Source organism: Macrotis lagotis, chromosome 2, assembly GCF_037893015.1.
Source record: "Macrotis lagotis isolate mMagLag1 chromosome 2, bilby.v1.9.chrom.fasta, whole genome shotgun sequence".
NCBI lineage: Eukaryota > Metazoa > Chordata > Mammalia > Peramelemorphia > Peramelidae > Macrotis > Macrotis lagotis.
This window is the reverse complement of record NC_133659.1, coordinates 267,605,739-267,749,917: the sequence shown is the minus strand read 5'-3', so window position 1 is coordinate 267,749,917 and position 144,179 is coordinate 267,605,739. Positions and strand designations below refer to the sequence as shown.

The following is a 144,179-nucleotide window of genomic DNA, read 5'->3' as shown; positions in this document are numbered from 1 at the left end:
GATAGAGATAGAGATAATAGATATAGAGATAGAGATAAAGATAGAGATACAGATACAGATACACATGCAGATACAGATGCAGATGCAGGTGATATAGATGATATAGATAGATATAGATATAGATATAGATATAGATATAGATATAGATATAGATATAGATATAGATATAGATATAGATATAGATATAGATATAGATATAGATATAGATGTAGATGTAGATGTAGATGTAGATGTAGATGTAGATGTGATATGGATGTAGATGTAGATATGGATATGGATGTAGATGTAGATGTGGATATAGATGTAGATGTGGATATAGATGTAGATGTGGATATAGATATAGATTAGATATAGATATAGATATAGATATAGATATAGATATAGATATAGATATAGATATAGATTAGATATAGATATAGATATAGATATAGATATAGATATAGATATAGATATAGATATAGATATAGATATAGATCTATTTTTTCCTATTTCTTTGATCTTTTTGGTTTATAGACCTAAAAATTATATCACAGGGTCAAAAGGCATATGCAGTTTAATAGCTCTTATAGCATAATTCCAATTTGCTTTCAAAATGGCTAAATCAATTCATAGTTCTACCAACAGTGCAATAATGTACCTGTTTTCCCACAGCCTCTTCAGCATCTGTCATTTTTCCTATTTGTCAGTTTTGAAAGATTCATATTTTAATAACAATAGTCTTTTGGCTTTGTTGAATGCCCTTGAGTCATAGACCATGATAGCCTCTGAAAAATTTAAGATAAATATGAATCCAAAGACAATAGAGAACCAGATGGTGGATATGAGTGGGTTGAAATACATGAGAAATGGAATTACAAAGGGAGAAACAAAGGAAAGAAAAGCAATAAGGAGATATATGATTTAAAGATGAGGGTTGATGGCATGGAAAAAGCAAGGGATGACCTAAGAACAGCCTATATTTAAACAAATGTTCATATATATATATATATATATATATATATATATATATATATATATATATGTGTGTGTGTGTGTGTGTGTGTGTGTGTGTGTGTGTGTGTGTGTGTTTAGGAATATATGGTGAATTCTTTTTCTGTCATTTAATTTTTTTTCTTCAAATACACATAAACAAAAATTTTTAACTTTTTTTTAAATTTTAAGTTCCAAATTCTCTCTCTTCCTCAAGTTTCCCCACCCCAAGACAGCAAACAATTTGTTATAGATTATACATGTGTAGTCCTGCAAATCATTTCCACAATAGTCATGTTTCAAAAGAAAATGCAGACAAGTAAAAGGAGGAGAATGAGGAGGGAAGGAAGGAAGGAAGTACAAAAAGAGTATACTTCAAGCTGCATTCAGATTCCATCACCAGTTTATTTTGGAGATGGATAACACTTTTCTTATTAAATTCTTTGTAGTTTTTTTTGATCATTGTATTTCTGAGAATGGCTAAGTCATTCACAGTTGATCAATGCACAATATTGCTATTACTGTGTATAGTTCTGGTTCTGCTCACTTCACTTTGCATTAGTTCTTTTATGTCTTCCCTGTTTTTTTGGAAATCCTCCTCCTCATCATTTCTTGTAGAACAATAGTATTCCATTACAATCATAAACTACAGCTTCTTCAGGCATTTCCCAATTGATGGGCATCCCCTCAATTTTCAAATCTTTGCCACAACAAAAAGTGTTGTTAAAAATATTTTTGTAGCGGAGCTAGGATGGCGACAAGAGCAGATCGTGTCTTAGGCTCTCTCTCATAAATATTTGAAACTAAGGACTTTAACTAAATTTTCAAGAGACAGAACCCACCGAGGGACCCAGTGAGGCAGTTCTCCTACTCAAGGTAACCTGGAAAAGAGCAGAAAGGCTCTGCTCCCCGGGTCGGAGGGGCAGCCTGCCAGAGCAAAAGAACTTCAGCCTCTGGGAGGCAGCCCCAGGGCACTGGGAGCCCCGGCTCACAGCAGCAGGGGAGTTTCCTGAGCTACACTTCGAGGAGCACTGAGCACAAATTGGGGGAACAGCAGGGGGACCTCTGCCAGAGTGAGCAGTGAAGTCCAGCCCTCAGGGCACACAGAGAGCAGCTTGGCCAGCTCAGCCAAGTTCCCAGAAACAGAAGCAGGTGGAGCTAGTAAGCAGGAGCCCCCAGGGCATGAGCCCATTGAGCCTAGGGAGGGGAGTGAAGAGAAACTGCAGAGCTCTGTCCTCTGCCCCAGGAACAGGACTCTGGAGCTCTGAACACATTCAGATACTGATCACAGTCTAGGCCCCCCCATAGAACAGCAGGGTCTCCCCCACCTCAGCCTGTGGCAGAGGGGGACGCATATGGTCATTCACAGATCAGGAGGGAGGACAGAGCCTCACACACTGAGGCCCTTATGGGAGTGTTCCAAAAGCTCAGGAAGCACCCTAAAAACAGGCTTAGGCTGGGAAAATGAGCAAGCAGAGAAAAAAAGAGGAACACCATTAAGAAATACATTATCACTCTCTTCCGCGCTCCACTGCAAGGCGTAGACTCCCAGGCGCTGCTGCCGCCTCTGCCTCTCCTGCTCTAGGCCCAGCTTCCCCAGGCCATGGCCAATGCGGAGCGCACCTTCATCAGCATCAAGCGGGACGGCGGCATCCAGTGTGGTCTGGTTGGGGACATCATCAAACGTTTTGAGCAGAAGGGCTTCTGCCTCGTGGGCATGAAGCTCTGAGGGCTTCAGAGGAACATCTGAAACAGCACTATGTTGACCTGAAAGACAGACCATTTTTCCCTGGGCTTTTGAAATACATGAACTCAGGGACTGTTGTAGCCATGGTCTAGGAGGGCTTGAATGTGGTGAAGACAGGCAGAATGATGCTGGGGGAGACCAACCCAGCTGATTCCAAGCCAGGTACCATTCATGGGGACTTCTGCATTCAAGCTGGCAGGAGCATCATTCATGGCAGTGATTCTGTAAAAAATGCTGAGAAGGAGATCAGTTTGTGGTTTAAGCCTGAGGAGCTGGTTGATTATAAGTCTTGTGCTCATAACTGGATCTATGAATAAGGATTTTAAAAGTGGATATAGACTGGACCTACTCCTTTTAGTAGATGTGGTATGCATATGAATATTGTTGTCCCTGAGTGTGAGTGTGTATATGTATGTCTCCATCCCTGAATACAACATTTCATGCCAGGGAATTGAAAGGAACTGGAACCATCATTTTCTACCCCTGTAACCTTGTTCAATAAAGCCTTGGAAATAAGGGGCAAAAAAAAAAAAAGAAATACATTATCTATGATCCCAAGAAGGATCAATATACTCAGTCTGAAGATGAGGAAACACAAGCTCCTGAATCTAAAGACTCCAAGAAAAACAGAAATTGGGATCAGGCTATGACAGAGCTCAAAAAAGACTTTGAAAATCAAATGATGGAGTTAGAAGGAAAACTGGGAAAAGAAATGAGAGAGATGCAGGAAAAACAGGAAAATGAAGTCAGCAGCCTAGTCAAGGAAATCCAAAAAAAAATGGTGAAGAAAATAGCATTCTAAAAACCAGCTTAGGTCAAATGGATAAAACAGTTCAAAAAGTTATTGAGGAGAAGAATGCTTTCAAAAGCAAAATTGGCCAGATGGAAAAAGGGATAAGAAAACTCTGAGGAAAACAAATCCTTCAGACAAAGAATAGAACTCAGGGAGATTGCTAAATTTATGAGAAATCAGTACTCATTACTTCAAAACCAAAAAAATGAAAAATTAGAAGAAAATGTGAAATATCTCAGTGAAATACAACTGATATGGAAAACAGACTTAGGAAAGATAATTTAAAAATTATTGGAATACCTGAAAGTCATAATCAGGAAAAGAGCCTTGACATTATTTTCAAAGAATTACTACAGGAAAATTGCCCTGATATCCTGGAAGTAGAGGGCAAAATATAAATGGAAAGAGTACACCGATCCCCACTAAGAAAGAGACCCCAAAACACCAACCCCTAGGAATATTATAGCCAAGTTCCAGAACTCCCAAGTCAAAGAGAAAATATTACAAGCAACCAGAAGGACACAATTCAAATACCGTGGAGCTGCAATCAGGATCTCACAGGACTTAGCAGCAACTACATTAAAAGGACTTGGAATATAATATACCGGAAGGCAAAAGAGCTTAGAATGCAACTGAGAATCAACTACCCAGAAAAACTGAATGTCCTCTTCCAGGGAAAAAGATGGACTTTCAGTGAACCAGGGGAATTTCAAATGTTCCCTTTGGAATGGCCAGAGCTGAACAGAAGGTTTGATCTTCAAATGCAGGACTCAGGTGAAGCATAGAGATTGGAGGAGAAGGGAAAAATAGGAGGGACTTAATGATGATGAACTGCATATATTCCTGTATAGAAAAATGACACTGATAATACTCATATGAACCTTCTCAATTAACAGAGCAGGTAGAAGGAGCTTTTATAGATGAAGCACAGGAGAAAGCTGAATTTAAAGATAAAATATAGTGTAAAAATGGAGTCAATAGAAAAAAGGAAATGTAATGGGAAAAAGAAAAAGGAGAGGGGGAATAGACCAAGATATTTCATATAATAAGTTTTTTTCTTTATTACAATGAGCTATTGCAATGATATGGAAGGGGGGAAGGCAAGGGGGAATGAGGGAATCTTCACTCTCATCAGAGGTGGCTAGGAGAGGAAACAGTATATATACTCAATGGGGTATAGACATCTGGAGTAAGAAGGAAAGGGGGGGACAGGGGGAAGGGGGGATGTGAGTGATGGAGGAGAGGATGGACCATGGGGGGAGAGTGGTCAGATATAACACATTTTCTTTTTTACTTCTTACAAGGGGCTGGGATTGGATGGCCTGTCCGGGACCATAGGGCCAGGTGGATGCAAGACCAGGGATCTGTCTGCTGCGCCACTCAGCTACCCTACAGCAGAGTCAGAGTAAAACAAGAGAGAAAATATAGTACATGGTAGTGGAGAAATACGAAAGGAGGGAGTTGCGATCAGCAATAGTAACGGTGGAAAAATATGGAAGTAACTTTTGCGATGGACTTATCATAAATAATGTGACCCACCCATGACAGAGTTGGTGGTGTTAGAACAAAGACTGAAGCAGATTTATTATTATTATTATTTTGGTGGGGGGTGCAAGGCAAATGGGGTTGGGTGGCCTGCCTGGGGCCACATAGCAGGGTGATCGTTGGGTGTCTGAGGCTGGATTTGGACCCGGGTGCTCCTGGCTCAAGGACCAATGCTCTGTCTGCTACCCAGCCACCCCTACTATTATTACTATTTTATTTTATTTTGCATCTTTTTTCTTTTTCTTTTTTCTTTTTTTTTGGTTTTTGCAGGGCATTGGGGTTGGGGTGGCTTGCATGTCACACAGCTGGATGGTTGTTGGGTGTACGGGGCTGGATGTGGGCTCAGGTGCTCCTGGCTCCAGGGCTGGTGCCCTGTCCATTGTGCCACATGGCCATACCTACAATTATTACTATTATTTTTTTATTTTAATTTTTTTCTCTCCCTTTTACTTTATCACTCAAATGAGTCTATATTTTTGGGGGGAGGAGGTATTTTGTTTAGTCTTAAACAAGAATATTTTATTAATGCATAAAAACATTTGTACAAAATGAGAATAAATAAATATTAAATACTAAAAAATATTTTTGTAAACATAGGTCCTTTTTTTTTCTTCTTATGTCTTTGGCATGCAGACCTAGTAGTGGCACTGCAGGACCAAACAGTATTGACAGTTTGGTTGACCTTTGGAAATAGTTCCAAATTGCTCTCTGTAATGATTGAATCAGTTCACAGCTCAACCAACAGTTCATTAATGTCTCAATTTTTCCATATCTTCTCCCACATTTATCATTTTTCATTTCTGTTACATAAGGTATGAAGTAGTACTTCAGAGTTGTTTTAATTTGCACTTCTGTAATCAATAGTGATTTGAACATATTTTCAAATGACTATAGCTTTGATTACCTTTTCTCAAATGTGTTCCTATCCTTTGACCATTTATCAACTAGGAAATGACTCATTCTTATGCTTTTAACTCTGTTCTCTACATATTTGCAAAGTGAGGACTTCATCAGAGAAAATTGCTATAAAATTTCTCCTCACTCTAATTTTCTGCTTTTCTGGTAACCTTTTTAAAAATTACAATATCATTTATTTACACATTACTAATATAGTCTTGGTGTAAGAGTGAACATAATCTCCCCTTCCCCCCACAAAAACAAAAATCCTCATGAGAAATAATGTGAAAGAAAGAGGAAAAAAATGTATTTCAGTCTGTGTCTAATACCATCAGCTCTGTCTCTGGGGTGGATCGCATTCTTTAACTTTAGTCCATCAGAGAAATTACTTCCACAATTGATGATGCAGATTATAATATCCTCCATCCGTTCCTCCCCACTACCATCTATTATATTTTCTCTCTCCTTTCACTCTGTCCCTCTTCAAAAATGTGCTGTGGGGCAGCCAAGTGACACAGTGGACAGAGCACCAGCCCTGGGGTCAAGAGGCCCCAAGTCTACATCCCACCCCAGAGACCCAGCAACCACCCAGCCCCTTGGTCCCAGATTTACCACCCAATCCCACCACCTTGCAAAAAAGTAAAAAAAGGAAATGTGTTATACCAAACTATCCTCTGCTATGATCTACCCTCACCTTTATCTCCCACATCCCCCCTCCCCAGTTCCTCTTCTCTCCTTTTTCATCTAGATTTCTATACCCTATTGAGTGTGTAAGCTGTTTCCTCTCTGAGCCATTTCCAATGGGAATGAAGGCTCCCCCATTCCCCCTTGCCTTCCCCAGTTCGATACCATTGCAAAATCTATTTCTTGGCTCTTTCACATGAAATATCTTAGCCCATTCTACCTCTCCCTTCCTTTACCCCCAGTACTTTTCCTTTTCACTCAATTCCATTTTTATAATATATTATAGCTTCAAATTCAGCTCTCTCCTATGCCTCATCTATGAAAGCTTCTTCTACCTGCTCTATTAAATGAGAAGGCTCATATGAATATTATCAGTGTCATCTTTCCATGTAGGAATACATGCAGTTCATCATCATTAAATCCCTCATAATTTACCCTTCTTGTCCACCCTCTCTCTCTATGTATCACCTGAGTCCTGTACTTGAAGGTCAAACTTTCTGTTCAGCTCTGGTCATTTCAACAGCAACATTTGAAATTCCCCTGTTTCATTGAAAGTCCATCTTTTCCCTTGGACGAGGATGTTTAGTTTTTCTGGGTGGTTGATTCTCGGTTGCATTCCAAGCTCTTTTGCCTTCTGGAATATATTTCAAGTCCTTTGAGCTCTTATTATGGATGCTGCTAAGTCCTGTGTGATTCTGACTGTGGTTCCACAATATTTGAATTGTTTCCTTCTGGATGCTTGTAATATTTTCTCTTTGACTTGGGAGCTCTGGAACTTGGCTATAATATTCCTGGGGGTTGGTTTTTTGGGATCTCTTTCTTGGGGGAGATCAGTGGATTCTCTCAATTTATATTTTACTTTCTGCTTCTAGTATATCAGGGCAATTTTCCTATAGAAATTCTTTAAAAATGAGGTCAAGGCTCTTTTCCTGTTCATGACTTTCAGGTAGCCCAAAAAATTTAAAATTTTCTCTACTTGGGGGCAACCAGGTGATACAGTGAATAAAGCACTGGCCATGAAATCAGAAGGACATGAGTTCAAATCCAGTCTCAGACACACAATAATGACCTAGCTGTATGACCTTGGGCAAGTCACTTAACCCTATTGCCTTGAAAAAACAAAAAACAAACAAAATTGTCTCTCCTGGATCTCTTGTTTTTTTTCCAATGGGATATTTTACATTTTCTTCTAGTTTTTCATTCTTTTGGTGTTGAATTATTGGGTCTTGATTTCTCACAAAGTCATCACTTCCTTTATCTCTATTCTATATCTGAAGGATTTACTTTCCTCAAAGAGCTTTCTTATCTTCTTTTCCATCTGAACAATTCTGCTTTTTAAGGCATTCTTCTCCTCAATAACTTTTTGAACTGTTTTATCCATTTAACCCAAACTGGTTTTTAACATGTTATTTTCTTCAGTATTTTTTTGGATCTCCTTGACTAATCTGATGATTTTGTTTTGTTTTGTTTTAGGTTTTTTTCAAGGCAAATGGGGTTAAGCAGCTTGCCCAAGGCCACACAGCTAGGTCATTATTAAGGTCTGAGACTGGATTTGAACCTAGGTACTCCTGACTCCAGGGCCGGTGCTTTATTTACTGTGCCACCTAGCTGCCCCTGATTTTGTTTTCATGTCTTTCCTACATCTCTCTTGTTTCTCTTCCCAATTTTTCCTCCACCCCCCCTTATTTGATTTTCAAAATCTTTTTTGAGCTCTGTCATAGCCTGAACCCAATGTCTATATTTCTTGGAGTCTTTAGATGCAGAAGTATAGACTTTCTCATCTTCAGAGTCTGTTTTGGTCTTCCATGGGACCAAAGTAATTGTCTATGGTCAGGTTCTTTTTTTCTGTTTACTCATTTCCCCAGCCTGTGCCTGGTTTTGAGGTGCTTTCTGAGCATTTGAGTGTTACTGTGACCCCCCACCCCCCACAAGGACCTCAGTTCCTCCTCCCTTATGGGAGTCTCTGACTGCTCTCCTGAACTATGTTTTGGTCTGTGGATGACCCCAAGTTTCCTGCTCTGCCCCAGGGCTATGAAGGTCCCTGCTCTATGGGAGCCCCAGATTGTGACCAGGATCTAAATATGGTCAAAGCCCCAGAGTCCTATCCCAGGAACAGAGGACAGACCTCACCAGTCTCCCTCCACTCCCTTACCTTCTGCAGGCTGAGTGCTCAGGGAGCAGCTGCTTGCTGGCTCATTGCTGGACAGTTCCACAGGCTTGCTTCAGTTTCCTGAGATCTAGGCTGTACTGAGGGCCATGCCCACACCTGGGAGGGTAGGCCTCATGCTCACTTTGGCAGAGGTCTCCCTGCTGATCTTCCAAGTTGTGCTTAGGGCTCCCTGGGGTGGCAGGTCAGGAGACTGCTTCTGCTCTTCTGTCCCGGCTCCTACAGATGCATGCTTTTCTGTAATCTTGACTCTATTAGTTTGTCCCTGGGTTCAAGTCTTGCCTCAGACACTTAATAATTACCTAGCTATGTGGCCTTGGGCAAACCACTTAACTCCATTGCCTTGTAAAAAAAAGTGATTTGTAATTGTGTTCATATTGCTCCTGAGTTAACAATGAGTAAATTATTTTAGTGAACTTATGAGAGCATAAGGAGAAGAGTTCACAGTGTTTACAGTATAGATAGTCATTGTTGGGTTGTTGTATTATTGGGAGAAATATCCACATTTCTGAAATCACAGATGTTTGAGTTTTTGAGTATGTTCTGCAAGTGGCTTTAATAAGGATAGAACATCTTACTGTAATTTGTTAATCTGCTACTCTTCTCTGTTCTAATGGTATTTTTCTGGTCATGATTAATAATAATAATAATGATAATAATAATAATAATGATAATAATAATAACAGATATTTTATAGAGAACATACTATGTGGCAGACCCTGTGCTATGTATTTTACAACTATTATTGCAAAAACCTGTAAGGTAGGAGTTATTACTATTCTCACTTTACAGATGAGGAAACTAAGGCAAACAGAGATGAAGGGACTTGCTCAGTGTTATATAACTAGTCTAAAGCAGGATTTGATCTCAGGTCTTCTTGATTCTAGCCCCAGCTTCCTTTTTTTACTGGACCATCTAGTTGTCTATCTTACTTGTATCAAATGTACAAAGCCCTAAGTAGCAATTTTATCACCTGGGTCAAATTAATTGAGGTTAAGGAGACTTCATTTTAACATCTTTTGGAAGGACAGTTGGGTGGTACAATGGCTTAGAATGAGGAAGACTCAACTTCCTGAATTCAGATCTGGCCTGTGATCCTTACTAGCTGTGTGACCCTGGGCAAGTCACTTAACTCTGCCTCAGTTTCCCTATCTGCTAAATAAGCTGAAAAAGGAAATGGTAAATCACTCCAGGATCTTTGCCAAGAAAATCTCAAATGGTGTCACAAGGGGCTGGACATGACTGAACAGTAACAGATTGGGGAGGAAATGAAACAGGCAGACTTTTAATAAATATTTACCAAGAGCCTACTATGTGGGAGTGGCTTACACAGCAAGGGGATATATATACTGAAATCCAATTCATTTGCTTGTCATAGCATCACCTTCCTATTGGCGAGGTCTTCTTTGAGAAAGAAGGATAAACAAACATCACTAAGTATGAAGCAATCTGTCAAAAAGTTGTAGATCCTAAGAAAGGCAAAGCCTAGTCCCTGCTCTCAAGCTCAGAATGTAATTGGAAAGAGAATATCCAGATTACTTTAATTGATAGTGCTGTTTAATTACTTGGATATAGGTTCATTCTTACTTGTACTCTTCCCAAAGCCTTTTAATTTTGGTGCACCTAGGACAGGACTGTATACTGAGTAAATGTTGACTGAGTTGAATTTATAAAGTATTTTTACTTTTAAGTAAGGAGTTTAAAGTATATAAACTCCAAGGCATTTTAAAAGATGCAATTAAACAAGTGCCTTCAAAATTTTAAGTAGCAAAATCTTTTTTTACAAAAAAATTGGACCTCACTTCAATTTTCATAAAACAATCTCTACAGGTAATTTAGCTTATATTTTATTCAAATAAAGTTTAGACTTTGTTACCATTTTAACACAAAGTAGGGTAACATACATACTGGACGTTTGGGAATACCCTGTACTTATTCATAAAATAATTGACACTTTTCATAGTTTTATGTAGAATAAAACAGATGGAAGGTCAAAAAATTTCTTGAAATGTGTCATTGTTGAGGATAATGAAGCTCATAATCATTTTTAACTACTGAGACAGCTATTTTGCCTTTATTATTTGACCTGCCAGTTTACACAAATAAGATGTTACAAATAGTAATGGAATTTTTTTCTGTGAAAGTGAATTTCTGAGAGAAAATAACAGTCTCTATCTTGTTCTGTATTTTCTTGTATAGATAGATAGATAGATAGATAGATAGATAGATAGATAGATAGATAGATAGATAGATATCCCCTGCATGAACTTAAAGAACAGCTGCAGCAGCTGGCTTTTTTTCAGTGTCTTCTTCCCTTCTCTAACTGGCATAAAAGACTTAATTGGAGGAAAATAGGATTTCAGAAACCCTAGACTGTCTCCTTCCCTTATCTAGTTTGACAGGTGGTTCCCTTTGATTTTAGTGAGCTCACTATGGGAACAAGAAAACTCCCTTATCTATTTCCTGTAGCAAATATAATATTTTTCTTTAACAAGCAAAGTAGTTTTTTTCTTTCTACGACCAGCTGTGTTGTAACAAGCAGTCATTTTTTCTTTGTTTCATATAATGTACAAATATTGCTAGCTGAATGTGAATGCGTTCCCCATCCACTGCTGATGGAGCACCCACACTAAGTGAATAAAGACTATCTCCTCTCTCTCCATCCTTGCTTCCTTTTCTTTTTTTATCAACTCTCAACACTTTTAGTTCTTAATTTTTTTTCTTTCTTTCCCTTTCTTTCTTCTCTTTAATATTAGAGAGTTCTTTATATATGCATAGTCAAAATATTAAACAGGAAGATTTTCAGGTTCAAAGGTTTTCGATATAACATCACAAGTCCATCAACTGTTCTTCCTCCCTCCCTCTTTCCCTACCTCCTTCCTTCCTTCCTTCCTTCCTTCCTTCCTTCCTTCCTTCCTTCCTTCCTTCCCTCCCTCTCTCCCACTTTGATCAGAGCAGGCAAAACAAGTAAGAAAAATTTCTTCTTATAAGAGACATAGACAGAGAGACAGAAACAGAGAGACAGAGACAGCGAGAGAGAGAGAGAGAGAGAGAGAGAGAGAGAGAGAGAGAGAGAGAGAGAGAGAGAGAGAGAGAGAGAGAGAGAGAAGGATGCTAGAAGGAAGCAGTACCTTCTTGACTGGTAAGAACCATGTTGTTCAAACATGTCTGACTCTTCATGATCCCATGGACCAAACTGTCCAAGGGATTTTCTTGACAAAGATAATGGAGATTTGCCATTTCCTTCTCTTGTGGATTAAAACAGTTAAGTCACTTGCCCAGGGTCAGAAAACTAGTGTCTGAAACCAGATCTGAACTCAGTTTTTCTTGGCTCTAGACCCCTTTCTTTCCTTTGTCAAACCAGAATCCTTTATGTATGCACAGGCAAAATATTAAGCAATTAGATTTTGAGTTCAAATATTTTTCCATTATCACCACAAGACAAGTAAGTCTATTAATTGTTCTTGTTCAAATGGAATAAGACCAAACTTTTTGTATCTACTTAGGGCAAATAAGTTCCTTATCCACTCATATCTGGTTCTCTTAATAAAAGAATTTCTTTTGCAGACCGGTCAAGTGATTAATAAGTAGGTTTTTAATCTTCATTTTCATCATATTTTTTAAACTGAGTAACATATCAAAAACATGATTTTATAAATCTAAAATTAGAACCACTTTATAAATGGGTTTGTCTTATTTTTCAAAACTGAGTAGGATTTTGAGAATTTTGAATTGATTTAGAGTACTAATTTTTAAAAAAAAATTCACCAAATATGCACATTTTGGAAAGTTTTTTTTTTTTATTATAAAATCAATGCTTCTTGACTGTTTACTATCTTTAAGAAAAATAACTGGGGCAGCCAGGTGGAACAGTGGCTAACCAGTCCCTGGTGTCAGGCTCAGGTGCCCAAGTTAAAATCTGACCTCCAATACTTAATAATTATCTAGCTGTGTGGCCTTGGGCAAGTCATTTAACCCCTACTGCCTCTGCCCCCAAAAAACCAAAAACCAAAATAAAAATTTTAAAAATAGGTTGGGAACCTTCAAGACACTTTCTTTGTCTAACTCTTCCCAATGAAATTTTATTTTATGGGATTAGACACTGCTCTGAGAGATTATTTTTTAAGAAAGATTTTATTCATCTTTAGTTTTACAATTTTTCCTCCATTCTTGCTTCCTTCCCCCCCCACCCCCACAGAAGGCAGTCTGTTAGTCTTTACATTTTTTTCATGTTATACATTGATGAGATTATTTGAACTTGTGATATATCTGATTCTTTCTCAGCAAAAGTGAAATTTAAGTGAATAGAGTACTTTCCAAAACTTTTATAAAGCTGTTTTATTAAATTCTATTAATTTGTTAAAAGATTTATCCTAGTTACCTATCTGATTAGTCAATGGAAGTAAATTTTTAACATGAAAATCCTAATAGGTAGTTGAAATTATTGCCTACTTTATGAATCTTTAATAGAAAGTTCGTAGAGGAAATGGATATTTGAAAAGTTGTGGAAATTATAGATTGACCTTTAAAAAAATGGCACTATACCATAACAGCGTTATGGCTACGTAAGCAGGTTGCTATCATCACCTTCGATTTACAATTGAGAAAACTTGGGCAAAGAGAATTGAGTGATTGGCTCAGGCACATAAAGCTAGTAAGAATTTGAGGTTGGATTTGAACTCAGGTCTTTCTGAGTCCAGGCTCTGAGCTTCAGTCACAATACCATCAGTCACTTTTAGTATCTATCTCACTGGTTTATTGTGAAATTCAAATGAGAAAAACATTATTTCAATGTTGGCTATTTTTATAAAAAAATTATAAAGTATCCTGTAAAGTAGTCTTGTCCCAACTTTTCAGATGAGATTAAGACTGAAGGATTATGGCACCCGAGAGTCTGGTGAAGTTCCTTTATTTGTCACATTTAGTCAAACTGCTAAGTCTTCTGACTCAGAACACTTCCCCTAGTCACTGTGCTGATTGGTTTTCTCAAGCTATTGAGAGTGATTTTACAAACTGTGGATTTTTGCTGCCCTTAAATGAGAATCCTCAGTGATTGTGAAGATCGGTAAAAGGTTTTTTCCATGGTGCATCTTCCCACTTTAGTAGGTGTATGGGCAGGCCAGGGGTAAAGGAATGATGAAAAATCACAAGATAGTTTAGCTTCTGTAGAGAAAAGTTATAGAAATTATTTTCTGATTAGCATATCTTTATGGCAAAATCCTGAACCTATATGCCACAGCTTTTTAAAAGCTAAAAAACCAAAAAATTTACTATTTAATGCAAAGGTCTATGAAAAAGAACATATGAATAACTTTCATATTTTTAAAGTTGTTTATTTGCAAAAAAATGGAAAATAATTTCAATTTAAGTAACTTGTCTTGACAACAATCAAGAAACTATGTTTGAGCACAATTTTTTTTCCTTAATGAAGTATTTTACAATTAGGAAAAATTCATTTATAACATAAAACATCCACATAACGAACTCTAAAGCACTAAATTAGAACAAGTTATAAAGCAAGGAAATGGTTCTGTTATAAAGATCATGTTTTTTCCTTTTGTTTCTATATTTTATGTCTATGTTATAAGCCTAGGAAGAGTAAGTCACTTGCTCTTCACTTTCTGGACCCATATGTCTTCACCTTTATCTAAGCAAACTGGCATACCTAAGAGGAATTCATTTTACTTCATGGGTCAGTACTCCAGGGGTCCAGCCTCTTTAGTCTCTTCATCTTCTATCAATTATCTCCTTGCCAATTTGGCTTTCCTCTTCAGCTCACAAAATCAACATTATCTTTGCCTCCAGAAAGGGGGAAAATGAACTGCCCTGTTTTTTATCCATTAATACACAGAACTAGACAAGAAAGATTTCAACATCATCAATAACCACAACAGTAAGGTTATTCATCTAGAGCCAGACATCCTAGAGAATAAAGTCAAATGGATCTTAGGATCTGCTTACAATAGTGGAAATGATGGAAATTCCAGCTGAGGTATTTAAAATCCTAAAAGATGATCCTATTAAAGTGCTATATCCAATTTGCCAGCAAATTTGGAAAACTCAACAGTAGTGGACTGGAATTACAGAAGATCAGTTTATATTCCAATTCTAAAGAAGGGCAATGCCAAAAATGTTCAAATTATTGAACAAATGCATTCATTCATTTCACAATCAAGCAAGGTTATGTTTAAGCAATACGTGAACTGAGAATGACCAGAAGAACAGGTTGGTTTTCAAAGAGTCTGAGGAAATAAAGACCAAATTGTCAATGTTCATTGTTGATGTTCGTTTGGAGAGAGCAAGGTAATTTCTGAAAAAAATACACTATTTCTGCTTCACTGACAATTCCAAAGTCTTTGACTGTGTGAACCACAATCAAAATATGGAAAATCCTCAAAGAGATGGTACCATCTAATCATCTTATTTGTCTCAGGAAGCTCAAGAAGAAACAGTTTGAAGTGATCATGGATTGAAAAAGTATGACAAAGCTGTATACTAATGGAAACCTGGATGAATCTTAGCTGAAATTAAAGTTTCTGGGAGAGACATCAGTCACAGACAGATATGCAGACACTATTGCTCTGATGGAAGAATGAGAAGAGGAATGAAGAAGACTCTTGAAGAAGGTGAAAAATTTGACTTGAAGCTTCACATAATAAAAACCACAACTTTAAGATTCTGGCATTTGGTCCCATCAATTCTTGGCAAATAGAGGGAGAATAAATAGAAACAATGTCAGATTTTATATTCTTGGGCCCAAAGACCACTGCAGTTATGAAATTAAAAGATATTTGCTCCTTAAAAGAAAGCTATGAGAAATGTATCCAGCATATTGAAAAACAGATATCACCTTGCTGACAAAGGTCCACCCTATGGTCAAAACCATGTTTTTTTTCAGGAGTATGGCTGTGAGAGTTAGACTATGAGGAAAGCTGTTGCAGAAATAACACTTTTGAACTGTAGTGCTGGAGAAAATTTTTGAGAGTCCCTTGAACAACAGAGGTCAAATAATCAATATTTGAAATTGATTCAGATTATTTATTAGAAGCTCAAATACTGAAGTAGTAGCTTCAATATTTTGGCCACATAATGAGAGGATGGGTCTCACTAGAAAAAGAGTCCAATGTTGGGAAAAAGAGAGGACAAAAGAAGGGGTTGGCAGAGAATAAAATATAGTCATGAAAACAATGAGTATGAATTTGGACAGACTTGGAGAGATAGTGGAGGATAGAAGGACCATGGGGCTGAATGAAGAACAATTTCTCTTCATCATCTAGTTATTTCCCACATCAAAATCACTAAGGGTGTGGTCACTACTCCCCAATGTGGGTGGTCACCTGGAATAAAATTTAAATTTTTTTTGCAAGGCAAATGGGGTTAAGTGACTTGCCCAAGGTCACACAGCTAGGTCTGAGGCTGGATTTGAATTTAGGTCCTCCTGAATCTAAGGCTGATGCTCTGCACCACCTAGCCACTTCAAAATTTAATATTCTTGAACAAGGTTTTTGTTCAGTCATTTCAGTGGTGTCTCATTCTTTGAGGTTTTCTTGGCAAAGATACTGAAGTAGTTTGTCATTTCTTTGTCCAGCTTATTTTGCAGTTGACCAAAGTGAGGCAAACAGAACTCAGTGACTTGTCCAGGATCACACAGCTAATAAGAATTTGATGTGAGATTCAAACTCAGGTCTTCCAGACTCAGTTATGGCATCATTATATCCACTGTTCCATCTAATTGTTGGAAAAGGATGCCTTGCTTTTGTATTCATAGCATGGAATAACGCTTTTCATCCATTCATCTAATCCCCTCAATAGAAAGTAAGTTATTTGAGGGCAGGGACCTAGCAAAATGTCTTGCACTGGTAGGTGTTTAATGTTAGTTGAATGGAATTGAATTATATTTATACTGTTACATGTAATCTATTATAGTTCTAATGTGGTCTTTTCATAATCAGAGCTTATCCTCTTAAGGGGCAGCTAGGTGGTACAGTGGATAGAGTACTGGCCCTGGAGTCGGGAGGATCTGAGTTCAAATTCAACCTCGGACACTTAATTACCTAGCTGTGTGACCTTGGACAAGCCACTTAACCCCATTGTCTTGCAAAAAAATAAAAATAAATAAAATATCCTCCTAAAAAATTAATTTTTCATCTTTTTTCCTTTTTTCATATCACACACCATTCCTATTACATGATTCCTAAGTGCAAAAGAAATGAATTAATTTCCCATTCTTCCAATAAGATTATTTCCTAAGGTAGGAAATCTTTGTATTCTTACATGAATGTTGAAATCCATCATTCTAGGACTTAATAGTTTTACACAATATTTCATTGCTATTGATATTTTCAAGAATTTTACGGTAGTTTTAACTACCTCCATGTTTCCTATTATAGCTGGAGCTTCACTGAGAACAATTCAATTAATTTACTTTCAATTAAATTATTCCATCTCTCCCTATGCTTAACTCTTTCCAGACCTCTTCTTTTTACTCACCAAGACCTGTAATATCTCTACACCTCCTCTCTGCTTACCCATGCTCTGGCTATACTCTCCTTCCTTTCTAATTGTGACACTTGGTAAATCAGTTGAAACTCAAAACTCTACTCTCAAATCCTTTGTTCCCTTGTCCAATCACTGCTCATGGAACCATGATCATTGGGTCCACCACAAATTTGTTATTGAATCTCAATTGGGCCCTTGCTGCAAATCAATTCTACTATTCCTAACAGATTTCCTATTCTACATAGCATAGAAATTGTTCCAAAGCTTTTATCAAACTTCTTATGGGGTCATCTGCTGAGGCCTTCTTCTCATCTCACTGTCTTCTGACAGCGTTTTTCAGTAGTGAGACCATACACTTCCTCTCTCTCCACTTTACTATGGGTGCGGAATACTGCAGTAAGTCTCAGAAGACAGATCAACTATGATGGATATCTCTTTTCAACCATACAGTGATCAAATACCATTCAAAAAGACTTGTGATGGAACATGCCATCTACATAGTGAAAAAACTATGAAATCTAAAGGCAGATGAAAACATACTATTTTTACTTTTAAAAATTTGTTTTGTGTTTTTCTTTCTTGTGATCTTTCCCTTTCATTCTGATTTTCATTCTCAACCTGACTAATATGGAAATACATGCAACATGACTGTGCATGTATAACATATCAGATTACTTAAGAAAGGAGGAGGAAAGGGTAGGTGGAAGAAAACTATACCAAGATTAATTCTGAAAACTATCTTTACAAAGAATTGGAAAAAATAAATAAATTTTTAAAACTGGGAAAAAATAAAAATAAATGTTGGAATAGTTGAACTGCTTTTTTTAAACTTTATAAAAAAACTGTCAAAACAGACAGTTTGCCAGGTAGGGGGGTGGTGTAAAAACAACAGGAATCTGTAAAAATTAGGAGAGAAGTGGAAAAATAAAGAAGCAAAGAGACTTGTTAAATAAAAATTGGAAAGAAAAATGACAAGTAGGGAAGCGACCTTGAAAAGATGATGCAAAAGAAATTATACAGTAGATCTCTATGACAAAAAAAATCACTGTACCTTCCAATGAGTCCCTCACAGGTCATCAGAAAACAGTTAAAGGCATCATGTCCTCAGTAGCACCACTTGCAAGTCAGCATTAACACCTCAATTGGAAACTCCAAGTTGTAATCTTATACCTTTTTTAGATACTCTTTTAAAAAAGCGTCTTTTCTGAAAGACTTTTTCAGAAATAATCTACTGAAATCAATAAATTTCTACACAGCAACTTAAAGCAAAAAGCTAATACGGACATGTGATTTACATTAAAACACATGCAAGACATCTAATTTTTTTCCTTATAGACAAGTGGTATTTTTTTTCCCCTCATATTCTGATAGGACATAAGAACAAGTATATCTACCTATTTTGTTAAACTTTTCCCACTAATTAAACAGGGAGGAACTAGAATGCTCTTACATAGATATAGCTTAATAGAATCTAAAAACAACTTTTAAACTTAGGACAACTATTTATGGTGGATTGATGAAAAACCATGGGAAACTCCAGAGTTTCAAAGACTGTTTATGTTTCCACACATACATACACTTGTTTAAATAATTGCAAATGGATACAGTAAGCCATTAGCAGGCACTGCACTGTTTTGATATCATAGTCAGATTAGATTTCTTCATGCAATTTCTGGTCCCCCAACCTTTGCTGACAAAATTCCAAGATGCTGTATATCTTCAGCTCCAGAAGCCAATAGAAATGGTTTCTCTTTTTGTTCCAACAGTTCTATTCAACTGGAAAACTATGTGCTCAGGTCCTGAAAGATATGTCTGTTTTTGTTTCTTCCTATTGAAATTTCTTTCCTGGAAAGTTTCCAGCTGTGGCATGAGGCTTATGATTATATGGGATGATAAGCTGCAAAATTAATTAAATCCCTACAAGTGGCATGGGTCAAATGATTGTTTTGAGGTTAAATCTTGAAATCACGAAGTTCAACTAGACTCAATTTTGATCTCCAAAGGATGGAAATGGACAACAGTTCATTCTATGGGCCAGAGAGCCCATGCTGCACTAGGAAGCAAAAGAGCAATGAGGATGGAAGAAAACAGGTTCACAGCATTGTTATCAAGAATGGGCTTTCCTGATATGTATTTTGTCTCACCCGTGGGCTGGCTGACAACTGAGCGAGTACTTTCATCCCAACCTGAAGAGAAAAGGAAGGAAACACGGTTGGAGGTTCCATTCACACATCACAGACAGCATGAAATATAAGCTAACAACCTCTTAAAGATACCCCCAAACCATTCAGATCTTTATGCCAAGGGAAGGGGGTCCAATTTAGACTTTAATGGAGAAAATGGTGAAGTGAGGTGAAAGCAATCATTTCATCACCATCCAAGATTTTATTTAGCATAAGGTCTAGCACACTTGCAGGAACTTGATAAGTATTTACTGATTTATTGATTCACCAGGAAGGGTTTTTAAAAACAAATGTTTCTGATGAGATAACTTTGTTGTTCAGTGGTTTCAGTCCTTTTGGATTCTTCATGATGCTATTGGGGTTTCCAGGTCATTTCCTTCTCTTTTGCCATTTCACAGATAAGATAATGTCACCTTATTAATCAGCAGAAATTATCCGCCTCAGGTACTTAACAATTGCCTAACTCTGTGTGACCCTGGGCACTTAACCCCACTGCCTTGCAATAACCCCCCCCAAAAAAATTATCAAGCAAACCAAATGAGAAATAAATTATAAATTCTTTGTTCTCTGTTTTCTTCCTATATTTTTCTATCTATGTTTGAGGGCAGAAGGGAGGGAGGGAGAAAGAAAAGTCTAGACATGTAATTTAGTGATCTAGAAAACTTCTAAATTACAGACTGGATTTTTTTTCTGGCAAGGTAATCAGGGTTAAGTGACTTGTCCAAGGTCACACAGCTAGTTAAGTGTCTGAGGCAGCATTTGAACTCAGATCCTCCTGATTCCAGGGCTGGTGCTACACCCACTGTGCATAGCTTCCCCTATATTTACAACCTTGAATAGTACAAGGGCACCAACATAAGATTTAGATCAAATCCTGCTTCTGATACCTGCCTGAGTGACCCTGGGCAAGTGACTTCCCCACCCCTCAGTCTGTTTCCTCATTGGTAAAATGGTTGAGTCTGAAGTACCCTCTAACACTGGAATTATTCCTTTAGCTACAATTCCAAATTTATTCGGTCATTTCTCAACTGTTAGGTGTGGTATTTAATTTTTCACTTTTATCAGCAAAACTGCTATTAAATATTTTAGTAAAGATAATCTCTTTACAATTGTATTCTTAAAATGTGTTTAAACACAATTATACATGTACAATTTATATCAGATTGTTTGCTGCCAAGGAGAGGGGAGAGAGAAAAGGAGGGTGGTGGGAAAATGTTTACAAACAAAAGTTTGTAAAAGGAGGTATGTTGAAAACTATCTTTGCATATAATTAAATGAATAAATAAATAAATAAAAGAGGGAGTAGGAAAAACAATTCTATCCTTAGAACTAACTCAGTCTTATAAATGGGATCAGAGGTCACAGGATATGATTAATTTTGTAAACTTTCTACATGACTGACATTTCATTCTTCTGCATTTTCTCCCCAATTCCTTATAGAGCAATACAGTTCAATTGAAGTTTCAAAGGTAATGTAAGCATATTTACCAGAGTACTGCATTGTTGCTCCTAAGTATGAGTCAATAACGGATCCCAATAAACCAGCCATTCCTGCAAATGCAACAACTGGCCATTGGGGAGCAGAAGATTCCAAATCATTTACAAAAATAAGCTGTGAGAAGAAGTAGGCCATGCCCACCAAAGACCCACCAAGAAAGCTGGAGAGAAAGCCCACCGCAGTGACCCCTCCATTGGTACCTAAAAAAAAAATAAATAAAAAAATCTCCAATGAATTAATAATGTCATTTGTTATACTGAGTAACGTAAAAGAGAATTTTAACAGCCACTGGGACTAACAATTGCTGCCAACAATTACAGATATAAATGTGATGACAAATAAAGCAGTGAATAGAGCCATGAACCTGGAGTCAGGAAGACTTATGTTCAAAACTAATCTGAGGGGAGGTTAAGTGGAACAATGGAGAGAGCACTAGCTTTGGAGTCAGGAAGACCTGAATTCAAATCTCACCTCAGACATTACTAGCTGTGTGTGACCTTGGGCAAGTCACTTAACCTTGATGGCCTTGCATAAAACCAAAAAAACTAAATAAAACTAATCACAGATACTAAATAGAACTTAACCCTGATTGCCTCAGTTTTTCCATCTGTAAAATGAGTATCTATAATAGCACCTCACCTCTCAGGTTTTTGTGAGAATCAAATGAGATAATATTTAGCACAGAAGATCATCTATCTATCTATCTATCTATCTATCTATCTATCTATTTATCTATCTATCTATCTATCTATCTATCTGTCTATCTATGTTAGCCACTAGTAGTAGTAATATGTAGCCACCTGAGAGGAGCTCTGAATAAAGGAAAAATCATTTATTGAGTGTTTACCCTGGGTCCACTCATCATGCTAAGGGATAGGGGCAGAAAAGAAACAAGGAAGTAAGAGCCCACAAAAGATTATCTGAAGATAGGGAGGAAGACAATACAATAGCAAAAGGAGAGCTGGAGGGGAAATCTAGAGCTTCTAAGAGGCAAAGGTAAGGAGGAACTATATGGGTAAAAGCAAAAAGAAAAGCTATAAGAGAAGGAGAAATGTAAGAAAACATGAAGGGGAATAAGGGTAACCATTAGGAAAAGAATGAATTAAGAAGAGAGAATGACTGTGGGGGAGCCATCTGTTAGAGAATCTAAACAGGGATGGAATCCAATCTACCTAAGCTGGCTATGGTGAGAGGAGTCACTTCTGGAAAAGACATGGGAAGTGGAAGCTCACTGGAAATAGTCTCTGCTTTCCCCAATAAAAGACGATTAGTCTTCAGCTGTCTTAGAGTTGGGTGTTGTAGTTTGTTTAGGTTTCTTAAACTCTCTTTTGTCACTGGGACCCGTTTTTTAATTCTGATTTGTGATAAGAGTTTTAATTTGCTGTGGAAATGTAATATCTGGCTTGCTGAATCCCTCATGCCTTGGTCTCCCTTGACTGGATTTTCTGATAAATAACCATCCCCTTATCTTCAGTCCATACTACCAATCCATAACTGGTTGAATTTAACTAGTTAGATCACTGGTTGGTTCTTCTTTACCCAGGATCTAGAAATATGCCCAATAATGCCCTATCCCAATCCAGGTTGGGGGAACACCCTATAAAACCCTAATGGAGATATGACTGCATTGTTGACTCCCACTCTTGGCTAAAGCACCAAGAGAGTTCCCTCTCTTTCACTTTTCTTATTTCCTCTAAAGATTTTGCCACTTACTGTTGGTCTCTTTTTGCTCACTATTCTCTGAAATGTCAATATGATGCCAATATGACTCTGGAAGTTTTCCTTTTTTGAATGTATCTTTATTTCTACTCCCTTTGAAATTTTGTACATTTGGAGGGGGGGGGGGGGGTTGTGTAAGGCAATGCAGTTGAGTGACTTGCCCAAGGTCACACAGCTAGGTAATTATTAAGTGTTTGAAGCTAAATTTGAACTCAGGTTCTCCTGACTCCAGGGCTAGTGCTCTATCCACTGCCCCACCTAGCTGCTCTCAGAATTCACCTATCTGAATAACAGGTAAAAGCTAAACCACCAAAACCTCTCTTTAGCTTAGGAGCCACTAGCAGGTACATATTCATGAGTAGGACCTCCCTGTAGAGTCTTCCAATCCTTAAGGCTGAAGATCTAAACCTCCTGCCTCAGTGTTAGGGAACAGAATCCTGATGTCTTTGCCACAGTGAAAGGGTGTTTCTTCCCTGTTGGCCAAGATGAAGCTTGCAATCGTAGCAGTATAGGTGTCACTTAGGAAGTCTGACAAGAGAAGAAAAAGTCTATAATGTGAATGAGACAGGAAATCATTCAAAGAAGCTCTGATGGTCAATGTGACCTTCTCTAAAAGTTGAAGAGAAGAAAGTTTGGGTAATTACATAAAGCAAGACTAGTTTTGAAGAAAGGATTGTCTCCTATGGACTATCTAGAACATTTATTCTTTCTCCTTTGGCTCCTGAGATCCCAGGACAGATGCCATCAAGAATTCTAATGTTTCCTTCTGAATCCTTCAAGACAGTATCTTGGTGCAGTGGAACCCTTTTTTTGATCAGGGTCAGACAGCTGGTGCTGGTGCTCTTACCAGTCCTGCCTAGCTGACTCTGATTAACTAGTTTCTAAGATCCTTTCAGCTCTAAATTTATGACCTACCACAAGTGACTCTATTTCTAGCTAGAAATTTTTTATATAATTACAATTCTTATCTTTTATTGATGTTTCTATTTTATAGTAATAAATGTATATTTATTTTATATTTTGTATTAATATGAAATGTTACCTTTCCAGTTTCAACTGATTAAATCTTCATTTTTAAAGCCTAAACATGATTAAACAGATATTAAACCAAGAGATTTAAAAATCTCACCAATTGGAACTCTTTGCCAGGTTGTTATCAGCCTTGGTTGGGTAGTACTTGCAACAGAGCCAATTTCTGAAGCCCATGTATCTCCTGCAGAGGAGGCCAAGGAAGCCAAAAGAGACAAACACATCCAGGAAGCGGTATATTGTTTGGAAAAATCAATGCAAATTTCACCTGGCCCATTTTCTATCATATAGAGCAATGCCAGCTCTGTAGGTACAGCTCCATTACAGAAAACCTGAATCCAATTTCTCTGTCCTCCTGTAGGAAAAAAAAAATTTAAGACATGCTTTTCAGCTCAAAAAGAATTAATAGAAGCCATTTACAAAAGGGAAGTGCATTTTTTTTAAACTGTGAAAGGCAATGAAAAGTTTGATTGTGGAATCCTTGTGTATTCAGTCTTGAGTAACGTAAGGATTAATAATAAAATGTATTATGGCATTAATTGTGCTGATAGCTGCTATCACAATTAAATGATTGAAAAAGAATAGATTAAATGCTCTAAAAATTCTATGAAAAAATAACTACACTGTGAACTATCATAAATGACTTTCAGATGAATTTAATCATGTCAGAAGAGCCAAATATTTATATTTTAGGAGAGAAATGAAAAGAACCAAGTTCAAGACCGACAGTTTGGGATATTTCATGGTGAAACACAATTTCCTAATTATGATATCATATGATAAAGTCTATTTACCTTCTTTGTATTCAGGATCCATACGCTTCTTTTCTTCTTCTTTCCACTTGGTGAGTTTTGAGGAAGAAATGAAAAATGTCATCAAAGAAGTAAAAAAGCTCAAATTTGCAATTGTCAGGATAAATCCAACAACTACTCCTGAAAGAGACACAATGAAGAAACATGCAAAAAAGTTAGGTGCATATATACTTTCTTTAATTTAGAGAAAGAAAAATAAAACTTATGACCATTTATATTTAGATCTTCCAAAAAAAAGAGAAAAATATTTCAGGTTCATTTGTTTCTTTTCTTTTCTTTTTTGTATAACAAATTTAACACCAGTTTTACTGATTTGCCCCAAAGAGACTTTTAAAATAACTTTAAGAGGCAATAAATTCTTTTATATTTATAGATCTATTTATTACTTTTTTATAATTTTCCTACTATTGAAGGAATCGGGTATTCCTGATTTAAATCAAAGGTAATACATGTATTATTATAGCCTTTTTATTTATATTTTTGCATCAATGTTCACTATAGCTAGCAATCTATAATTTCTTTTTCTGCTTTATCTCCTCCTCTCCTTGGTTTACAAAAAAGAACTATATTCTTTATTCTTGCAAACAGTTTATATTTCATTAGAATTAAGTTTTCTTTGAATGATAGCTGTAATTCACTTGTAAAGTCATGTGGTTCAGGTAAAAACTATTTAATAAGATGTTGCAATTTTAGTAATTAAGGGGGAACTACCAAAACACACCCTTTCATTACTTTAGACCAGAGAGGAGTTTATTAACCAAGTTTGGCAAACTTTAAAGCCTTGCTTCACAAATAGTGATATATAAATGACATTATTGGCTTCTGCCCATAAATAAAAATCATTATACTTTTCAAGAAACTTTCATATTCATTACTTTCATTTTCACAATAACCCTGTGAAACAAGCCAGACCCTTATTATCATTATTTTATAGGTGAAGAAAAAGAGGTTCAAGTAAAATGAGATGATTTGCCCAAGGACAGTTATATTTTATTGGTAGAGTCAGGACTAGAATCTATTTTCTAACTTAAGAGTTAGAAGCAGGTAGGTGGCAGGAAAGATAAAAGTCTAGGTTTGGAATTAGAAATTCTGCCTTAGGCAGATACTGCTTTGAGTGATTCTAGGTAAGTCACTCAGCCTTTGTCACCTCTGTTGTGAAATGGACCTACTTTACAAGGTTGATGTGAAGATGAAATGAGGTTATATATGTAAAAAAACCCTTAAAATACTATGAAAATGCCATCATAACAACAATAACAATAGCCAACATTTATATAGTGTCTACAAAATAAATGGCACTAGGCTCAGCCCTCTACAAATATTATCTCATCTGATCCTTAAAATAACCCTAGGAAATAAGTGGTATTATTACCCCCATCGTACAGATGAGAAAATTAAGGCAAACCGAGGTTAAATGACTTGTCCAGAATCATAAAGCTAATATTAATATTAGCTAGCATTTAGGATGTACCAGGTCCTGTACTTAGCACTAATCAAATATTATCTCATTTGATCCTCACAACATCCCTAGGGGATAGGAGCTATTCTTTTTCCCCACTTTACAGATGAGAATACTGAGGCAAATAACAGTTAATTGAGTTGTCCAGGTCTTTCAGCTAGTTAATATAACAGCTTACTCATCTCCCTGAGTTGAAATATGGCCTCAGAAATTATTTATAAAGTTTATATATTTTAAATATATTTATACATTTATTCTATATTTGTACATTTATGCATCATTTAATGCCAATCTTTATTATAAATAATATAGCAGATTATATACTTTTATATAATAGTAATTATATAAAGAATAAATAAATAAATATATATTAATGGAAGACAGGAGTGGTGAGAGGCCTGGCCTTGGAATCAATATGACCTGCCTGTAACTGAAACATCTTTACACATTCACAGTCAAATTTTTGAGCTTTAAATCCCTAGACAACTTTAAGAAAGCTACAGATGAGTTGATTTTTCTTGATGGAGGTTAGTTTCTATGTAATACAAAAAAAATCTAGACACCCAAAACTTACTAATGGTCAACAAAACAATCAAATGGAATAAACAAGGAGCAAAATTTACCCTTCAGTCTTTGACTCAGTGGAATCAGACAAGTTAAAAATGGTATTCTTGTTCTGTGGTTCCTTGAACTTCACAGAAGTCATCCTCACATTTCACCAAAGCTACCTGTTTTCCTTCCTTCCTTCCTTCCTTCCTTCCTTCCTTCCTTCCTTCCTTCCTTCCTTCCTTCCTTCCTTCCTTCATATCCCCCCAGCTTGTTGAGGACTTAGTTCTGTTTCACCTCCTACAAGTCCTATTTTCTTATATGTTTCCATTTATTTTTTAATAGACACGTAATATTTCCTCAATACATCACAATCACCATTGTCCACTGTCAAATAAATAGATTTCTGCTAATTCTGCTATTTAAAAAAAAAACAGAGCTGCTATGGATAGCTGTTTTTCCTTTCCCAGAGAGTTTTGGGAGAATTTGAACAATGGAAAAACTGAATCACCAGGATACTAGGATTATAGGTAGAAAAGGTTGTTTAGTCTATTTCCTCATTTCCTTCTATATATAGAAGAAGAGGTTGTTTAGTCTAAACCCTCATTTTAGATCTGAAAAAACTGAGGCCTAGATAAGTAACTCAGCCAAAGTGTGATCAATTTAGGACTTTGAGCAGTTAACCATATTGCTTAAGCACAGTATCTGGACAATATTAGGTGCTTTGAATGTTTATTGATATTGTTTTCTCCTTTAATATATTGCTTAACACTGTGTCTGGTGTATATATTTTAGGAGAATATAAGTGTTTTAATGATCAATTATTTTTTCCAAAATATTTCTGCAATCTATAATTCCTTCAACAATAGATTAGTATCTGTCTCCTAATAATCAAGATAACACTGGATTTTAACTTTACTTTTTGCCACCTTATCTATTCTTTAAAGAAAAAAGTAGGATAAGGAGGGAGGAAGGAAGGACAGTAAAGAAAAGTGAAAATTGGAAGAGGGAAAAAAATACAGAACCAAATCTGAAACCCTCACTGGAGACATTTTAAAGAAAACATCCAGAGCAAGAAATAGATTTTTTTTCTTATACTAAAAAAAAAAATCAATGAAATTATACATTTCCCAAGGAGTTTCAAAGCTTTCTTACAAGAAAAAAATATAAGACTAATGTGTTTTGACTAGATGAAGTCTCCCTATAATCAGTAAAACAGAGTGAGAATGATGCTACATCTCTGTATTTACATGTTCTGATAGAGCAGGGGTCTTTAACACAAGGACCCATGAACTTGGGAAAAAAATGCTATCTTTATTTTCACCAATCTCTAAACTAAGCATTTCCTTCAATTATTTTAAAACATTATTTTGAGAAGCCTGTCAAGGGGAATTGGAGGGGGGTTAAGGACACAAAAAGAAATTAAGAAGACAGAAAGGCAAAAGAAAACTATTCCAATGATTCAAAAAAAGAAAAGGAGGTAAATAGAATAAATAGTCTATCAGGAAGGTTTGGAATTTAAGAGTTTGCCTTACTCTGGTTGAGTTAGGAAATGATAAAGAATTCTTTGGCATAGAAAAGGTATTCCCCCTATTCTTCAATCTGCTAGGATAGGCTTATAATGTCACTCCTCCACAAAATGTAACAAATCAAATGAGATAATATATCTAAAGCCTAGTAGGAGCTGAAATAAATGCTTATTGGAGGAAAAAAAAGCCCAAGGATGTCTAATCATCCACTCCAATCTAATCTAGTCAATTCACAAGGTAAAGGTGTTCAGTTTATACATAGGAACATGATCAAGTGGCATTTTGCAATACTGGACCTGGAGTTAGTTAGGAAGACCAAAATTCAGATGCTATAAGACCCACCTCCAGTATATTTTACAAAGGTAAATGGGGCTAAGGAATGCAGGTTCCTGGGGTCACATGGCTAGAAAGTATCTGAGACTGGATTTGAACTCAGGAATATTAGTCTTCCTGATTCTAACAACTGTTCTATCTAGTTACTCCCTGCAGCTCTACCCAGTCACTACCTTTAAATAAGGTCTGAAGAAGTAATTATGTCTTAAAAGAAAAAAACCATAGTTTCCTTTTAGCTCCTGCTAAATAAGAAGTGTGTGTGTGTGTGTGTGTGTGTGTGTGTGTGTGTGTGCATGTATGGATATCCATATCCATGTGTGTATACTTAAAAGAAGTATTGTGATATGCATGCTTACATACACATGAGGTAGTGTGATATGTATACCTACACAGATGAAGTATTGTATTATGTATTGTGATATGTGTATCTACATACACATATGGAGTATTGTGACATGCATGCCTACACACAATACAGATTTGAAGTATTGTGATACATATACCAATATACAGACATGAAGTGTTGTGATGTCAACCTACACACAAAGACATATGAAGTATTATGACATGCACATCTACATAAATATATGAAATACTGTGATATGCATATCTACATACACACATGGAGTATAGTGACCTGAATGCCTATACACAACACACATATAGAGTTCTGTAATCCACAGGGTCCCAAAGTGTTGTATATGACTGAATACCAACCAACCAACCAAACCAATACCAAACCAATTTCATGTTCATTGTTTCCATGACACCCTCTGTCCATCTCGTGTTTTACCAGTCCTTTCTTCTTTTTGCCTTCAATCTTTCACAGTCACCATTCTCCCACTATCAAATACATAGATTGCAGTTAATTCTGCTATTAAAAAAAAACAGGGCTGCTATGGAGAGCTGTTTTTCCTTTCCCAGATATTTTTGGGAGAATTCTAACAATGGAAAAAAATTGAATCACCAGGATAATAGAATTATAGGTAGAACAAGAAGAGGTTGTTTAGTCTATTTCCTCATTTTACATATGAAGAAACTGAGGCCTAGATAAGTTCTGTCAGCAAGGTGATAGCTTTTGCTTTTTTTTTTAAATATGCTGTCAAACTTTGCCAAAGCTTTTTTCCAAAGAGCAAGCATCTTTTAATTTCATGGTTCCAGTCATTGTCAGCAGTAATCTTTGAGCCCAAGAATATAAAATCTGACACTGCTTCTATCTGTTCTTCCCCTATTTGCCAGCTACCAAGATCTAAGTTGTTTTGATGTGAAACTTCAAGTAAGCTTTTATACTCTCTCTTTCACTCTCATCAAGATGTTTTTAATTCTTTTTCTCTTTTAGCCATCAGAGTGGTATCATCTTCCTAACTGAGATTATTGATATTCCTTTTAGATTTTGATTTATCCAGTCTGCCATTTCTCATGATGTACTTTGCATATAAGTTAAATAAAGTGACAGTACACAGCTTTGTTGTATTCCTCTTTCAATCTTAAACTTAATCAGTTTTTTTTTACATTCTGGTCTAGTTGTTGCTTCTTGGCCTGCTTACCAGACAAGTGAGATGATGGCACTGTCATATTTTATAGTGATCCATACAATCAAAGGCTATGTATAGGACAGTCAATGAAACAGAAGTAGATGGTAACTCCTTTGCTTTCTCCATAATCCAGCAAAAGTTGTTGGCAATGCCTCTGCCTCTTCAAAAACTGCCTGTTGTTCTGGTGATTCTATCCTCTGCACCCCTACCTACCCACAAATAATAATAGCTAACTGTAATATAGCCTTTTAAGACTTCGAAGGTATTTTTCATATTTCGTACCATCTATCTTCAATGCTAAGTAGTTCATTTGTATCAGAGGCAGGACTCAAACTCAGGTCTCTACTGATTCCTCTTCCAGATCTCTTCCACTGAAGTGAGCTAAAAGGCAGGTGAATGTACAGGTAAGGCTGGAATTACTTCACCCCTTTGCAAGGTCAGACAGGATCTACCACCTAGATATGGCCTATTCCTCCCTTCTACCCTATCCAACCACAACCTCAAACTGAAATTGAACTTTTTCCAGCCATTCAATAGAGACCAGCAATATCAACCAGAGTCATAACCTTGGACCTATACAAAGGGCTACCAAGAAAAACATGGCTTAACCTGAGAGAGGACAAAGATAATCTATTGGATGAAGAAAACACTCATTGTTCACAAGTGTAAGACTTTGTCCTCCAACATTGCAATCTAAAGGGGATCATCCCCAAATTTCTTGTAGTCTCTCATTTTAACAAAAAACTGCATTCAGAAATTGTTTTAAAAATCAGTGACTTAGGGGGTGGCTAGGTGGTACAGTGGATAGACCACTGGCCCTGGAGTCAGGAGTACCTGAGTTCAAATCCGGCCTCAGACACTTAATACTTACCTAGCTGTGTGGCCTTGGGCAAGCCACTTAATCCCATTTGCCTTGCAAAAAAACTAAAAAAAAAAAAAAATCAGTGACTTACCATAGAAATTTAGAGCCCCCCAGGGACCAAGAGAAGTAAACAAGGAGAAAGATGATGTCACCAAACTGCTCCCCAGCATACACATGACTATTTAGACAGCAATACTAAAGACTTCCATTCTGCCCAGGTCTGAATCCTTGGCTTCGATTCTATGTGTAATGAAAAAGACCTTGGCTCTTCTGTATGTGCAAATTGTTTCCCTAACTAAAAGGACCAGGCCCATAGAGAAAATACAAACTTTTAGTTAAAAGTAGAATCCAGCAGACAAAAAGAGCAAAAATGTAAGAATCAAAGAAAAGGTAAGAAGCAAGTCCCAAGCAGGGGTCAGTCAGGTAGGAAACAGAGGGTCACATATAAATTAAGAATGTAGAATGTGTGAATGGTAGCAATGATTCAGAAGGCTCAAGTAGACTGGAGTCAATATGTAAAGGAAAGGTTTTTAATATTAATTTTGAAAAGTTATCTATAAATAACTTTATTAATAATTGTTTCCCCCAAAATTAATTTGTATACTTCATGATCAGGGCCAAGTTCAGATGAAAACACTTTTAGAAGTTCATTGTCTTCAGTTCCATAGTAATTGATAGAAGAGGTATTGCTATCTTATTCTAGTTTCATTTAAAAATAGAGATGATCTTCAATTAAAGTCCTTAAGAAATTACTGAAACCCCCTAGATGTAGGATTTTAAGACAGTCCAGAGTTTAAGATAAGATTGTTTTGTTTTGTTTTTTGGAAAGAGGGAGTAAAGAAAGAAAGAAACCAGAATAATAAAAGAAAAGCTGCAATATATATAAAGTAGCAACTTTTTTTTTTCTATGGGAACTATAGAAGTTCCAATCAAAAACAATTTTTTTTTTGCAAGGCAAACGGGGTTAAGTGGCTTGCCCAAGGCCACACAGCTAGGTAATTATTAAGTCTCTGAGACCGGATTTGAACCCAGGTACTCCTGACTCCAGGGCCAGTGCTGCCTCCCCAATCAAAATTTTGAAGAAACTCATGGAACCTTATTTCCATAATTCCTCTTTGTCACCTCTCTTGCTATGATTTTAAATTTTACTTTATTTTGAAATTTAAATTTTATTTATTTTTAAATTTAAAGAAACACCATAGATATACTAGAGTGGTCTGTCATCTTCTCCAGGTCATTTTACAGATGAGAAAACTGGATTAAAGTGACTTCACCAGGGTCACACAGCTATTAGTATCTGAGACCAGAACTCTATTGGTTGGGTTACCTAGCTGCCCTCCAAAACAGGGATTTTTGTTGTTCAGTTTTATCCAACTCTCTCTGACCATGCCATTTGGGATTTTCTTGGCAACGATACTGAAGTGATTTGTCTAAAGTTTATTTTACAAAAGAGTAAACTGAAGATGGTGACATGAAGGGATCCAGTCTTAGGAGCTCTCTGATAAAAACTCATAAACTAAGGACTCTAACTAAACTTTCGAGAGACAGAACCCACAAAGGGACCCAGTGAGGCAGTTCTCCTACTCAAGGTAACCTGGAAAAGAGCAGAAAGGCTCTGCTCCCCGGGGTCAGAGGGGCGGCCTGCCAGAGCCAAAGAACTTCAGCCTCCCGTAGGCAGCCCCAGGGCGCTGGGAGCCTCAGCTCACAGCAGCGGGGGAGTCTCCTGAGCTGCACCCCGGGGAGCACCGGGCACAAAGTGGGGGAACAGCGGGGGACCTCTGCCAGAGCGAGCGGGAGCAGGTGGAGCCCAGACCCAGGGCACACAGCAAGCAGCTTGGTCTTTAGGCAGCCTAGATCCGGAAACAGAAGCAGGGGGAGCCAGTAAGCAGGAGCCCCCAGGGCATGAGCCCATTGAGCTGAGGGAGGGGAGTGAAGAGAGAGAGAGAGACTGCCCAGCTGCGCCCTCTGCCCCTGGAACAGGACTCTGGGGCTCTGACCACATTCAGATCCTGATCACAGTCTAGGCCCCCCCACAGAACAACAGGGCCCCCCACCTCAGCCCCGTGGCAGAGGGGGGCGCTTATAGTCATTCACAGACCAGGAGGGAGGACAGAACCTCACACACTGAGACCCTTGTGGGAGTGTCCCAAAAGCTCAGGAAGCACCCCAAAAAACAGGCTTAGGCTGGGAAAATGAACAAGCAAAGAAATAAGAGGAAGACCATTGAGAAATATTTTGCAAATGAGCCCAAGAAGGATCAAAATACTCAGTCTGAAGATGAGGAAGCACAAGCTCCTGCATCTAAAGACTCCAAGAAAAACAGAAATTGGGCTCAGGCTATGATAGAGCTCAAAAAAGACTTTGAAAATCAAATGAGGGAGTTGGAAGAAAAACTGGGAAAAGAAAGGAGAGAGATGCAGGAAAAACAGGAAAATGAAGTCAGCAGCTTAGTCAAGGAAATCGAAAAAAATGGTGAAGAAAATAGCATGCTAAAAACCAGCTTAGGTCAAATGGATAAAACAGTTCAAAAAGTTATTGAGGAGAAGAATGCTTTAAAAAGCAAAACTGGCCAGATGGAAAAAGAGATAAGAAAACTCTCTGAGGAGAATACATCCTTCAGACAAAGAATAGAATTCAGGGAGATTGATGAACTTGCCAGAAATCAGGAATCAATACTTCAAAACCAAAAAAAATGAAAAATTAGAAGAAAATGTGAAATATCTCATTGAAAAAACAACTGATATGGAAAACAGACTTAGGAAAGATAATTTAAAAATTATTGGAATACCTGAAAGTCATGATCAGGAAAAGAGCCTTGACATCATTTTCAAAGAATTACTACAGGAAAATTGCCCTGATATCCTAGAAGCAGAGGGCAAAATAGAAATGGAGAGAATCCACCAATCCCCCCAGAGAAAGAGATCCCAAAAAACCAACCCCCAGGAATATTATAGCCAAGTTCCAGAACTCCCAAGTCAAAGAGAAAATATTACAAACAGCCAGAAGGACACAGTTCAAATATCGTGGAGAGGCAGTCAGGATCACACAGGACTTAGCAGCAACTACACTGGAAGCTCATAGGGCTTGGAATACAATATACCAGAAGCCAAAAGAGCTTAGAATGTAGCCAAGAATGAACTACCCAGCAAGGCTGAATGTCCTCTTCCAGGGAAAAAGATGGACTTTCAATGAACCAGGGGAATTTCAAAGGTTCCTTTTGGAATGGCCAGAGCTGAACAGAAGGTTTGATCTTCAGATACAGGACTCAGGTGAAGCATGAAGATTGGAGGAGAGGGGGGGAAATATAAGGGACTTAATGAGGATGAACTGCATGTATAGAAAAACGATACTGATAATATTCATATGAACCATCTCAGTTAATAGAGCAGGTAGAGGGAGCTTTTATAGTTGAAGCACAGGAGAAAGCTGAATTCGAAGATAAAATATAGTGTAAAAATGGAGTCAATAGGAAAAAAAAAGGGAAATGGAATGGGAGAAAGAAAAAGGAGAGGGGGAATAGTCCAAGATATTTCACATAATAAGATTTTTTTTTATTACAATGAGCTATTGCAATGATATGGAAGGGGGGAGGCAAGGGGGAATGAGAGAACCTTTGCTCTCATCAGAGATGGCTAGGAGAGGAAACAGCAAATATACTCAATGGGGTATAGGCATCTGGAGTAAGAAGGAGGGGGAGCAGGGGGAAGGGCTGGGGATGTGAATAAAGGAGGAGAGGATGAACCATGGGGGGAGAGTGGTCAGATATAACACGTTTTCTTTTTTACTTCTTGCAAGGGACTGGCATTGGATGGCCTGCCCAGGACCATAGGGCCAGGTGGATTCTGGGCCTAAGGGGTGGTATGGGGGCTCAGGGCTTCTTGGCCCCAGGCCTGGGGATCTGTCTGCTGCGCCACTCAGCTACCCTACAGCAGAGTCAGAGTGAAAGGAGAGAGAAAATATAGTACATGATAGTGGAGAAGTAAGAAAGGAGGGAGTTGCAATCAGCAATGGCAATGTTGGAAAAATATGGAAGTAACTTTTGTGATGGACTTATCATAAAGAATGTGATCCATCCGTGACAGAGTTGTTGGTGTTGGAACAAAGACTGAAGCACATTTTTTGTTATTATTATTTGGGAGAGGGTGCAGGGCAAGTGGGGCTGGGTGGCCTGCCTGGGGCCACATAGCAGGATGATCTTTGGGTGTCTGGGGCCGGATTCGGACCCAGGTGCTCCTGGCTCAAGGGCCAATGCTCTGTCTGCCACCCAGCCACCCCTACTATTATTACTATTTTATTTTATTTTGGGTCTTTTTTTTTCTTCTTTTTGGTTTTTGCAGGGCAGTGGGGATCGGGTGGCTTGCATGTCACATGGCTGGGTGATTATTGGGTTTATGAGGCTGGATATAGACTCGGGTGCTCGTGGCTCCAGGGCTGGTGCTTCATCCATTGAGCCACCTGGCCATACCTACAATTATTACTATTATTTTTTTTAATTTTAATTTCTTTTTCTCTCCCCTTTACTTTTTCGCCCAAGCAAGTCTAGCTATATTCATGGGGGAGGGGTATTTTGTTTACTTGTAAACAAGTATATTTTATTAATGTAAAAAAAACATTCGTACAAAATGAGAATAAATAAATAAATAAATAAAACAACAGAGGAAACTGAGGCAAGCATGTTATTCAGTGACTTTGCTCAGGGTCACCTAGTTTTTAAGTGTCTGAGACTGGATTTGAACTCACAAAGAATGAATCTTCCTGATTTCAAAGCCAGTGTTCTATCCACTGCTACATTTCAGAGCAAAGCCTCAGTCTATTCATGCTAGATTCTCAGCTCTGTAAAGTTTATTTATTATCTACTATAATTATTTGTCATTATTTTCTTATTTTTTTAATTTACTCATTAAAGCTTAATAAACTTTCTCCTGACCTAGTAGACAGAAAATCCCACCCTGTGTGTGTGTGTGTGTGTGTGTTTGTGTAAGATCTGGAGTCAAGTCAGCCTTTGAACATTTACTGGCTGTGTGAGCCTGTGTAAGTCACTTTACCTTGGGGAACCTTGAGACAATACTCCTAAGTTGTTGGTTTGGCGAAGGGAATTCCTACAACTGAAGCTCCCTAACCCCAATGAAATCCTAGGTTAGTAAATTTTTTTAAAGGAAATAAGAATTGACTCAAGTATTAAGCTTATTTTTTTAATTTTTTAAAAAAAATTCTCCTTTAACAGCTGGAACATATAGAAATTTAAAGTTTATAGCTACTTTTATTCATCCAAATCACAGTAGGAACACGTCAAAATTAACAACTTCAAATAACTAGGTTTGGAGACTCAATATCTACATGCTATCAAATGAAGTACCATTATCACTGAGCTGAGAACTAGAGTTATGTAGATCTTAGAGGAGACCTGTGTCTGAATTTATGATCTTCAACTTATTACCTACATGACCACGTCACTAAGTCATTTAACTTCTCAGGTTCAATTAACTCATCTGTAAAATAGGAATATCAGTATTACTGAACAGTTGAGGGGAGCAACAAGGTTTTTTTGTTTTTTTTATTCTTTGTGGGGCAATGGGGTTTAAGTGACTTATCCAAGGTCACACAGCTATTAAGTATCAAATAGTCTGAGGCTGGACTTGAACTCAGGTCCTCCTGACATAATGGCTGGTGCTCTATCCACTGCCTTCCCTAGCTGCCCCAGCAACAAAGTTTTTAAAGTGTTTCAACCTACTTTTACCAGACTGGTCATTACCATGTTTTGGGGGGGGGGTGGAGGGGAAGGGAAAGGAGGTGGTAGAAAAATGTCGAACTCAAACTTACTAGTGAATGAATGTTAGAACACCAGCCCTAGAGTCAGGAGGACCTGGGTTCAAATTTGGCCTCAGATACTTAATAATTACCTAGCTGTGTGGCCTGGGGCAAGCCACTTAATCCCTTTTACAAGATGAGTGGAGGACAGACCCAGGGATTCAAACAGTTATACAAGAGAGAGTTATCAGGACCAGACTACAGGCAGGGCCTATGTGAGCAAAAGAAGGGAATGCAATGGAGAAATAAATGATGAGATTTGGCAGCTGATTCAATAATTGAGTAAGTAAGAATGGAAGACTCAGGGATGATACCAAGGTTGTGAACCTGCTGGGCTAGAAGGACGGCAGTCTCCTCAACAATAACTGAAAGTTTGGAAGGGTGGGTTTGTTGGAAAAGCTCATGTATTTTGGACATGTTGAGTTTGAGGTGCCTATAAAAACCCAAAGTAAAATGTTCAACAGATAGTTTGTGATAAGAGACTGTAAGATGCTATGCCTTTAAAATATATATTTTTTGCATATGTATTCCATTTCCTCCTCTTTTATAGAGATGCACGCCAAATTGGGTTGTTTCAATTCTCCCTACCTTCATCTAGCTCAATTTCCTTATTATTTCTCATTCCAAGTAATAAGGTAATGAAAGAGAATGCTTTAATATTTCTACTGATTACTAAAACGGCAACATCTTTCTCATGAATCACTTACCTCTGAGTCCCTACCCCAGCTAATGATATAATTATACTGAAACAACACTCTTTTCCATAACCATTTATTTATCATTCTCTATTCATCAAGTTTAAATGGTAAGTTATTGGATATATTATAAGTATAATAAATAAGAAACATAAATAACTCTTTACAATATATTAGATATGAGAAAGATCAGTCAAAGTTACCTTTAACCATCAAGACAAATGCTAATTTCTCAGTTTTGAAAACACAGCCCCACCACTTGGTTCTTGGTTTGAGAACATCAACTAAAAGTGTTCTAAAAACTTATCCTATCGGAAAGACAGGAATTAAATCCAGTTCTCTCAAGAAATAAGTCCTGTGACTTTCTTTTCTTTGTTCTTTTTTCAATCATCAGTCTCCAAAACTCTCAGTCTCTTCCTAGACTCCTCAGAGAATAACAATTAACCTGACAGTCCAATATTCCATTGTCTCTTAAAGATGCAAGCCCAATATCTTTGGTACCTGTGGGAAGACTTGAAGCCAGTATTACACATTCTTTTTTTTTTTTTTGCAAGGCAATGGGGTTAAGTGATTTGCCCAAGGTCACACAACTAGGCAATTATTAAGTGTCTGAGGCCAGATTTGAACTCAGGTACTCCTGACTCCAAGGCCAGTACTCTATCCACTGTGACACCTAGTTGCCCTTTACACATTCTTTTAAAAAAAATTAGAAAAAGTGTAATTCCTTTTCAGTCTCAGTATGGAACTACTAAACACAAAGGTAGATGAAACAGTTAAGTTGTGGGTTGATTGTCAGTAATGGGATGAAGGGATGCTATAGGCAGAAGAGCCTGTCTCAGGTTCCTTCTCATAAATTCACTATTCGGAATGAGGGTGTGATTTAGAGGTAGTCTATTATATTTTATATTTTTTAATGTATTCTGAATATATCAGTTTATCTTTGATGGGAATGTAAGCTCCCTGAAGGCAAGGATTGCTTTATTTTTGCTTGAGAGAACCCAGAATCTATCAGGTGCTAACCAAATGACTGCTACTGATATCTTAGCCAGGTAAGTGTGTGACCACAGCCCCAAGGTCACATATATGATTAATATTTAAGGAAATTTTAAGGAAATCAAGTCCAGAACCACTCAGAATCTTTGTTGTTTGATAGCTACTCTGGACCTTCAAAATTCCAGCCACATCACTTTGATGACTATTTCTAAGTTTCATACTTTCAGACTAGCCCTGGACTTCAAGCTTATGAGCCAAAAGGGCTTTGTCAAAAGACAAAAATGATCAGTTCTGAACATTTTCTCATTAACTACTGAAAAATCATCTGATTGAAAAGTCAAATTTAATACAATTCTTGAATAGTGAATTAAGACAAATGACTCATTTCTATTGTGGGAAAATAGTCATATTAATAAAACACAAATAAGTTGATCATTAGGAGATTACATGAAGCAGTGGATGGGTAGATTCAGAGTTGGGATGACAAGAAGTTTAAATCCTATTTCTTATTATTTGGGACTCTGAGCAAGTCATTTAGTCTCTATTTGACTCAGGCAACATCCTAGGATTTATATATACTAAGTATTAAATAAATTGGATCTACTTTGGTGGAAGGAATTTTCCATACTAAGGAAATAGCAGATCTTTTTAACCTTCAAGCAAAGTTATTTTCAAAATCATCACTTCACAAAATTAAAAAGTGAGAACTAGAATATAAAATCTAATGACATTTCCATATTGTACATTTGATAAAACACTATATGTTAGTTTGGAAAGATGCTCACTAGAGATACTAATTTGATTCAGAGAGAAGGAAGGATTTAAAATATTATAACGAGCAGACATGAAAAGGTCAAAGACTCACTCCACAGCTCACTGAAATGCTACAAGAAAACAAATACCTCCCAAGGCACCACTGTGGTCCAGACTCTTCTTTTTTAAGCCATTAAATGCAATCAAAACAGGAACTATCACAGAAAATAGCCATCGCCATGGAGAAATAGGGTGCAAGGAACCTGAAAAAAATTCAAATTGATAGTAAAGATCTTGTTAAGCATGGTCAAAGTGACAAAACTGCAATAACCTCCATCACACTTATTAAAAGATTAGTAAGGTTATTAGTTTAAATAACTGACACCAAGCTGACATGTGATTTGCAGATGGATGAGCCTATAAATGAAATGGATCCTGTTCAAGTTTATATTAAATAATTTACCTGATATTACATTAAATTTTACATTTACAATTCAGATGACTCAGTGGAATAGATCAATGGGCCTAGAGTCAGGAAGAAATGAACTTAAATCTGACCTGTGACTCTGAAGGAACCATTTAACCTGTCTATCTCAGCTGACTATAGTATCCATCGACTGACAAATTATTTTAAAAGCTGCCATAAATTCAGTAATGTTTTACAAATTAACATTTAATTAAGCAAAGATGAAAAACAGTAATAGTTATATGTGTAAAACATTATATACATTTGCTTATTTATGGATTTGAGAACTTTTGGAAATAAATCTACATCAGCCTCTACTCCTAGGGGTCCTCAATCCACAAGTTGGGAATCATTGACTATGATCTGGAACAAGTATTTAAAACTTTTTGTGGCCTAGGCAAGTTCTTTAGAATGTAGGGTACAGAGATGTTGACCAGCATAGGTAGTTCAGCTATAATTTCCTTGTATTCATGAAATCAATGTTCTGGTTCTTATCCCTATAACCTCAAAAAAAAATCAAAGACATGCTCCTAGAATATCAAAAACTGATTATATACTATGTAAAATTGTCTTCAGGAAAAAAAAGGCTCAAGTAAAACTATATTCTTGAAAATGACCCTACCCCCCCCCAAAACTCCCAAATTATAAAAATCCAAACCTTCCTTCTGAAATTCCTCTATAATAAAAGGAAAAAACCTGAACAAGAATTAAAGTAGTATAAATCATTCAAAAATAAAGCCTTAAGTCAAAGTCATAAAAATATTTTGTAGTTCACTGGTCTTTAATCTCAACTGATTATACACTAAGAATTTCAAAAGCTATATTAATGCACTCCAACCCCTGTGAAGTTAATGCTTCATTTTTGGAATTCCTGACTTGAGGTCTGCAAGTCTTGCTTCCTCACCAAAGGATTGTAAACTAGCCCTGGGCAGCTAGGTAGATAAAGTGGACAAAACACCAGCCCTGGAGTCAGGAGGACGAGAGTTTGAATCTAGTCTCAGATACCTGACTCTTTAGTTGTGTGACCCTGGGCAAGTCACTTAACTCTGACTACCTCACATCCAGGGTCATCTGTAGTCGCCCTGATTATATCAGTTAATCAGACTCTGAAGGAGAAAGTGAGGCTGGTGACTTTGTCTAGCACCCTGTCACTCAAATCCAATTCATTCACTTGCTTGTCATGACATCACTTCCCTGATGTAAATGGACAAATATCAAACTAGCCTCCTTATGCTTCCTTCTGCCTCCAGGAACAAATACAAAAAACCTCAGTGTGGCTCTCAGAGCCCTCATCCCCTAGCCCCTTAGTCTTTCTACCTTACTGCCCATCAGTGACATACTCCAAGAACAAGACCCATTTCTCATCTCTCAGCCTGGGGCATTTTCTTATCCTGACCTTGCTGCCTAAAATGCTCTCTTTCCTCTGCTTGGACAGTTGACCTCCCCAGTTTCCTTTAAGTCCTGGGAAACTGTCCTCAAACTCTCTTAATTCCAACACTTTCATTCTGTTAATTATTTCCTGTTTATCCCTCACATAGCTTGCTTTGTATATTTGTGTTTGCATGAAGCTTTCACATTAGACTGGAAAGCAAAACTGAGAACATTGTAGATATTTATTCACAACAACATTGTGAGTGGATCTGCAATGACAGATGCAGCTCCTCTCAGCAGTTCAGAGATCTAGAACAACCCTGGGAGACCTGCTATGGACAAAGCCATCCACATCTAGATAAAAAAAAAATACTAACAAAACCATCAAATCTCAATGAACACTACGTTCACTTTTTATAAATTTCTCTTATGGTTTTCCTTCCTGTCCTTTCTTTTCTCTTGGTCCTAATTCCTCAGAAACAAAATGACTAATGCATAAACATGTTAAATATAAATGTACATGCACAACTGTCACTAGACTGTTCACTGCAAAGGGGAGAGGAGAAAGGTGGAAGAAAATTGTGTAACTTATGAGTGTTCAAGTGGATGAATGTTGATAAACTTTTATAACATGTAATTGGAAAAATATTTTTTAAAAAGCAGCTTTGTAAAAAATTTTTTTAAAAAAGCAGCTTTGTGATCATGGGCAAGTCACTCAACCCTGCTTGTCTCTATTTCCTCATCAAGAAAATGGGGATAAAAATTGCACCAACCTCCCAATTGTGGTTGTGAAGTTCAAGTAAGATAATTTTTGTAAAGAGCTTTACAAATCTGTAAATCTACCACACATGTATCTACACATACACTACCAAGAAACCTTGATTTAGTTATTTGAAGCCTCCCATGGGCCATAATATAAGAAATATAGGGAATATATCTTTATTTTTCAAGTTAGTTGACACTGAAGAAAAAATAAATTTTACAAAATTTGTGGAAAAGTCACTGGATAAATGCTAGCTATTATTCTGTTGAATATTGCATTCATTTATAACCCTAACATAATATTTCTATTTTCAAGGACTTATGCTGATCAAGAAAAGCAACAAAGAACAGTAGATAAAGAACCAGCCTTAAAGGGGTTTTTTTTGAGGGGGGGTTGTTTTTGCTGTGGATTTTTACAAGGCAATGGGGTTAAATGACGTGTCCAAAGTGACACAGCTAAGCAAGTATTAAGAGTTTGAGGCTGAGATTCGAACTCAGATCCTCTGGACTCCAGGGATGATGCTCTATCCACTGTATCACCTGGCTGCCCCCATCCTTAAGGTTAGGAAGACCAGAATTCAAGTCCTACCTCTGATAAATTACTAGCTATGTCACTCTACAGAAGTCACTTAACCTGTTGGTGGACTTGAAGATTCTCCAAGGCTTTAAGTGATGAAACAGGTGCAGATTATTCCTGGCAGAATGACTTTATTCAAAGATAATTCATCATACTAATGAAATCATGGATGTGGTCCAAGAAAAAATAAATTATCAAAATATTCCAACTTATAAATGGTCATGTTAGGAAGCCTGCCAATTGTTAGACATGCACTGTGGCGACAGAAGAGTCCTCCTAAGCTTGAAGATGGTTTTAAGGCAGGGGCTTTTAAGCTGAATAGATTTCATAGAACTGGGGTAAATTTTTTTTTTAATTTTTATTTTCATTCTAACTGAAATTTAGCATTTCCTTCAATTATGAAGAGGTATCAAGATATTATGAAAGGAGTCCAGAGGCTTCACAGGCCTGCTAAATGAATCCACCACACACATATCTGAATATACTGCTAATAAGCCTCGATTAAAGATTATCTGGGTCCACCCCTGACCACAATGTAAGAAATACAGTGATTGTACCTTTAATTTTCAAGTTAGTTGACTGAATTAACTACAGGCATAATTGATTAAGAATTAATTAAAAATTCACCAGCCCTGGAGTCAGGAGTACCTGAGTTCAAATCTGACCTCAGACACTTAATAATTACCTAGCTGTGTGGCTTCGGGCAAGCCACTTAATCTATTACCTTGCAAAAAAAAACTAAAAAAAATTAATTAAAAATAATTAGATTGGGGCAGCTAGGTGGCACAGTGGATAAAGCACCGGCCCTGGAGTCAGGAGTACCTGGGTTCAAATCCGGTCTCAGACACTTAATAATTACCTAGCTGTGTGGCCTTGGGCAAGCCACTTAACCCCATTGCCTAGCAAAAAAAAAAAAAACCCTAAAAAAATTAGATCAGAAGGCTAGGTGATGCAGTGGACAGGGTACCGGCCCTGGAGTCAGGAGAACCTGAATTCAAATCTGACCTCAGACACTTAATAATTACCTAGCTGTGTGGCTTTGGGCAAGCCACTTAATCTATTACCTTGCAAAAAAAAAAAAAAAAACTAAAAAAAATTAATTAAAAATAATTAGATTGGGGCAGCTAGGTGGCACAGTGGATAAAGCACCGGCCCTGGAGTCAGGAGTACCTGGGTTCAAATCCGGTCTCAGACACTTAATAATTTCCTAGCTGTGTGGCCTTGGGCAAGCCACTTAACCCCATTGCCTAGCAAAAAAAAAAAAAAACCCTAAAAAAATTAGATCAGAAGGCTAGGTGATGCAGTGGACAGGGTACCGGCCCTGGAGTCAGGAGAACCTGAATTCAAATCTGACCTCAGACACTTAATAATTACCTAGCTGTGTGGCTTTGGGCAAGCCACTTAATCTATTACCTTGCAAAAAAAAAAAAACTAAAAAAAATTAATTAAAAATAATTAGATCAGGGGCAGCTAGGTGGCGCTGTGGATAAAGCACCGGCCCTGGAGTTAGGAGTACCTGGGTTCAAATCCGGTCTCGGACACTTAATAATTACCTAGCTGTGTGGTCTTGGCCAAGCCACTTAACCCCATTGCCTTGCAAAAAAAAAAAACCTAAAAAAAATAATAATTAGATCGTTTTTCTGGAGAGGGATTGGGAAGAGGAGAGAGAAAAATGTAAAATTTAAAACCTTGCCAACACTGATTATGAAAAGCTACCATTGCATGTAATTGGGAAAATAAATTAAATTTTTAAAAAATAATAATAATTTAAAATAACTTGTTAAAAGGCATGCCCTGGAAAAGATGGAGAGGTAGCAAAGGTGCCATTTTAAGCTAATTTAGAAGCTAAGAACAAACCTCTAGACTTACCATAGTAGGTGCTTGCAGTCATGGACATAATCCAGAAAGATAAAGAAATGAAAAGGATCAGGCTCAGGATTACTATATTAGTCATCATTTTTATATATCCTTGGCATATAATGGCCTCACGATCTTTCATGGGATCACCTGGTGAGAAAATACATAGATCGCCTTGTTTTTTTTGAGAAAAGCATTCCTTTAATGGCAAATACCAAAAAACCCTCCCCCCATGAAAGTCCCCTCAAATGACAGTATGTCCTACAGAAAGGGGGAAAGAGGAAGGTTGCTTCTGAGCTTCGGCTCTTATCCTGGAAGCGCAGCTGTCGGTGCAGGAGAAGGACGCAGCCATTGAGGCAGAGAAGGCGGGCGCTCCGACCTGCCCGTACCTGTCACCTGGGCGCTGCCGCCGCTCCCCCCGCCCCCAGGGAGAGGAGGCGGGGGCGTTCCTTCCAGCCAATCAGGCGAGGCTGGGGAGGAGGGAGGGGGCGCGCCTCTCTGCAGCAACCCCGCCCGGAGGCAGGGGCGGCTGGGAGGGGGCCCAGGGGCTCCGGCCGGCGGCCCGGCTGCAGCGCGGCAAGGGCGGACACCTCCTCCCTCCCGCCCGCGCCCGCTGCTCACCCTCACCGGAAGGCCCCGGGCTGCATCGGGGGAGCCGGACAGCCGCCTCCCGCAGCCAGCGCCAGCCTCGGCTCCGCCCCCTCCTCCGCCCGCCCCGCCGCGCATGCCCCGAGCCCAGCCAATCGGCGGCTCGGGCTGCGCGCTGAGCTCACGTGGGCGGGGCCCCGGGGCGGGCGGACGGCGGGGCCGCCAAGCTCCTGCTCCCGCGACCTTGACCGGAGCGCTGGGAGGGCCTTGGAGGCCGTAGAGCCAAACAGCTCCGCTTTAGACAGGGGGGAACTGAGGCCCGAAGGGAATCGTTAACAATAATAATAATAACAATAATAATAATAATAATAATAACAATGATAATAATAATAATAATAATAATACACCTCTATAAGACTTACTTTAGCCAGGTCCTGGCTAGAGCTAAGCTGTTTTACAATTATTACCTCATTGACACCCCCCGACAACCCTGGGTGATAGGTGATATTATTATGGCCATTTTACAGATGGAGAAACTGAGGCCAAGATGAGGTCATTAATAATAATAATAATAATAATACCACTATAAGATTTACTTTAGCCAGGTCCTGGCTAGAGCTAAGTTGTTTTACAATTATTACCTCATTTACTTACACCCCCCCCAACAACCCTGGGTGATAGGTGATATTATTATGGCCATTTTACAGATAAGGAAACCGAGGCCCAGTGGAATAGTTATTAATGGTAATAATAATAATAATACAATCTATATAACACTTTCTTCATCCAGGCCCTGGCTAAAGCTAAGCTGCTTTACAATTATTACCTCCTTTGACATTCCCTAACAACCCTGGATGATAGGTGATAATATTATGGCCATTTTACAAATGGGGAAATTAAGGTTCAGTGACTTGCTCAGCTACAGAGACTGGATTTAAACCGATGACTCAAGTCTAGCTGCCTATCAGATCAGGAGGACCTGAGTTCAAATAAGACCTCAGACACTTGACATTTATTAACTGTGTGATCTTGGGCAAGTCACTTAACCCTGATTGCCTTGGCCTCCAGGGCCACCTCCGGTCATCCTGATCCATATTTGGCCCCTGGATCCAGATGACACCAGAGGAGAAAGTGAAGCTGCACCCCCTACTGAAATCCAGTTCATGTGTTTATCATGGCATCACCTTCCTGATGTCTTGGTCTTCTTTGAGGAGAAAAGACAAACAATAACCACCTAGCAGAGACATACCCAGGACTGCAATAGATGTGGTGGCAAATATTTAATCTCACACCTCTCAGACTGGCCAATATAACCAGAAAGGATAATGTTGGAAGGGATATGGGAAATTTGGGACACTAACATACATTGTTGGTGGAGTTATGAACTCATCCAACCTTTCTGGAGAGCAATTTGGAATTATGCCCAAAGGGCAACAAAAATGTGCATACCCTTTGATCTAGCAATACCACTACTGGGTCTACACCTTGAAGAAATTATGAAAAAGGATAAAAACTTTACATGAACTGATGCTGAGAGAGATGAGTAGAACCAGAACAACATTGTACACCCTAACAGCAGCATGGGAATGATGATCAACCTTAATGGACTTGCTCATACCAACAGGGAAGCAAGCAGGCACAATTTTGGGGTGTCTGTGATGGAGAATGCTATCTGTATCCTGAGAAAGAATTGTGGAGTTTGAACAAAGACCAAGGACTATTATTTTTAATTTTAAAAAAAATGTTGTCTTATTATGTAATTCTGCTATATCTCATACTATATGACTTTTCCTTAAGGATATGATTTCTCTCTCATCAGATCAATCCATACTATGGGAATGATGTAAAGACTAGCAAAATGCCTTCTGTGGGGGGTGGGGGGAGGGAAGCGAGATTGGGGAAAAATTATAAAATTCAAAAAACAATAAAAAAATGCAGAGATCTCTAAGTTTCACCTGCATTATTAACATTTCCTCCATCACGTTCTCAAGTCTAGACATCAGCAAATCTATAAAGTCAAATCTCAATTTGTAGCTTTTGCAGATTTCTGAGATGAAACAATCAATTTGCTTGGTGATCACACCATGACTACTTCAACTTGTGGCACTGTGTTCTGTCCTCAGGATACACAAATGGGAGAAGGATGAGGGAAGAGACAAAAGAACTTTGTCCCAAAAGAACTTGCATTCTGAGGAGGCAAAGTTTCTATAGAGAAGCAAAGTGTTTGTACAAAAATTTTTCATCATCAAGCCAATGATTTCATTGCTATAGGACAGGGATGGGGAATCTCTTTTTTCTGTCACAGGCCATTTGGCTATTTAGTAACATCATTGGAAGGCCATACAAAATTATCAACTTAAAGTTTAACCTGCTACTTTTGGCTTTTAATTTAATTTTAATTTGACTTTTAATTAATTCACCCTTAAAAATCTCCTAGATTTATTGAATTTGAGTCTCAACTCTGGTTGCTGTGGCAGCAACTTCGGGAAGATGTTCCTTGTTCCTGAAGGATCACGCAGTCAAAATATATAGAGGCAGTATTTGGACTCAGGTTTTCCTTTATTCTCTTTATTCATGACCTGGGGAGATTTTATTTTACATATGATGAAGAAGGAAACAGTCCCTGCGTGATCAGAAAGGATTAAGTAGGTGTCTGGATCCAGTCCTTTCTGATTTGAAGGCCAAATAACCAAAATTATTTATTTATCTATCTCTCTATCTTTCTATCTATCTCTTTCTCTATCTATTTATTTATTTTTGTTTTTTTTCCTTGTTTTTTTTAGGTTTTTGCAAGGCAAATGGGGTTAAGTGGCTTGCCCAAGGCCACACAGCTAGGTAATTATTAAATGTCTGAGACCAGATTTGAACCCAGGTACTCCTGACTCCGAGGCCGGGTGCTTTATCCACTATGCCACCTAGCCGCCCCCATTTATTTATTTTAAATCTTATTTTATTTCATTTTCTAATTACATACAAAAGTAGTTTTCAACATTCATCCATTCACAAGTTTATGAGTTCCACATTTTTCTACCACCCTTCTTTCTCTCCTCCCTCCCTATGGCAGTAAATTATATGACAGGAGTTGTAAATGTACAATTATGTTTAACATATTTCCATATTAATTATGTTGTGAAAGAGAAATTAGAGTTAAGGGAAAAAAACATGAGTAAGTCAAGAATATCATGGAATTAATGAAAAGAATTGAAAAATAAGGTAGAACAAACAAATTTGTTAAGCTGTCCTGTAAAACTTGTGCTGTTTTTCTTGTTTGTTTTATCCTATAGATTGTGGAGCCAACTTTTCCATGTTGCATTATTTTTATCTGGTTTGTGTATTGTGAGGGGCACCGTGGTATAGTGGATAGAAAGTCCCACCTTTATGTGACCAAATAACTCACTTTAGTGACGCAGTAAGATTCTAAATTAAAATTCTAATTTTTTTTTATAGTCAATTGGGGTTAAGTGTAGTGTCCGAGTAGTAAGTGTCTGAGATTAGATTTGAACTCAGATCCACCTGACTTAAAGGCCAGAGCTCTATTCACTGTGCCACTTTGCTGCCCCACCTTTTTTGCAGAGGAAAGATTTTTTCCTTTTTTCCTTCATCTCCCTTATAAATACTCAAGTCAGCATGACGGGTTGTTGAATTTCTTATGTCTATACACTAAGCACAAGACAAAATGGTACAGGATGAAATTAATTAGTAACATCGTTATAAATAAAGAAAGTCAAATCAGCCAAAGTGGCTTGCACCCTGCTAGAAAGATGTTGGTCTGTCTTGATAGAGATTTCCATATAGTTAATTCCTTACACCCATGGCTAGGTAGAACAGTGGTTAGAGCACCCAGCCTCTGAGTCAGGAGGACCTGAGTTCAAATCTGGCCTCAGACACTGACATACCGTAGCTAGGTGACCTTGGGCAAGTCACTTATCCCTGATTGCCTTGCATCCAGATCATCCATATCTGGCCACTGGACCTAGATGACTCCGGAGGAAAAAGTGAGCCTGGTGACTTATATTACCTCCCTCACTCAAATCCAATTCACTGCATGCATCTCAGGGTATCACCTCCTAGATATCATGGCCTTCTTCCAAAATGAAGGACAAACATCATTATTGTGTGACCCTAAAGAAGTCCCTTAACCCTTTTCCTCATTTCCTCATTTGTAAAATGTGGCAACTCTCTCTGGTATCTAGTACCCTCAGATGGCATTACATGACTGAAAACCAATGCAACAACATAATAGGATTTTTGTGAAAGAAAAGGGACATCAGAAAAACCTGTGGAAATTAGAGGTTGACTTTAACAAATTTGTGTTAGATAACTCATGTACCTGTAGTACCAAATTCACAGGGTTGATATGAGACTCAAATGAGATGTAAGTAAACTACCATACAAACCCAAAGCTTTAAAGAAAAATCAGCAATTTATTATTATTATTATTATTATTATTATTAAGAATTAGGCATCATACCATGTTTTACAATATCTACTTATAGCTGAATTAACCTGCAAGCAATTGTTAGTCTATACTTTATCAGTCAATAAACATTTGTTGAACACTGTCAAAACTGAATGTTTTAGCTTATATTTCTGTAACAAGTAACTGGAAATTTCCCTATTTCAAGAAATCTTTTTTTTTTAATTTTTGCAAGGCAGGGGGTTAAGTGACTTGCCCAAGGTCATACAGCTAGGTAATTATTAAGAGTCTGGGGTTGGATTTGGACTCAGGTCCTGTACTCTATCCACTGTGCCACCTAGCTGGCCCTCAAGAAACCTTTGGATTAGATCAGAAAGCAGAGGGGTAGGAAAGGCTCCTTCCACTTAGATACATATTCAAATCAATTAAAATTGAAAAGGCCTCTTTCCCAGTGTCCCACTTTTTCCTGGGTTTCCTCCAGTTCTTCCCCCCTTTGCCACTATCTGTCCTTACCCTCCTTTGGGTAGGCCCTACCTTTTGACTAGACAAGACAGAGGTGATGTTTCAGATCACACCTCTCAATGGACAAGGCTATTTAAGCTAAGACTCATTGTGTGTGTGTGTGTGTGTGTGTGTGTGTGTGTGTGTCCCATGCTAAGATAAGGTCTCCATTTAGGGAAATATCAAGAAATTATTTGTATAATTAATTATATTTTGCTCTTCTTTAAGATCAAAACCTCTGGGGGCGGCTAGGTGGCACAGTGAATAGAGAGCACTGTCCCTGGAGTCAGGAGTATCTGAGTTCAAATCTGGCCTCAGACACTTAATAATTACCTCGCTGTGTGGCCTTGGGCAAGCCACTTAACCTCATTGCCTTGCAAAAAAAAAAAAAAACCCTAAAAAATAAAACAAGATCAAAACCTCTAGTAATGTTTGTCCCTAATTAAGTTAACTTGGAAGGTTAACACATATTTATTCTAACAAGCCAAAAATGTCAGTGAGGACCTTTCTTAATTTGGGGTTAACTTTTACAGCAGCTATTATGTACTAGGTACTATGTTACCAAAAAAAGGCAACCCCTGCCCTTGAGGAGCTTTCAATGTAACTAATATGGAAACATGATTGTACATATGCAATCGATATCAGATTGATAGCTGACATAGGAAGTAGGGAGGGATGGGTAGGTAATAGTGAATTGTGCAACTCAAAAGCTTACAAAAAAGATGATTTTTGAAAACTATCTCTGCATGTAATTAGAAAAATAAAATAATATTTAAATAGTTTAAAGAAAAAAGAGATCACTGGTAACTTTAGAGAGAATCATTTTGGTGGAATGAATGATGAGGTTGAAAGTCCAATTGTAAGGAGTTAAGGAATAAGAGAAGAGAAAGGTGAGGCACCTATTTGTCTATTTTTTTTCAGGAGTTTGGCTATAAAAAGGAGAGGTAAAAATGATAACAAGGATGGGAGGATTGAATGAGAGGATTTTGAGGGTTATTTGCTGAACCTGTGCCATAATTATTTATTAAAACTCTTAATTTTCCTAGGAATCAGCATTTAATTTTACTCAAATGGATCAGTGGTCTTTAAAATGTGCTCTATATATTTTTCTCATTGTTATTAATATTTAAAATTCTGATCTTAGTTCTGATGAGTCAGTAGTCTACATAGACATCTAATATAGGAATACCTATCATATGAACTATAAGTCTTTTCTATATGTTTTAAAACCCAAACACTTGTTTCATTCTTCATGGTGCTATTTGGTTTCCCCACCACAATTTCTAGCACATAGTAAGAGCTTAATAAATGTCTATTCACTGACTGACTTAATATACCAATTCTTTCTTCTCTTTTTCCCTTCCTTCCTTCCTTCTTTTTTCTTTCTTCCTTCCCTCCCTCCCTTCCTTCCTTCCTTCCTTCCTTCCTTCCTTCCTTCCTTCCTTCCTTCCTTCCTTCCTTCCTTCCTTTTCTTTTTCTTTCTTCAAAGTATTCATACTTTAGAGCAAGAGTTCTTCAAAATCTATAGACATAAAATAATTCCTTTTAAATACATAAAATAATATTATTTTAAAAATACAAAGGAAACTGATTAAATTGAAATATAGATATCACAATTTTTTTATAAACTCACAGACTCCAGATTAAGAACTCCTGATATATAATTTAAATATCTTTGACCACTCTCATTTTATTTTTCTTGAGCCACACTTTTGTCTTCACTCTCACATTTCCCTAATTTTCACTCATTAAGTACCCGAGTGTATGTCGATTTGACTAGGAGGGTTTTATTGAGTTCTCCACAAACTCTGATGCTTCATTGGGAAGAAACCCCGGGTCTTGTGGCTCTTCCAGTGAAACACACACCTCATTGCCAGTCCTGAAATACTGGAAAGACTTTAAGTATAAGCCCCAGAAACAACCCTTATCTGTTTTTCAAGGAACCAACCCGCAAAATTACAGAGAGGTACATCATTGGATGTCTGACCACCTGATTTAAAAGCTTCTTTTGGAATGAAAACCAAAATGCTTGATAATAATAAATAATAATAATAAAAAACATCTCAGATGACTCATGACAAGTTCCTCCTGTGCTCATTAATGGAGCCAAATAGGATTATGCAATTTCTTATAGAACAAATTTTCCTGGATTGTAGGAACTTTCAATTTTTTGTAAGCCTAGTTTTTATCTGCAACACTTTCCATATAGGACTTGCTTAAAAAATTTTTTTAATTGAATGAAAAGGCACTCCCATTACTGATCCCATTTGTTTTCTTTGTTACCATATATTTTCTTTTCTTTTCCCTTTTTTGTTTGGCAACACAATGGGGTTAAGTGATTTGCCCAAGATCATGCAGCTAGGCAATTTTTAAGTGCCTGAGGCTGAATTTGAACTCAGATCATCCTGACTACAGGGCTGGTGCTCTATCCACTACACCACCTACCATATATTGCCCCCTACCATATATTTTCTATGCATGCTATAACAGTCTACAGCTATCTCTGGGATTAGGGAGTAGTACCCCTTTAATCTGGAAAATCTGTTATACAATTTTTGGGGTTTTCCCTATATACCAGAGAAGTCTGAATTTTTGTGGTATTAAAAAAACTTCTGTGTCATCTGCTGGTCATCACGTGTTATCTGCACATCAGCAGCTTCTGCCACCCCCCCAAAATTCCTATTTAATTTTTATGCTGACCAATGAAATATTGAAATCTCAATGGGGAAAGTCATGATGTGGAAGGGATAACTGTATATTCTTATATCTTTCAGATATTTTTAGTTTTTCTCTACTTTGTCTCAAAATGTAACTTACTTGAAAAAATTTAAGTAACCTCCACACCACCACCACCTATACAAATTCTCATAATGCTCTCACTAGGCCAAACTCATCACAAGAAATAGATTGTTGCCATTCTTTTTCTTCATTCTGCTACTCCTTGTTCTGTTCCACTCCTCAAAAAAAAAACAGCTACCAAAAATGCAGATTATCTACAAAAAAGATCAGTAGATGCTAAGGTTCCCTCTAGGGTTAAAGCAAAATACTTAAGAGGAAATAGCTAGAAATTTATTCCAGGAAAACCATGCAACTGAGTGGTAAATAAGAACTAGTCTTTGTTTTATGGTAAGAACACAAAGTCAAGACTTTTTCCAAGAGTGGTGAAGAAGTTTTGTGGCCCAATGAATAATGTCAGACTTGGATTCAGAAAGATCTGAATTCAAATGTCACCTAAGTAGCTGGTTGACTAACACCAAATAATTTAACTACCCTCAGCTCCAGATGCCTTATCTGTAAAATGTGCTTAATTATTATCTAAGTCTCATGGTTTTTTTGAGGATCAAGTAAACCACTGAATGTAAATTGTTTTACAAACTTAAAAATACTATATCAGTTTTGCTATTATTATAAAAAAATTAACTAAATAGGAGACTAATGTTGATTTGTTAAACCCTAGATCATTCCTTAGTCACCAAAGGTCTGCTCTGCAGATTTAATAGATTCACAGTCCCTCCTATCTTAGTTTTTTTTTTTGCAAGGCAGTGGGGTTAAGTGACTTGCCCAAGGCCACACAGCTAGATAATTATTAAGTGTCTGAGGCTGGATTTGAACTCAGGCACTCCTGACTTCAGGGCCAATGCTCTATCCACTGAGTCCCTCTTATCTTAATTGCCATTAACTTGATCTAGCCTGTAGTTCCCATCAGTCCAGGTCTAAAGTGTGGAAGAAGCTTTCGTGTTTTTTTTTTTAAATCCAATTGAGCCATGATATGTTTGAAAAAGCAGCCTTAAAAAATTCACTAGATAGTTAAAGGAAACACAAAAAAATGAGACATTAAAGCTCAAGGTGAAGGGAATGTCACCCTGATATGAGGTGTAATCCTATCAGGAATTAACGGAAATCTGTAGGGTTCAGTATGGCATGCATTCTTGACTGTTGACTCTGGTTATCCTTTTATTATATTTAGGCAATCGTTATTTCTTCTCTGACTCACTGGAAGCACTTAATAAGTGTTTATTGATTCTTTTAGCTCTTGTCAGTTTATTATTAAGCAAACACTGATGGTACCATCTATCAAACACAATGAATTCCAACTTGTAAAATTTTAGATGTGGTTTCTGAAATATATATTTTATTGATATTTTGACATCCTAGTAACTTACCAATGAACTAGTCTGATCTCTTTCCCTATTATCTTCCCCTAAAATGTGTTAAACAAAATTTAACTGGTGCCTTAGAGCAGTGGTGTCACATTCAAATAGAAATGGATCCCCAAAGGCTTCATATTTACTTAAACCATACATTAACAGCCATACTGCATTGTATTTTGAAAATTGTGCTAAATATTTCAGAATTACATTTTAATATGGGTTGGGGAGGGGGGAATTTTTCATGAGTTTTATTCTTCTGCCTTCCAATACATGACTTCCCTGAGTCTGACCTTAAAGAATTAATCTAAATATGGTGTCCTAGTAAGGGACAAATGTTAATCTATAAGAGTTTGGTCTCAAGAAAGAATAAGCAGAATTAGGTTAACATGCATATTTATTACATTTCTCTAAGTTTGCTGATTATGCAAGTGTATGTAGGGGCTGGGTTAGAAAATTAGATCCCCTAAAATGGAGTTTTGAAGAGGAATTCTTTTATAATTCCACTATCAGAAGGCAGGATCTGGAAAAAGCTAGTTAAATCTAGTTTTGTCCATCAAGAGATCAGACCTCAACACAGGATGGAGCTTCATATAAGACATTTCATTAAGTTAAGAGGAATGCCAATTCAGGACCTTATATCTTATCAATTATGCTAAAGACCTCCAAAAAACATGTAAATTGTCTCCCTCCAGTGACTGCTAATATAATGGGAAAATTCATATTTGTTACCAGAGTGGAAAAAATAGACAAAATTTATATTTGCTATTAGGTGACATCAACACTTACCAGTTATATTTATGACTGCCCAGGACTTCTCTACCAAGACCCAATATTCAACAGCTTTCTTATTTTTAAACTTCTTTCAACACCTAGGGTCTTATCCTGGAATATCTTTCTAACCTAGTCCCCCTTTCTCATTGCTGAATTCCTTTGGGAACCTCTGTTTTGGGGACTGGCCATGTTTCATTTCCCTCCTGGGCAAACTTTTGACATCTGACCTTTGCCATCGTGGTCCTCCATGACTACCTTTCCACTATCCCTCCCTTTCAACTTTCTTTCATGTACCATCTTCCCTTATTAGAATGTAAATTCTTTGAGGGTAGGTATACAATGAGAAAATATTTGTAAAGTACTTAGTAAAGTACCTGGGAAATAACAGACATAGTGTAAATATTAACTATTATTATTTTTTTGTTTTCCTTCATATTTGTATATCTTAATTCTTAACTTGCTAAGTATTGAATGCTTATTGACTGTAATCTGCCATTTGTAAATAGAAAGAACATATTTTAACTTTAGTAATTTGGAAGGTTTGTCCATTTGTACTTGAGGCTGTGTTTTGTTCTATTTTAATGCACTTTTGCATTTCTCTAGAGATCTGTATTTTTGTCCTCCTTTTAGTTCTCTTTTCACTCTATTGTTTTGCTGAATTCTTCACACTTGTGCTTCCTTCTAGCATAGTAATACTCTCATGAAACACAATTCTCTAGTCATTCCTTAATCACTGAGCACAGAATTTGTGAAATGGTTTCAGGTCTAAAATGCAGATTATGATCTTTCTTACTGAACTGACTTCTTTGAACTTAAGTTTTTAGTTATCTTTAGTTTTATATGTCTGAAACATCATTGTTTATTTTTGACTGTTCTTTTCCCTTATCTGACACAACTAGTTATTAACTTCAGTTGATTTTAAATCATCATTTTCTACATTTTCACCCTTCCCTTGGGCCATCATGATGGCAAATGGTTTTTACACTTTTGGGGGTGGTTTTTCTGTCTTTCATTTTCAAAGAAGACCATGACAACAGGGAGATGATGCCATGATAAGCCTATGAATTGGATTTGAGTTGGGGTTGTGCTAAGTCATCAGCCTCACTTTCTCCTCCAGAGTCATCTGGATCCAGTGGCCAGATATGAATCAAGATGACTGGAAATGGTCCTGGATGTGGGGCCATCAGGGTGAAGGAACTTGCCCTTAGGTATAAGTCAAATGTCTGAAGCCAGATTCAAACTCCTGTCCTCCTGAGTCCAAGGTCAGTGCTCTAGATTGTGCAGTAGATAGAGCACTGACCTTGGGCTCAGATGGACAGGAGTTGGAATCCAGCCTCAGATACTTATTAGCTGTGTGACCATGGGAAAGTCACTTAACCCTGATTGTCTCACATCCAAGGCCACCCCCTCACTCAAATCCAATTCACATGCTTGTCATGGCACCACCTCCCTGATGTTGTGTTCTTCTTGGAAATGAAATACAAACATTTGGTTTTCTCATAGGATGAGCTGGAGATCATTCCTTCATTCCATTCTTTGGGCTACTTTCAAACTAAATTTCCTCATTTATGAATTTTTCATAATGGTCCTTTGCTTCCTATTGCTAGTTGAATTAAATTCAAATTTCCTTTGTACCAAATCCTTTTAATTGTAGCTTGTCACAAGCCTTCAAGAAGTGTTACCTGATTCCTCTCCTCTTCTCCTCAGATATCTTTCTTCACTTCTAAATGAAGTCATGAATTCTAGTTGAGTGTCATAGCCTTTGTGTGTTCTGAATCAAAAATTTTTTTAGGTTTTTGCAAGGTAAATAGGGTTAAGTAGCTTGCCCAAGGCCACACAGCTAGGTAATTAAACGTCTGAGACCAGATTTGAACCCAGGTACTCCTGACTCCAGGGCTGGTGCTTTATCCACTGCACCACCTAGCCGCCCTGAATCAAATATTTCATATGCAGCCTCCACTAAGGATTGACTAGAATCAGATTAAAATGGAATTGGGAAATATTTAACAAAACAAATAAAAGTATAATCAAATATAAAGAGCAGCCAGATGGTGCTGGGTCTGGAGACAGGAAGTTCAAATCCAACCTCAGATACTTACTGGCTTTGTGACCTTGGACAGATCATTAACCCTGTTTGCCTCAATTTCTCATCTGCAAAATAATCTGGAGAAGGAAATGGCAAACCACTCCAATATCTTTGCCAAGAAACCTAAATGGGGTCATGAAAAATCAGGCACTACTGAAACAATAAAACAGTGACAACAAGGAACAAGGATAATGTTAATATGTGATTTTCTTTTTTTTTAAAGTTTTTTCTAGGCAAATGGGGTTAAGTGGCTCACCCAAGGCCACACAGCTAGGTAATAAGTGTATGAGGCTAGATTTGAACTCAGGTACTCCTGACTCCAGGGCCAGTGCTCTATCCACTGTGCCACCTAACCACCCCAATATGTGATTTTCTAAGACAATATGTGAACAGGCAGGATGCTTATGAACCACTTAGTGACCTTATTTCTTTTTTAATTTGACAATTTTGCAATGTAGGAAATGTTCTAGGACTATAATAGATGACTCAATCAAGATGCTGGCCTTCATTGGTAGTGGGTTTTCTACACATGGAAATTCTCTGTGTTGTAATTTACCCGACCAAAAATTAAGTGAGAACAAATGCATTGAAAGAACTTAGAACAGCATAAAGGAATGAAAATCTAGCTTCTTCCTAGGGTTTAATTTACAAACAACAAAAAAAGAATATGCTCATCCCTTTACACAACTATTAATCTTATTCCAACTTGCAATTCACTTCCCAGTGGGGTCAAATCTAGGAACACATTTGTCCAACTATCTATTTACTTGTTTACTCCATCTTTTGGAAACAATCTAATGGCAGTTCATTTTGCCAGGGATGGGAATTGTACTTAACATCATGCATTAAAAATTTTTATATGTTTTATGCTGACATTACACAAATGTTTTAAAATATTGCAAAATAATGTTTGGGGCAAAAGTATTATAAAATATAAGTGCTGAAAGGGAAGTACTCTTCTGAAAGGAGGTCGGTTTTTTTGGTTACAGAATGATTTAATATTGTAAAATAGAAATTAACAGTTAAGCATTGACAATCAAACTCAAAAATATTTCAAAGAAACATTACCAGAGGACTGAGGTTGTATACCTTGTTTCTCACTTTACAGGGCAGATGATATATGGTTAAAGAGAGGTGGACAGGCAAGGGGAAAGGAGAGAGGGCAATCTAAATTTCACCTTATGGAGAAAATAAATCATGTTTTAGTCCTTGTGCTATAGACCCTGAGCCCACCACTAAAGTTAGAAGAGGTCAAAGGATCAAATATCCATCAAGAAGGCTGTGGATTAAGTTCCTACCAAGTGTCAAACTGGGGTAGCTGGGTGTGGCAACAAATGGAGAGCTGGGCCTGCAGCCAGGAATTCATCTTCCCATGTTCAAATCTGACCACCATCCTAGCTGGGTGACCCTGGGTAAGTCACCTAACCCTGCTTGGCAGAGTGTCCTCATTTATAAAATGAGCTGGAGACAGAAATGGCACTCCAGAGTCTTTGTCAAGAAAACCCCAGATGGGGGCGCAAAAAGTAGGACATGACTGCAACATCTGAACAACAAATGTGCCAAGCTGGGGATAAAAATGAAACAATTCTTTCTCCCAAAGAGGTTACTTTAAAGTGGGGGAAGAGAAATATTTACAAAAACATGTACAGTATAAAGTTAATAAATACAAATGTATACAAAGTAGATAAGTCTAAAGAGTTTGGGAGAGAGGACATTAATAGTTGTGAGAATTTTTAGTTTTCATGCACAAAATAGTTTTTGAGTTGCAACTTAAAGGGAAAAAAAAGTTTTATGAGACAGAGATAAAGAAGTTAGGATAGTGCAAGAGCATACAGAGGGCAGATTCAATGTCATATGAGGATCAGAGACAGTGGTATGGTTGAACAGCAAAGTCAGAGGGGCTAAAAAAACAGGTTGCATCCAGGTTGAGAAAGGCTTTGCAATGTAATCCAAGGAGTTTATGTTTTATTTTAGAAGCAACAGGAAGCCATTAGAGTTGAGGAGGGGCACTAAATGGTCAGATTGGAATTAGAATTGGTTTGGAGCAGCTCTAGAAGTCATTTATTACAATCTCACATTTTACAGATGAGGAAACTGAGACTCAAGAAGCAAAATGACTTTCCCATAGGAGTCAAGGATAGGATTTGAAACCCAGTTCTTGAATCATCATCAGAAGCAGGTTTGGATCAAAGCAGCTGGTGAAGATGGTATAGTGAGGTGTAGAAACTGATTCACAATAGAAGTGATGAGATCACAGATTTTTTCTAAAGTCTGAAAGTTGAACGTTTTGACTGATAACAAGATGATTTGAGGTGATGATGGGGCCAATGTATGATTCTGAGATAATACAATATGCAGTATCTGAGAGGAAAGTCATATCAGCAGTTGTACTGTAGGAATGGGAATTCTAGAGGCCAATCTCGAATGAAATAAAAAACCACATCATGATACACAGGCTTTGGGTTTTCAAAAAGTTTAATGTTTGTAGTTGTTATTTTCCAGAAATATTGCTAATCATTTTATAGCTACTTCAGTTGTCTGTTGTAAACGGGAACTAATAGACGGGAATCAATTGAGTATGACTTTGGTCCTTCTGTGACTATGAGTTAATATTTTAATAGATACACATAATATTTAAGAGGATATACAACCACTGCTAACTATAAGTAAAGATAGTAAACAATCATTCTTGCTGATGATAAACTGTTGAAAAGATGTAAATATGATCCATAACCAAAACATAATTATGTTTAACATATTAACACTGGATAATATTTTTGTAAAAATATTAAAACTTTTTCAATCCACATAGTTTTCCACAAGTATTTCTGATAAGTGCCCATAAAAGAATGAAAACAAACTATTCCTTTCTTTTGCATTTGTCCAATCTACCTCCTATTTTTTTTAAATTGGTTCAAATTCTTTATTCTTTATTTTTTTAGTTTTCTTTTTGCAAGGCAAATGGGGTTAAGTGGCTTGCCCAAGGCCACACAGCTAAGTAATTATTAAGTGTCTGAGACTGGATTTGAACCCAGGTACTCCTGACTCCAGGGCCAGTGCTTTATCCACTGCGTCACCTAGCTGCCCCCCCAATCTACCTTCTTGGAAGATAATGAAAAACAAAATGATGTTAGGTACAATATGTTTAATTCAATAGACTTTTATTAAGTGCCTACAATGTGCAGGATACTCTTCATACAGAAAGGAAAACAGCAGCGCTTACCCTCAAGGAACTTACATTCTGCTTAAATTTGTGGAATTGTTACGTTTTGTCAAAGTGAGCAGTTATCTTCCATTAGAGAGAAACATATTTTCTGAAAAATTAAATTAGCACTCTTTAAGGTTACTAGAATATAAATGAGTATCTGGAAAAAAGAAACTCCCAGATGTAAGCCTAACTTGCTTTTTTTCACATAAAATAATACTCTTATGTGAAAAATGTGGAACCATCTATGGTTAAACATTATATTATATTTACAACACAGTAGCATACATTTCAGTGAAGATTAAGAAATTTGATTTAATAATTTAATGAACTTTTCCATGATTTTGATAAGATATCTGAAATAAAAGATATTGAATAAATATGATTTATGAAATAAGGCAAACCCTTTGAATGATTTAATTAGACAACAGTTCTTGAAAGGAAACATATGCAGATTCATTTTAGAAAAAAATCCTTAAAATCTTCTTTTTTCTATATGTAATATGATGTTTCCCCTGAAGAAAAATGGAGGTGGCAGAGGGAGTGAATCCTTGATGATACTTTATTTTCATGATGTATATATTAATTTAATAGTCTATAAACTGATTCCATTTTAGAACAAATTAAAAGTTGTCAAGACATTACAAGGCTAAGTGCATCTTTGCATTGAAAGGCTATATTGTTTTATGGTGGGGAAAATCACTATGCTCTGAGATGAGTACCTATGTAAATAGCAAAATAAATACTGTATGAACTTTGATATACTAACACACACAAAAAAATCAGTTACTTAAATTATTAGAAAACATTATTTGTTGATTTATTTAATAATTTTGGCCAAAAAAACAGGGAAGGGATTCAACTCTGCTGTTTCACAGCTGCTGTGTGTGTGTGTGTGTGTATGGCTGTGTCTCTGTGTGTGTCTGTGTGTTATTCTGGGACTCAAGGTGCCAAACTCCCTGTTTGAGCAAATCTGAGTATGCTTGGCCTCTTCTCAACTCATGGATTCAATGGCACTTTACATCCACATAATACTTAACATTTAAATTAGTGAAAAATTATTTCAAGTCTAGTATTTCTATGAGATAATTAATCCCTTTTTACATATTAAAAAAGGTAAAGGCAGTAAGTAAAATAATATCTAAATAGCACCCACCACAATTTAAATCAAACTGTACTTTTAAATCAAGAACTGTACATTTCTAAGCTTATATTTAATTCTGGAAAACATACATCAGCATCATATTTAGAATACAAAAGTCCTCCTCTAACACAGTTCAACAAGGAAAATTCCTTTTCTGACAGAAAGCAAGCCCATGAAATGATTTAAACATATTATCTGGCATAGATGATTCCTTCAAAAACAGGTTCTAAAAAAACAAACAAACCCCAAAACTCAATAAATAAATTTGTAAACAGAAGATTTCTTCATGGAGGAAAATTTTCAGCTATATTAGTTATTGTTGTAAGGCACTTGTACTTAAAATGAAATTTTCAGATAAAGTTTACTTTACCCATGAAAATAAGTAATAGATCTATATCAATAATAGTCAGAAAATTATGCTATTTCAAGTAAAACTGTGCTGAGAGCATACTTTTTAGCATAATTCCAGTAAATGTTTACTTCTGAATCTAGTGAAGGCTGGCCACATAATTCAGTTCTTACATCAAAAGTAGGTTCCGTGAGTTGGATCTGTCTTTATTTAGAGAATCTGTAATGCTTGATCTCAACGATTTTGTAAAAAAAAACTTGAAGTTTTGTAATGGAAGATCATTTAAAGCACTTGGCAAGATGTGTTCTGATGTACCCCTGGGCAATATATTATTTGCTTCTAAACTTTTCACCAAGCATGTGGTTTTGAACCATCTCCGTGTTGCTCTCCGTTCTTTCTGCAAGCAATTCTTCATTTTTCTTCTTAAACTTACTATCTCTTTCTCTAGCTGAATTATCTTCTTTTTTGCCTCTGTGGGGCTTCCAAAGGCATAGCTGTGTTCAAGTAGAACCTGCTGATGGTTAAAATTACATTTCATATTCGATGGTCCTGTTGGGATGCAAGGGTTTTTCTTAGGAAGATTTCTTGTCTTGGGTTTCTATACAGAATAAAATGAACAATGTTACACATGAGTTAAAGAATTTCATAAATTAAAAGTAAATTTGCTCAGTTTAGAATGAAATAATTTAATACTATCAACCTCATGCAAAATATACATTAAACAGAAATGTCACATTTTACATGCTGAATAGAAATGTCCAATGGAAGAATTTAAAATAGTTAATTAACTATTAATTCAATGAAATTTTAGATAAGCCACTTACTCTCTTCATTTCTCTTTTAAATACATAGACCCATATGATGTGTATAAAAATAATACTTACTTTAGAAATATTTTAAATATTATGAATACAAAAATTGGGTTATTTGAAGTTTAATAAAACTAAGTATTTTAAACATTACAAGTCTAATATTTCCATGAGAGAAGTCATGATATATCTGCTTTTACAAATAAGAATAGTATTCAACATTGGGTTATTTTCAAGCTTATTTTAAGTTTAATAAACCTAATAACCTGGAAAAAAAGTAGTGTATACCTCTTCAGACAAATATGTGAATAGCTGTCAATCACGTTTCCTTTTCTTCCTTTCAGTCTGAAGGAGTCTCTCCCTGTACTCTTGATGCTTCTGACTTACTTTAGACTTTTGTCCATTGGTCATGTCAATTGGGTCTCCTCTGCCCATAAACATGCTTTGAGGTGTTGCAGTTATACTTGGGTTTAAAGATCCATATATGCCTCTGATTTGTACTAGCTGGGTAACCCTAGGTAAGTCACTTACACTCTGGTGTACTTTAGCCAGTTCTGCAAGACTAAGTTACACAGAATAAAGTAAACTGTGCTGACTGGGCCCACTACAGAATTATGCTATTTAACAGCAACTGGGCCCTCCCTGCTGCAAGGCAAGCCTTCTACACATCCTTAAATAACTGGTTCTTCTAAGCCTTCCAACTCCTCAAACCTCCCCAATTTCTCTTCTCCCACTGTTTCATATTTTACTGAAAAAGTTGAGGCCATTTGTCCAGAGCTCCCTCTTCATCTCACATCACTCTGATGCCTCTTCCATCCTTAACCTCTGTCTCATGTGAATAAGTGGCCCTCCTCCATGCCATGGCAAACTCTTCTACTTACACAAGTGATCTCATTCTGTCTTCTTCAACACACTGCTTCCTGTACCATCTCCACTTTCTCCTTTACCTTCAATCATTCCTTATTTACTGCTTCAAAGCCTACAATTAGGCCTATTCTTCCCCCATCCCCTCAAACCCTCAATTGATCCATTTATGCCCCGTAGCTATGGTCCATATAGCTTTCACCTTTTGTGGCTAAACTACCTGGTTGGCCATAATGGGTTCCTCTACTTTCTTCTCAGTTCAAAGATCTCTCAATACCAATCCTAACAGCCTTTTCTCAATTCTCATCTGTCTTCAGCAGCTCCTGACTGTTAATCAACCTCTTTTCCTTGATACTCTCTATTTTTATGTTGACTCTCCCATTACATTATGAGCTCAAGGGGAGGCTAGGTGGATAGAGTACTGGCCCTGGAGTCAGGAGTACCTGGGAAATCTGGCCTCAGACACTTCATAATTACCTAGCTGTGTGGCCTCGGGCAAGCCACTTAACCCCATTGCCTTGCAAAAACCTAAAAAAAAAAAAAAAAAAAAAGATTATGAGCTCAAGAATAGGGACTGTTTTTTGCCTTGTGTATCTCTAGCACAGTGTCTGATATGGTAGGCTCAGTCTCTGTTTCTATTCATTCACTTTTTTTTTAAGAAAGACTTTATTTAGTTTGAGTTTTACATTTTTTCCCCCATTCTTGCTTCTACCCCCACCCCCCACAGAAGGCAGTCTGTTAGTCTTTACATTGTTTCCATGGTATACATTGATCTAAGTTGAATGGGATGAGAGAAATCATATCCTTGAGGAAGAAAAATAAAGTATGAGATAGTAAAATTACATAATAAAATGTTTTTTTTTTTTCTAATTTGACAGTAATAGTCTTTTTTTTTTTTAAGATTTTTTGCAAGGAAAATGGGGTTAAGTGGCTTGCCCGAGGCCACACAGCCAGGCAATTATGAAGTGTCTGAGGCTGGATCTGAACCCAGGTATTCCTGACTCCGGTACTTTATCCACTGTGCCACCTAGCCACCCCAAGTGTAATAGTCTTTGGTCTTTGATGTCCTCACTTTCTTGATATCAAGATCTTCTTTGGAGAGCAAAGGACTACTACTACTACTACTACTACAAACAAACAAAGAAAATCCCTGCCTTCAGGGCACTTACTTTCAATTAGGGGAAGACCCTTTAGAAAAGGTAGGGGAACATTCATTCTTTAATTAAATGTTTATTGAGGGGCAGCTAGGTGGCACAGTGGATAGAGTACTGGGGCCCTGGAGTCAGGAGGACTGGAGTTCAAATGAGACCTCAGACACTTAATAATTGCCTAGCTGTGTGGTCTTGGGCAAGTCACTTAACCATTTTGCTTTAAATAAAATTAAAAAAAATGTTTATTGACTAATATTCAATAACTATGGTGCTGATTTACATTGGTGGAGAAAGTTTTCTCACCAGAGATTTTCTATATTAACGAAATCAGTCATGTCTGGAAGAACAAAACTTTCTGGATAAAAACTTTGCCCCATTACTGACCCATTTCTCTTTCAAACTTACTACCCTGTAATTTCTTAAAACAATGAACTCGACTCATTTCCTCCACTTGCTCCTGATCTACTGCTTTGTGGATTCCTTGCGGAGTCAGGTTTCTGTTTCTATCACTCTACTTAAAGGTTTCTCTGAAAAATCCCCTGGGGTCTGCCCACAGCCTTCTTGGTCTTTGTGGCCCCTGATCTGGGCATCATTTCATTGTTCTTTGCTCAGTCCTCATTTGTCACTTGGCTTCCACTTGTTTCTTCTTCTGGCTGCCAGTTTCTTCTCTGGCTCTGCTCTCTCCTTTCATCTGCTAAATGTGTACACGCCAAATGACTGAAGTTCTTAACTCATGGGGGGGGGGGGGGGATTAGTTTTCCTTTTGAGGGGAGTGGGGAAATTGAATTTTGAAGGGTTGCATGCCTCACAAAGTTATCTTATGTGGTATATTTAAAATACAGTGTATATAATTACAAACTTATAGATGTTTCAAATTTTTGTTACAAATTATACTCTAAGTAGCTACATTATAAGTTAAAACTAAGAAATAGGAGACTCCTTAATTAGAGAGGCAGATAGAATTAGAGAACAGAAGAAATTTAAGACAAAAGAAGTTCCATTTTCTGAACTTAGTGTCCATTTATTCTTTGGTTGGACCTAAATTTTTATGATGTAGGAAACATTTTCTGAGGAAGTTTCCTAGAATGGCACAGTTCTGCAAATGACCATCAACTTGGTGCAGTGGTGGCCTTGGAGTCAGGAGGACAGGAGTTCCAATCCTACCTCAGATGCTTGACTCTCACTATGTGACCTTGGACAAGTCACTTAACCCTGATTGCCTGACATCCAGGCTCATTTCTAGTGGTTCCGATCCTTATCTGGCCACTGGACCCAGATGACTCTGGAGAAGAAAGTGAGGCTGGTGACTTAGCACAGGCTCCTCCCACCCCCTTCCCCAACTCAAATCCAATTCACATGCTTGTCATGACATCACTTCCCTGATGTTGTGGTCTTCTTTGAGAATGGAGAACAAACATTATCAGGGTTAACCTGGGACTTTCAGTGCAGGGGCTATCAGAAGCCTGGAGGGACAACTTTCTATCCCTTTAGAAAGCCAGTGCTGATGTTCAATGTCCTCCAGAGGGGCAAACAAATACAGAAAACAAAAGACCCCCCCCCCCCCACAACTTGTTGAGCTAATTAATCTCTGTCATACAGAACTCTGCACAAGAAATCTCATTTCTTAATTTCTGCTATGAATAGTTCCTGTGTCTCTGGTGTTTTGTTTTTAAATTCTCCTAGATTTCTGAAAACCGAATATTTGCTGGGAGGGAGACAGATTTCTCTACACTCATTTATTTTCTGGTTTGGTTAGAGTACTTTCTGTCATAATAGGCCAGTTTAAACTTCTTATTATCTCAGGTTCTGAGCCTTCTGAGGAGGGGAAGCAAACAATTCATTGTTTCTAATAATAAAAGGAATAAATGGACATCTTTGTCAATGATCATTCAACCCTTAGGCTTTTAGACATCTCAAGAGGATAAAATGTATTCTCCACCCTTCAGTCTAGACAGACATTTAAAAAAATTTTTTTATTTATTTAAGGCAATGGGGTTAAGTGACTTGCCCAAGGTCACACAGCTAGGCAATTATTAAGTGTCTGAGGCTGGATTCGAACTCAATACTCCTGACTTCAGGGCCGGTGCTCTATTCACTGAGCCACCTAGCTGCCTCTAGAGAGACACTTCTGATATTGGAATTCTAGAAAAAGAGAATTCAAGGAATACTGAATATTTCTTTCCTTTCTTGTTAAAATGATTGGATCTCCAGGGCCAAACTGCATTTTGTTTGTTCTGTACTGTCTATACTCATACAGCAAGAAGTAGATACTTAGGATAATTTCACACAAAAAATAATCTTCCCACAGCACAGTGTTAACTATTTTGAGAAGAGCTAGATAACAATATGTGAATTCAAAAGAAATATTTTATATTCTTTTTAAAAACAGGATACATTAGTAGTATCAAACTTCAAATGGAAACAAATCACTAAACTGGAAGGCAGAGTCCCATGAAGACTCAGAAAACCACAAGTTAGCATTATTTATTTTTAAAATTTATCTTGATAAGTGTTTCCTAATTGCATTTTTTAACTTTCTTTAATTCCTTATTAAGTAATTTTTTCCAATTATATGTAAAGATAGTTTTCAACATTCATTTTTTTTTGTTTTTTTCAAGGCAATGGGGTTAAGTGGCTTGCCCAAGGCCACACAGCTAGGTAATTCTTAAGTATCTGAGGCTGGATTTGAACTCAGGTACTCCTGACTCCAGGGCCAGTGCTCTATCCACTGTACCACCTAGCCACCCCTCAACATTCATTTTTCTAAAGTTTTCTACCTCTCACCCTTCCTTCCCCCTACCCTATGGTAGCAAGTAATTTGATATATATTATATATGCACAAACAAGTTACACATATTTCCATACCTAATTGATTTTAATTTGTTTCCAGCTACACTTACAAGAGGTCCATTCATGCTCTAACATGGCTATTAATTCTTCTGTTGATGTCTCCTCCTAATCTAGTCCTTTCTATTATACTTTTGATCCCCTCATCCAGGCTCTCACCATTTTATTACTGAAATAACTTCCCAAGTAATAACAAAGTAAAATTATAATATGAAGTACAATGCAGAAATTTAGAAAGTGGAAAATGTAAGTCCAAAGACCTTCCATCTAAAATTCTCTCTTTACCATAAATATTTATTCAACATCTACTATGTATGGGGGGTGGGGCACGTGCAGCTAGGTGGCGCAGTGGATAGAACACTGGTCCTGGAGTCAGGAGGATCTGAGTTCAAATAGGCTTCAGATACTCACTTAACTACATTGCCTTAAATAAATAAAATTTAAAAAGAAAAAGAGTCCATAGCTGAGAGATGGAGAGTCTTGTTCATGGAACAGCCAGGAAGTCAGTGTCCCTGCATCAAAGAATATGTATTGGGGAACAAGGTCCAAGGATTCTTAATTTTCTTGTGTGACATGAGCCCTTCTGACAGTATGGTAAAACCTATGGCCTCTGTTAAAGTAATGTTTTTAGATACAGAAAAAAAATCAAGATGTTAAAAAAAACCCATAAGGATATAAAGGAAAGCAATGATACTGAAATACTGTAGACCTTACATTAAAAACAAAATCAATGACCCCAAGTTAAGAACCTCTGGCAGGTGAGATCTGCAACTTAACTTTTAACTAGTTGTAGACTCTAAGACCAGGTACTTACTTAACTTCCCAGGGTCCCCATAGATAAAATGAAGAAGCTGGACCAATGGGGTCAAACTCAGAAATGAAAGTCACTAAGCAGCACCTGATTTAGAGAATCACATGTTCACATTATCTGTGTTCTACTGTATTGTTTGTCCATTTTAAAAGACCAGCATGACATCAGGGAGGTGATGCCATGATAAGCACATAAATTGGATTTGAAAGAGAGGATTCTGTGCTAGGTCATCAGCCTCACTTTCTCCTCCAGAGTCATCTGGGTCCAGTGGTCAAATATGAAATAGGGATGACTGAAGATGGCCCTGAATGCAAGACAATAAGGGTTAAGTGACTTGTCCAAGGTCACACAGTTAATAAGAGTTAAATTTCTGAGGTCAGATTCCAACTCCTGTCCTCCTGACTCTCAGGCCACTTCTCTATCCACCTAAATATTTCTGAATTATATTTTCATCTGCTTCCCTTAGCTGCAGATTGGTGCCACCTTATTCCCTCAGTGTTTGACATCTTTGATCTAGATAATTTCCAAGTTGTCATCTATCTTTAAAAATGAAATTTGACATGTCTAAGGAATAGCAAAGACAACTTTTTTGATCATATATGGAGTTCAAGGTAGTCTTGCTTTCTTGTGTAAAGGATAGTCTCTGTCAGAGATGACAAAAATAGGGAACTGGGGAAGGGAAAAAAGGGAAAAAAAAGAAATATCACCTACCATCAGTTTTAGATGAGGGCAGAAATCAAAAATTGTTGGTACAGCATCTATTTTAAGACGTCTTGTCTGTCCTGTTAGGTCAAAACAGGAAGCTTCAAAGTGTTTTGAGCAAAGAAAAGTATGTTTCCCTGGCACAAAATTTTTGCGCCTAACCAGACGAACCCATTCCTTTCTTCTTTGAGGATCTAAGGGAAACCTAGGAAAAATAATACATCTCAAATGACTAATCTGAAATAAATCACAATAAGAAATAAGAAATCACAACATTTCTGGTAATTCTAGCTGTTAAAGATAATTTAAAAATTAACAATGATTTAATGTTGATTCTAAATACCTAATGAAAATATTAACTGAAATGGTTTACATACTCTAACGAAAATAATTCATGTTCACTTTCATAACAGTGAATAAATAGCAACACTGATGTAGGAGAGACAAATGAATTTTTTTTCCCCAGTCTAAAATCCTTTTAATCATATTCACTTTTCAAGGACATAGAACTATTATATTAGGAAAATTTAGTTGAGCTGGTATCTACTATTGCACTCCACTGATGCTGGTATAAAGAGTGAAGGCAAATTAGACACAATACTAATTTTGTCAAGAAAATTTAGGTAAAATGCCTTGATCTCTAATAATTTTATTTTAGCTTCTAGTTAAATTGTTTATATTTGTAATTGTTGAGATCAATATTTTGTCAATATTAATCATCTTATGAAACATAGTAGAAATATGATAGGACCAATTAGATTTTAAATTCTATTCAGAAAATATCTTACTCTTTTAATATGCTATTTATTCTGAGGGTGCTCAATAAATATTTAGTCAAAACATATAGATTTATATATATATATACATAACTCTCTACATAGTTCAGGAAAAAAATCAGTAGCATATTAGAGAGATTATTGATTTGGAAGCCAGGGAAACACCACTTGGATGTGATCAATTTCATCTCAACTTTACTTTCAGTGAGGTCTAATGGACGTGCTGATCATTATGAACTTGCTAGAACGGGAATAAGAAATGAAACTTCTTCATTTGAGGAGCAAAAAGATTGGCGACATTGAGAGATCATGAAAAGGAGAGGTCCCCTCTGGAAAGCTGCCATAGTCATGACTCCCATTACTTCTATATTCCCTAGCAAAAATTTAATAAAGATTAGCATAAGACCTCTTTTACTTCTTGCAGCTATACCGCCTTGTAAATATCAAGATTTTGGGGCTATGAAAGGTAAAGTTCTTTCTTAACGAACAGTTTAGAGGCATTTTCTACTTTCATGACTGTCTTTCGTTTTTAAAGAATTAGATCTAGGACAAAAATGTAATCTGATTCCAAAGTTTCCAGTTCCAATATTTCATTATCATGTCAATAAAACCTAAATGATTTTCCCCAAGAAAGACTAAGAAATGTTACTATGAAATAAGTTCTGAAGCTAAATAATTCCCACAGTTAAGTCATCCTTTCCACACAAGTATATTTATTTCCAAACCTTTGTCTTTGTAGCTTATTTTAAAATTATAGAGCCCAGACCTGAGGTCTAATCTGTGTTACTTAAACACAGTCACATGGGTCATGGTAGTGATATTGTTAGACAATTTTAAATGGAGAGGCACTGAAGTAGAGACAGGACTGTCCTTGAAATAAAGAAAACTTGGTTCAAGTACTGTCTCTTGGACATTTACCAGTTGTTAGCAGGAGTAAGTCAGTTAATCTTATAGGTTTCCAAGCAATTCTTTCAATTTTTTTTCCCTAATATTTATTTATTCTCATTTTGTACAACAATGTTTTTTATACATTAATAAAATATTCTTGTTTAAGAGTAAACAAAATACCCCTCCTCCCAAAAAATATAGACTCACTTGAGTGATAAAGTAAAGGGGAGAGAAAAAAATTAAAATTAAAAAAATAATAGTAATAATTGTAGGTATGGCCAGGTGGTGCAGTGGATGCAGCACTAGTCCTGGAGCCAGGAGCACCCAAGCCCACATCCGGCCCTGTACACCCAACAATCACCCAGCTGTGTGACATGCATGCCACCCCAACCCTACTGCCCTGCATAAACCAAAAAAAAAAAGAAAAAAAGACCTAAAATAAAATAAAATAGTAATAATAGTAGGGGTGGCCGGGTGGCGAACAGAGCACTGACCTTCGAGCCAGGAGCACCCGAATCCAGCCTCAGACACCCAACGATCACCCTGCTATGCAGCCCCAGGCAGGCCACCCAGCCCCATTTGCCCTGCACCCCCCCCAAATAATAATAAAAAATGTACTACAGTCTGTGTTCCAATACCACCAACTCAGTCGCGGATGGATCACATTCTTTATGATAAGTCCATTATAAAAGTTATTTTCATATTTTTTTCACCATTGCCATTGCTGATTCCAACTCCATCCTTTCGTATTTCTCCACTACCATGTACTATGTTTTCTCTCTCCTTTCACTCTAACTCTGCTGTAGGGTAGCTGAGTGGCGCAGCAGACAGATCCCTGGTCCTGGGGCCAAGAGGCCCTGAGCCCCCATACCACCCCTTAGGCCCAGCATCCACCTGGCCCTATGGTCCCGGACAGGCCATCCAATGCCAGCCCCTTGCAAGAAGTAAAAAATAAAATGTGTTATATCTGACCACACTCCCCCCATAGTCCATCCTCTCCTCCTTCATTCACATCCCCACCCCTTGCCCCTGTCCCCCCACTCCTTATTACTCCAGATGCCTATACCCCATTGAGTATATATGCTGTTTCCCCTCCTAGCCACCTCTGATGAGAGCAAAGATTCCCTCATTCCCCCTTGCCTTCCCCCTTCCATATCACTGCAATAGCTCATTGTAATAAAGAAAAGTCTTATTATATGAAATATCTTGGCCCATTCACCCCTCTCCTTTTTTCTTTCTCCCATTACATTTCCCTTTTTTCTACTGACTCCATTTTTCCACCATATTTTATCTTTAAATTCAGCTTTCTCCTGTGCTTCATCTATAAAAGCTCCTTCTACCTGCTCTGTTAACTGAGAAGGTTCATGTGAGTATTATCAGTGTCATATTTCTATGCAGGAATACATGCAGTTCATCATCATTAAGTCCCTCATATTTTCCCCTTCTCCTCCAAATCTCTATGCTTCACCTGAGTCCTGTATTTGAAGATCAAACCTTCTGTTCAGTTCTGGCCATTCCAAAAGGAACATTTGAAATTCCCCTGGTTCATTGAAAGTCCATCTTTTTCCCTGGAAGAGGACATTCAGTTTTGCTAGGTAGTTGATTCTCGGTTGCATTCTAAGCTCTTTTGCCTTCCGCTATATTATATTCCAAGCCCTACGAGCTTTTAATGTAGTTACTGTTAAGTCCTGTGAGATCCTGATTACAGCTCCACAGTATTTGAATTGTGTCCTTCTGGTTGCTTGTAATATTTTCTCTTTGACTTGGGAGTTCTGGAACTTGGCTATAATATTCCTGGGGGTTGGTTTTTTGGGATCTCTTGATTCTCTCCATTTCTATTTTGCCCTCTGCTTCTAGGATATCAGGGCAATTTTCTTGTAGGAATTCTTTGAAAATGATGTCAAGGCTCTTTTCCTGATCATAACTTTCAGGTATTAAAATAATTTTTAAATTATCTGTTTTTGATATCAGTTGTTTTTTCAATGAGATGTTGCACATTTTCTTCTAATTTTTCATTCTTTTGGTTTTGAAGTATTGAGTCCTGATTTCCCATAAATTCAGCAATCTCCCTGAGTTCTATTCTTTGTCTGAAGGATTTATTTTCCTCAGAGAGTTTTCTTATCTCTTTTTCCATTTGGCCAATTCTGCTTTTTAAGGCATTCTTCTCCTCAATAACTTTTTGAACTGTTTTATCCATTTGACCTAAGCTGGTTTTTAGCATACTATTTTCTTCAGCATTTTTTTGGATTCCCTTGACTAAGCTGCTGACTTCATTTTCATGTTTTTCCTGCATCTCTCTCATTTCTTTTCCCAGTTTTCCTTCTAACTCCCTCATTTGATTTTCAAAGTCTTTTTTGAGCTCTGTCATAGCCTGATCCCAATTTCTGTTTTTCTTGGGAGTCTTTAGATGCAGGAGCTTGTGTTTCTCATCTTCAGACTAAGTGTTTTAATCCTTCTTGGGCTTACAGGCAAAATATTTCTCAATGGTGTTCCTCTTGTTTCTCTGCTTGCTCATTTTCCCAGCCTTAGCCTGTTTTTGGGGGTGCTTCCTGAGTTTTTGGGACACTCCCACAAGGGTCTCAGTGTGTAAGGCTCTGTCCTCCCTTCTGGTCTGTGAATGACCATAAGCATCCCCCTCTGCCACGAGGCTGAGGTGGGTGGGGCCCTGCTGTTCTATGGGGGGACCTAGACTGCAATCAGGACCTGAATGTGGTCAGAACCCCAGAGTTCTGTTCCAGGGGCAGAGCTGGGCAGTCTCTCTCCACTCCCCTCCCTAGGTCCCCTCCCTTATGCCCTGGGGGCTCCTGCCGATGGGTTCTGCCTGCTTCTATTTCCTGGATCTGGACTGCCTTGGCCAGGCTGCTTGCTGTGTGCCCTGAGGGCTGGGCTTCAAGTGCTCGCTCTGGCAGAGGTCCCCCTGCTGTTTCCCCCAATTTATGCCCAGTGCTCCCCGGGGTGTAAGTCAGGAAACTCCCCTGCTACTGTGAGCCACGGCTCCTAGCACCCTGGGACTGCCTCCAGGAGGCTGAAGTTCTTTTGCTCTGGAGGGCCACCCCTCCAACCCCGGGGGGAGCAGAGCCTTTCTGCTCTTTTCCAGGTTATCTTGAGTAGGAGAACTGCCTCACTGGGTCCCTCTGTGGGTACTGTCTCTTGAAAATTTAGTTAGAGTCCTAGTTTAGAAGTTTTATGAGGGAGTGCCTAAGGCAGGATCCTATCTTGTCGCCATCTTGGCTCCGCCCCCACCCCACTGATCCAAAGCAATTCTTTTAAGACTAAAAATTACAGAGGGAATTATTATTATTGGGCAAGTGATAGGTCTGGATTGGATTACTGCCCATCTCCCTCATATCTTTTGATTATTTATGCTGATAGAGAACGTTTTTGTTTTGTTTCCCCCTGTGGAGGGAATTCCTAAAGTAGAAACTCCCATAAGTTATCAATTTAACTTTAAATTACATTCTTAGAGAGTTGCCTGGGTCTTAAATACAGGAATTTCAAATGCAAAGATTAAGTCTTAATTCAGTAAGCCACTTGTATTCAAGTATTGAAAATTAGAATGAAATTTTGAAAAATAGAATTAGAGCTTGAGTGGGCCAACCAGGATTCTCTTTAAACTTTTATGACGAACAAAAATACTTTCAACAAATTCAATTTAACAAATTTTTAATAAACGTCTGCTGTGGTTGTTCAATCTTTTCAGGCCTGTCTCTTTGTGACACCATTTGAGGTTTACTTGGCAAAGATACTAATCTTTTGCCACATCTAGCTCATTGTACAGATGGGATAACTGACTTACTCGGTGACAGCTGAATTCTAAAGTTAGGTGCTCCTGACTCCAGGTCTATCCACCGGAAAAAAATAGAGGCAGCTTTGGTGTAGTGGAGGGAGAGCTTCAATTAGAATGAGAAGACCTGGGTTCAAGTTCAGTCAGAGTTCTGACATATATATACTTGTCTGTTGGACTCTGTTAAGTCACTTAGCTTCTCAATGTCTTCATATAACTCTCCAAGACAATTCTTTGTATTTACTAGCAGCATCTTCTGCTGCTGATCTACTTTAGTAGAGTTTATTCACTAGGAGGTCCCCATACTACCAAAAAATCACAGATTTCCTTCCTCCCTCTCCAGCATCTCAAAGAAGGGGGTTGGTCCTAGTTGATACTCAGGAGTCAATTTTGGTAATCTTGTCACACTATATTATACAAATCTTGAAAGGTCATATTTATTTTTTTAGTAGGCAATTCTACCCAGTTCTTTTGAAAGAGCCTCGCTGTAAAAAAGTTTAGTATTTGAAATAAACATAAAGGAGATGAGGCAGAACTGCAGTAATTTTTGTTCATTTTAAAGCCATTGGCAGAAAAAAAGCAATTCTGCCTTTTTTTCCCCCAGGTTTTTGCAAGGCAAATGGGGTTAAGTGGCTTGCCCAAGGCCACATGGCTAGGTAATTATTAAGTGTCTGAGGCCATATTTGAACCCAGGTATTCCTGACTCCAAGGCCGGTGCTCTATCCAGTGCATCACCTAGGTGCCCTGAATTCTGCCTTTCTTAATCCTAGGCTGATATAGACATCAACTCCTGTTTTTGGAGGCAAAACAATTAAATTCACTTAAATGACTCCCAATTTTCAGAAGAATAAACTTTGGATGTCAAATCTAGAATGAGACTGTCCCCAATTTTTTAAATTAATTAATTAATTTTGAATTTTTCAATTTTCCCCCTAATCTTGCTTCCCTCCCTCTCCCCCCACCCCCACAAAAGGCAGTCTATTAGTCTTTTACATTGTTTCCATGGTATACACTGATCTAAGCTGAATGTGATGAGAGAGAAATCATATCCTTAAGGAAGAAAAATAAAGAAAAGAGAGCAAAATTACAAAATAAGTTTTTTCCCCCCTAAATTAAAGGTAATAGTCTTTGGTCTTTGTTCAAAGTCCACAATTCTTTCTCTGGATACAGATGCTATTCTCCATCACAGATACATCAAAACTGTGCAACATTGTTGCACTGATGGAATGAGCAAGTCCATCAAGATTGATCATTGCCCCCATGTTGCTGTTAGAGTGTACAATATTCTTCTGGTTCTGCTCATCTCACTCAGCATCAGTTCATGCAAATCCTTCCAGGCTTCCCTGAATTCCCATCCCTCCTGGTTTCTAATAGAACAATAGTGTTCCATGACGTACATTTACAACAGCTTATTAAGCCATTCCCCATTTGATGGACATTCACTCAATTTCCAATTCTTTGCCACTACAAATAGGGCTGCTATGAATATTTTTGTATATGTGATATTTTTACACTTTTTTCATAATCTCTTCAGGTTATAGACCCAGTAGTGGTATTGCTGGATCAAAGGGTATGCATATTTCTGTTGCCCTCTGGGTGTAATTCCAAATTGCTCTCCAGAAAGGTTGGATGAGTTCACAGCTCCACCACCAATGTAATAGTGTCCCAGATTTCCCAAATCCCTTCCAACACTGATCATTGTCCTTTCTGGTCATATTGACCAGTCTGAGAGGTGTGAGGTGGTTCCTCAAAGATGCTTTAATTTGCATTTCTCTAAGTAGTGATGTAGCGCAATTTTTCACATGACTATGGACTGCTTTGATCTCATCTGTAAATTGCCTTTGCATATCCTTTGACCATTTGTCAACTGGGGAATGGCTTGTTTTTTTTTTTAAAGTTGAGTCAGTTCTCTGTATATTTTAGAAATGAGGGGACAGTTAGGTGGTGCAGTGGATAGAGCATTGGTCCTGGAGTCAGGAGTACCTGGGTTCAAATCCGGCCTCAGACATTTAATAATTACCTAGCTGTGTGGCTTTGGGCAAGCCACTTAAACCCACTGCCTTGCTAAAAACCTAAAAAAAAAAAAGAAATGAGTCCTTTATCAGAAATACTAGTTGTAAAAATTGTTTCCTAATTCACTTCATTTCTTTTGATCTTGGTTACAGTAGTTTTGTCTGCAAAAGCTTAATTTAATGTAATCAAAATTATCTAGTTTTTAATGATGTTCTTCAACTCTTGCTTGGTCATAAACTGCCCCCCTTTCCATAGATTTGACAGGTAAGCTAGTCCTTGATGGTGTAGTTTGCTTATAGCATTGTTTTTTATGTCTAAATCCTGAGTCCGTTCGGATCTTATCTTTGTGTAGGGCGTGAGGTGTGGGTCTACGTCCCCAACTTTTCCTAGGTGAGGACCGGATTCTCCAAGAGGGGATCTGGGGACTTCTTGGGTCCACCTCGTGGCCCCGCCCGGTCCCCAGGGCCTTGGCTCCTCCCACCTGCTTTCTCATCCCCCCTCCCCCACGCGAGTCGAGGATGCCGATGGAGATTCCGGTCCCCGGGAGGCAGGAGGATGCTCTAGAAGAGGGGGGTGGGCACGCTGGTAAAGCCCGGGGCTCCTTTCCCGTAATCGTGTGGTCCTTTTGTTTTGCTTTGTTAAAGAAATGCTAAATTTCAACGAGTCGTTCTCCTCTTGCCCAAGCTGAAGGTATTCTTAGAGCCCGGCGCGGTGTCGGGAAGGGGGCCGGGCCGGGCCCGGGGCAGCCCGGGCTCGGGCGGCCGCGTCCCTCCCGGCCGGTCCCTCTTACCTGTGGAAGCTGACGTTGACGCGCCGGTCGTAGGTGGCGGCGCAGCCCGCCGCGGCGCAGTTGGTCGGCATCTCGCCCGACGCGGAGCGGGCTCAGGGGCAGGATGGAGCGCCGGGGAGGGGTGGGGTGGGGAAGGGGGGGGCTTATTTTTTTTTTCCCTTTAATAAGATGGCGGGCTCGAGTCTCGAGGGCTGAAGGTCCCCGAGTTTCCGCTGCCCTTGTTCTCCTTCACTAACATGGCGGCGCCGTTCATCCACTTCCTCCGCGCCCCTCCGCTCGTTGGGGCTCCCCCTTCCTACCTTTCTCTAAGAGAGAGAAAGCAAGCACCCCCAAAGTCGCCCAAGGGCGGCAGGCTTGGGGGGAGAATCGCCCTCCAAGGACCGGCCCAATGGGAACCGCACCAAGGGGGGTTTGGGCAAAAGGGGAGAATAACGGGAAGGGGGAAAGGGAAAAACTACAATTCCCACAAGGCTAGGCACCTGCCCATGCCTCACCGCGCGAGCCCCCTTCCACCGCGTGCCGCCTCGGCTTCAGAAAGGCACTTCCGGTTTTCCTCTTTCCTGCCTGCTTCCCTTTCTGCCCTTTCTCGCGAGGCTCCGGCGGAAGATCCGGGAATCTTATCTCCAAAGGGGCACAGAGGGAGCTGGGCGGCCGGCGCTGGCGGCGGGGTGGGGGAAGTTGGAGGACGGCGCCGCCTCGGTGTAGAAAGCGTCCTCCTCGGACTGAGGGTGAGGCCCGGCCGGCGCCGCCGAGGAAGGCAGGCAGGCAGGCGGACAGGGAAGAGCAGCAGGTGAGTTGTTTCTTTTTGGGTGTCGGCTGCCCGACAGACGGTGGGGGCGCGGCGTGAGCCCGGGCTGCTCCGCGGATGGCGGCCTCGGACGCCGCGGCCCCGGCCCCCAGCGGCCTGTCTCCGAAGGAGGAAGGGGAGCTGGAAGACGGGGAGATCAGCGACGATGACAACAGCCAGGCCCGCAGCAGGAGCAGCAGCAGCAGCAGCGGCGGCGGCGGCGGCGGCGGCGGCTTGCCGTACCCGCGGCGGCGGCCTCCGCACCCGCCCCGGGGCGGTGGCTCCGGCTCCGGCCCCGGCCCCGGCCCCGGCGGCGGCGGCTCGGCGGCGGCGTCGGCCTCGGCGCAGCAGCAGCCGCCGCCGAGGAGTTTCTCGTCCCGCTCGCGGCACCCGGCGGAGCGTGGGCCCCTACGCGGGCCCAGCGGCGGCTACCGGCCCAAGGAGCCGTTCCGCCCGCACCCGCCCCCCCTGCGGATGGCGTCGTCCGCGTCGCTGGCGGAGGGCAGCCCCCGGCAGTCCTTCTGGGAGCGCAGCCACCTCGCCCTGGACCGCTTCCGCTTTCGAGGCCGGCCGTACCGCGGCGGCGGCCGCTGGGGCCGCGGGCGAGGCAGCAGCAGCGACCGGGGCGGCAAGCCGGCGGGCGGCAGGCCCCCGGCGGGCGGAGGGGGATCGGGCTTCGGCGGCGGCGGCCAGAGCTGGAGGGAGCCTTCTCCTCGCAAGAGCTGTATCCTTTCCGTGGCTGGGGGGGGGGGCGGGTCGGGGCTTCTCGGGGTGCCGCTCCTCTGCCTGCCCCCGAGCCCACCCCCGGGGGCTGGCGAGAAGGGGCGGCCCGGGAAGGAGCCGTGCCGTGCCTTATTGTTGTGCCTGTTTATTGACTGGTCTGCTCTTTCCCTTCATCCCCTGGAAGGGAAGCGCCCGCGGGCCGTGCTGGGCACCGGGGATCGAGAGAGCGGCCCAAATAACCCCCCACCCCCCAACCCCGAAGCATTGCATCCCGCCAGTGCCCCGGAGCAACAGTGCACCGAAGTAAGTAAATAGGGAGTGTGTGCCAAGTGATTGCTTTGAACGGAACTTTGATTTCCAAATTCCCTTTCTCTGCGTCCTTTTATCTAATGCTGTCTCTTCTTGATGTCTTTAAAAGTGAAGGGGGGGGGAAAGTGCTCCCTATGAGCTCCAGGGAGAATTTGTGCCCTTGATTTTCCCAGCTTTTTCCATCCCCCCGCTTTGGTGTTTCCTGTTTGTTAGAGGGAGAGCTTCATATCTGGGTAAGTATGGACCAGAGATGTGTTTTACTAAGTTTAGCTATTGGGAGAAATTAGGATGGAAAAACCAAGCTTTTTCTTTTTAAAAATGACCTTAAAAATTACCTCCTTCAGGGGTGTGACTGTAGAGTGAGTAATCCGGTGTTCTTAAAAATTGCTGTTCATCATTTTGAAAGTCCTGAGGTAGAATTGCAGGGAGTTTTGGAATTTGGGAAAGCATTAGGACTATTTTAGAGATGAAAGATTAAAGGTTTAGAGGACTCTTATTTCAGAGTTGCCAGGAACCCAAGGGCTGTCCTCTTATATATTCTTTCTTTCATCAGTCAACAAATATTTATTTAGGTGCTAGGGACAAATCCCTGCTCTTAAGGAGTTTACAGTCTGGGGGAGAGGGGGGTCAAAGAAGATCTGTCTGTCTGTGTCTTACACACACACACACACACACACACACAGACACACAGCAAGAATTTCTTCTAAATAACCTGACCTTTGCTTGAGAGACTGGCATAGGCAGCCCAATTCCATCTTGAGTCAACTCATTCATTGTTAGGAAATTTTTCCTAAAGTGAATGTAAATATGCCTGTTAAAACCCCTTACAAGAATTCTTAACTTTTATTATGTCATGGGGCTCTGGTGAAAGCTCCAGACTCCTTTTCACAGTTATTTTTTTAAATTCCTAAAATAAAATACAGGACTGTTTTGTAAAGGAAATCAATCATATTGAAATAGCTACCAAAATAATTTTTTTAAATTATCAGCCCTAATTTAAGAACCTCTGGTTTAAGGTCACACTGAAATAATTTTGCATTTTGAAATTAGATCATATTCCAAGTCCGTTGCTCTTTAAAATAAAATACCCTAAACCTAAAAAGTATATACTAAGCCTTATGGACTACCTCATTTTGTGGTAACTATATTAGATGTAGCTTACTAAGCACTTTCATTTTAACCATTTTGCTTGGCAGGAATCCCATAGTGATTCATTTGTGGGTGTGTAACATTTTACCAATTTTTTTAGTGAAACTCTTTGAAGACTTTTGCAATGTTGCTTTTCTTTAAGTGGATTTTAATAGAATATGATTAGGAGAGACCTCCAGAGATATGACAGGGAGACATTAATTTGAAAAACTTGACACATTTATAAACTTTAGCCACTATGTAAGGGAAAGAAAAGTTTGCATGGAAAATTAATCCTGACATCAGTTTTACACATTGTGTCTGGAAAAATCATTGGTGTTTGTTTCAGTGTAATCAAAAAAAAAAAAAGGAGGTAGAGAACAACTAATTTTGTCCTGCGACTATTTTTTGTGTTCATCTCAATGGACACATTTGAATTCTTAGAAGTAATTGTATAAAACAGATACATTGAAAAACATGGACCTCAAACCTTAATTAACAGTTAGTAGCCTTATGTGTTAGCTTAGCAAGCAAGCAAAAAATTCTGCTTTATGGACTGTCCTGTTACAGATGTATCTGAGGTTTCACTATCTCCTATTTTTTCCTTAATCTTGATGATTTTTTATGATGACTTGGGATCATAGGATCAGAAATTGAGTGCCTGAAGGGGCCTTGGGAAGTCCTCTAGTTCAGGCTGCTGTTTTATCAGAGGCCCAGGGAGTTAAGATTAAATAGGTATTAAGTGATAGAGGACTCAAACCTATCTGACACTAGTTTATAGTTGATGCTAGAATTATTTTCTCATGATCTTATTCAAACAACTGAGATAAAGGGGTAAAAAATGTGCCATGTTCTAAGGTAAAAAATAGCATTGGTTAGATAGCAAAAACTATTTAATTGCAGATAATATTTTGAATTCAAGGGTGCTTGCTTTATAGCTCAAACAAAAGGAAAACTTCCATACACAAGTCCTCCCCCCCAAAACCCAAATCAAAACCAAAAAAAACCCCACCATTTTCAGAACCACCAGTATTGTGGAGTAAGTGGAGATCTGTAATGTCATTCTGGTAAATGATAGCATGCTGCTCATCATTGGAGTCATTTCATTGACTCGAGAAGGTAGCTTTATTTTAATAAACAGTTTCTAGAAAAACAAACTGTATGGAATATAGGGTCTTTCTATACAAGTGGGTAGGAGTAACAGGGACAAATGATATGATAGAGATGATCCTTAAAAGCTGAAGGGGTTCTCACTTAATATGTATATAAAATTATACCCCTTTCCCATTTTTTTCCCCAGACTTTTTTCAAAATGCAGTATTTTGTCATTTCAAGGGTTTAGGGAAATGAAAATAACTTTATATTATAGAAAGCTATATTCTACCTCCCAACTTTTTCAGTTCTTGATGTAGATAATATGCTAAATTTGAGGGAAAAATGGAAAGAAGGATATTTCACTGCTCAGTATGGCATTAATAGTAGAAAATGTTAGGACTAAATGAAATTCTTTCCCTGTTTAAGAAAACCAAGTGTGTGAGCTGAGCTTTATCAACTGGTAATTATAACTCTAAAACAGCAGAACAGTTTTTATAACTGTCACTTTTGCTGTGGTGCTTTTCTTTTCATAGATGCTGTACCTAAAGGAAGATTTTATATGCTTTAGTTTGTGGTTCTTCTGTATTCCTCTTCTGGTGAAGTATCACTAACCTGTCTTAGAAATGGAATTTGTATGTGAGTTTGAAAAGGAACACAGTTCCTAGCCACCTTTGTGAAATAAGCAAACAAAATTTACTTTAGCTCATTGTATTCCTACTCTAAAAAAGTCCACCTTCTGGCATGGAGTTGACCCAAGGTTCTTAAGTCTCTTAATAGAAGAGAAGCACTAGCAGGTCCTTGCAAGAGGCATAGATTTCAGGTTGCCAGAACTATGAGTTTGGCATCTGGGGACCAGCCTAGCCCATGTCTCGAGAGCTGCATCACCAGGGTATTTGCAAGGTGATGGAATATTTGGATGTGGCAATCCTAGTCTAGGAGTCTGCAGTCTTCCATTGGTGAAGGGAATACTCAAACCAACAAATTCTTGTATTTTTGAAGATCCTTAGTGTTTTATTTAGAGGGTTTCAATAGTTTAGTTAAATACATTAAAAGCATTTTCATTTTGCAAAGATTGTATGAAAAGAGACTGCAGTCCTGTTTATGGTTCATTTCCATAACTACAAAGTGAATGTTTCTGCTTTTCACAGTTTCTTATTTCATTTTACTTCTTTTGGTCCTGTTTTATAATTGAGAGGAACCTCAGATTGAGTCTAATCCTTTTAAACAAGGCCTAATGAAGTTAACTTGCTTTTCCAATGTCACATAGAAATTAAGAATGTCTTGTGGAGTCTTGGATATTAATTAGATGAAAATACAGAACTCTTAAATCTTATTCCCTTCTCCCTGTGAATGAGCACCACTGATCCTTCTTGTTGGACCTTGCATGTGGCCTCCATCTCACTTCTTCTGAGAGTCTCCATTCCTGGAATGTCCCCTTCTCTTCTCTGCCTTGAGCTTTCTTCAGGTCTCTACTTCTGTAAGAAGACTCTCTTCATTCCACCTTTAATCCTGCTCCTGCTTTATCTGAGACAACTCAGTTTTCCACCTCAGACTGAGCTCCTCCTGTCCTCTCTTAGCCCAGCCCCAGGCACATAGCTGACTTTTGATAGATGCTAAATGACTGATGGCAATTTTTTTAGTAAGACTTCTTTTTGAGACTAATTTAAATTAGATAGACATTTCTTTAAAAAAATTTATAAACTTAATATCCATTAGCAAGCAGACATTCAAAAGAACAAAAACAAACTCTTGGCTCTTAAAAAAATAGAAGCTAAGAAATTTTAAAAAATGTTCATGTTCCCTTCCAAGTTTTGATGCCTTTGAAATTTTCCTCTCTGTATGTGTATAGTATCAGTTGGGTGAACCTGGGCAAGACCCTTAACTCTGCAATATTCTACAGTTTCCTGCATCTGTAAAAATGAGGGTTTTGGAATCTTTCTAAAGTCTCATCCAGCTCTAAAACCTCTAATCCAGATCTTCTGGTTTGCTTTACATACAAAGAGATCTTTATATACACCTTGCATTTGCATTTTTAAAAATGGTCTGTGGTAGGCAGGCATGTGGCTGCCTAGGATTTTGAAACCAGGCATTGATTAACTTTGATCAAGGCACACTGTATCAGTGTGAAACAATTCTAGTGCAAATTGGAATTTGTAAATTTGAGTTTTGAGTTGTTGGAACAATACCTCCTTTCTTTCTTGTTTGAATTCTACATTTCAAGATGTATAGGATTTGAAGATTGAGGATTTGAAGTATTTAGTTACATATGTGACTTTAGAAAGTGTATTCATTTATTCACTAAATGTTTGAGTACTTAATTTGGTTGCTGTGAAAGAAGACAATTTTTCATAGGCTTAGGGTAGGCTATTACTTTTTTCATAATTTTCTTAATTGGGTTAAGTCCCTGTCCCCTTTTTTTGGTTTATCTTTTAGTCTTGTTTGGTTTATTGAGTTTATTTACTTTGGCTGGTTTGTGAACAATTACTTGTTTATTTTTCATTATAACAATTTCCTGTGGTAACTGATAATTGATATGCAAAAGCAATATTAAGCAATTGCCATTCGTTTTTCTTTTACATTTGAGGAAACTGAGGCTTAGATTAAAATCATAGCTGAACCAATAAATGACTTGTTAAACAAAATAATATTTTAGCAAATGTTTAAAGAAACACTTGACTGACAAATCAAACTGATGATTGACACTTGTAAGGTATTAAAATTTGCTTTGATTTTTAAGGATTTTTTTTGGTGGGAAGAAAAATTTCAAAATGAATGAATACTGTCTTTATGGTCCTATCTCATTTTTGAAAATGACTTTAAAAATACTTCAGTCTTTTTGTTTGTTTCATTACTGGTTATATGGAACCTAAATCTGTTGTTTGAATAGGTTCTAAACCTAAACTTAAGCAGTGTTTAAGATAAACAAATTAGTTGACAAGCACAAACATTTCCTTATACAAAAAAACCCCCCCTTGGTTTACATGGGACCCCACCCCATCATATATTAAATTGAACTTGATGGTTCCACTACTGCCTTTACTTTATCATGTCCCTTTCCAAACTTCTGCCTTTTTGTTATATACTTTTAAGTGATTAATTGATGCTCTTTTTAACGTGATTACTTATTACATTATGATTAATTATTCCCTATTTCTCATAGCTTTTTAATCTCCATTCTCCCATATAAAATAAAAACCCTTGGATAATGCAAGTAGATTCATTCAAAACAAGTCAATACATTGGCCGTTTTTGAAAATGTATGTCTCAGTTTGTACTTTTAGTCCACCTCTCTGCCAAGAGATGGAAGCATGATTCATCATCAGTCTTCTGGAGTTAAGGTTGGTCATTGCATTGATCATAATTTTTACATCTTCTATAGTTCTTTCCCATATAGTATGGAAGTTGTTGTATAAATTGCCTTTGTTCTCATTTCACTCTGCATCACTTCATACAAATCCAGTTAGGATTCTCTGAAGCCATTTTGTCATTTCTGATATTTAAAATATATTAATAAGTGGATAATGTTCCATTACATAAATTTACCATAATTTGTTCAGCCATTCCCCATTTGATGAGAATCACTTTGTTTTCAGTTCTTTGCTACTACCATGGCAACAGAATGCTATAAATATTTTTGTGTATCTTGGTCCTCCTCTAACTCAATTTTTATTCTCTTTAAGGGATATATGACTAGAAGTGGTATTGCTGGGTCAAAGAGCATGTCCGATTTAATGACTTTAGGGTTTAGTTCCAAAATGCTTTTTTTCCAGAATGGAGCTTTTATTTTTTTCTTTCTTTTTTCCTTTTTGGTTTTGGCAAGGCAATGTGACTTGCCCAAGGTCACATAGCTAGGCAGTTATTAAGTGTCTGAGGCTGGATTTGAACTCAGGTACTCCTGACTCCAGGACCGGTGCTCTATCCACTGTACCACCTAGTTGCCCATGGCGCTTCTATTTTATTCTTTTCAACAGCAAAGTTAATTTAGTGTGCCTGTCCTTCCACAGCCTCTCCAATGATTTGAAACATTTTTAATATGGTTGTTGATAACTTCCTTCTTTGTAAATTCCGTAATTTTATTATTTATCAATTGTGGAATGGCTTGTATATTTGTATAAATTCTCTTATATCTAATATATATAATTTGCTTCAAAGTTTTCTCCTGAGTTAACTCTTTCTCTTCTCATTCTAACTGCATTTTTTTGGTCAAAAATTTTTTTTTTTAATTTGTGTAGTAAAGATTGTTCATTTTCTCTCATTTTTAAATTAAGAACTATTTCTCTAATCACGGTTGCTAAAGGAATCTTTTTTCTGTTCTCTTTATGATCTGACCTTGTAGAGCTAGGTCATGTATTCATTTGGAGCTCCTTGTGGTATCATGGAGTGAGTTGTTCCAAACCTAGTTTCTCTCTGACTTTTTTCCAGTTTTCTCAGTAGATTTTGCATAATAGTGAATCCTTGTCCCAGTTGTTGAAGTTTTTGGTATTATTGAACACTGGTACCATGCTTAGTTTCTTCTAGGTTTTGGGTATTACTGACCAATCTTTCTGGTTTTTTTTTTTCCAACCTAGTACTGAATAGTCTTGAAAATTACTGCTTTTACAGTTTAATTTGAGATTTGGTAATTCAACTTAACTGCCTTCCCACTTTTCATTAGTGTTCAGTTTATGTCTTAAAAACAATTACTAAAATTTTCAATTTTGAGGGAAAGATGGGAAAGATAGGTTATTTCTTGATTATTTGTAAGTTTAGTTGTGTGGGGATTATCTGAGGAGGGGTCTAAGAACCATTTTTCTGTTTCCATGTTAATGTATGCTTCTAGAAAAACTTGTCATTGATATTAGGACTAACACTGTAACAACTAGGTGGATTATTTTCAGATAGCCAATATCAAGGTTTAGTTAAGCTTTGACTCTAATAATTTGACAGAGGTTCCATCAGGCATTTATTAAGTGGTGGAGGAAGGGGTGGTTGATGATTTCTTTCATTATCTGATCATTGATTTCATCCTGTACTTTCCCAGCAGGTTGTATTGTATGCTTTGAAAGCACCTCCCTCCTTTTCTTTAAGGGCCTGCTTGGTTGCCACTTCTTCCATGAAGCCTTCCTTGTTGTTCCCAGCTGAAACTGATCTCTCTCAGATTTTCTTATAACATTGTTTTTGGATCTCTGCCAAAGCTCCTTTCCCTTTCTGCCTCATGTCATACTTATTTGTGTACTGTGGCTGCCTTACAACCAATAGTTCTTTTAAGGTGGGGACTAAGTCTTTTTCATCTTGGGATCCCCAGTGCCTAGCACATTGTCTGGAATATTACAGCTACTTAATTCTTGTGTGTTGAATTAATATTTTTAGGGATCACAAAACCTTTTAGGAATTTTAGAATTCTTGTTTAATACAAAATATAATTGAAGAACTCCAGCAAAAAGGAAGAATTCACTTGAAAGTTAAGTATTTTTCTTAAATAGAATTGTTGAAAAAAAATCTGTTGAATCAGTTTTTCTTAACGGACTATTCAGCTAAAAGTTTTGGAAGGTCTCCATCAAGAAAACAGAGTTACTCATCCAAAAATGAAAACTGTGGGGAAGAAAGTTTTGAAGACTTGCTTTTAAAATATAAGCAAATTCAGTTGGAACTTGAATGTATTAATAAGGATGAAAAACTGGCTTTGTGTAACAAAGAAGAAAATATGCAAGATGATGCTAAAATATTGAATTCTGAGGACCAAATAATTACAGAGAATGTCAGTATTATAAAGGACCCAGTAAAAGAAGTACCTCCTGAGGAGAAAAAACAGGTTAAAACTTTTCAGGCATTTGAACTGAAACCTCTCAGGCAGAAATTGACTTTGCCAGGAGATAAAAATAGATTGAAAAAAGTTAAAGAAGGAACAAAACAGCTTTGCCTAAAATCAGAATCTACAGAATCCAGTCAAGGTAACTGAATTGAATATTTCATTTGTATGGTTTTACTGATGTAATATTTTATTTTATTTCAGATTTGATTCACCTTACAATGTTATGCAAATGATGTTGCATGTTTGTTGTTAGAAGATCAGCCTCACTAAATTCCTAGGGATTCATTTTTGTTAAGTAATAGTTTTTCAGCTATATTCCTTTAAGACTGTCCCCTAAATAATAGAAGGTATTGCAATCAGTGTTAGTGGTATTGAAATTGTGAATTATTAGTGTCATTTTCCAACAATTTTTTAAAGCCAAGTTTAGTATCGTAATTTGTTTTGTTTATATTGTTTGTATTAGTATTTAAAAATATGATTTATGGAAAATTGTTTCAATTTTATTCCCCTAAACTTAAAAAAAATGAAGAATACTTTTTAATTAAGAACTTAAAAAAGACTTAACAGCATTATTGGTGATTCCCAGGTCAGTATCATAATCCATGTTTGTATCTGGTTATCATAGGACCCAGTACTGGCTTTTTCATATAATTGCAGTATTTGACAGTTTCCATTATGTTTGCAACTGCTTGTAATCTAGTTTTACAATAGGCAATTTATGTTTATATATATCCTTTTAGAGATGATTTTTAGTAGTCTTGAAGCTGAACTAGACAGGTTGTGAAGGAAAGCCTGTTCCTCCCTGTTCCCTTTACTGCTTAGATTGTTAGCTGATTACTTAGCTTCTTAGAGTCTTAAGCTATGAACATCTTTAGAGGTATTTGTATTTTAATAAAATAAAGGAATGAAGGAATAAAGGAAGGGAGAGTAGAGTTTATTGACTCTTTTTCTGTAGTTACTCTACTTCTCATTTCCTACCCTAATAATGTACACCCAATAACAATTCTATGGAGTTACTGTTGAAAATGTTCAAAGGACTATTTTTCCTATTTCTCCCTTCCTTTCTCCTTCTCCTTTCCTCTCTCCATTTCCTTCTCTCCCTGTCTCCCTTCTCACCCCACAACCTCTTTTTATAGGTCTGAGGTTTGAGTTAGAGTACTTGGAGTAAGACCAACTTGAAGGGTTTTTTAATGACCTCAGTTGACCTCAATGTCTATTCCTCAGTTGATTATTTTAAAAAAAACCTTAAAAATTAGCAGTGCTACTTTATTTCTCACATGGCATTCTTTATGTAGTTCCCTCTTTCATCTCTCTCATGATGCCACACTATATTTAGCAAAAGGAACAGGTTAAAAAATGTAAAGATAAACAAGCTCTTGAACTCATATCACAGTCCTCAATGTGCTATATGAAGAATGACAAAGAATACACGAGAAGAGTAGCTGGAGCTGACGAGCATAGAAATAGAAATTCTTTGCAACACAATTGGGACCACTGAGGGCCTAGTTTTAAAAAAAATTGAAAGAGGAGGATTCCAAACTCTCTGGAGAAAAGGGAGACAAAAGATATTAGCCAAAAAAAAAAAGAAGCTATCAAGAAAATACCAGTAACTACTCTACCCATGTCCCATCTTTGAGAATAAAAATTTTTATGCATTAATGTCATTCTTAATGAGGTTTTGATGAGGAACAGACAGACTTTTGCAAATTACACTGCAGCAAGTCACATCTTTACAGTCATAATTTAGTGAACCGGTAGAGAATACAAATCCTACTGTGCTTGTTATTCTTGATTGTAAGAACCTCATTTTTATTTGATAGAGCAAAAAGTTGCTGTAAAGTCTGTTTTGACAAGCTTTCTTTCATGTAAAAAATCAGTTTCATATATGATTCCTTTAAGATATAGTTACGTAGGGGCGGCTAGGTGGCACAGTGAATAGAGCACCGGCCTTGGAGTACCTGGGTTCAAATCCAACCTCAGACACTTAATAATTACCTAGCCGTGTGGCCTTGGGCAAGCCACTTAACCCCATTGCCTTGCAAAAACCTAAAAAAACCCACCAGATATAGTTACATGGAATTTTTTTATATACTTTTGATTATTATCAGATGAGGCATAAAATAGATAAAAGGCATGCTCACAAGGCATTTGATCCTATCATGAGAATGTCCAGTTTAGAGCGCAAATTGAAGAATTCCTCATAGATGAAGAGCTTCTCCTGGTGTTCTTGTTTGTGGATTAGTTTGTGCTGCTTGTAGCAATGTTTTAATACTGCAGAAAACTTTAATGAGATCCATAATCACTTGTTTGATCTATCTACACTGGAATAATCCAAGATTTTATTGCCCAAATTATGATAGTAGGATGGATAATCTATAGAGATCAGTATTAGATTTTTTTTTTTTAGATAGATATTGCTAATGGACAATGATTAATCAGGAGGAACCAAGGGGGCTGCTTTTAGGAACAAACTTTTCTGGAGCAATCTCAAATTTTTAACATTAACAAGTTTTTCTCTTCGACTATGAGTCTTGGAAACCCTCTGAAAAATCAAAGTTGAGGGATGCCCTATAGGCTTTGGAGGGGCTCTTGGTGGGCATGAGTAGGAACAGGTTAACAACTAAAAATTAAATAGAAGTAGCATAAAGAATCTAACCAAATCATGCATGACTAGAAAGAGTGAGGGATAACTGGTAACTGACCAAATTGTCTGTAAAAATCTATAATATCAAGAGATCTAGAGAAAGGCACATTGCCTGGGCCCCTATGTAGAATCTATGGGGGAATGTGGATTTTAGAGGATTAGCTGAAGTCTTCACTCCTAGATAATACATAGAATAATGCAGTGCATGAGATCACAAATTCATTGAAACATTCATAATGCAACCCTACGAAGAAGGTAGTATGTTATTCCCACTTCCTTAAAAATTTTTGTTGATGCCTTTAAAAAACATTTCTGCCATTCCCAGCCTTGCCTTTCCTGACATAGAAAAAGCAGCATAATGGCCATGGCTGATGTTTTGCCTTGTTCTGCATGTGTAAGTCTACCAACTGAACACTTTAGGGTGGAAGATATACTTCCAGAGCCTTGGAGAGTCAAGATTGGTGATAACACTGAGTTCTGATATCTTTCAGGGATATTTTTCTTTAATTCATTGCAGTAATTGTGTTAATTGATTTCCTAAGTTTTCTTGTTCTGCTCCCTTAAGTAATTTCTCTGAATTTCTTTTCTTACACTGCCACAGTATTATATTTTATTCAAATACTACAATTTTGTTTAGCCAGACTCTTAATCATTACAATAGGTGTTTCTAAGTTTTAAGTTTTACCTAGTCCTCTAATTAAAGCTAGAACTGAGACTTAGGTCCTGGTCTTGTCTCCCAGGCCCCCTACATATTCCATTTTTATCTAGATCCCACAGTCTGCTAGTTGGGATTGTGTAGAATAAATATTTAAATATGGGGAATTAATGGCCAATAATTTATCTTTAGTTCTTGAAGTTTTGTTAAATTGTACATTGAAATTCACTTTCTCAGTTTTTAAAACTTTCAGCAACTAATGACATTCTGAAGTTTTTCTGTAGGATGTCTTAGTTTATTTTTTTCCATTTCTGGGTTTGAAATCTAATGCTACTAGGTTACTAATCCATGTTCTACTTGAAATGTTTGATGGATGTGTTGCTAATGAGCAGTGCCCACATTAGCATTGGAATCATGTTTAGAACACAAATGTTTTACCATCTGCTTCTTTGTTCTCCCAGTTTATCAGAAATTTGGCCCTAATCCTTGAAAATTCAGACATTGTGAATGAATTTAGATTTTTAAAACTTTTTAGAATATATACTTATGTTGTATTTGCTCTGTGGATTACTGGAGGACTTTTCAAGATTTCAACTTAGTGTACGCAGTCTGTGAGTGAATTAAATATTCACATTTTCCAGGTGACAATTTGTCCGAGTTTTGTTTCCCAGGTTTGGAGAATCTATTGTAATGAAGCTAATCCTCTTCCCCCTTCTTTCCTGTCTCCCAATAATCTAAGAGGATTTTGAAAGTGCTTATTTTAAATCATGAAGTAGTTTTAAGGCACTTTTTTTCCTTTTTCAGTCATGCAATTTATTCCTAGCCTATATGTAAAAGCAAAGTTAAAGATCTTAAGAAACTTAGAAATATGCATTAATGGAACAGGATTCTATAATTTAAAACCACTGATAGATTGCAAGTATAAGTGATAAACTATCATAATGGCACTTTATTTTTTTCCCCTTAAAACACAACAAAGTGGATCAACATATTAACATTAAAAAATTGACCAATATGTATCATAGGAATTTTTTTAAACTTTTCATACTAGCACTACCTTTTAAGTAATGAGAGGTATAAGAAAATATTTGGCCCTTTTTATTATTAACATTAACTTTACTAATTCCATAGTCTTAATATTGGCATAGATAGCAGTGTTTTTCTGTAATTTTATTGTGTATAGTGGAACATTCAAAAGTTGCTATCTTGTTTTAAAGGATTGGAAGACAAAGAACAAAGTTTAACGAGAAAGATTAGTACTTCAGATCTCCTTTCTGAAAAGGTAAGGAATTTGCTTTTTGTGGTGGAGTGATGTATAAGCATTATTTACTGGGCTGCTTTTCTTTTGGGTCTTCTGAAAGAGGGATTTGGAGTATCTCAAGTTAGAAAGGATACCTGAAGCCAGATAGCTACCCCAAGTAACTAAACAGGAATCCTCTCTTAATAGCAATGCTGACTACAACCTGTGAACTTCTAACAATTTGTTTTTAATTGCTCAGAAAAACAGATCACAGACAGATCAGTATCTCACAATGTACACTGCACAGATGTGTGACAAATGTTTTGAGAGGAATGTGATTTTATATTCCTTTCCATTAATTCTTCTCGTCCTTGCTTTAACTCCATTTTACTTATTATTTCTTGCTTACTTTGAAATGGACTTTGTAGGAGTCTTGTCTTTTTTTAATGTATCCTTTAAATTTAAGACATTTGCCTGAGATTCTCTAGTTTAAGAGGGAAACTTAGTTTAGGGAAATCTAAAGGAGCTCTATAAAGGACCTTATTCAAACTTTTGTTTTAATTTTGGTTTATTAATAATGTGATACATTTGATGCATATTATTTGCCTTTGGAAATCTCATAACTAAAAACTAGAGCTTCTGTGATTTAGATTGAGATCTTTGAGCTTAGTAACTTAGATAAATGTGTTTTATGGAGCCTTACTTAACTAAGTATAAGATCTTGGGCAAGTAAACCATTTTGGATCTATATTTCTTTTATCTATAAATTATTATTTTTTAATTTTTTTTTTGCAAGGCAATGGGGTTATATGACTTGCCCAAAGTCACACAGCTAGGCAATTATTAAGTGTTTGAGGCCAGGTTTGAACTCAGGCCCTCCTGATTCCAGAGCCTATGCTCTATTCATTGCCCCCAGATGATTATTAAAGTCTTTTTTCACTTAAAAATTCTCTAGGTCTAGGATGGGTAGAAAGTTTTGAATACTTTCTATAACTGCCACTGAAATTTTCCTTCTGATGGACTCATTCTAGCATTAGTTGAGGATTAGATCCAACAAGAAATATTTGAAGATGTAAAGGCCTTAGTAGAGTACCTGTTTGGGGGTTCTGTGTAATTCTCTAGCTCTTGCCAGAGTATGCCAAAACATTTTCATTCATATATATATATATATATATATTTATGATACTTGGCATCTCAAAGGTTAGTTACAGAAAATTACTTGATTTTCAAATGAAATGAAATAATGGCATGCCCTTTCCTTTCAGAAAGGATATTCTTAAGGCTTCTGCAGCAGTTTGCAGAACATTAAAAAAAAATGCAGACCAAGTAGAGAACTTGTTCTCATGTGCTTAACTAAATCAGAGTCTACTCTAATTTATAAAGATTATCTAAAAAAGTAAGATTTGCTATTTTTTTTTTATTTTTGAAAGGAAGAAGTATTAACTCCAAAATTAGCAATAACCTATTGCCAATTAACTTACCGAGATTTTTGGAAGAAAATAGCATAACAATCTGAACATAGGCTGAATTCCCTAAAAGTAGAGGGAAAATTGTGGGTATAAACAGAAAATACCATTCATTATAATACATACTCAGATTTTATGTAAACTATAATTGATTCTTTCTGTATTTGGAATAAAGGCTGAATATAAATATAAGATAGGATCAGAGTTCTGGACCAATATAATCAAAGATATGTCCTGAAGTGTTGTAGGGCAGATCAATTTCCTACATTTTCAGAGTTATTTTTTTCATGAGAAAATTGAATTCAAGAAAAAATAAGTTTTCCAATTGTTCCAAGTCCTGTCAGACAAGAAGATGTCTTAGGATATTTAGGGGGGGAAGAAATACTGTGCACAAATAGAATGATGATGGGTTGGCCACTATTAGTGGCATCTGATTTAAGTAGCAAGACATGCTTCCTCTAGTTCATAGGCCATAAGAGTTTAGCAAGGGACTTTAGAAAAAGAAAAATACCAAACCCCAGAGAAGTTAAGTGACTTCTTGTCATAGGTAGATAATAGTAGGGCTGAATTTGAAATCAGTGTTTGATGTTAAATGCAATGTTTTCCTTATTATAAATTAAGTTTTTAGGCATAAGACAGCCCCTGTCTACAAAACAATGAATCCCTAGCCTGAAAGGATAAAATCTTTGAGCTACTGGATTTACTCCTATCCCATTGTCTTAGGAATTTTTTAATGATATCAGGGGTGGCTAGGTGGTACAGTGGATAGAGCACTGGCCCTGGAATCAGGAGTACATGAGTTCAAATCCAGCCTCAGACACTTAATATATACCTAGCCATGTAGCCTTGGGCAAGCCACTTAACCCCATTTGCCTTGCAACCCCCCCCCAAAAAAAAAAACACCCCCCCCCAAAAAAAACACTAATGATATCAAAGTAGGTATTTGCGTGGAGGGTGAAAATTGATTTATGCAGATTTAAAAATCATATTAATAATTATTTTTTTCTATTATTGTAAAAGTGCTGACTTTCAGGTTGATCCTTCACAAAATTATGAAATCAGTAAATAAGAAATAAAAAGCTGGTTTCTGATCAGTTTTATTTAGGTGCTTGAGTTTGTAATGTAGGTTTAGAAAATTATTTTCTTTTTGTTTTCAAAGCAATGGTGTGTGTGTGGGGGGGGTTAAGTGACTTGCCCAAGGTCACATAGCTAGGTAATTATCAAGTGTCTAAGGCCGGATTTGAACAGGGTCCTCCTGACTCCAGGGCCACCTAGCTGCTCATAACTTCCTTTGAAGACATAAATCTCCAATTTATCCTGTTTATAATTAATATATACATAGTTGATGTCTCCCTCATTAGACTGGGAGCTGCTCTTTGGGAAGCAGGCACTATTTTTTTTTTAATTTCATTATGACCATGAGGTTAAGTGACTTGCCCAAGGTCACACAGCTAGGCAATTATTAAATATCTATAATTAATATATACTTAGTTGATGTCTCCCTTATTAGACTGGGAGCTCTTTGGGAAGCAGGGACTATTTCTTTTTTTTTTTAAAATTTTATTAAGACGATGGGGTCATACAGCTAGGTGATTATTAAATATCCAAGGTGGTATTTGAACTTGGGTCCTCCTGACCCCATGGCTGGTTCTGTCCTTTGTGCCACCTACTGCCCCTGGACTCTTGTTTCTTAAACCTTTTCTTGTATTTGTATTCCCAGCATTTAATGCAGTACCTGGCACATAAATAGGTAATTAATAAATGTGTCTTGACTTCTTAACTATTTCTTCCTTCTAATACTGTATTGGCTATGTTTTTGGATCACCTGGGAAAGCAGAACAAAATTTTGTTCTAACTTATTTTCTTCAGCATTTTTTAAAATTTCTTCACACTTAGATTGAGGGTTTTGACTTTTTTTTTCTTTTCTCCCTTTCTTTTTCCTTGAGTTCATTTAAAAAGCTTGAATCAAAGTGTGAAATATTCTATTGTATATAATTTAATTTTCTAGTTTTTCTTTTATGGGAAGTTTTATATCATACATACAAAATATCCTGAAAAAGCAGATTCTTTGAATTTTGTATTAATGTTGCGTAGACCAGTAGGTTGGAGGATTTAGAAAAATTTTATTACCTTGAAAGAATGCTTTGGGGCAGGGAGGGAATGGTGGCAGTAACATTTTAAGATGTTGAAAGAAATTTTATAAATACATCTTTCTTGTTTTTGAAGAAACTTGGAGAAGATGAAGAGGAGCTCTCTGAATTGCAGCTTCGCCTGCTAGCTCTTCAGTCAGCCAGTAAAAAGTGGCAACAGAAAGAACAGCAGGTGATGAAGGAAAGCAAAGAGAAGTTGACAAAGACGAAAACTATTCAGCAAAAAATTAAAACCAGCACAAAAACCCACTCAGCCAAAAAAGTTAGCACTACAGGTGATTTTATTTTTACACAAATGTATTTTTACTGAATTCTTATGTTACTTGAATTTGTCAATTTACTGACTATGTGACAGATTCACTGGGGCACAAGTAGGTTATATAGGTTATATCCTCTAAAAGGTCACTGAAGTGAGGGTAATGTTAATAATGTTATTTTTTTTTTGAAACTTCCTCTGAAAATTCCTAAGCAAATTTCTATACATACAATCAAAAATATTTTGAAACAATTTTCTCTGTTAAAGCTAAACAGGCCTTGAGAAAACAGCAGACAAAGGCATGGAAGAAACTGCAACAGCAAAAAGAACAAGAAAGACAGAAAGAGGAGGATCAGAGGAAACAGGCTGAAGAAGAGGAAAGAAGAAAAAGAGAAGAGGAAATTCGGAAAATCCGAGATCTTTCAAATCAAGAAGAGCAATACAATCGATTCATGAAGCTAGTAGGGGGAAAGAGGAGGTCAAGAAGCAAAGTAAGGCATGATCAATCTTGGCAAAAGAGGGGTATCAGGCCTTCTCAAGAACAGAACACCGCTACTAACTCTTTAACGTGCCTACTACTAGTGTCCTGCATTTGCAGGTATAGGCTAGCAGGATTAACAATACATTGTGTTTGCTAGACTGCAGGGAAATGGAGAGATGGAAAGGAAGCCTTTTCAAGAAGGGTTAAAGATTAGGATGGGTTTAAGAGAAAACAAGAACTGTTATTACTGTTGGATTAGAATTTGCATAAAGTGGCTTTACTTTTTTGAGTTTAAGAGATCAGCATTAGGGGGCATAAATATGTGGAATGTTTCTATTGCAGAGAATTTTGATTTTTTTCAGTGTAATCTTTTAGATTTATGTCTTAGTGTTTGTATAAACCTCTGTGTGTATGTGTGTATATATATATATATATATATATATATATATATATATATGCTGAGTGCCTACTCAAATTTAATGAAAGCTATTGAAAAACTACCGTTTTATTAAATTTTGGTTGGTGTCTTGAGGAAAACAAATTTCTCATAAAATATTGACAAATGCCATTCATTACTAAAAACTCAGATATAAAGTAACAATATTTTAAAATTATAGATATATGTATATAGCTCTATATATGTGCACATAATTCAGATTTCACTAATGTTTTATTGCTAAGGAAGGAGAATTGATGAAGTTATAATTAGCCTAGGCTTAATTTTCAAATTTTAGTATTTAGGGAAGAAATAAACTTCAGTTTTTAGTTTCTAATTGAACACACAAAGGTTAAAGTCTGAATCATATATTGGGTCATTTCATTGTAAAGAAATGTGCAAATTAATCAATGATTTTTGAGAACTTTGGAGAATTTTATTAAGAAACCTGGTTCAACCTAGAGTCCTTTGTCCTGTCTTTGACACTTAGTATGTTTGTGACCTTGGGCAAGTCACTTAATTTCCTTCAGTCTCACTGTTCCCTGTAAAATGAGGAGACTCAGTAGTCTCTGTTAGTCATTTTAAGCTTTTGAATCATGGTGTCTAACCTTTTAGCTCTTTTGGGCCTCAATGTTCAATAAAAACTTTTCAAGAACCACATGTAGAATTTAATATTTATGACTACTACAGTGTAGCCCATATTACCAATGAGTATAATAATAATAAAATGTAATAATGCTGCATGGATAGGCTTTGAAGGCTGCATGGGCTGAGGGTTACATACCTGCTTAAAATCTATATTCTCATTTAAGGTAGTTCTTACTAATCATGCTCTTCAAAATGTAGCCCACAATGTCCTTGTTATTAAGATGGATTCCCTTTAAATTAAGGAAGAAATGTATGTTTGATGAATTTCCTCCCCTAATATTTGTAGCTATTTCATTATTATTAGCTGAAATACATAGCTATATTTTACATAAGCAGGCAAAGGACATTTTTTTAGATGTTATATAAATTGAGCAAAATTTTCTCTTTGTGTGTTTAGTCTTCAGATACAGACCTAAGACGATCCTTAGATAAGCAGTCTATTGATAGTGCTGGAGGCATCTATCAGTATGACAATTATGAAGAAGTTGCAATGGATACAGATAGTGAAACTAATTCTCCAGGTAAAGACTTCTTTTTTAATTGACTTTTTCTTCACTTTAAAGTACAAAAAAAAATTTAGTCAAAAATTTTGGAAAGAAATGCTTGTTGCTCAGTATCATTCTTCAATGGGTTAGTGTAATGAATAATAGAACTTTTAACACCTCCTGAAGATAACCTAGACGGTCCAGTATTTAATAGTTCCTACTTTTACTTGGGTTTATTATGTTTATACCAAAGGTAAGAAACCTCACAAAGAAGCTAAATTGAATTGCTGTTTAGAGAAGTACTCTAGGAGACACATGTAAACAGTGCATTTTGCTTTTCTTTTTCTTTTAAATTTAAGTCTGTTTTGCTAAATTATATGTAGCAACTACTGTACATTTAGAGTACTTTCTACTTTAGTTCAACAGAAGACAGTGTTCTAAGTTCAAAGCCCATAGGAAAGACAATTATCTGATTGTTTCAAAGTATTTTCCACCTGTAATTTAGGATCCTGTTAGATATTTGGATAGTTGTGGAAACTATAACTTAGAGCCTTATTAAACTAAGTGATGGTCCAAAGTCACATAGCTAGGAGGAAGTGAATTTGGATCTAAAAATTAGTTCTAAAGTTCTGTTCTAGGGCTCTTCTCATTAGATCAAGCTAACTCCTTGTCATCTATGTAATTCTTTGACTTGTTTCAGTGTAGCGAAGGAAGGTATTTGCTCTAGAATACCTTCTAGAATGTTTTTCTGTTATAACTTTCTGGTAGCGTCAAGGTGGTATTTTTGTCTTTAAGTCAATGAATGACTATTGTTGTTCTTTGTTGGGAAGAAGACCATGACATCAGGAAAATGATGCCATGATAATGTAAGTGAATTAGATTTAAGTGAAGGAGGGCTGTGCAAAGTCACCAACCTCCTTTTCTCCTCCACAGCTATCTTGAATTCAGTGGTCAGATAAGACTATTGGAGATGGCTCTGGCTGTTGTGGCTTTTTTTTTAAGCTAAAATTTTTCCCAGGTCTCTGTGATTAAGGCCTTTTACTTAGTTCCAAAAAGAATTGAATCTGGGAGAGGAAGACCTTCAGGGTTTCTGAGCAGTCAGAACCCAAACAGTGACCAAATGGATTTGCCGTAGGACCTATTGTTGACCAGTCTGTGAGAGTCAGAGTGATTTGGGTTTTAAACAGTTTTTCTTGTGTTTTAAAATTTTATTTATTTATTTTGAATTCTACAATTTTTTCCCCTAATCTCGCTTCCCTCTCCCTGTCCCCCCACAGAAGGCAGTCTGTTAGTCTTTACATTGTTTCCATGGTATATATACGTTGATCTAAATTGAATGTGCTGAGAGAGAAATCATATCCTTAAGGAAAAAATATAAAGTATAAGAAATAGCAAAATTATCTAATAAGAACTTTTTTTTTAAATTAAAGGTAATAGTCTTTGGTCTTTGTTCAGACTCCACAATTCTTTCTCTGGATTGGCATTCTCCATCATCACAGATACCCCAAAATTGTGCCTGATTGTTGCACTGATGGAATGAGCAAGTCCATTAAGGTTGATCATCACCCCAGTGTTGCTGATAAGGGTGTACAATGTTTTTCTGGTTCTGCTCATCTGGCTCAACATCAGTAAAACAATGTTTTTAAGAAAGAAATCTATCCCATAAATGCCAAATAGCAATCAAAAAGGGCAACAAAACTGTTTTGGAATTAACTGCTATCATTGTATACTATTCCTTTGATGTGGAATTATGTAGAGAGCTAGTGTTCTTTCATTCAGCATACTTTTTTTTTTTGAGAGCCTGTAATGCTGCATTGATAGATGGATGTAAATAAACAACAACAAATCTTGTCCTTAAGGATCTTAGTTAAATGGGGGCAGTAGAATGATGATTAGAAATAACTAGTAGAAAATATGAATACTAGATTTTGAGAACCTGGGTTCTAATACTAACTGTGGGCACTACCCTTATGATGTTCTTGGTCAGATTATGTTGCCTTCTTGGGCCTTAATTTCCTCTTCCCGTAAAATATATTCATCATACATTTACTGTGTGATAGGATTTGTACTGATCAAGGGATATAAAGAGATAAGGAAAAAAATAAAGGTGTTTCCAAGGATGAGGGTATGCTGCTTTATAACCTTGAGCATCTGCAGTATTCCATACAAACTCTTAAATATCTAAGAGGCAGGAACAAATGAACCCTTGAAAGTTCATTCCTTCCCTTATTACCTCATAAGATAGGTAGAGAAATGGAGTATGTTACCTCTTAGTTGTAAATAATGTATTATTTGCTGGGGGTGGAGCTTAGTGAATTTAGGATGAAAAAGGAGAGGGAGAATATTGATTTATTATTGCAAAAAACTAGGTGGCATAGTGGATAGAGCATGAGTTCAAATCTGGACTCAGATACTCTGTGACCTTGGGCAAGTTACTGAACCCCATTGGCTTACCAAAAAAAGAAAAGCAAAATCATAAAGAGGAGGAGAATATGACGATGAAATAGTAATAGAAAACATAACATTAACCATGCCACTTTTTTTTTTGTTTTTTGAATTTTACAATTTCCCCCCAATCTTGCTTCCTCCCCCCCGCCCACAAAAGGCACTCTGCTGGTCTTTACATTGTTTCCATGCTATACATTGATCAAAATTGAATGTGTTTAGAGAGAAATAACCTTAAAGAAAAAAATAAAATATAAGAAATAACAAAATTGCATAATATAACTATTTTTTAAAAATTAAAGGTAATAGATAATAGTCTTTGGTCTTTGTTTAAACTCCACAGTTTTTTCTCTGGACACAGATAGTATTCTCCATCACAGATACCCTAAAATTGTGTTAAATTGTGCACTGTTGGAATGAGCAAACATTAAGGTTGATCATGTTGCTGTTACGGATATACAGTGTTCTTCTGGTTCTGCTCATCTAATTCAGTATCAGTTCATGCAAGTCTTTTCAGGCTTCTCTGAATTCCCCTCCCTCCTAGTTTCTGATAGAAGAACAATGTTCCAAAAGGTACATATACCACAATTTGTTCAGCCATTTCCCAATTGGTAGACATTCGTTCAATTACCAATTCTTTGCCACCACAAACAGAGCTGCTATGGATATTTTTGTACAAGTGATGTTTTTAACTCTTTTTCATGATCTCTTCAGGGTATAGACCCAGTGGTGGTATTGCTGGATCAAAGGTTATGCACATTTTTTTTTTTTAGGCTTTTTTTGCAAGGCAAACGGGGTTAAGTGGCTTGCCCAAGGCCACACAGCTAGGTAATTATTAAGTGTCTGAGACCGGATTTGAACCCAGGTACTCCTGACTCCAGGGCCTGTGCTTTATCCACTGCGCCACCTAGCGTCCCAGTTATGTACATTTTTATTACCATTTTGGGTATAATTCCAAATTGCTCTCCAGAAAGGTTGGATGAGTTCACAGCTCCACCAAAATGCTTTAGTGTCCCAAATTTCCCACATCCCTTTCAACATTGATCATTGTCATTTCTGGTTATATTGGCCAGTCTGAGAGGTGTGAGGTGGTACCTCAGAGATGCTTTCTCATCAGTAATGATTTAGAGCAATTTTTCATATGACTATAGATCACTTTGATTAACTCATCTGTAAATTGCCTTTGCATATCTTTTGACCATTTGCCAATTAGGGAATGTTTATTTATTTTTGCAAGGCAGTGGGGTTAAATGACTTGCCTAAGGTCATACAGCTAGGTAATTATTGTCAGAGTTCAGATTTGAATTCAGGTACTCCTGACTCCAGGACTGGTGCTCTATCCACTGTGCCACCTAGCTGCCCCCTAACAATGTCATTTAAAAAAAAAAATCAAACCCATGGAGTCTTAACTTTTTTAATTGTCTACAAGATGCAGTTAATAAAGTTTATGTTGAAACTTAGTGAACTTAGGATGTAAAAGGAGAGGGAAAACATTCATTTTTTTTAAGGTTTTTTTTTTGCAAGGCAAATGGGGTTAAGTGATTTGCCCAAGGCCACACAGCTAGGTAATTATTCAGTTTTTGAGTCCTGATTTGAACTCAGGTACTCCTGACTCCAGGGCCAGTGCTCTATCCACTGTGCCACCTAGCCTCCCAACATTCATTTTTTTAAAATTTGTTTTTATTAAAGATATTATTTGAGTTTTACAATTTTCCCCCCAATCTTACTCCCCCCCCCCACGGAAAGCAATCTGTCAGTTTTTACTTTGTTTCCATCCAGCATTCATTTTTTTAAAGCAAAATCATAGAGTAGGAGAATATAAGCAATATGATAATGAAATAGGAATAGAAAACACAACATAAAACATGTCATTTAAAAAAATAAACCTATGGAGTATTTCCATTTTCGTTGTCTAAGATGCACTAATTAACAGTGATAGGCAGCAGAAAGAAATGAGCAAGTAGGTATTGATCTCTTCAGATTCTTTCTAGCCTGTTTGGATTGTGGCATAAGACCAGCTGAGGGAAGCGCCATGGCTGGGTCCAGGTCCATTTTCATCTTGTTATGAGATTGTTTCAGGGAGAGACAGATTTCTTAGTTGATCCTAGAAAACTGTTTGGCAGGGCAGAGAGAAGGAGCTCAACCTCATGTCCAAGTCAGGCTGCCACTGTCCTCTGTTATTTGGAAAAGACTGTAAGATTGTGAAAGGGAGTTCTTGGCTTTTATTAGGGCAGCTTTCTTTGGCAAAAATCTAAATTATTTTATCTTAGTTTTGCCTTTTATTAAGATAAACTTCTTAAAATGGTTTTCTGTTAGAATATTTCTGTAATAAAAATGTTAACAATAACTGAATATGTTTTGTTATAGCTGCTTCTCCAGTACAGCCTCTTTTTTTCCCTGAGTGTTCATTGGGATATTTTCCTCCATTACCACCTATTTCTTTGCCTCCGCCACCTCAGGTTTCAGTAAGTCACCTTTTGGTACGTTTTACTTCATTCCCTTTTTATCTTTTCTGTTAGAAGATTTTCATTAGTGTGGAAAAGTATAAACAAGCAATTAAAATGCCATTTTATAATGAATGAATATTTTAGATGCACTTACTGAAAATAGGCAATGTTTATTCAATGTGTTTATTCTACATTCTTGAGTATGACTTAAGGCAAATTTATCCATATGTCATTCTCAGTTACTTTTTAAGCTTATTCTGGCTTCTTTGTAGCTTATATGCTTTTGGACATCTTTTTGCAGTTTAAACTGATTTGTGCTGAGAAAATTCATAGTGATTTTGAAATTACAAATAATTGTTTTAATAAAATTGTCATTCCATTGAATCAGAATTTTGGATTATTTGAACTTTTACTTGTACTTTGTGCACAGCAAACTGATAATAGTGTTAGAAGATGTTTTCAAAAGTGTTCGACTCATGGAACTACAAGTTTAATCACTTACATCTTCTTTTTTAGGGAAAAAAATTTTGCTTGTGCCTTTGCTTTTCTGTTTCCATTCATGTTCAAATATATTCCTCCCCTGCCCAGTGAGTTAATGTAAAAGATTTTTCAAAACAAAATAGTTTATTGAAATCAACCAACACATTGTTTCCAATGGCATATATGCATATGATACATTCTGCTCTTAAAGTTCTTCACCTCTTCAAAAAAAAAAAAGAGGAAAGTCAATTCTTGTCTTTTCTTCTCTGAGGCCAAGTTTGGTTTTTCTAATTACACAACATTATTTCACTATAGTTGAGGTTCTGCTTATTTCATTCTTCATCAGTTCATCTAAGTCTCTTCAGGCTTCTGAACTTATATTCTTTAGTTCTTCTGGCCCAATTCTTTTCCATTGTATTCATGTACCACAATTTGTTTTTACACGTTCTTCCCCACTTGATGGATATCTACTTTGTTTCCAGTTCTTTGCTTCCACAAGGTGGCAAATGTGAATATTTTGGACTATACAGGATCTTTCTTTTTGGCTTTGACCCACTTGTGGTATATATTCCACAGGGAGAAAGATAAAAGGGTCACTGTTTTCTGCATAATTACAAATTGTTTTCCTGGGTGACTAGACTGTTTCTCAGTCTCACCACAGTTTATTTGTGTGTGTGTGTGTGTGTGTGTGTGTGTGTGTGTGTGTGTGTGTATATATATATATATATATATATATATATATATATATATATATATTCTGTGGCTGCTCATTTCCATCACTGAGTATTTCCATCTTTTGTCTTTGTTAGTTGACTAGGTGTGAAGTGAAATATCAGGGTTTTAATTTGGAATTCACTTTTTAAAATTTTTGTTATTTATTTAAGGCAGTAAGGTTCAGTGACTTGCCCATGGTCACACAGCTAGGCAATTAAGTGTCTGTGGTCAAATTTGAACTCAGGTCCTCCTGACTCCAGGACTGGTATTCTATCCACTGTGCCAGCTAGGTGCCCCCTGCACTTCACTTTTTAGTGATTTGTTGACATCATTCCCACAGTTTCTAATTATTTGTAATTTCTCTGACTTATTTATAGCCTCTAATTACTTATCTTTTGGGAAATGATTTTTGGTTTGAAGGTTTGTAGTTTTTCCCTAATGTCTTATTATTAAACTTATATTAGAAATGATTATTGGAGGGGTGGCTAGGTGGCACAGTGGATAGAGCACCAGCCCCGGAGTCAGCACTACCTGAGTTCAAATCCAGCCTCAGACACTTAATAATTACCTAGCTGTATGGCCCTGGGCAACCCACTTAGCCCCATTGCATTGCAAAAATCTTAAAAAAAAAAAAAAAGAAGAAGAAGAAGTGATTGTTGGGCGTATTTTTACCCTATTGTCAGTTTCCCTTTTTTAATCATACCTTCATTGATTTTGTTAGCATTACTCTCATTACTCTTGTTTTCCTCAGAAATTTGTCATTGGAAGCAGTTCTAGTATTTAGTAATAATTTCCATAGAAAAAGAAAGTGAAATTCAAACTTCTGTTTTCAGGATTTTTAAAGTTACAAATTATTTACAGTTGCTGAGATTTTTTTAAAATTAAAGTATGAGTAATTATGCCAAATTTTTATTGCAATGAGTTTTGTTAATCTAGGCAGTACAGATTTTGCCTTAAATTTTTTCCTGATTTTTATTTAATTCCTGTCATGGCATCTTGACACAGAGAATTGTGAGCAATCTTGTCCTTAATTTGTGTTAAATTCTATCTTTTAAAATTTTGAGCAGTATTGTTTTTTAAAAGTTAAATACTATTTTCCAAAATTGGTCATGTTTTAAACTGTATGATACTAGGACCTATTTGGTATTTTATGTATTCAAAAATTATAATGCAAACTGCACTATTATATAAAAGAATAAGAAAAGAGCAACTATCTCTAGGACAATATAAAACAGTCAGAAGGAAGAGTGAACAAGGACTCCCAATATCACTTACCCTTGTGTGTAAAACATAAGATATATATATTGCCCTCCTCTGCAGAAGATTTAGACATAATTGGTTTAATTTAGCAACATTTATTAACCACTTGATGTATTAAGTGCTAGATTGCTACAAAAGCAGAAATAAAACAGCCTCTCCTCTTAAAGAGCTTATATTCTTTAGGGAACATATATGAATATAGATAAATTTAAAGTAATGACCAGTAAGGAAAAGGAGGACAGGATCAGGAAAGGCTCCATGGAAGAAGAGCCACTGGAACTATTGAGTCCTTTTAAAGCAAACTAAAGAAGACTTTTCTTTTCATAAATAAATTTAAATCTTATACAAGTCTATTGAATACCATTAAACAGATATAGTCTGTAATTAAGGAAGCAAGATCCCTCTGGAGAATTCTTTAGAATGAACATCATTTTTTCTTCTCTTCATGAATATATCTATATCTATATATCTATATCAATGACCATTGCTCCTTATCTCTTTGGAGTGAGTCCAGGCTTTTTTGTTTTAAGCTCATGTATTGTAGCTGGAATCTCTTTATACTCTAATTTTAAACTCCTCTTTTTGTTAGACATTGCTTTGATGGGTAGTAATGTCTTAAATCTGGATCAGGGTTAGAGGGTTCTCCTTATCCTGATTAAGTGACTTCCTCAGAGTATCATAGAGTAAGAGATAATCGTTTGCTTGAGTACTATATAAATAATATATTTATTTAGGTAATGAATTCTTTTAAAATTAGAAACTTGTCTAGGAAAAATCTTGTAGGACCTTTGGCCTTGGGTACATGGAAATTTAAGGATAATGTGGTAGGAGCTTTTGATCCAAATTAGATGGGTGAATGAGAAATTTTTAAAAATTATACATTTAAAATAATCACACCTAGAATAACAGTAGTATGAAGTTTCTTTCTCCATTTGAACTTTTCCCTAATGTTTTTTAATATATTTGTTATTTACTAATTCTTTTTTTCTTTTTTTTCAACATCTTTAGGCTATGCCACCTTTGAACCAGCCTTATGTTGAGAGTATTTGTGTTTCTCTTGAGCTGCCACCTCCTCTCCCACCTCTCCCACCTCTTCCTCCAGAAGATCCGGAGCAGCCTCCCAAACCACCTTTTGCAGATGAAGAAGAAGAAGAGGAAATGCTGCTTCGGGAAGAGTTACTTAAATCTCTAGCTAATAAAAGAGCCTTTAAATCTGAGGTAATTTTGGGCCATGTACCTCTAGATGGCATTATTGAGCTCACCTAGCATGCTGTTCTCATTTAGCTTTTTATTTGGAGTTTACTTTTTTTTCATTGAAATTGGAATGAGGTTAATACTCATAACAACCTAGATGTGTTTAAATATTATGATTTTTACCACTTTAAAAATAACAATTTATATCTTTTATTTCCTTATTTAGGAAACATCAAGTAATAGTGGCCCACCTTCTCCTCCAGTTCCCAACAATTCTCAGCCTGTGCCAAGAAGCAATCTTTCAATAGTCAGTATTAACACTGTATCTCAACCTAGAATACAGAACCCCAAGTTTCATAGAGGACCTCGTCTTCCACGTACAGTAATATCGGTAAAAAGTAGCTTAATCTTTTTAAAAATTACACCCTACCATGATATATGTATAGAAATCTTTTCTGGAATACCAAAAATTGCAGAATTTTGCTATTATTTCATGAAGTTAGCTAATTTATTAAGGTGAAGGTTGGTGGTAAATGTGGTAGTCATGTGCTTTTCTGTTCATCTGTGTAGAAACATTGTTTTGGAAATAATTTTCTGAATAATAAATAAAAGGTTGATACAATTTTGCCTATTAACTGGTCATATAAAATGATTGTGTGAACCTGGAGTGCCTTATAGAGTAGTAGATAAGGTCAGCTTGGGTTTTCAGATTGGGAGAAAAGAATTTTGTAGGGATTCTCCTCTTTTCTGTTTTCCCTTCTAATTCACATATACAACCTTGAAGATTCAAAGACACTTTAAGATGGTTTAAATTGTTTGACTCCTTGCAAAGTTGATTGCAAACAGACTTTTTTCCCCAAATGAATCATCTGTGCGTGGATGTATTAATGTTGGATGAGGTTTTTTTTTTTAAGAAGAAAAATTAAGAAAAAAAGAAGAAAAATAAGAATGATAGTTAATGTTTATATAGTATTTTATAACTTACAGAACACTTTGCATATTTTTTGTCTTTCTTTAGACTCACCACAATACAGTGACTTAGGTACTTAAGGCACTAGTATTCTCATGCCACGAAGGAACAGGTTCAGCAAAGAAAAGGTAGCTTGACTATAAGGTTACACAGCAAGTAATAGTATCAGGGCCCAATCCCAGGTTTTTCTCATTCTTTAAGAGTCTAGCATTGTATCCATATAATGAGACCTCCTAATTAAAATTAATTTAAAATCTTACCTTCCAAGTGTAAAGAGAAAATATGTTTAATAGCTTAAATTGAGTAGAAGCAGAGTATAATAGTCACCTGACTTAGCACTAAGAATCACATTAGCTTTTTTATCTGTGGAGTCAGTAGACCTGATTACTTATTCAGATGATTGTAAGTCAGTTTCCTTTGTCTATTAAATTGTATTTGGCACTTTATAGAAATGATATTACTTGAACAGCCATTGGAGAAATTCAGTAGGAATAAGAGAGACTTTTGATTCAAAAATGAGACTTTATGATGTTCTCAACCATATTACACACACACACACGCACACACACACACACACACACACACACACGAATTCCTTTTTTATCAGTTAGAAACTGGCAAGTTGCATAGTACAGTTTGGTTGTGGTTTGAAATACAAAAGAACTTGGAAATTATTCTATGGTATAGCAAAAGACAACAGTTTTGATTAATTGCAAATCCTTGAAACTTTAGGAGATAACTGATAATTATGTGAAGATTGAACTTCTGTTTAAAATGTGTTAATAATTTTTTGGTAATATATAATGCATTATAAGATTTGGCTAAATCCATAATTGAATAGGAAGGTTTTTAGGGACTGTTACAATTTAGAATAGGATGAAATTTAAGCTCCATATACATCATGGACCTCTGAAGGGCTTAAAATAAGATGAGTGGGTAGGGGGTATAGGGTGGTAGATTTCATCTAACAAGAAGAGCTACCCCAATACAGAATGATTGCCTTGTGAAGTACTGAGTTCTTTGTCACTGATATTCATAAAGCTGTTAGAATGATAGGAATTTTTAAGAGATTATGCCTCAGATATGAGTTTGAGCTGTGTAAACTCTTAGTCCTTTCTAACTTCTTACTGTCTATCTTTTAAAGAATATCTGTTCCTAGTAACAAATATGTTATATTTATAGCTTCCTAAACATAAATCAGTGGTGGTGACACTAAATGACTCTGATGATAGTGAATCTGATGGGGAACCCTCCAATTCAACAAATAGTGTCTTTGGAGGATTGGAATCCATGATTAAAGAAGCACGACGAACTGCAGAAGTAAGTAGGGCAGTAGAAGAAGAAAAAATGATCTATTTGCCTATTTTTTTGTCCTTAATTCTTTTCCTCTGTAAATTAAGTGATCTAATTCTTAAGATATTATTTTTAATGGAATAAGGCTTGGAAATATTAAATATTTGCATTATAAGAAACTGTCTAAGGAAATACCCAGAGGTTGGGATCTTATCCAAAAATTGGATTATATTCTCAAAAGTTAGCAATTTACCTCATTGTTTTCCTGAAAGACATCAATTTTAGGTATGCAACTATTCTGAGATGTGGTGTTTTATTTAGAAAAATTTGCCTTACTTGCATGTCATCTGTTCCTGTTGTATTTATTGTTGGAGTATGTTCTACTTGACTTCAGTTGGTTTCTCCTTAGGCTTCAAAACCAAAAGCACCACCAAAATCAGAAAAGGAAAATGACCCTATGAGAACTCCTGAAGCTTTACCAGAAGACAAGAAGATTGAATATAGATTATTAAAAGAAGAAATTGCCAGGTGAGAGGCATTATAGCTAATTTTTTAAAAGTAATCTATTTTTAAAAAAAAGATCCACTTTAAATATGGAAATCTGTGTGGAACATGATTGAGGAAGCCTTTTCTCTTCCACCTTTGAGGGTAAATGTTATTTATACTCATTACCCAGGAGGGGGAGCCAGATGATCTGAATATACAATTGAATACTTTTTTTCCCTTACCACATAGAACAAAAAACAAATAGGAATGAGTAGCATTTTCCCCAGCCTGCTTACACAGGTGTCAAAAAATGCTTGTTTACTTGATTGTTCAACACACCAAGAAGGCTGACTCAGGTTATTCAAATTTGGATTTTTAAAATTTTTTATTAGTAATGTTCTTGGTTTACTGTTTAAGTATATATGTATACTTGCAGTTTGTGCAAACATAAACTGTTCTAAAATTTTTATATACTCTATTCCCTCACCTTCTAGTTCTGATGGTTAGAATAATGTTGCACCCTTTTATTTTTTACTTTGGTCTTAGTCGAGAGAAACAGCGTTTAATCAAGTCAGATCAGCTGAAGACAAGCTCATCATCTCCTGCCAACTCAGATGGTGAAATAGATGGAGCTGGTAGAATAGCAATGGTTACTAAACAGGTGACAGATGCAGAAGCAAAACTTAAGAAACACAAGTAAGTCTTTTATCATCTCAACCATTCATAACTAGTAATTTGGGAACTACCAGGGAGGAGGTTTTTTGTTGTGGCTAATTGAATTGATATTTTTTTCACAAGCAGAGCTAATTTCATCAGTATAAGGGGCTTTCTATAAGGAAAATCTTGCTGTCAATGCAATTGTTTGCAATTTGATTTGAGATTTGCCCTAAACACTGAGAAACTAAATAATTTGCTGATTATTACAGAGATAGCTTTTGTTAGAAGTAGAGCTTGAACCAGATCTTCTGGTTCCAAGGCCAGCTCTTTATTAAATTCTACTATAATTGTGTCTTTCTGATATTATGTTGAAACCTAAAATGATTGAGGATCTTTTGTAATAATATTGGATTTAATTGAAAGAACAACCTAAAGCTTCATGTAAGTTATGTAATTAAAAAACAAATATTCCACAAATGATATACTGAAATAACTTATCTCCTTAAAAGTAGTCACCTTACAAGACTATGTGATGTTCTCATTTTGGAAAAAGTCTTTGGAACTCCTCTTTCTTTGGAGTTACGTCTAACAACTACACTCTCACTCTTCCCCCCCCCCCACATTAATCTTTGCATATCTTTGTTTATTTAGTTATGATTTTTGTAAACAGCCAGAACTTTTTAAGGGGCAAATTCCTTAAATTAGGTGGGTGGACTATTCTGGGTGATAATTTCTGGTAAGACTTTTTCATGTAGCTATAGAAATTTTCACGGTAATTTCTAAAGAATTTAAAAATTTTGACTTGAGTTAAGTATAGCTTCAGAAGGAGACTACTTTGAAGGATAGCACTTGTTCAGATATAAAAATGTGGTATATATATATTTGGAAATGCTTGGCAGTTTAATTGCTTTGTGATCACTATTTAATTTTGCTTAGTTTTACTACTTTGAAGGATAGCACTTGTTCAGATATAAAAATGTGGTATATTATTTGGAAATGCTTGGCAGTTTAATTGCTTTGTGATCACTATTTAATTTTTCTTAATTTTACAGCAAACTCTGAAATAAATTAATTACTGACAGTCCTTGCTTTATTGTAAATTGGCATCACACAGATTTAACTTAAAGAATTCTGAGATCTGCAATCCAGAAACCCCTCCCCCCAAAAAAACCTGTTAACTCTCCAATACTGTGCACTCTCTCTCTCCCCTCTGTGACTTTTCCCCCAAGCCAACAAAAAATACCCCCCCCCCCAAATCTCTTAAAAGAAAACCTTCCAAGTGCAAACAGAACTGCTATTGAACCAATTGGGGAAGTGGGATGCTTGGCTTAAGACCTCTGAGAGGGAAGACCTTTGCTCTATTCCACTCACCTTGCCCTTGTTCTCAGTTGGTAGGTCTGTCTTCTCTCTGTCCTCTGGGTGCTGTGTAACTAGTCCCAGCCTGGTTTGCCTCCTGTTCTTCTGTACCCTCTCACATATCCCTGGACTATGTGCTATTCCCTCCTGACCTTCTTTCTGCCTCCGTCCTTTTCCCCCATTTGCATATTTGCATTATTTAAAAAGCAGTTTACAAAAAAAATCAGTTTACATATGGAAAAAAAGTTTATATAAAGGTTTGATATAGTCTATTTACATAAAGTGAGAACTGTACCTGAGTTGTAATTTTCATTCACTTTAACTCCTCTTGTTTGGATTTATACCATTTGTAACATTGCACATAGAACTTCACTGAGAAGGTGCAAACTATTTTCTATCCTGGTTCAGTAATTAATTAGATGTCAGAAACATATACTTGAGTTCAATACTTTAAAATGGTGAAATTAATAACTTTCAACTTTCTAAGGTTAAAACAAAAAGGTCCTAGCAGTAGTTAAGTTGTTTAATTCTTAAATACTGAAGTTAATTATTGAGATTGATAGTATTTCTAATAATTCAGGTAAGATTAAGTAAGATATTGTGTGTATTAAGTATTAGATTTATAAAATGAAGGTTTCCTTTTAAATGAAAGACTGGGGTTTTAGTATCATACATGTATATGTATATATTTATATTCAATATATTTTCTTAAAAGTAAATATTCCCAGTGTGTCTTCAGTTTCTAAAGATAATTTGTGATGTTTATGACCACTGGTTAGCCTAAGGTAAAAATTTAATATCCATGTTAAAAATTATATTTTTTATATATATATATATATATATATATATATATGTAGATTTAAAGGTACCCAAGTGATTGTAAACAAATATTCACCACCCATTCTTTTTTTTTTTTGGCATGAATTAAATTAGATAGCTGTATTAGCTAGTGAAACATGATGTTAACATTTGTATTCCTATCCCATCAAATTTCTTTTTGCATATATTGGTTTGGGTATGCTATAAAACATATTGCATCCTTTGAGGATTTTTGAAGACTTGAATCCTTAATCCAAATAGATGTTAAGCTTTTATTTCTTTTTATTATGAACTAGAAAATAATTAACAAATATCCAATCCAATAAACATTTATTAAACTCCCACTATATGTTAGGCTTTATGCTAATTGCTAAGGATACAAATAATAAAAATGAAAGCCTCTGCCCTTCAAGAGTTTACAATCTAAAGGGGAAGTGATGACACAAAAGATGGCAGGTAGAGGAGCCAGGGGTAGGGCAGGACAGGAGTGTGTACCTGTCAAGCTTGAATTCAAATTTATGGAATTGAAACCAGACAGCTTTAGCAGATGCAAAGTGAACTAAGTCTAGTTTCTGCCCTCCAATAAAGGAAGGCATTGGAGGAGTTTAGTTCTCTGCTCCCCACCCCCCCACCCCCCAAAGAGAAGAGAAGACTGAGGGAAGGAATGTAATTAAAGCTTATGAGCTGTATTGAAAGGGGCATCTTGTTCTGTGTAGTTAAAAACCAGGCAAGACAACAGTTTAAGTGAAGAATGTGTATATTTCTACATACAAAAAAAAAAAAGACCAGAAAATGGGATGAACAGCTTTTAAAAAACTGGTTATTAAATTTAATGTGCTATTTCTAGTATTGTTTTGCTTTTTTTCTATCCACTTTTGAATTTACTTATGAATTTTTAAAATGTTTAATTCATGCTTTTTGGGTTTACTTGTTACCACTCTATTTTCAAGCCCTCCCCCTCCCCCCAACAAAAGCCCTCCTATGAATAAAAGCATAGCTTGTGTCCAAAAATATGTATCCTAGGGGGTTGTGGGAAGCATGGTTTATTACCATTCTTTTGGAATGTAGTTATTGCATTGATCAGATTTGTTCAGCTTACTTGACTGTGCATCTGTTCATAAGCCCCCCCCCCCCCCATTCTCAGGGTTCTCTGAATTCATCCGTTTGTAATTTCTTATGGTACAGTAATAATTCTGTTTCATATATTAATCATAATTGGTTCATTTGTTGTTGAATTGATGGGCAATCCAGCCTTTTTCCAGTAATTCGCTGCAAAAAGTGTTGCTTTAAATTCTGTTGGGTTGGGAGCAGCACCGGGTCAGAGATTATGCAGTTTATTACTTTCTGGACGTAGTTCCAGTTAGGTTTCAGAATCATTGTACCAATTCATAGCCTATCAAACACTACTTGAATCCTTTTTGAATAGCCTTTTTGATAATTGCCATTTTTATTTTTATCATCCTTATCAATCTGATGATTGTGAGATAGAACCTCAAAATTATTTTAGCTTGCATTTCTCTTATTAGCCATTTAAAACAATTTTCATTTAGACTTTAAGTCGAAAAGCTTATTTTTGATTTAAGATTTAAAGATTAAGATTTAAAAAGTCCAATATAAATGAGATTATGAAATCTCCATTTTTTAAAAAAAATTTCTTAGTTCATCAGTTTATATAAAATCAGTTTGTGCTTTGTAGATTCTGAGTTCTTTTCTTCTGATGATATTGTTCTAATTCCCCCCCCCCCTTCCTGTTTAGACTTCTCCTGATGAAAGATGAGTCTGTGTTGAAGAATCTCTTGCAACAAGAGGCTAAGAAGAGGGAATCTGTTAGGAATGCTGAAACAAAGATTGTGAAACTTACAGAGCAGCTTCAAGCAACTGAAAAAATCCTTAATGTTAACAAGATCTTTTTGAAAAAGCTTCAGGAACAAGTAATACTGCATTTTGGGCTTAAAAACACCTGTAAATTTCATTTTCGCTTTATGCCCTCAATCTGCAAAAAAAAAAAAAAAAAAAAGCCTTGTTTCTCACCGGGTCCAGAGACTTTTCATGGTTTTATGCAACTTGACCTGTACAGATTTATATAGAATTTACTTGTCTTCATTTTAGAAAAAAAAATCCACTAAGTATATTCAGTCTATATATCACATTTCATTGCATACAAAAATTTTATTTGTAATCAACTTTTAAACATTTCTTGAATTGAAGAGGATATTTCTTCAAAGGTACATTGCTTTTAATAGGTTTTTAGAAGTTTTCTTATACTTTCAGATTCACAGAGTTCAACAGCGAGTAACAGTTAAGAAAGCATTGGCACTAAAATATGGAGAAGAGCTTGCTCGAGCAAAAGCAGTGGCTAGTAAAGAAATAGGAAAACGTAAGCTGGAGCAGGATTACTTTGGAGTAAGTTTTTTATACAGAAAGACTATCTTTTACAAAAAAGGAAATACTGTCTTTTTTTTAATAGATGGGAAGTTTGTAATAATTTGCTCAGTCTTTGCAAGTTTTACAGGCAGTTAGGAATCATAGTGTTTACTTATTGAATTCGGAGTCAGTGACCATAGCTCAAATTCTGCCTCAGACCTTTACTGTAATTGTGACCTAGGGCTAGTCACTTGATTTATACCTGCCTCAGTTTCCTTAATTGGAAAATAGGTATGATGATAATCCCTTGAAGATAAATAAAGTGTGTTATGAATTTAACTACTATTACTTTTATTAGCAAGAGAGAGTACATATTTGAGTGGATTTGTGATAGTACTGCCTGCCTAACTTGGAGGCTTCAGAATTTAGTTTTAAAGTTTTGGACTTGAGTGAAATGGCTGACTAAAGAAAAGTAACAGCCATTTTTTTTTTAAATATTATTGAGATGACAAAAAAGGTAAAAATGAATTTTTCTTTTTTCTAGCCAAACAAAATGATAAAATTAGACAGCTCCCCTGCATCAAGTCCAAAAAAGCATTCAGCGGAAATGATTGCCTTGGAAAAAAAACGTTTACAGCAACTAGAGTATGAATATGCTTTAAAGATTCAAAAACTAAAAGAAGCCCGTGCTCTTAAAACAAAAGAACAGTCAAATACAACCCCTATTTTGGAAGAAGAGCCCGAATTTTCTTTACCTCAGCCTTCCCTTCATGATCTAACACAAGACAAACTGACTCTGGACAGTGAAGAAAATGATGTTGATGATGAAATTCTGTCTACTTCAAGCAGAGAACGAAGGAGATCTTTCCGAGAATCCAATTCTTTCACCAAACCTAACCTTAAGCACACAGATACACCTAATAAGGAATGCATAAACAAACCTAGTAAAAACACTGTGGAGAAACCTGAACTCTTTCTTGGTTTAAATATTGATGAGTTGAAAAGATTGCATGCTAATGAAGATAGCCTGAAGGAGCTGATTTCAAAAAGTACTTCCATCATTTCAGAAAAAGTTTTGCGTGGTCAAGTAGGTTATGGTTTATTTTTGAAAGTTAAATTTTGCCTTCTAAAATATTCTTTGCCATATGAAACATTTTTGGTTTGTTTCTTAGGAAATTTCTGTGGATGTGGATATTGTTACATCACAGAACAAACAAACAGAAGGGAAACCATTTCCATTTGGACCTTACCATAGCCCTCTTCTTGTTTTTAAGTCCTACAGGTAAAAGAGAATTCATTGTTGCTCTTCTGCTGTCATTGATAATGTCAGTTTTTACTGAAAGCAAGTACATTTGTAAAAGTAGACTTTTTTTTTTTACTCTAAGTTAACTCCTGGATCGTATAAAACAGAATTGAAGTCCCTAAGAAATGAAATTGTTTTCAGTTCTCTAAGTCTGTGGAATGAGGGAAGGGAATGTACAAGAGACAGAGTAGACAGGAGAGGGTAGGAATGTGTGATAGTCAGAAAAGCTGTCAAAAGTTGTGATGGATTTTTTTGAATTTGATTATAATTTTTTTAAAACTGGAGGACCAACCCTGATTAAGGTTTTGTGTGTGTAGTTTTTGATTGGTAATCTAAGGCTAAGGTATTGTTTAAAGGTTTCAGATGTTTTCATTAGAGTTCAATGGGATTGGGGCAGCTAGGTGGCTAGTGGATAGAGCACTGACCGTTGAGTCAGGAGGAGCTGAGTTCAAATCCAGCCTCAGACACTTAATAATTGCCTAGCTGTGTGACCTTGGGCAAGTCACTTAACCCCATTGCCATAAATAAAAAAAAATTAGAGTTCAGTGGGATCTTATAGCCACTTTGGTGTACTTCATTTTATTGATAATGAAACTGAGTCATGGGGGGGGGTGTGGGGGTAGGGTTAGATAACAGAGAGTAGTAGGTGTTAGCAGAATTTGAACCCAGACTTTTCATTCCTTTTACTCAAGTTTCTATTTTGTAAAATTATGTTAAAAAAAAAGAAGAGATCAATTACTTAGCTGTCTTGGTGCTATTTTGTAGTACTTTTTGTTTATACTAGCTATTGGCATAATATATTTTTTTAAACTTCACAAACTCCAGTGGTATCCCATATGCCTATCCTGGCTGTCATTCACTCAACTGAGATGATTTCAATAGTTTGTCAGGTCTTTTCATTCTCTTAACCTTTCTTTCCCCTTTCAGTTGCTTTTCACATTATACTTATGGTTAGATCTTTTTAAAAAATTTTTCTTTATTTAAAGCAGTGTCATTAAGTGACTTGCCCATGGTCACACAGCTAGGCAATTATTAAATGTCTGAGACTGGATTTGAACTGAGGTTCTGACTCCAGGGCTGGTGCTCTATTCTCACTGTACCACCTAGCTGTCCCCTATCTTTTTTTTTTTTTTTAACTATTATGCTGCACAAAGTTCTTCAATGTCTCTTTAAAAGACATTTAAGCTCTTGAACTGTCAGTAAAACAGACACCTAACACTACTTTTCTAGTTTTGCCTCATTCTAGTACTATTTCTCCTTTTTATGTGGTATTTTTTTATTTAAAGCAGTTTTTTTGTTTTCTTATGCTTTTCTATCTCCTCTACATTTCCAATGTATTTTTCCCTATAGGTTCAGTAATGTCATGTTATAACAAAGAATTAAAAAAGGAAAAAACAAAACAGTTATACAGAACTAACCAACACACCATTTAAATTTGACATTTATTGTTCCACTTTGAGTTTATGGTAGTATTTTGTTGTAAGAAGTAGAGCTAAATTTAATTTCTGCCAAATTTCCAGTTTTCTTGAGAGTTTTTGGTCTGCTAAGGAATTGGTTCTTTATCTAATTTATGTTCTTAAAGTCTGGATTATTGAATATATCGATTTCTGAATCTTACATGACTGCTTTTCTATTTTTTAACTAATAGCACAAAGCTTTGACCATTACTGCATTATAGTATGATTTGAAGTCTAATATGCTATTCTGTATTAGTACTTATTTCTTTTAAGGTTTTGCATTTCTTATTTCTCCAAATATGTTATTATTTTGCCTAGGTTTGTCGAGTAAACTCTTGTTAATTTGGGATAGCATGAAATCTGCAAATTTATTTATATCAAAGGAGCTTAGCCACAAGTACTCAGTATTTTTTTTTAAGTTATGAGATCCCTAGTGAGAAGGAAACTATTATGCTTAAAAGGATCCATAAAATGAAGAACCACTATCAATACTAAACTTACCCAACAATATAAAAAAGATATTTAAACAAAAATAGAATTAAATATTTCTTATTGAGAGATAAATTTAGCATAAAGAATAAAATTGATATTTTATTTAAATTTCCAGTTACATGCTATGAAAGTTTTTCAATATCCATCCACTTGCATATTTAAAAGTTAACACATTTTTCTATCACCCCCCCCGCTCAGCACGAACAGTCTAGTAAAAGTTGTACATGTACATTTGTATTTAATATATTTACATATTAGTCATTTTGTGTATGAGGAATTAGGACTAAGGGTTGTCCTAGACATCTGAACTGCTCTGAGGAACTACATTCATCATAGTTGATCAACTCACAATAGCATAACCACCAATAGTGGTGCTTTTATTAAGCACCACTTCCCTGTTAGGCCCCCCAAAATTACTAAATGTAAAAAAAATGCTAAACTTATTGCATTTTAGATAATAATGCAAAAAAATAGTAATAATTAGTATAGGGAGTACAAGCTAAAAGTACAGATCTAAGCAGAGACTGAGGTGGGGTAAAGAATATATCAAAGAAAGAATAATCATGAGATAATATAGCAGAATATCTGGAATGACATTTTCAGAAAAATTACAGCTTTGAAAACATAGTAACAAAATAGAAAAAAAGGCTTAATAAATTGTTAAATTAAAAAATACCTAACATGCAAAAAATTAAATCTTTAAAATTAGAGGAGAAATTGTTAATAAAAGATATTAGAATCAGTAAAACTTTTGAAGCTGGTTCTTTGAAAAGACTAGCAAATTGGGTAAAGAAGAGGAAGTAAAAATTTTTAAATTAATCAAATTGAACAATTCAAAAGTGATTAGGGTGAATTAAGAGATAATTTGAACCTCCTTATTGCTTGTATGTTTAATTCAAAACTGTCTTGTATGTATTGATGTCAACATCTTTGGTGACTTGGGACAGTATTAGGGACCCAGGGATGTTTGGAATGCTATGGTACCTTGCTGTCTGCTGCAGCTTTCTGCAGAGCTCCAGAGCTGGTTGGTCACATGTTTTCTGTCTCTGATCTTGCTTCCTACTGACACTCCAAGAGGAACCTTCTTTTCCTGTTGCCCTTGAGCCTCTAGCTGAAGAAAGGCAGAAGAAATAGTTTCCTGTACTGTGGTTGTTTTCATTCAATTACTTGTTCTCTATTTGGGGGTAGTGTAAACTTAAAGCTTTGTTGAAGTGGTGTTTGTTTGCTGGTGGTCTTCTTCTTGTTCAGGCAGTTTATGGCAGTCTCTTTCTGTTATTTCTTAGGTCCAGTAAGATTAGAAAAGCCGTTAAAATTCAGGTGGCAATTTGGTGTTCATATTTTTCCTTCTAATTTTTTCCTTTAATTCTTTTGAGTATATATGTTGCATACCATTGCTACTTATTTTCTGTCACTTCAGCATCCATTAAGAAATTTTTATTGGAAATTAGGTGCAAAATAAAAAGATTGTAAAAGATCAGATTATTTATCTGGCCTGCTTTTTTTAAAACTTGATTTTTTTTTTCTTTTGTTAGATTTAGTCCTTTTTTTCGAACCAAGGAAAAACTTTATCTCAGTTCAGTATCGTACAGTAATATGATTGAACCGAAACAGTGTTTCTGCCGTTTTGATTTAACAGGCACGTGTAATGATGATGATTGTCAATGGTAAGTTCTGGTCTCTCATCAACATTTTGTTTAATTGAAGACAAAATCTTGATGTCAGTTAACTTTGTACATAATTATTTTTTGGTGCTGTTGTCATTTTATTTACAGGCAACACATGCAAGATTGCACTTTTACCCGGAAACAGCTATTCCAGGACATTTTGTCTTACAATTTATCTTTGATTGGTTGTTCTGAGAAAAGCACAGATGAAGAAATTACAGTTGCAACAGGTTTTTATCAGTCACTTCTCCTCTCCCCCCATCTCCAAGTGAAAATATGAAACACCCAAATTTAAACAATTTAATTTCCTATCTAGTTCTGGTTTCCTTTAAATGCATTCAACAGGTTTTCTTGATTTGGAATGTCAGTTTACTTAAAAATAGTAATAGTTGTATTGTAAAGGATTTGAATCTCTCTAGGAAAAACATGGGTGACATTTTTTAAGCTTATATTAGAAATCACTTTTTATGAATGAAATTGGTATGATAATAGTTAAGCAAGGTTTAAGTTTCAGTATACTACTCTGCCTGGACACTGGGTGGTGATTAAGTTGTATGTTTATATTGATGCCCCAAGAAACAATGTGTGAAAATTCTAAACCTTTCTATATTTGTAATCCATTTCATAGCTAAAATTGCTGAATTCACTGACCCAGAGGACTTGATCTCACTTAGCATTACCATGAAAGCTTAGACCTTTTTTTCTCATCTTCAGAATTAGTTATTTAACTGACTGCCACATGAGGACTGGAGAAGCTCTTCAGATTCTGTGACTTAAAGACAGCTTTGCCTTTAAAAAAAACACTGCAAATGCAGCTTCTGAGTTGGGTCCTCACCTAGTAGAGAACTGGATGGGAGTGGCGGGTGATGGGAGTTTTCTACTGAAGGTCTCTCAGTTTTCACTGTGGAGGAGCCTGAGGCCCAGGAGTTGAAGAGAGTTAACTTAGTTAATTACCTAAAGCTAATAAGGGCTAGAGGCTATGTTTGAAATCCAACCTCATTGCAAATCTTTCCTATCTACTGAGAATTGCATTACTTGTGAAAAAAACTTGCCCCTTAGTCGTGGAAGAAATGTAGAATTTAAATTTAATATTTGTCAATTTTAAAAGATGTAAAACAAGAATTTCAATTTATTTTTTATTATCTATAACAGAATGAAACACTCAGATTTTTCAACATATAAAATAATGATAATTATTTTAAGTGGAAAAACAATTGTGGTTATATATGAAAATGAAACTTTCCATGTGGCTTCAATTTCTTTCCATATGACTGACTAGTTAGCTTTTCTAAGGAAAAAAATTCTTCTTATACATTTGTGTAGAGGCAGCAAAGCATGACAAAGTCCTGGACTTGGTATTGCCTCTTGACACTTATTTCTACTTCGGTGATCTTGGGCAGCAAGTCTTTTAGCATCTCTTGAAACTGTTTCCTCCCCAGAAAAAAGAGAGGATTAGATAAAATGACTGCCAAGATTCTTTCCAGTTTTATATTTGTAATCCTAAATTTCATGCTATTCATTATTGGCATTTCTTAAATACTAAGATTTTTTTTAAAAAAATGTTTGACTAAGCTGAGTTACCACTTTTCTTGTTTAAAATGCTGATGATAATGCCTTTAATACCTGAAGCATAATGTTACTGTGAGGGTCAAGTGAATATATATAAAAAAAATGCTTTGAAAACTTCAAAAATACTACATATTTGTCTTAGTTTTTTAAATTAAACTATATTTTATATTTGTGTCTTAATGTACATTTTACCTGACTTAAATATATCCAAATTGATGATAAAATTAAAAAAAAATTTCAGTGGCTCTTAGAATTTGAACAGTATTTAGGAAAATTGCAGTTTCTAAATTGTATGAAAAGGTATTAAACATAAATTTTTCCTGTTGGGAGTATTCTTTTAAATATCACCCATAAATCTAAGAACTGCATTAATCCTTTAAAAATAAAACATTTTGAATTCTTTTAAAATTTTCATTTCATCCTCCAGCTTTGATTTAGAATTGCTAATTTCTGGCATCTATAGCATCTTTCAGTTTTATTTTTCTAGTTTTGAATGGGAGGAGCTACAGAGTTTTTTAAAGAAATTTTTAGATAACGTAGGCTTTGCCTTTCAGGTAGAATGCTAGTGTTACTAAATGACATATAATTCTTTTTGTCCTTGAATTTTTTTTTTTTTTTTTTTTTTTAGATTTTGCAAGGCAATGGGGTTAAGTGGCTTGCCCAAAGCCACACGACTAGGTAATTATTAAGTGTCTGAGGCCAGATTTGAACTCAGGTACTCTTGACTCCAAGGCCAGTGCTCTATCCACTGCGCCACCTAGCCGCCCCCAGTGCCACCTAGCCACCCCCTGTCCTTGAATTTTATTTCCTGTTTTTTTTAACCTTCCCTTATACTTTCTTTGATTTAAAAAAAATTTTCTTCATGTATTTTAGCTCTTAACCATGATCTGTACCTTCTTCATCTTATTTTTTGTGGCATTTGCCCACCTCTCTTGTCGGGAGAATTGAAGGGGGGGGGTGGAGAAATGTGCCTCAGGGCTTTTCTTTCATGAAATAGTATAATACAAATACATGCACTGCTATCCTGTACTTTATTTATGAAGATAGCATTGTTCTAATTTCAGAAAAATACATTGAAAAACTTTTCGGTGTAAACAAAGATCGGATGTCAATGGACCAGATGGCTGTTCTTCTTGTTAGTAATATCAATGAAAGTAAAGGTCATAGTAAGTATTTTCTCCTTATATTGTACTTAAAACATGCTATTTTATGGTATAAAGAAAAATGCAGTTTGTATTATTATTGGGGCAACTAGGTGGCGCAGTGGATAGAGTACTGGCCCTGGGGTTAGTAGGACCTGAGTTCAAATTCTGACTCAGACACTTAATAATTACCTAGCTGTGTGAACTTGGACAAGTCTCTTGACCCCATTTCCTTAAGTAAATAAAATTTAAAATTAAAAGATAGTTATATAGTAAATCTTTAGAAAATAAATTGTATAGATGTGTTATATAGGATAGTTTATATACATACATATACACATCCATAAATACATATACACATGCATATATATTTATATATAAATATAGATATTAAAATTTTCATTATTATATAGCTTATTGCTTTCATTATCTCCCAAACAGAATGCCTCTCAACTTGTTCTTTTTGTCTTAGCTCCTCCATTTACAACTTATAAAGAAAAAAGGAAATGGAGGCCAAAGTTTTGGAGAAAACCTGTTTCAGATAATAGTAGTAACAGTAGCAGTGATGAAGAGCAATCCGCAGGACCTATTAAATATGGTAAGAAAAAAAGATTAAGCTGTAAAGTCAGTTTTGAAGTTATTATAAGAGCTCTGCATAATGATTTGCTTTTTATTGGAATAATCATTGCGAACTTGGGAATAATCTAAACTCTGAAGAAATTTCTGACTTAATTACATTTATTTATGTGAATTTAAGAAACTACCCAAATGTGAAAATGCACTCTGATTAGTTGAACCATGTGTTTTATTTGTATTTCTGTGATTCTCAGAGTTCAAATTTATCTAAATAACATTTAAAACATAGCATTTGGAGTTGAATGTGGTGTGACAGCCACAAAATAAGAGACATGCTAGTTCTATTTATTGTGTCCTTACTTGGTAAGATTGGATCTAAAGTAAAAAACTTCAGTTTTTGACCTTACATTTTTAGAAAGAGCATTGGTAAACTGGAGCACTTCTTAAGTAAGTCAATCATGGTGGTGAGGAACTTAAAAAAGCATGCCAGTAAGGAATTAATTGATCGAACAGGGTCTTTAGAGAAATACTTTGGGGAGGGGGAGATAAGATAATTCATTTATTCATATGAAAGATTGCTGAATTGCCCAGACGTTCCACTTAAACTGCTTGACCTAAGGAAAGAACTAGTTTGAGAGGCAGATTTTTATTGCTTATATCAAAGAACTTAACAATCAGAGCTATATGAAAATGCAAATTACTGATCATGGAGGTCTGAGATGAGAATTTAGTGATTAAAAAGACAGATTCATATTTCAAGCAAGGGTTGTGCATTATGACCTTTTAGACTCCCTCCAATTTGGGAGTCTGTGGTATTTTAAAATGTCATTTTATAGCAAAATTATGATGAATTCAATTAATAGGATCTGTTACTCCCTGTTAAGAGTTAGGTTGCATTTCAATAGATCTGAATCTTGATATTACATAATACTCTCTTTTAACTAATTGCTGAATGTAGCAGATGATATGGAGCAGCTGGTGACAGATGTGTTTAAATTTAATCACAGATATTTAATAGTTTTGTGACCCTGAACAAGTCACTTAACACCCTTTTTGCTCAAGCATTCCCATCTATAAAATAGGAATGTTGTAATAGCACCTACCTCCCTGCTTGGAAATGTACATAAACGTTAGCTATTGTTGTTCTTATACTATCTTTCCTTAGGCATCCGATTTCTGTTCATTAGTATAGTCCTGTGTTTAGAAGATAAGGAGTTTCTTTTTCACTGAATAAAACTTTTTCTTTTAGCTCCCGCTCCTGAACACCAGACTAGTGTTCCAGTTTTGGATACTGTTGTTACTCCTGATGATGTCAGATATTTTACAAATGAGACTGATGACATTTCTAACCTGGAAGCAAGTGTGCTTGAAAACCCTTCTGATGTACAGCTCTGGATCAAACTTGCATACAAGTACTTAAATCAGAATGAGGGGTAGGTCAATCTTATCTTTGTGTAAGCAAATCTGTTATACATTTATATTTTTATGTGTTTGAGGTTTATTTCACCTGTAGTAATCAGGTTTCCTTTTTAGTGTTAAAAGGAGTCTTTGTTTCTTTGTCAAAGCCACAAGCACTTTATTGTTTAAAAGCAGTTAGAAAAGGTTTAAGATTAGATCTTGAGCTGTACATGAGCTTAGTATGAGTAATAAATTATATTGGAGCATTAACTCCAGATGGCTTGGTTCAGCATGGAAGTTGTTGAAATAGAAAATAGTGGATGCTGTATGGAGTAATTGCTGGTAAAAATGTCACATGACAGTCTATCAAATTTAAAAGATGATGGTATAAAAAGAGAACTTTCCTACTTGGAATTCCCTCATGTTTAAACATTTTAGAAGGGACCAGATTAATGTTTTATGACATTTCAGCAGAATTTATGGATTTTGACTGAGTAATTGCAAATTTTGGTGAATTGACTTTTTGAGCATTTTGAGTAGCATTATTTTATTTGGTATCTGTGCTTAAGCTAGATTTTAAATTTGTGTGCTTTATGATGGATGAGCTAAACAAAAGGTGATATATTCACTTAAAGGATTCTTTTAGACAATTAGGGCATTTGATCTCTGTATAATAATGCTAACAGCTTCTGAAACTCAATAACCTTTGTGTCTGTGGCAAGACTAGAAAGAATATTCTCATATCTAAGTGGGTGATGACAACTTAGCACTGATAAAAAGAGAGATGAAATAGTCCCCATATGATAAAGTTCTGCATCTTCTATTCCTCTCTTTTCATTGCATTTCTGCAGAGGTAATGTGGGTGAGTGAATGGGAAGGCCAGATTAGAAATAAAAAATATTTTTTGATTAGAAAATGTTGATTGGTGTGATCACAATATTCTGAAAGTCAATTGTTATTTTGTAGTTGTGAAATCATGCAAATTGTTATTGTGTAATTGAGTCACACAAATGTGATGAATTGTGCGAAACATTTGAGGGAGGTTTCTGATTCTAGAAACTAAAATTGATAGAAATATTTATGTTGTAGAATGTCCTATGGGACAATTTTTCTGATGCAAATGTGTCCAAATAGCTTGAAGTTGTGCTAACTAGTTTTTCTTATTTAGACTTCTTTCGTGCTTTAATGATGTATGTATTAACTGAAATTTTAAAAGAGCTTTCCTTATGGTATAATGTAACAGAGTGTTAATTCAATGCATACAGTTTTGTACTCATTTAGAGCCTTTTATAGATGGCTTCTGTGTTGAAGGGATCAATGAAATGTTTTGTGACTCACTGAGTGAAGGCCAAAACGGTACCTTTTTTTATGAATAGGATCACAAGAGAATTATCTTCTTTAGGAGATAGCAAGTCCTTGACCGTTGAAAAGAACTTTTATATTGAATGCTTTGATATTTTGAGTTGGCAATAGTTGGCCTTGAGACAGTTGTTTAACTTTTCTTGGACTCGTGTAAACCCATAAAAGGCAATGCTGAACATTGGTTTGAAGCACGTTTGAAGGTGATAAACCTGTGACTTTATAATACTGTGTTGTTTTTACCTATGATAAATACCTACTGAACCTTTATTTAAAAAGTAATCTCTTTGTTGTTCAGTTCATTGCTGGAAGTGTTTTAAATTCAAAATACATTTTTTTTTTGTCATTAAGAAAATTGATATCTAATTCATATGAAATACCTAGTAGATAGATGTAATATAAATCATAACCCATTTGCACATGTGGGGTAGGAAGCACACTTTTCAAAAATAAGAAATTAGTAGATTAAAAAATTATTAGATTGGCAATTCTGAGTGTATATATCCTTATCTTATTATTTTCAAGAAATTTTAAAAAAGTATTTAATAGATACATATGCGTGCATGTGTACATAAACTAACAACAAACAATACACAGGTCTTCAGCAGAGTGTTTGGATGCAGCATTAAATGTTCTGGCTCGAGCACTGGAGAACAACAAAGAAAATTCTGAAATCTGGTGTCATTACCTCAGATTGTTTTCAAAAAGAGGAACTAAAGAGGAGGTGCAAGAGATGTGTGAAACTGCTGTAGAATATGCTCCAAATTACCAAATTTGGTGGACTGTAAGTAAATATTGTAACAAATTTTTCTTTTAAGATGATAGGGGTGGCTAGGTGGTTCAGTGGATAGCGCACCAGCCCTGGAGTCAGCACTACCTGAGTTCAAATCTGGCCTCAGACACTTAATTACCTAGCTGTGTGGCCTTGGGCAAGCCACTTAACCCATCCTTGCCAAAAAAAAAAGATGATATACATAAGAAGTAAATATTGTGGTCATCAAACAAATTGATCTGAATAGATGTTTTATTCTGTAGTATGTTTTATTCTGCAAGTAGATTGTCGTGGATTTAAAGACGTTAGCAGTCATCTAATTCACTTTTTTTTTTGAAAAACAGACATTTTTTAGCTTCAGTTTCCTCAATTGAAAATTGAAAAGGTTAAAAGTAGATGACCTTAAATGTTCCACCTCTAACGTGATGGAAATGATGGGAAGAGAGGTTAAATGACCTCTGGTGATGCCTGTTTTTTAAAAATAATCTTAAAGATAAGTTACTTAAGATACATAGCGATTTAGGCTAGGCAAGGAGAAAATAATTTGATTTTCTTACTTAGCCCCTTGAGGAAGAGATAATCTTAGTAGAAAAAAAGAATTTCACACAAGAAATCCATTTTGTATTTGTTAGTTGTATTTAGTCAATTTGTTTAGTAGTTTGTAGTATTAATTTTTGGATCTAACTTACAGTTTCTTGAAACATGACTTAAATGGGTAAAAATAATGCTAGAAAATTATGTTTAATGTAAGATCACTACTTTAATAAAATCAACAATAATCATTTCTTTATGTAAAGTGTGATTTAATTGTATGAATCATTTTTTTGATAGTTTCTGAACCTAGAAACCACTTTTGATGGAAAGGATTATGTATGTGGTAGGATGCTTCAATTCCTTATGGAAGCGGCAGAGCGTGAGGATTCAGATCTTCTGTCCTTTCAGCTATTGGAGTCTCTTTTATTTAGAGTTCGACTGAGTTTATTTACAGGAAGATACCAAAATGCCCTTGCCATCTTACAGGTGAGCATTGACTTCTATTTGAACTTGTTTTGAAGACTTTATTACATAGGTTGAAAAATTTCCTCATGCTCTAGATTTGAGCCTAAGAACAGTATCACTCACCACTAGTGGTAAACCTTAATTATACTTTATTGAAGCAAATTTTGAAAATTGAGCTACTTCTTACATGTTTTTCTTGAATTACTTTATTAAACTTCTATCAGAAAATTCTCTTAATTGATAAATTTTATCAGAGTAATTTCATTGTAGCACATAATTTTTATTTATTAAAAATCAATAATCATTTACAATGTAAATTTCATTTAAAGAAACTTGGCTTAAAAAATACTCTAGGGGCAGCTAGGTGGTGCAGTGGATAGAGCAACCTGCCCTGGAGTTCAAATCTGGCCTCAGACATTTAGTAATTACCTAGCTGTGTGGCCTTGGGCAAGCCACTTAACCCTATTTGCCTTGCAAAAACAAACAAACAAACAAAAATACTCCATTAATTGATACATATTCTTGAGTTTTCTATATGACCACTTCCTCCTTTTTCATTTAAATGTTTTTCTTAGACTAATTTTTGGATTTAAAGAAAAGTTATTTATTTATTTATTTGGGATTTTACAATTTTCCCCCTAATCTCCCTTCCCACCCCCCACAAAAAGTTGAGACAGGCAGTCTGTTAGTCTTTACATTGTTTCCATGGTATACATTGATCTTAATTGAATGCAATAAGAAAGAAATCATATCCTTAAGGAAGAAAAATAAAGTATAAGAGAAAGCAAAATTGTATAATAAGATAATATATAATATAATATAATATGATAAAAAATTAAAGGTAATAGTCTTTGGTCTTTGTTCAAACTCTACAATTCTTTCTCTGGATACAGATGGTATTCTCCATCACATATACCCCCAAATTATGTCTGATTGTTGCACTGATGGAATGAACAAGACCATTAAGAGTGATCATTTTCTTGGACTATTGATATTGTATTCCATATCAAATTTTTTATTGCTTTGGTCAAATACATAACTGCTCAGAGAAATGAGGTGGTTTTGTTCTTCTTTGCCCTTGCAATTGTTATTTTTTTTTAATTTTCATTTCATTTTTCATTTTCTATAGAATGCATTGAAGTCAGCCAATGAGAGAATTATAGCAGAACACCTTTCAGCAAGTGATCGATGTTTGGCTTGGCTGGCATACATACATCTCATTGAATTCAACATTCTCCCTCTGAAATTTTATGATCCATCTAATGCCAATCCTTCAAGGATCGTTAACAAAGAGCCATTTTTAATTCCATGGCAAACAGCTCAAGATGTGAAGACTGATCATGACATGTTAGTTGCTGTTTTTGAAGGTATGTGCATATAAGTTTTGAAATAATTTAGATTAATAATTATAATATTACTACTGTTGACACTTGTCATTATTTAAAGTGGCTTTTACTTTTCATATGTTTCAATGGCTCAGAAGTTCATTTGAATACATTAGAAAGGATGAGTATAAATATTTCATACAGTTGATCTTGCTTTTTATGAAGAAATAAACCATAAAGGATGGGTAAATAGATAAATTTATAGGGTGACTTATTCATGGAAGATTAAAAATTAAAAAAAACTATAAGATACTATATAATAATTTTTGGTGTACTTATTTGAAGATGTTGCCATCTATTAGAAACTAATTAGGAAATACAGGTTACATAATGAAAGATGTTAACCAGGTCACTCCGTTGGTACATACAGTTAACAAGCAGTGTGTCTTAACTATCTTCAATTAATATTTTTTGAGTAGAGCAATCTTTATTATATTTTAGGCTGTCACTAAATTAGGCTGCATCTGATGCAGCAAAGGAGGATATGGATTAAAATCAGTAGGGCCAGAGCTGGAGCAGGATAGAGTAGAGGAGAAGGAACCAATTGGTAAGGTCAGAGAAAGGATTGACTGTCTTGATATTGATGAGATGGCAATGTGATAGAATTAACATTAGGAGTCTGCTATAGCAACCCTCTAAGGGGAAACTGCAAATAAAAAGAGATTTGAATTTCACCTTACCTGTGGAGAGCAGGGAGACTCTTGTGATGGGGCAATGGCCTGCCTGGGTCAGAAGTCTATATTATCTATCAGGGCCAAGTGAGTTTTCTCTCCTTTCCAAGAACAGTGATCTTCCTCCAGAAAAGAAGGTTAAGGGCCTTGAAAAACCCTTTGGTGCTTTCCAGGTGGTCAGAAAGGTTGAAGAAATCTTAAATACCTATGTATAAGAATCCAGAAAGGCTTCAGTGGTGAACACAGAAGAAAAAGTTGTGAGGAGAGATAGGTAGTAATCCTGACCTGACCCAGAAGGATGGAGAAAGGGAAGGAGGACCCCTGAATAATTGAGTCTAAACATGAAGTCTTCTCCAAAAGGAAAGGAACTAGAGCCACCCAAAGAAGAAGCAGCTGCTTGTCTTCCAAGTCATAAAGATGTGAACCTAAAGGTACAGTCCAGTATCTTGGATAAGATGAGAGGAAAAGTGGTGATTGGAGGGACATGTATCTAGGACTTTGTGAAAAACTCCACAGACACAAACCATCCTGCTAGAAGGAAGCATTGCTGAATTCTAAGTAATGTTAGGAGCACAGATGATGTTATATTATCACTGGCAAAGATTTAAGAAAAAAAGCACTATGGACAGTAGAAATTTATCAACAAGGCAGTTTTAGATTTAATTTAAAGGAAAAGCTTTATTGGAGGGGGTCTAAAAGACCAAAATATGTTCTCAGGGAGAGTTTTAATTTGTGCTAATTATGGAGAGTCTTAAAAGCAAAGCAGATTTTTTTTTTTATATTGGAGCAGCATGGTGAGAATAGGCTAGATTGAAGCAATTTCCCTCCTCTCTCTGTCACCCATATTCAGTATCTTTGATTCCCCCCACCCCATGCCTCTTCCATTTCCATCTGTTCTGTTGTCAAGTTCTATGATTTCTCTGGCTCATTTGTTAGAACTTATTAATTCTTCCCACCAATACCAATCTATAGGCCCTTCATTACCACCCACCCTGGACTGTTACTGTGGGTTTTCAACTGGTTTTCCCATCTCTCCATTTTCTGGATTTAAATTCTGCTTCCAGAAAAGTCTTCCTAATGTATCCTTTTATACAAAACCCTTCAATGGCTCCTTAAAAAGTATAGACAGTTGTGGGCAGGTAGGTGGCGCAGTGGATAGAGCACCGGCCCTGGAGTCAGCACTACCTGAGTTCAAATCTGGCCTCAGACACTCAATAATTACCTAGCTGTCTGGCCTTGAGCAAGCGACTTCACCCCATTTGCCTTGCAAAATCCTAAAAAAAAAAAGTATAGACACTTAGCCAGTTATTCAAGATCCTCAAAAATATAGGTTTATTCATATAATATAGTATTACCTTCCAAGCCAAGGGCACTATCTTTGACTTAAGCCAGTTTGGACTGCTGTCCAGATTGTTTCTTTGCCTTTTCTCAGTGCCTAGTCCAGTGCTGGGTATAGAGTAGGCACCTAATACATGTTTAGTGATTACTGGATTTTCTCATGGTATTTCCTATGCCTTTCTAACTTTGTTTCTACCACTACTACCACTATTTGTTAAGTAATATTATCCATTTTCTAATTTTATTTCATAATTAAAATTTAAAAGTCCATATATATGTATATATCTCACTCCCACAAAATGGAAAGAAAAAGATTTTTTGGGGGGGGAAGTCATGTAGCTTGCTTTTAAAAAAAAATCCACAGTGAATTCATTATTACTTTCTAAACTATTCTTTGTTAGTTCTTCCTTCCCCATCTATTTTCCCCCCACTCCAGAAAAAGAGACAAAGTTCTTGTGACAAACAATCTTATGCAAGCAAATTGAATCCATGCATTATCTCAAAATATATATATATCTCATTCTGTGCCTTTATTTCTTTTTTAGAATTTGAGTAGCATTCTTCATCATTCATTCTCAGAAATCTTGGATGCTTATTGCTTTGCATTGATTTCTATTCTGTTTACTCTGCATAAGTCTATACACAGCTTCCAAAATTTCTGTAACAGTCCTTTTTGTCATTTCTTATAGCACAATTTCATTTGTATTCATTTTTTGAGGTGAGAGTAGAGATGGATTTGGTCTCCCTAATCCAGACTGGAAGTGCAGTAGCCAGTTACACACTCACAGAAGATATGACCTACTTCATTTCCAATTTAGATGAGTCTACTGTCCTTAGGCAGCCTACCTTGTTATTGGGTGCTGTACTTAAATTTGGACTCCCAGTCAGTTTAGTATGGAATTGCTCAGAAATCATCCTCAGCTGCTCCAGGAGCAGGGTACCTGTTTGAGGCTGCTTGCTGACACTGTGGGTAGAGCACTGGGCTTGGAGGCAGGGGTTCAAATACAGTGCCAAATACTGTCTTAGTTATTTAATAGTTGCATGACCCTGTGAAAGTCACTTCACTTGTAGCAATCTCAAAATGGGGATAATCAGAGTACCTGCCTTCCAGGGTTTTTTGTTAAGTAGCATATCTGTCCATCCATCTGTATACCCCCAGCAGTTGTGTTATTTGAGTTTATCAGACACCATCCTACTTTGTTTACTTGCTTCTTTATGTGGTGTAACTAAATTTATTTCCCTGATTGATCTGTTTTGTAATTAGTACTTAATGATTTCTGATTAAAGACATTGTGGCACTGAATAAATTCATTTAATTAATATTATTATTTTTATTATATTGACATAGCCTAAACATGAGTAGTTAATTTAGTTCTGTTTGTAGTTTTGTAAAGAGTGCTTTATAGTTGTATTTGTATAGTAATTCTCATTCTTTTAGGTCCAGAAACTTTCCCTAATATCCATAGCCAAACTTTCTGGGATAGGACATCATATACTCTATCTTATGACTTTATCAATTTGTCTTAATTATTTGTGTGTATGCTTTATCCTTGTACTGTATTATAAACTCTTAAGAGGTCAGGGACTGTTTTTTATTGAATCTCATTATTCATTCCCTAGTACAGAACTCTGTATATAGTAGACCTGTAATAAATGTTTATTAAAGTAGAAAAATGAACTATGAACTAATTGTAACAAACCTAGGCTAGGATGAATCTGGAAAAGAATAGGAAAGATGGATAAATGGAAGAAGAATTGAAAGAGGAGTTGATGTATTGATTAGATATAAAGGATGATGGGGGTGGGGAAGAATCTAAGGTAACTTGAAGGTTTTGAAACTGATGATTAATGGGACCTAGAGCAGAAATAAGAATAGTTCATTTGGTGGTAAGGAGCATCTTGATTATTATATAAGCTATTAAAAGTAGTGAGGTGACATTCAAGTTTAAATACCTGTCAGCCTTTTGGAAATAAGACTAAGACTTGGGTGAAAACACAATTCCTTTCAAGATGCTGTTTTGGAAGTCATCACCTTAGAATTTATAGCTGAAACTATATGATGTTTTTATGAGGAAATATTGTTGAGAAAAGGCAAGAGATCCAAGTTATAAACTTTTGCCATATATCCACATATTAGGGTGGGGGAAGGAAAGAGACGAGTTGGATGGAGAAAGGGGGAAAAATAGAGAGAATCTGAGGATGAAGAGATGTTAATGTCAGATTCTGCTTCAGAGGTCAAGAGGACCAAAGAAAAAGTCTTTGGATTGGAATGAAGCTAATCATTGATATCATTTAAGACCACAACCACAGAAGTAAAGAGACAAATTAGATTGTATTGAGTAGGTAGTGAGGAAAGCCTGGGGGACAGTAAAACAGGAAAATCCAAGACTGTTGAAGGGAGAAGGAATGAACCTAGTGGAGAAGGAAGGAAAGGCGGGGATTAAAGGAAGATTCCTTTATTTTGAGACTAAAGAAGGGGGAATAGTTGAAGAGACAGATAAGGATCATGGACTGAGAATGATAGATATATATCTACATACAGTTTTTAAGTAAAAAGGTCTATAGTATGTGCTATATAAAATGAGCCCAGGAGTGTGAGAAGTAATCTATACACATGTCCAGGTATTTTAAACTTGTCATTTTAATTGAATTTAAATTTTTTTTAATTTTGCTTGTTGTTACCCTTTTTGGATACAGATGCAATTCAAGCATGTACTGATGAAAGCCTTGCTGTAGCTGAAAAAATAGAAGTTTGTCTTCCACTCTACACAAACTTGATTGCTCTGCTGCAGCTTCTTGACAGGTAGACTTAAATTGTGAACCATTAACCTTTCATTTGCAAATTGACCTTTTTGCCTTATGCAGATCTTGTTTACTTTTAAAGGTGTGAATCTGCTGTGGAGCTCTGTAGGTCTTTATTGGCATCCTGTCCTGGAAACTGCCAGTTGTTGGAAACCCTTGTGGCTTTATATTTGCAATTGGATCAGCAAGACAAAGCCAGTGCTGTGTGGCTCAGTGCATTTGAAAAGCATCCTCAGAATGCAGAAGTTTTTTATCATTTGTGCAAATTCCTCATCTCAAAGGTAAGGTCTGGCACGCAGATTTTGAAAACAATGTGCACAGCTCAAATCTTAAACCAGAACTGACTCGTTAATTTTAAGCATGTCACTTAGTTGACATGCATTTTAGTAAATGCCTACTCTGTCCAGGTATGTAGGGATACCCAAGCTTCTGCTTTTTCTAGGTGCTCACATTCTACAGGGGGAGGCAGATAGCATGTGTACTTATAGGTATATATGTAAACCAGCTGCTAAGTGAACTTTGGGGGGGTGGTGTGCACTAGCAATTGAGGGGTTTGTGTTTGAGGGAGAAGGGAAAAGAGAGTGCCTTCCAGATGTGAGAACAAAGAAGTTTATATTGTGCGTCTAGTTCTTCCATATGAGCTTCTTTTGCACTTATTTATCCTAGAACACTAAATCTCAATTTAACTTTAGTGACTTAATAATGTGTGTGTGTGTCTCTCTCTGTCTCTCTTAATAGGACCGATCTGACAGTATTCTTCCAATGTTACGAGAATTTATTGCACCATTTTTTGAACTTGGGTGTGAGGAACATAATCCCATAGATCTTTTTCGGTAGGTTTTTGAAGAGGTAACTGGATAGCATACTTAAAACAGTGGAAACCATTTGTTGAGTTTATTTATTCATGTAAGATTTGATAATATTAGAAAATTATTTGGTCCCCTCTACTTTGTACTCATGTTTGGAGGGGTTGGCAGTCTTCACCAGGCATTATGTGAGAAAGAAGCTGTATTAATTTTTTTGACCAAAATGAGTTATACCAAGGGACCCTGCTTTTGCTGTTATAAGAAGGACATCTTTTAAAAATACCATTGTTATTCTAGTGCTGCTTTCTTGTTTGCAAACAATGGGATACCCCAATATCCAAAAGAGACCATAAAGATATGATAAATGCAAGTAGACTGCAGCATGTTACCAAAAATGATGAAGATAATAATGGAAAGTGTGTAAAACTGCATAAGGAAATGGGTCAGTATGCATTGATTCTCACAGGAGTCCTTGAAGGGAGAGCACAGTTGGCAGTCAAACAGAACAGCAGTTTGAGTAAGAAGCAGTAAGTAGTGAGGGTGTGCTGATAGCCAAGTTCATAAATGCCAGGTTCTCTGAAGGAATGAACCCAGGCAGATTGCAAGAATATCAGAGCTGAAAGGCAGGAAAAGAGGTTGAATATTTTGGAGATTCTAGTATATCAGTAGAGCTGAACTGAGATTGAATTTGATTCTTAATTTTAAATCATATAGTCAGTAATAAGTTCACTATTGGAAGAAATCATCTGAAAACTTCTCTTTTTAGTGTGTAAAAAAAAAGTCATGCAGTAGCCTGTGTACTATTGTGATCTTGGGCTATTTCCTAGAAAATTGTGATCTTGCAGCAATAAGGAGGTAGGGATGGAGGGGTGGATGGTCAGCAAGATAGAAAACAAGCACTTATTTAGCATCTTCTATGTGCTAACTACTTTGCTAAGTACATTATTTCATCTGATTATTATAATAACTGGGGCTAATTTGTTCCCTGTTTTACATTTGGAGAAACTGAAACAGATTGAGATTAAATAATTGACCCAGGATCACATATCAGGAATATAAGGAATAATAAAATTTGAACTCTGGTCTTTCTTCCTTCGAGTCCATTTAGCTGTAAAGGAAGTAAATATTACCACATTGTACTAATGTGATAGGGCACAGTTGGAATATTTGTGAGGTGGGTCTAGAGGATTGAGATCATTTTAATAGTGGACTCAATGACATATCCCACTTGGGAGTAGTAGAGAGAGTTCAGCTTGAGGAAGTTAAGAAGCCTCCTCTCCTCATAGTTTTTTAGATTTTGATTTTTTTTTTCCTGTTTGTTAAAACAGAAGGGCTAGACATCCTATGGGTCTTTAGGATAGAAGATGGGCCAGTGAGGGAACTTGGAGTCAGATTTCTATTGTTATACATAAAGAACTTTATGAATTATAGCTGGAAAAAGCTGGAAATGGAGAGATTTCTTTTTACCTGGAAGGGAGTTGAGGTTCAAGGCATTGTGGAAGGAAGGAAGCTTTAGGAAAAGGAGAGATTTTTGTTACAGGTAGGGAGAAATTCTTTCTTATGTATGAAAGGTATTATGATTAAGGACCTATAGATGGGAATGAAGGAGGATGGAAATCTGAGAAGTGAGGGTATTCTTGTTTCATTGAAATGTGGAATGTTTGAAAAGTGAAGGTCAAATTTTAAAAGGTAAGTTGGGAGGCAGATTGTATACATCCTTTAATGTGAGGATGAAGAGTTGATAATTTTACACAGTAAGAAGTCACTGATGCTTCAAGCCAGTGGCATGATCTAAGTGTAATGTATTTGAACTTGAATTCAGCACATCTGTAGAATTTGCACATACATATATACACACAAATAATATAATATGTAATTATAAGATAAGTATGGTGAGATTCCTTACTCAGACAGAATCCAGGAGACATATACAAAAACTTTTTATTTATTTCTATGTTTCTATAGAACTGTTTGACAATAATCCTTTGAAAATTGTAATATTTTGGGATGGCTAGGTGGCGCAGTGGATAAAGCACTGGCCCTGAAGTCAGGAGTATCTGGGTTCAAATCCGCTCTCAGACACATAATAATTACCTAGCTGTGTGGCCTTGGGCAAGCCACTTAACCCCATTTGCCTTGCAAAAACCTTAAAAAAAAAAAGAAAAAAGAAAATTGTAATACTTTAAAGTTTATAAAGAACTTTTACACTCGTAATTTCATTGACATTTTCAGTAGCCTAGGATATAGAACAATGATTCCATTTTTAAAAGTTTTTTTAAAGTAATCTTTAAACAATTCACTATATGTGTTTTTATTTTGATGTAGTCATAATTGTGAATATTCTAATTCTTTTTTTCCACTTATCTTCATGTATAAGTGTATTTTCTTTTACTTTGCAATAATATTCTCTTATATTGATAAAAATGTATTCAGCTATTCCTCAGGGTAATTGACATAAATTTTTGGCATTAGCAACAGCACCTATGAAGAATGTTTTACAGATTGGTCTTTTAAAAAAAATCCTTGAGATCTAAACTCATTTATGTAAAGTTTCAAAGTTTAAAAAACACTTGATTCATATCCCTGTGAGGTATGTATTGCAAATAATATTTTTGATACAAGGGTGGCTAAATTAGAGAATATGGCTTGTTTTATAATTCCTCTTTGTATACTAATTGCTCTTCAAGAAGAATGTCTTGGCTCAAAAATAATCTATTCAGTCTAATAAAGTACTTATTTTTTTACAGCTCTATTAACATTTGTGTTTTATTCTAATTATTTTGGCCAATTTGAAGTTTAAGAGATGTTATCTAGGTTTATGTTATTTTATGGTCCTGATTGGTAGAGAGTTTGAGTAATTTCTACTTTGATTATTTCATGAATTGCTTGTTCAGATTGTTTTTGAATATCTTTCAATAAATTCATGTTATTTTCTTATAGATTCTAAATGTCAGACTTTTATCTCAAAATTATTGCAAATATTTTTCCTTAAAAAGTGTCACCATTTTTTCTTGCATAAAGTCCTTTTATTTTCATATAATTCTTCTATTTTGTTTCAAAATGTTCATTTGTTTTTTACAAATGGACAAAACTGGATCTCTTCACCACAATTGAGTTACCTTGCTATTACTTTTGTCAAAAAATTAGATTGTTGAACCAATTGGAAATCATGAATATAAAGTACTTGCTTTTTAGTTCATTTTTTTACCTCAATTTTCTCAGTAATGTTTTTTATTTATTAGTTTGCAATTATAATGTGTATTTTTAAAAGTTTTTCCCAGGGTTTCTTAATTGTGAGTTTGCTCCCAGTCGAATCTCTTGATTTACAGTTCTAATGTCTTTGACTTTTAGTTGATTCTAGTTCTAATATCTTTTCCTTAATTGTTCTGATTTTTTAAAAGATTGTAACATTCATCTCATAATTTATCCATCTTCATCTTAGTTGAAACTAAGATTTTAAAGAAACACAATAAAGTTACTTTTATGTAAGAAACTATTTCAAACAGTAGTATACATTCTTGTTTTCAGATATCTGTTGAATGTTCCTGGGCCATTTGACTTTGCATCACCTTTGTGTAAAGGAAATTTTGATGATGAGATGTTAACCCATCAAGTCCCGTATTTGTGGCTGATCTACTGGTGAGAGATTATCTAGTGTGAGGAGAAAGATGTATTACATACCAGGCATGCATTCAACATTTATTAAATTACATTATGAGAAATTAAAGTGAAGTTAAGAGTATAATCTAAAAGCAAGCTTAAGGAAATTTGGAAGTAAAATTTCAGTTTTTATTTATGCTTTTTAATAATATACAATATGAGATGAATCATTTAGCAAATAATGGTTAGCAATAAAGCTCAAATGGAAAATTCCTCTGTAATAATGTCTCTAATGTAAAGACTGCCTTTCCTTCACTTTAATACAGTTATGCAAATTAAGGAGGTGATCTTTAGAAATTAATATTTATCTTTTGTCAAAATAGCCTGTGTCAGTCTCTTCAGACAAGTATTGAAGAAACAGTGGATGCTTATGAGGCAGCTCTAGGGGCAGTCATGCATTCTGAGATGGTACAGAACATCTGGATGGAGTAAGTTCTGTTCTTATTGTAGAAACTGGATTTTCAAAATGAAGAAATGAATATAATTTAAGCGCATAGTTCAAAAGTGATGAAATTTTTAAAAATAGTTCCTTTTTTTTCCCCTCTGCACAGTTATCTTGTCTTTGCAAACACTAGAGCTGTTGGATCCAAAAATAAAATCCAAGAATTTAAAATTTTTACTGATTTAGTGAATAGATGTTTGGTGACAGTTCCTACCCGATACCCAATTCCTTTTAGTACTGCCGATTACTGGACCAACTATGAGTTTCATAATAGGGTAAGATAATTAACCTTTTCTTGCTTCAAAAAAATGTGTACTGTTATTCTCCAATAGATTTCCCTTCCTAATTTCATTGTCAATTTTGATTATTCTCAGGATCAAAATTTTTGGACCTAGTTTGTCTTAGGCAACTGATGTCTCTTTTTATTTTGTTAGATAAAATACTGAAAGGGAAAAAAATTGAAAATTAGATTAGGACTAGATATTTGCAATTCAAAAATTATTTTATATTACAATTACTTTATAGTTACTTGACTTCCACTTATTGAGATAGGAAACCATGATAAAATTAGAAATTAAATGGTTCAAAAGAAAAAATGGTTACTTAAATTAAATGTAGCTGCTTTTGTTAATGTTTTATGATGAAAATATAGTTAATGGAAAACTTAAACTGAAAGTATTGACACCTTTTCAGATAAAGTAGAAAATACTTACTGTTTAGTTCAGATTTGTTTCATAATAATTTTAAGCCATATAAAATAATGGCCCACTGCAAAATTGTTGAAACTTCTCAGTTTAAAAAAATAAGACTCTCTGATACTATTTTTAGGAGATATTCTTGCTAATCAGGCTACCCCAAGAGCTTTCTATGATAGTCTTTATCCCAGGGATTCAACCACTTCTAAATGCTAGACCATTTAAATACAAGCATTCCATGAACAAGATGTCTGCTGACGTTAAAATGTAGTTGATTTGATCAAGGATCCATAATAAAATGAAGATAGTATTTTGGAGTACATGCTTCTCTCATTACTTGTTCACATTTCCTAATTCATATTTGGAAAATGACTAATCAGTAGTAATAATATCAAACTCCATATATCCTAATAATTTATGCATACATATAACAAAATATTATTTTGTTTCATAGGTGGTTAGTATGTTTTTAGTTACATTGATTTTCCTTTCTTCATCCTTTGCAGGTTATTTTCTTTTATTTAAGTTGTGTTCCAAAGTCTCAGCATTCCAAAATCTTGGAACGATTTTGCTCAAGTATGCCAACCAATTCTGGACTTGCGCTGAGGTAAGGAACATTATATAAATATTTTCTTTAGTGGCCATTATTCATTAAGAAAACATTTTTTTGAAGTTTAAGAAAAACTTTTCAGACATTTTTTCATTGCTTTCTGCAACTTTAGACTTAATAAGGAAATCATTTACATTAGAGCATTCACATGAGGATCACAGAATTTTTAGATCCTTCAAGGATAAAAGAGTAAAGGTAAAAGCATAAGTAAATCTTACTAGTACAAATAAAAGTGTTAAACACTATTATATAGATTAGTTTTCTTTAACTTGGAACTTAGTATAGTTTTTCTTCAGGAAATTTTATCTTTTAAAATCATCTTGGCCCAGGATTATTGTAAGAGATGTTTTTACATAGTTGAATGGCTTTTGTCCAGGATCTTTTTCTTACTTAGGGCACAACAACTTAGGAGACTTCTCTTTGGTTAGTTCTTGTGATCATAAAAGTGATTCTGCTTCCTTCCCTTCTCATATTGACTCCAAACCCTTGATTCAAAAAAGTTATCCTGGGGCAGCTAGGTGGTGTAGTGGATAAAGCACCGGCCTTGGAGTCAGGAGTACCTGGGTTCAAATCCAGTCTCAGACACTAAATAATTACCTAGCTGTGTGGCCTTGGGCAAGCTACTTAACCCCCATTTTGCCTTGCAAAAACCTAAAAAAAAAAAAAGTTATCCTGAACAATTAATTAGCTTTTAAAGTGAGTGTTCCTGCTCTACCCCCAATCCACAAGAAGTTAAGAAAATTTCCCTAAGGTTTGTGGTCATCCTAGTGAGTATGTAGAGCTATGGAAAGAGCACTGTATTAGAGTCTGAGTATTAGCATTTGAGACCTGGCTCTGCCTCTGCCTCAGGAAAATCCCTTAACTCCTCTGGGTCTCAATTTTATCTAAAATGAAGGGCTTGGAGGAGATGACCTTTAAGGTCCCTTCAAGCTTTAAATCTGTGATCCTCTGATCTCATAGTCACAGGTGTTGCTGATGGAGTTCAAGATGCCTAGATGTATATCAGGTATATTTCCTTATCTTTCTTTTAAAAATGTCTGTATTTCAGTTAACATGAACATAGGAAGTGGTAAAAATAGGGACAAATATAGAACAATAAAGTCAGGAGGTATTTTTTTTTTGTCCTTAGTCTAAATAGGTTCAAAAGTAAAGGAACTGATCTACTGAGGTAAAGAGCCAGTATTATAAAATAAAACTTTTTATATAAAGCGTGTATATAGCATGGAATATGGGTGACTTTTTTTTCCTGTATTTTTAATATTACAACTGAGGTTTTTGAAAGTGTTTAGTGATTGAATCAGTGGTCCTTGCTGGCAAACATTTTATTGTGTGTGTGTGTGTGTATTTGTCTCTTTGTTTGAGGGAGGAATACAAAAATCAGGTAGTTATGATTTCAGGGACTTTTATATTTTAACTTAAGAAGCCTTAAGTTGGGCATATTTCATTCTCAAATGCAGGATGCAGGAAGAAAATGACAGTAAAATAGCAAGAAGTTGGCAGGATAGTTCTCTTCACATGCTTCATTTTTCTGGAAAAATTTTATGGAAAGAACCCAAATATTGATACAGTAGGAAAAGACAAATCTTAAGTTTATAATAATAGCTCTAACATTTATATAGCACTAAATACCTTATATGTGTCTCATTTGCTCTCATCTTATTTGCTTTTTGGTATGTTTGTGAAAGGCAAGCATTTTATTTCTCATGTGGCAAGACTCTTGACTTGGCTTCTTGCCTTCCCAGGTAGCAAAGATTTTATAGAAGTTGACTTTCTCAGTTGGCATTTGATGAAAATCTCTCTATTTTCTCTGGTGGAGCTGGATTAACTAGATATGGCACTTTGTGTTCAACATGATTCTCTTCATATACTACTTCATATACTATATATGGATTTTCAATGGTTGCAATGATCTGTTCATTTTCCTGAATGTACTTTACAGGCTACTCCAGCAAGAATGGGAAGAAAGCAATGTTCAGATTCTGAAACTACAAGCCAAGATGTTTACATATAATATCCCAACATGCCTGGCCATCTGGAAAATGTAATGCAACAGTCATATACATGTTTTCATAGTTATTACTTTTGTTTATAAGATTTGCATCATACAGGTAAATCTGAAATCCGACATCCTTTTTTCCTTTTCCTGGATACCGAGAGGAAATGTTAATCCTTAAACTTGGTTTAAAAAGTGGGAGACTTGTTTTCCTTGAAGAAAAACATTTTTAAAGTAATCTGGGCACTATTTAAATGACATCATTTAAGTGCCTTTTTTATTATTCTATTTCTTTAGAAATGTCCTCATTGTAGTAGCTTTGTTTTTACAATCTCCTTTTCTTCCCTGCTCCTACAGGTTTTAATAATTTTCCTTATTAAATAGTGAATCGATCTTTTTCATCAACATTGTTTATAATCAAAAACTGGAATGTTGTCTTCTTGTTAAGTTGATAAAAATTGTTGGATTTTTTTTTTTCTTCACTATAGGTTATCCTCATTGGAAGTATAGCCTGTTACTTTCAGGAAGTTTTGTACTCTGATCCCACAGTCACTATTCTGCCAGTAATGGCATCTTAATTATGTTCAGAGATATATAATTTTCTTCCTTTTCTATATTCCTTTTTTCTCAGAGCCATTGCTGCCGAGAGCTTTCTAAAAGGACAGAGAGAGGTAAGCTGGCATTGTTAGAACATTTGTATAAAGTAATTGACTATTGTATTCAATTTCAAGCATTTGGAGCTCATTTTCTAAGTTTAATAATTTAAGCAACCTTTATAGCTTCTTATATATTAAAATCTATTATGTGTAACTTGACTTTTGATCACAAGGGGTTAATGCTATATTAAATGACTAAAGCATGTTTTTCATTAAATAATTTTTGTTAAAATGGGCTTTTTGTCATGTTTGATGGAATCATTTATATCTTTTTTTTGCAGGTCCACCATTTATATCAGAGAGCCTTTCAGAAGTTACCTCTGTGTGCAACACTGTGGAAAGATGTAATGTTTTCACCTTTCATTTCACTGAAGTTTCCTAAAAATTTTCTGCATGTGCCATATCCATTGATGTGGTAATGCTCAGATTTTAGCTCAATCTTAGTTGTTTGCTTCCCTGTCTCTTACAGCAACTCTTGTTTGAAGCATCAGGAGGAGGTAAAACTGATAACCTGAGAAAACTAGTTTCCAAGTGCCAAGAGATTGGAGTCAGCCTAAATGAGCTCTTAAATTTAAACATTTACAAAACAGAAAGCAAGAATCACTGAACACTGCGTGCAGTCAGTCCTAAGTCCTATTAATAATTGCCAAAAATCATTTGAATGATTCTTCAAGATTAGGCTGATCCCCTGGCTAAGGTCTGTATAAGGCAGACAAGCATTGTTGATCATATCAAGTCCCCTACAATCTCCTGTCCTTGAAACCAGAAGCAATGAACATGACCCTCTTCAGTGGGATAAATGGACTTCCTGTTTGGCCTGCTTCTAGGCCCTTCCAGATTCTCATAACATCATGTACGTAAGTATAGTTCATCAAAGTGACTGACATTTATTTTTATTTTATTTTGTTATTTTTATTTTACTTTTCTCCCCTTACGTTGTGCTGTTTCCTGATTCACTTGACACTCTCTGATGCCTGAGAGATCCGTGTTTGGGATTAGTTCCTGGGGCTGTGTTTACAGTAAAAACCAAACAGTCCATTTTGGTTTTTTTTTTCCCCTTGTTTTTTTTTTTTCCTTTTTAAACCTTTTGAGATTCTTCATTACAGGATATAAAACAAAAGCAGTCCATCTTAAGGAAAGTGTAACTGCCATGGCCACAAGTCTGCTAGTGCACTTGAAGGCTCTAAGAGGGCTGTTCACTGCCCTTCTGCATTCTGGACTCGATGCTGAGACTGTTTAACTTGAAGATACAGAAACGATCACAAATGCCAGTGCATCAGAACCCAAGAGTGGTCAATTATTATGTGCAATTTTTTTTGTAAAGAAATTTTAATTTATAATAAAGTTTAACAGTTTAAAGAACAGTTAATATTTGAACTGCTTTGTATTAAAATACTACACTGTAGTATTATAATTGTTTATACAAAATATTTTGAATATAAGTTAACTTTAAAACAAACTTTCTGTCTTTATTATCTATTCACTTTACACATTATAGGCAAGACTTGATGTCATCCACGACATTTACCATACAGTCACATGCATAATTTACTCTTGAACATAGCCTCCCATAGATTAGAAATTCAACTTTTTAATGGGAGATAGTGGATTTAATTTTGCATGGTAAACAAGCCAGTTAGGGTTGATTGTTATATTTGTCTATTGAAAATGTCAACTAGTATCTGAAATATTTTACATTTGTTCAGTACACTAAAGTGCACGTAAGCATTTTTTCATTTGACCTTCACCTTTTTAGGTAGATATTATCATCATTTTAACTCCATTTCATCATTGAAGCTCAACAAGATGGTTCAATATAGTAAATGACAGAACTGACTGGAAAAGTAGAACTCAGGACTTGTCTCACTCCCAGTGTTCTTTCCACTATATCATTATATTGCTTCTCAATGATAGGAGCCAAACTTTTCAATTAGTTTAGTTCATTATGGTATCCTTATCTGCTGACTTATATGATTATAGTTTTAAAAGTTGTCAAGACTTTTAAGAAATTTAAGAGATGATCTCTTCCAAACGTTACTTTGTGGAAAGACAAATAGCTTCTTCAAGGTCACACCGGTAATATTTAAGAAATGGCAAGGTGAGGTTCAAATTCAGGTTTTCTGACTCCAAAGAAAGGACTTTTTTCCACTGTACCAAATTGAAGATGACCACACAACTTAACAGAAATTTCATTAACTTCCCATAAATTCATACAGCATTGCCTTAATCTTGAATTAGAAGTTTAGGATACTTGGAAGATAAAAAAATGAACCAACTCATCATGGAACTGAATAAAAAAAATTGAGGCTTTTATCTTCAAGTTGAGTAAGAAGGTGGTACTGGATAAAAAGATTATATAAAAATATCTTTCACAGCCACAATGCTCCAAAATATAAATTTTGAAGTAAATTGGCTCAGTTACTCTTAATATTGTATCCATGGCTTCAACATGGATGTGTTCCCCAAGTCATTTAAAATGCCTCATCAAGAATGTGCAGGCTCAGTTTGGGAATATGAAATTTAATGGGGAGAAAGGTTTGATGCATTCCAAGATAAAGATGACTTCAGGATTGCTTGATCTCTGATCTACTTACATATTTACCTTTATTTTAGAATACTATCCAATTTATCCAATTGGAACTTGACCAAATTTTCATGTCAGTAATAAAAGTTTCAAAAAAATCATTACTTGATTATCCATACAGCCTCCCTAGAATTGTTTTTGAAATTATCTGATGTATATTTATAACTTTAAACACACTTGATACTTGGTGCAAAATAAAAGCAGAGCAGTGAAGAAAAAGGGAGTTTCTCATGTGTTTTAAGGGTTAGCATCCAATCTGAATGATTTAGTATGGCAAATCAGCCCCAAAGTT

At 36.2% G+C, this 144,179-nt stretch overlaps 3 protein-coding genes and 1 pseudogene across 7 annotated transcripts; 2 read left to right on the top strand and 2 right to left on the bottom strand.

The window, feature by feature from the left end:
• The first annotated feature begins 2,563 nt into the window (after nt 1-2,563).
• LOC141511683 (nucleoside diphosphate kinase B pseudogene) lies at nt 2,564-3,033 on the top strand (annotated as a pseudogene).
• Nucleotides 3,034-15,352: 12,319 nt separating this feature from the next.
• Nucleotides 15,353-44,788, bottom strand: TMEM19 (transmembrane protein 19). 4 transcript variants are annotated; one of them, XM_074226159.1, is made up of 7 exons: nt 44,716-44,788; nt 44,101-44,238; nt 39,205-39,318; nt 24,525-24,662; nt 23,831-24,085; nt 20,973-21,182; nt 15,353-19,487 (listed from the first exon to the last, which is right to left on the bottom strand). In XM_074226159.1, exons 2-7 carry the CDS (start codon nt 44,228-44,230, stop codon nt 19,324-19,326), a joined length of 1,011 nt encoding a protein of 336 aa, XP_074082260.1. In that variant the 5' UTR covers nt 44,231-44,238; nt 44,716-44,788; the 3' UTR covers nt 15,353-19,323. The 4 variants fall into 4 exon arrangements, with proteins under 4 accessions (XP_074082260.1, XP_074082258.1, XP_074082261.1 ...); XM_074226157.1 differs by having other exon boundaries at nt 44,710-44,780; XM_074226160.1 differs by lacking the exon at nt 44,716-44,788 and adding an exon at nt 44,478-44,559.
• A 13,635-nt stretch (nt 44,789-58,423) lies between these two features.
• On the bottom strand, nt 58,424-76,850 carry THAP2 (THAP domain containing 2). The gene is made up of 3 exons (XM_074226156.1): nt 76,736-76,850; nt 68,494-68,689; nt 58,424-61,898 (listed from the first exon to the last, which is right to left on the bottom strand). The coding sequence occupies exons 1-3, from the start codon at nt 76,804-76,806 to the stop codon at nt 61,470-61,472; spliced, it is 696 nt and encodes a 231-aa protein (XP_074082257.1). The 5' UTR covers nt 76,807-76,850; the 3' UTR covers nt 58,424-61,469.
• A 655-nt stretch (nt 76,851-77,505) lies between these two features.
• On the top strand, nt 77,506-142,704 carry ZFC3H1 (zinc finger C3H1-type containing). Of its 2 annotated transcripts, none has more exons than XM_074226154.1 (35): nt 77,506-78,246; nt 86,291-86,707; nt 91,085-91,149; nt 94,800-94,998; nt 95,247-95,470; nt 96,942-97,065; nt 101,842-101,939; nt 105,384-105,593; nt 105,796-105,960; nt 107,722-107,859; nt 108,242-108,360; nt 108,865-109,014; nt 112,907-113,081; nt 113,422-113,553; nt 114,059-114,601; nt 114,687-114,796; nt 118,299-118,430; nt 118,539-118,660; nt 121,064-121,165; nt 121,614-121,739; nt 122,967-123,150; nt 125,072-125,258; nt 126,078-126,266; nt 127,375-127,612; nt 132,337-132,442; nt 132,524-132,722; nt 133,180-133,274; nt 136,776-136,886; nt 137,231-137,335; nt 137,459-137,624; nt 138,551-138,651; nt 140,594-140,695; nt 141,279-141,318; nt 141,585-141,647; nt 141,773-142,704. In XM_074226154.1, exons 1-35 carry the CDS (start codon nt 77,601-77,603, stop codon nt 141,908-141,910), a joined length of 6,021 nt encoding a protein of 2,006 aa, XP_074082255.1. In that variant the 5' UTR covers nt 77,506-77,600; the 3' UTR covers nt 141,911-142,704. The 2 variants fall into 2 exon arrangements, with proteins under 2 accessions (XP_074082255.1, XP_074082254.1); XM_074226153.1 differs by having other exon boundaries at nt 101,842-101,954.
• Nucleotides 142,705-144,179: the final 1,475 nt, after the last annotated feature.

Excerpts from the sequence above, each read along its gene's own strand:
- TMEM19 (XM_074226159.1), bottom strand. The coding sequence starts at position 44,230 with ATGAAAGATCGTGAGGCCATTATATGCCAAGGATATATAAAAATGATG. Across the intron at positions 39,319-44,100 it reads GACTGCAAGCACCTACTATG|GTTCCTTGCACCCTATTTCT; the intron begins GTAAGTCTAGAG and ends AATTTTTTTCAG. Across the intron at positions 21,183-23,830 it reads CTGGCAAAGAGTTCCAATTG|GTACCAATGGAGGGGTCACT; the intron begins GTGAGATTTTTA and ends TTTTTTTTTTAG.
- THAP2 (XM_074226156.1), bottom strand. The coding sequence starts at position 76,806 with ATGCCGACCAACTGCGCCGCGGCGGGCTGCGCCGCCACCTACGACCGG. Across the intron at positions 68,690-76,735 it reads GTCAACGTCAGCTTCCACAG|GTTTCCCTTAGATCCTCAAA; the intron begins GTAAGAGGGACC and ends TATTTTTCCTAG. Across the intron at positions 61,899-68,493 it reads GCCCTCATCTAAAACTGATG|AAACCCAAGACAAGAAATCT; the intron begins GTAGGTGATATT and ends TATTCTGTATAG.
- ZFC3H1 (XM_074226153.1), top strand. The coding sequence starts at position 77,601 with ATGGCGGCCTCGGACGCCGCGGCCCCGGCCCCCAGCGGCCTGTCTCCG. Across the intron at positions 78,247-86,290 it reads GCCTTCTCCTCGCAAGAGCT|CTAAAAGTTTTGGAAGGTCT; the intron begins GTATCCTTTCCG and ends CGGACTATTCAG. Across the intron at positions 121,740-122,966 it reads CGCAGGACCTATTAAATATG|CTCCCGCTCCTGAACACCAG; the intron begins GTAAGAAAAAAA and ends TTTTTCTTTTAG.